The 144,179-nt window shown below is 44.1% G+C and overlaps 1 protein-coding gene and 2 pseudogenes across 1 annotated transcript; 1 reads left to right on the plus strand and 2 right to left on the minus strand.

Annotated features, from left to right (window-relative positions):
- Positions 1–632: 632 nt before the first annotated feature.
- Positions 633–1,158, plus strand: LOC123457549 (28S ribosomal protein S36, mitochondrial-like). Its single transcript, XM_045141430.1, has one exon. It carries the CDS (start codon positions 650–652, stop codon positions 956–958), a length of 309 nt encoding a protein of 102 aa, XP_044997365.1. The 5' UTR covers positions 633–649; the 3' UTR covers positions 959–1,158.
- A 10,052-nt stretch (positions 1,159–11,210) lies between these two features.
- Positions 11,211–118,737, minus strand: LOC123457493 (annotated as a pseudogene).
- Positions 118,738–126,276: 7,539 nt separating this feature from the next.
- On the minus strand, positions 126,277–129,184 carry LOC101606170 (annotated as a pseudogene).
- Between the last annotated feature and the right edge of the window lie 14,995 nt (positions 129,185–144,179).

Here is a 144,179-nt window from a genome sequence, read left to right on the forward strand (position 1 = left end):
ATATTTTGAATCATGACAAGTTATTTGGGAGAGTGAAATCGAAGCAGGGACATTACAAGGTATTGAGGCTGGAGTTCCCATTCAAGAAAGAGAGGTCTGATCATTATATAGAGTAGGATTCAAAGTCAGAGTAACCCAGGCAAGAGGGGAGAATTGGGTGCAAAGTTGAGAGTGAGGCAGGTTTGAAGATACAGGGCTCTGCAGTCAAGACAGGGAAGGCCAAGTAGTGTCAGCTAGAATCCAATGGAGCTAATATAATGAAGTGAATGAGGACAGAGTGTGAGCCTAAATAAACTTGCTGGTAATTGTTCTGAACATTAGGACTGGAACATGGCTTCTAAGTTATCTTTTCCAAGTGAGAGCTTATATTCATCACTCTTGTCCTTGGATTTCACCCCATCAGAGCCCTGTGAGCTTCAGACTGTTGTCACAGCTTTGGAGATCAAAGAAGGAGTGGCAACATTGCTGAACCTGCTCCCACTTCACAGTACAAAGCATGAGTGGAGAAAGCTTACAAATCCTGTGGTCCACAGGCTTCACATCCCAGAGAATGCATAAGGAGGTGCAGTGACAGAGCCTTGTAGGGAAGACAGTAGTGGGCCAATTCATACAATGAGGACTATGATGAAGCTGCCCCTTCTCGGGGGTCATGATGGGCAGCAAGATGGCGTCCGCCACCAGGGTGGTTCAGGTAGTAAAGCCACATGCTCCACTGATAAGGTTCCCTAACAGAAGAGACAATCCTAAACTTAGTGCCTCAGAAGCTATGAGATCAGCAGGGCTCCCGCCCCACTCTATAATCACACAGCATTCTAAAGGAGGTAAAGCCCCAGGTTTGCTGATGCATCAGGGTCCACCAGACACTGCAGACATAATCAAAACCTTACCTCAGAAATACAGAAGGAAACTCATCTCTCAAGAAGAAATGGAATTTATCCAACGTGGAGGTCCAGAATGATCCTTGTGGCTGCTGTTTGTCATCAGACAAAAGAATTATCTTTGCAATAAAGGACTTCCAAAAACACAAATGAAAAATTGTATATTAAGCAACCTTAATAAATAAATATTCTGTACATAAAAAGGAAATATAGAAACTTGAAGTGGATACTTGTATCACCTAATTTCTGTAACATGGTTGGCCTCTCCACAAGCTCACTTTATGTCCGGGACTATGACCAGGGAAGGGACCAGGAGAACTCAGTGCTATAATGACACTAGGGGTTACCATGGTGAAGTCCACTGTGGAATTCTTGGTGGCCTGCTGCTGGGACAGACACTACTGATGGGGCCTCTTTGAGCAACAGGAGACCAATAACAGAGGAACACACTCCCTCACTCTCTCTCAATCTCTCGCTCTGTGTGTGTGGGGGGGTGGGTGTGGGTGGGTGAGTGGGTGTTGCTAGGGATTGAACCTAGGGCTTCAAGAGTGTTAGGCTAGTACTGCATCACTGAGCTACATATGCTGCCCTTTCAAATACCTATTTATTTTGAATTAGAGTCTTGCTAATTTAACCAGACTTGATCTTAATGTGCTCTATACCCCTTGTAGTCCTTAACTTATGATTTTCCTGCCTCAGACTCACAAGTAGGTGGGATTTCAGGCCTTGATATTAGAAAAATCTCTAGAGGAGAACAGCTAATCTATCCACAGAGTGTGTCACATTCCTTTCTCTGAGAAGAATGTGTAGTCTGTGGATTTGTGATGGACTGTTCTGTAGATGTCCTTTAGGTCTAACTGATCTATGGATTTGTTGATCTCTCTTACTTCCCTTTTAAGATTCTGTTTGGATGATGTGTCTATTACTGATCATGGTGTATTGAAGTCCCAACTAGGATGGTGTTGATGGTTATTTCTGTTTTATTGTCAAGTAGATTTTGCTTTATGAACTGTGGTGCCCCTGTGTTTCGTATATACAAATTTATGATTATAATATCCTCTTGATGGAATGTTCCCTTGATAAGTAGTAAGTGGCCTTATTTGTCTTTTTTTGATTATTTTTTGTTTTAATTCTATTTTATCTGATATAGCTACACCTGCTTGTGTCTTATTCCCATTTACTGGGAATATTTTTTTTCACACTTTCACCCTGAGGAGATGTCTGTCTTTAGTGGTGAGATGGTTTTTTGAAGACAACAGATTGAGGGGTCTAATTTTCTGATCCATCCTGTTAGCTTATGTATCTTGATGGGTGAGTTAAGGCCATTAATATTTAAGGTAATGACTGTGAAATTCGATTCGATCACTGCCATATTATGTTGATATATGTGGCTTGGTGCTTTCATGGACTTTGAAGTTTTTTTTTGTGACTTCTCTGAGTTAGGTTATTGTGACCTGCTTCTTATAGGCATTTGAGTTTGATTATTTGATTCTTCTGTGTGTAGAATTTCCTGGAATACTCTCTGTAGGTTTGGTTTTGTGTTCATATAATTGTAAAGCTGAGTTTTGTCATGGAAAGTTTTTCTTTCACCATCTATTAGGAGGGATACTTTTGCTGGGTAGAGTAGGTTGGGTTGGAAGGCATAGTTTCTTAGTCTTTGTAGTGTTTAATTCCAGGCCCTTCTGGCTTTCAGGGTTTCCATTGAGAAGTCTGAAGTAATTCTGATGGGGTTACCTTTAAAAGTGATGTGCTTTTTTTCCCCTAGCTGCTTTTAGGATTTTCTCTTTGGTTTCAGTGTTTAGTCTTAATGATAATATGTCTTGGAGAGTTTCACCTTTGGTCCAATCTGTTTGGATTTCTGTTAGCTTCATGTATCTTGATGGGCCTTTCTTTTGATAGAGTGGGGAAGTTTTCTTCAATTATTTTGTTAAATAAGTTCTCTATGCCTTTGGTCTGAATTTCTTCTCCTTCTGGTATTCCAGTGATCCTGATATTAGGATGTTTAAGGGTATCACACAATTCCCTCATGTTCTGTTCACAGAAAATTTTGAACTTATTGAAACGTTTGAACTCTCAGGCTATTCCACCTTGTCTTGCAGATCAGAGTTTCTATCCTGCACATGGCTGACTCTATTCTTTTTTTTTTTAAGTTAACAACAACAATATTTTATTTTTGTTTCTATATTAGGTACAAGAAAAATATGCAATGCAAGGAATACATGTCCATGAATAAATGTATACATAAAATGAGTAAAACTTTGCCAGGGAAAGTAGAAATGAAAGACACAAAAGTCATAATTGAAGTAAAAATATATAGAAAGATAATTATTCCTTGGCATTTTATAATTCTTTTTTTTTTAATTTGAAAGAATGAGATATCAAACCTGCTACAAAGCCCAAACTGACAGCTGAGATTCAAGACTTCTCTTAAGTGTGAGTCTTGTAAAATTAAAACAAGTTACATACTTCTAACATAAGTGATTAAGTGTAAACATTTACGTTGCTATAAGGCATAACCAGGAGTGAAAATACCAATACAAAATTAATAACTGTCAAGTAAATGCCAATCATATGCTCCTCAAGTCCAACATCCACTACCAGTGATGACAGTCTCTAGATTTTAAAGTCCTATCTGTCCAGCTTGACTAAATAGGCAGGAGAAAAGCCAACAGCACTCCATAGTAGCCTTTGCACAGTCCTGGTAGATCCAAACTATGTCTGAGTCCCCACTGCAAACCATGGTCCATCTTACAATGGCCTCATTGGTCTCTCTGAATTGGGACACTGCCCTGATTCATATGCAACATCTCAGCAGCATATCCTGGATCAGTATGTCCTTCATGAACCACTTCTATATATTTTCATGCTCCCAAAATCAATGCAAGAGTTGCAATGGCACATTTATTGTGTTAATCCAGTGTGGAAAAAAAATCTTGATCTTGAACTTTCTAAGTTCTTCCTTTAGAAAGAATTTGCATTTGTACCATTCAGCTTTTCCTGGGTGGACTTCAACCACAGGCATCTTTTCCATTGTATAAATTTAAAACAGTTGGCCTATGCTTGATGGTGTTATTCTGTTTAACAATTGCAATGTCCATGCCAGTAACTAAATTTGTTTTATTGTGTTTTATTTTTTCCTGTGATAACCTGCATATCTTTCAGTTCTGTATCTTTTACCAAGCACACCATTCCATTGCTTTCAAATTCAACCTTGATCAAACGTTTTGGGCATGAGCAGCAGACTGCAGCCCATCTTTGTGACAGTAGCCCAACTCTAACAAAGTCCTCTGCTGTCTTTTCTTTCCCTTTGAAAGTTTATAAGCCAACACAATTCTTTCTGCTGTTATCATTTTAAAAATCTCAACGAGATAGCTCATAAAATTCAGACTTACCATGTGAGACTTCTGTTGTTCCAAGTACCAAGCCCATCCATATTCTTGTAAGAAACAAGTTCAAAATACTAAAATTACATGATCAAATTCATCTGCAACAACAGTCTAACCTTTTGTAACCAAATGCTCTTGTAGTCACCTTCACACCCATTCTCTCTCTCCCTCTCCCTCTTTCTCTGTCAAAAAATAAATCACTAAAATAAAAATATTTTGGCTGACTCTATTCTTGAGAGCTTGTAGAGAGTTTTGGATTTGTTCAATTAGGTTCATATTTTCTACTATTTTTCTATGTATAGTTTGTCAAGCTCCCTTTTCACATAATTTTCTGATTTTCTTGATGCTTCTTGGAATTCATCCTTTCATTTCTTTATGACTTCATTTACCATTGCCAGCTGATTTTTGAGGTCTTCTTTTTTTTCACTCCCCTTCATATCTCGTAATTGCCTTTGGATTCCATCTATTTTCTTATCTTACTACACACAGTTTCTTTTCTTACTACACACAATTATAGGTCCTTTGTTGCTTTCTGCAAGTTCTACCAGTAGGTTGGTCAGGGTTGCATTGCTCATAGCTTCATTTTTTTGTTCTGATCCTAATGACTCTTCTGTTTTGATTAGAGATGTTCATTGTAGGACTGGGTGATCTAACTGGATTTTCTTTCATTTGATTTTTCATGTTATTTCTTTTGTGCTGTGGTCTTCCCATCACAGTGTATGGACAGGGAGAGTACGACTGTGGTCTTGTTGGATGGGGAGAAGTGGTGCCCCTTGGTGGAGCTGGCCTGGGCTAGCCAGCAGGCAAGTAGATGGGCCAAGTGGTCTTGAGCTAACACATATGTGGGTGGGTCAGCCTGAGCTCAAGCACAATGGGAAGCTGAAGCAGCCTGAGGAGGATGCCAAGCATCCTGAGCTCCTGAATGGCACAGGCGCCAAACTTACCTGAGCTGTCATGAGGTGATGCATCAAAGTTCCCTGCACTTGCACTCAGTGGCACGCTGAAGCACAAAGCATTGAAGCAGCCTGAACTCATGTGTGGCGGAGCACTGGAACCCAGAAGCAGTCTGAGCTTGCTCGCAACAGGACAATAGTGGTCAGCCAGCTTGGCAGACAGGGTTGGGCTGGCACCTGAGCTTGCACAGATGGACAGGCAGAATGAGCCTGAGCTCACATGGTAAGGTGGAATGGGCCTGAGCTCATACATGAATGGGTGGTGGCTGGAGCAGTAAGTGGACAAATGGGCAGAGAGAGCAGGCTAAGCTTGCACAAGCGGGAATCAGTGCCACACGTGTGGATGGCAAATGGAGCTCCACCAGGTCTGTGGGTGGAGCCTGCCCAAAGTCCTGCATGGGCGGGGGTAGCAGGGCGAGCACCTCTATGCAGTGAGGCAAGTGGAACTATGTTGGCCTGGGTCCCCCTTCCTACAATAAATACAGGAGTATCCTGAAGCTGGGACTGTGGGTAAGGTGGCTGCTTGGGGAGGACTGGGGGAATGGTGGGCTACCCCTGAGTGAGGGCATCTGAGATTCCCTTTTTCCCCTCTATGCCCTCCCACTGGCAATCTATTAGAGATTGCTCTCCTCTAAAAGACCCAATGAACCCTTAATGCCTTGATGTTCTTTCCTAGGGATGTGCGGGGCAGTTAGGCAGTTGCCATCTTGGCCAGAAGCCTGATGCTATGCACTTTTAAGAGACATGGCCTGGGCTCACATCAGCACCACTGTGATGCCATACTCTGAAAGGACAGGCATCCTGGCATCTCACTAAAATCACTGTGATGTCATCAACTGTGAGGAGACACAGCCTGGGCTCTCACTAGAACTACAGTGGTGCAATCCACTTTCAGGAAATACAGCCAGGCTCTCAGTGAAACCATTGTGATGCTATCCGCTGTTAGGAAACATGAACTGGGCCTTCACTAGAACCAATGTGATTTCATGAACTGTGGGGAGACAAGTCCTGGGCTCTCACAAGAAACCGGATTCATGCTGTTCTTGTGATAAGACACTGCCTGGGCTCTCAACAGAACCACTCTGATGCTATCCACCGTGTGGATACACAGCATAGGTCCTCTGAGAACAAATGTGAAACTTTCCCTTTGAGGAGGCATCCTCACTAGTACCACTGTGATGCCATCCATTGTGAAGAGGCACATCTTGGAGTCTCACAAGAATCATTGTGATGTCATGTACTGTGCAAAGACAGATCTAGGCCTGTCACCAGAACCACTGAGATGCTATCCACAGTGGTGATACATGGCCCACTCTCTCACTAGAAACACTGTGATACCATTAACTGTGAGGAGCCATGGCTTAAGTTCTCACTAGATCCAGTGTCATGCCATGCACTGTGAGGAGACACAGGCTGGGTCCACATTAGTAATACTGTTATGACATCCAATGTGAGGAGGCATATCTTGGGTCTCACTAGAACCAATGTGATGTCATCTATTGTGAGGAGACACAGCCCAGGTCCTCCACAGAACAAATGCGATGATACCCACTGTGAGGAGACATGGCCTGGACATTCGCTAGAGCCACTATGATGCCATGCACTCTGAGGAGACAGGGCTGTGCCTCTCACTATAACCATGTGATTCCATCTGCTATGAGGACACATGCTAGGAGCTCTAACTAGAATCATTTGGATGCCATCCATTATGAGTATATGCAGGCCAGGTCCTTTCTAGAACTAGTATGATGATATCTGTTGTGAGGAGACACTGACTGGATCCTCCATAGAACCACAGTGATGGCATCCACTATCAGGAGACATGGAATGGGTTCTCACTAGAACCACTGTGATGCCATCCACTTTGATGACATACAGCCTGGAATCTCAATACAAACACTGTGATGACATCCTCTATGAGGAGACAGGGCCTAGTCTTTCACTAAAACAACTGTGATGCCATTTACTGTGAGGAGACACAGCCTGGGTTCTCACTAGAACCACAGTCATGCCATCCACTTTGAGGAGATACAACCTGGGATCTCAATGCAAACACTGTGATGTCATCCACTGTGAGGAGACATGGCCTACATTAGCAGTAGCACCATGGTGATGTCATTCACTGTGAGGAGATATGGACTGTGCTCTCACTAGAACCAGTGTGATGCCATGCACTCTGAGGAGACATGGCCAGGCCTGTCCCTAGAACAACTGTGATGCCATTTAGTGTGAGGAGGCACAGCCTGGGCTCTCACTAGAACCATTGTGATGCCATCCACTGTAAGGAGACACACCCTGGACTCTCAATAGAGCCACTGTGATGTCATGCACTTTGAGAAAACATCTCCTGGGTCCTCAATAGATCCAATGTGATGCCATTCACTGTCAGGAAACACTGACTGGGCCCTCACTAATATCTCTGGGATGCAATGAATTGTGAGGAGACAGGCCTGGGCCTGTCACTAGACCCACTGTGATGCCATGAACTGTGAGGAGACATGGCCTCAGTCCTCACTAGAACCAGTGTGATGCCATGCAATGTAAGGAGACATAGCCTGGGTCCTCCTGAGAATCACAGTGAAGCTATCCACTATGAGGAGACTCAGCCTAGATCCTTACTAGTACCAATGCGACAGGATCTAATATGAGGACACATCTTGCACTCTCACTAGAAACACTGGGATGGCATTTATTGTGAGGAGAGATGACCTGGCCATTCATTAGAGCCACTTTGATGCAATGCACTCTGAGAAGACAGGGCCAGGTCTCTCAATTTAACCAATGTTATGGCAACCACTATGAGGAGTCAGGGACTGTGCTCCAACTAGAACCACTGTGATGCCATGCTCTGTGAGGAGACACAGCTGAGGCTCTCACTAGAACCACTGTGATGCCTTGGCATCACACTGTGAGGAGACAGGGTCAGGCCTGTCACTAGAACCACTGTTATGCCATTTAGTGTAGGAGACATGGTCCTGTTGGGCCCTGAGAGGCCCAGGCGTGAGGCCTAGTGGAACTTCCTGAGCCTAGCTAAAGTTTTGTGACCTGTCTCTGGCCAGCTAGGATTCAGCAAGACACCTAATGGCTTCTTGCTTGCCACCTCCACGTGGCATTTCTAATTACCATTTCAATAGTTACAGTTTACTATTGGCCCTTGCCTCTCCCCGCCCCATCCTAAAATCCCTGCCTTTGTCCCCAACATTATATAGGCAACTGCTCAGAGTAATAAAGCAAGTTTTTTTGTGAGTTTCTGCTTCGAAAAGACTCCCGACTCAGTGTGGTTTTCTCTTGTGGCTAGGAGAGGTTTCTGAGTCATTGTACGTTCATCTTCCTTGTCAACACCTTGGGAGGAACCAGCAGGCCTGGTCCTCCCACAGCACTACCTGCCCAGGGAGGAGCCCAGCATCTGGCACCCAAATTGGGGCTCTCAGAGCAGACTAGTACCCTGTGAGAGGCAGTCATTGAGGAGGTAATCGGTATACATGTGTGGGTGAGTGTACCCTCATAATTTGTAAGAAAATCTTCATATTTAAAGCGCTAAACTTTGCTTCTATAACCTGTACTTACTTGTAGACATCTCTTCATTCCCTTTCTCTTTCCCTTCACCTTCGCTTCACCAGTGGCTTTTTTATTTCTGAACAGGGCCTAGCAAGCTGCATCTGTGGCTTTTATATTTCTAAAGGCTTGTGCATCTCTCTCTCTCTCTCTCTCTCTCTCTTTCTCTCTCTCTTTCTGCCTGTGAAGGCAGGCCATCTTTTTCTGCCATTATGGAACTTCCCCGGGATCTGTAAGCTTCAATAAATATTCCATCCTCCATAACTGTACCTGGTCTGGAAGTTTATCTCAGAGAACCTAAAGCTGTCTGATGAGCTGAGATGAACCTGACCATGTGGATGTTAATCTTTTGGAACCTTTGTTTTGGGGAAATAGACATGGACTTGGTACTTACAACTGAAGGTGTCTTTTGGAGTGGTAAGCCAAATTTTATGGACTATTCAGATAAAAGTTTAAAAATACTAAGTACAGACAGCATTAAACTTCGAGGCTTGGCTTATAAGCTTTCTAAGAGGAAAGAAAGACTACGGGGGACTTTGTTGGAACTGGGCTACTGGCATAAGGGCTGGCTGCGTCCTGCTGCCCAGGCCCAGAGAGTTTAATCAAGGTTAAATTTGTAATAGACTGATATGCTTAGCTAGATATATTGTATTAAGAGATTTAAGATTTTTGTTGTTGTTGTTGTTGTTTCTCGAGGTAGGGTTTCACTCTAGACCAGGCTGACCTGGAATTCTCTATGGAGTCTTAGGGTGGCCTAAAACTCATGGTAATCCTCCTACCTACATCTCCCGAGTGCTGGAATTAAAGGTGTGCACCACCACACCTGGCTAAAACTTAAGATTTTAAGCTAGAAAACCTCAAGCAAGTTCAAATTGCAGACACTGAGATTAATTTTAGGATATGGTGGTTCAATATACATTGTTTCAGTCCTCTTTGCTATGCCTCATATCAGTTAAAAATGTTTACTCTGTGCCTTTATATGTTAAAAGTTTTTAACTTGTTTAATTTTACAGGTGTTAATATCTTAAATTGGTCAGGACTGTGGGGACCTTTAAAATTGAACTGGGTACAATTTATAATATATGATAGTTATAATTCTATTGGGAGCCAAGGGCGGAATTTGATAATTTATTTTTTTTTAAGTTTTCCATTATTTTATATTTATCCTGAAACTTGTAGTCACAGTTACAGCAGAAAAAAACAGTAAGAAGCCGGTTTATACTCTAATGACTTGCTGGCTCTACTTTAAACAAGAGGTGCATATAAAGTACTTAGAGCCCTAGACAACAAATGTTGTCACTCTGAGGTAGACACTATTTATCACTTCTCCACATTTTACATTTAATATCAACAAAATATAATATAGTGACAAGCTATTCAGTAACAAAGCCAACATTCTGAATGCAGTACAAAAATTAAATTAGTCATTGATACATAACTCAAACACAAATTGTTAATTTATTTTTAACAACAAAATAGTAGCAGTAACAAAGTAACTTAGCCATCAGCAGAGCAAAACAAGGACAAAACTAATGAACAGGCATTAATTAGCTCAAATTAGTTATCACCTTTAAGTAGGAAAAACTATCATTGGCCTAGTGGTTCTCAACCCTGTCTGCACATTAGAGAAACAAAGGACAGGACTGGTGTGTGATCAACATGTAAGGCCCACTTCCAGAAGATTAAGTGAAATGTTGTCAATGGGGCTCATGTAAAGGCTCTTAAAGTATTGAGAACTACAGGTCTAAAGTAGTAACAAAAATGCCCTCAAAGTAATTAAAGTCAATAAACTGATCATAGAATAAATTCTTTTCTTTTTATCTTAGAAGGGGGAGGGGCAGGAACCCACTTCCCATTGTTTTGATTGCCATAGCAGTTTAACAGCTATCAAATATCGAAAGTTAAAATGCTTCCCAAATTGAAATTCTCATGAGTTCAATTTACAAAGTTCTTTTAGAACATTATCAGCTTTCAGAAAGTATCTCCCACATGGTAATTTTGCATAGATATTCAAGTCACCGATTTGTTCAGCTGAGTCAGTAGATGTACTAGAAAATATTTTAATACTAGTTCTATAAAATGATATTCACTGCATATTCCACAAACTTTTTATCAGTGCAAAGATGTGACAGAGGAAGACAGGTAGGTGTGCTTCCCATCTATTTCTACAACTGCCAGACTCCTTTCTGTAAGACTAGTGTATCTTCACAGTTAGATCCCGAACAAAACTATCTTCATTAAAAAACATGTACAGAAAATATTTCACCTATAACTCTACCATATCCTTAATAAATCCCCACTGGGAGTTCCGTAGTAACTATAGTTAATTATTGTCAAAATAGTTTTTACTTAATTTTCAGGTCTAGAAACAATGTCAAGTATGGAAAGTTACTTTTTCCTTAGGTCTCTGCAAATTTAGTAAGTTCTATTTTGTCAGCAGTTCTTGTCAAGACTCCATGTCAATCTCAGCCACTCCATTCTTGTCCTGAAGTGTTGTCTCGGTCAGGCTGTCTTCACTCACTCCTTGGATATCTGCCAGGCCGATAGGTGGTAAAGGATTCCTCCAGTACTGGAATGTATTATACTGCCAAAACTCTTCATTGTACTGGCGCGCCGCGGACCCCCAGCCGCCCGGCGGGGGCCCCTGTGCCCCGTCGTGGGCCCCGCCCGTGTGTGGCCAGGTGTCGCGGGGCTCCTCCCCCAGCCTGCGGGGCTGCGCGGACGGCGGCGGGCATCCCACCGGGGTCCCGGACACGGCTCATGGGCTCCTCGTCATCCGCGCTGCTGCGGTGCTTGCTGGGTGACGCCACTGGCTCGGCCATGGCGCCCGTGTTGATTCCACACTTCCGGGGCCACGCAGCCCCCGACGGCAGAGTCCAGAGCGGCGGCGGCTCCTCGGGGAAGCCGCAGAGCAGAAGCCACTTGCAGGGCACGTGCAGCGCCAGCTGGAATTTGGTAATTTAAATAGATGGCAACACTCCTGGAAGCTTGTGCCCAACCCTCCCCTACTGGGAATTGGTGGGCAATCTCCCTCCTGGGAGACTGCCACATGGCCCCCTTGGACTGACTCAGGTGGGGACAGGTGAGTAGTCTGCCCTTTCATGGTGACTGGGCTCAGTGACCTTTTACCACACCTACTGGGCATCCACACATGCCAGGAAAAAATCTAAACCTGCCATTAGTCATATGCTTCAATGTTTTGCCACTCTTGGGTTGCCTGATCAAATTAAAATACATTATGACCCCTGCTTTGTAAGCAAGGCCTTTATAGATTTTCTCCAGACCTGGAAAATCTCACATTCCACAGGAATCCCATACAACCCCCGGGGCCAGGCTATCATTAAAAGATATAATCAAACTCTCAAGTCTCAATTACAAAAACAAAAGGGGGAATCCTCACCCCCACATGACCAACTAAAAAAGCCATTATTTACCCTAAATATTTTAATTTTTTCTAACAATTTATAATGTGTGATGGTTATAAATCTATTGGACTCCAAGGGCAAAATGTGGTAATTTAAGAAAATGGCCCCCAATATATTCAATTGTTTATCTTAAGGTGTTATGGTGGGTTTCAGATTTCTATATAAAGATATACAAAATGTGCCTAGCAGGAGTTCCTGAAGTGTGCTGTGGCTTTTGGCTTTAGGCCTGTACTTTTAATGTCTAACTATCCTTCATACTCACAGCTTTAAAGTAGTTCCTGAGAAAGTTCAAACTGTACCTCCCTTTAAGATCATAGGCTTGATCCTTGCCCTAGATACAGTTTCACATGTTAGACGCTCTATATACTAGGGTTGAAAGTTAAAACTCGTTTGGAGTGTCATGTAGATTTTCAATGGATTTATGTTACTTCTAAAAAATATAATAACAGTCAATAGCATTGGGAAAAATGCATTTAAGAGATATTTGGCACAATGATAATATTTCCTTAGATCTGATTCAGCTACATTCAGAGATTTTGCCTTTACAAAATAATCATCTTACTTTTGATGCAGCTAAAGCTGCTGATGACTTAATATCTGCTTTTAAGTCTGTCTTGCCTGGATAAAATTCTCACTTCTTGGATAGGAAGCTTTGCTGTTTTGATTTTTGCTGTGTTTGTCTTTTACTCATTCTGTGTCTGCTGCCCATATGCATTAAATGCCTTTTAAGATCCTTTATGGAATCCATACAGAAGTACATGGAATACAGCTATGGAACTGACCCCGGATTCCTGAGACATTATCTTAAAGCCTCTGCAGAGGCTGGTAGTCAAAGACGGGTACGATTCTCTCGAGTTAGGTCAACCTAAGGCAGGGCATGAATGATGGAATTCATGTACCGATGATGGGTAAGGCCTAAATATCGTAGAGAGCAACCTAAGACAGGCACAGTCTTTCTGCACAGAGGCCCAGAGGGGCCCAGTTCATAAAAAAATAATAAATAAAAAAGGGGAAACTTTTGGGAGCCATTTGGCTGGACTTGTATCCATACCTCTGGGCCATTTGACAGCAAAACTTTAGCACCTACATGTAAGCAAGATTATACACATTCAGTGTTACTGATAAGAGCTGGCCATTCCTTAATATTTATGTGTATATTGCTGAGATCAAAGGGTTTGTTTGTTTTCCAACCTTTGGCTAATCTTTTATACTGAGAAGTGATTGAAGTGCAAAAAGTCTGTAATAATGAGTTTTTTGATAAAATCTTGTGTAAAGCTCATGGAATTTTTGTCCATGGCATAACTTTATAAAAGAAAAAGACCCATCTGGATATGAGCTAGAGACCTAAAATATCTGGGCCTCCCTGGCTTCTTGCAGTACAATTGCTCAGCCACCTTCCCTGTCCCTGTCCATCTTTCCCAATGTTTCCTCTGGAACTTGCATTTAATTACACAATTTATTCACCAGTGGCTAGAGACAATAAAACTTCATCAGGTCGAGATACACTATCACAGGCTGGCAACTCAGGAATTAAGTTCCCCAGATAACCAACTGCCACCTCCTCTGCCCTCCATGTGACCAATGACGGGTAAGATCCCCAGAGGGGGACAACCTAAGACAGACTATGGAGTGGGTTCTCAGTGAACTAAACACCTGGTACCCAATGACGGGTAAGATCCCCAGAGGGGGACAACCTAAGACAGGTGCCATGGTGACTAACGCTCTTACAAAAACAAAAGGGGGAAATGAACTTCCTGAGCCTAGCTAAAGTTTGGCAACCTGTCTCTGGCCAGCTAGGACTCAGCAAGACACCTAATGGCTTCTTCCCTGCCACCTCCGCATGACAATTCTAATTACCATTTCAATAGTTACAGTTTACTATTGGCCTTTACCTCACCCACCCCCTATCCTAAAATCCCTGCCTTCATTCCAACATTATATAGGCAACTGCTCGGAGTAATTAAGTGAGTTTTTTTTTTTGTGAGTTCCTGCTTTGAAAAGACTCCCAACTCAGTGTGGTTTTTCTCTGGTATCTCATCTTCCTCCTCAACCCCTTGGGAGATACCAGCAGGCCTGATCCTTCCATAGCACTACCTGCCTGGGAAGAACCCTGGCATGGGCTCTCACTAAAACCACTGTGAGGAGACAGGGCCAGGCCTGTCAATAAAACCATTGTGATGCCATCCACTGTGAGGAGACACAACCTGGACTCTCAATAGAGCCATTGTGATGTCATGCACTCTGCGGAGACATGGCCTGGGTCCTCACTAAATTCACTGTCATGCATCACTGTGAGGAGACACAGACAAGACCCTTACTAATAACACTGTGAAGCAATGCACTGTGATGAGATGGGGCCTGTCCTGTCACTAGAACTACTATGATGTCATCCACTGTGAAGAGACATGGCCTAGTCTCTCATTATAACAACTGTGATGACATTCTTTGTGAGGATACCATGCCTAGGTTCTCAAGATAACCACTGTGATGCCATCATCTTTGAGGAGAAACATCACATCCTCTCACTGCAACCTCAGTGATATCATTTCACTTTCAGATGGCATGGCATAGGTTCTCAAAAGAACGACCATGATGCTAACCATTTGTGGAGACATGGCCTAGGCTCTCAAAAGGAACACTGTGATGCCATCCAGTGTGAGGAGACATGGTCTGGGCATTCACTAGAGCCACTAGGACACCATGCACTGTGAGGAGACAGGGTCTTGACTCTCAGGATAACTAATGTGATGCCATCTGTTTTGAGGAAACACAGACTGTGCTTTCACTAGACTCACTGTGATTTCATCCGCTGTGAGGAGACATGGCCTGGGCTCTCACTAGAACCATTGTGATGCCATTCACTGTGAGGTGACATGGCCTGGCCTCCCTTTAGAACCACTGTAATGCCATGCAATGACAGGAGACAGACTGAGCCTGTCATTAAATACATTTTGATGCCATCTACTGTGAGGAGACATGGCCTGGGCTCTCAATAGAGCTATTGTGATGCTATGCACTGGGAGGAGACATGGCATGGATCCTCAATAGATCAAGTATCATAACATTCTCTATGATGTCAACAACTGTGAGGAGACACAGCCTATTCTCTAACTAGAACAACTGTGATGCATTCCACTTTGAAAGGTAATAGCCTGGGCTCTCACTACAACCACTGTGATGCTATCCACAGTGAGGAGACATGGACTGGACTCTCACTAGAACCAATGTAATGCTATCCACTGTAAGTAGACACTGCCTGGACTCTCACAATAACCACTGTGATGGCATTCACTATATGGACACACAACCTGGGTCCTCCCTTGAACTGCTTTGAAAATATCCACTCTGTGGAGACACACCCTGGGTCTTCACTAATACCACTGTTATGCCATCCACTGTGAGTAGGCATACCCTGGCTTCACTCGAAACCCTGTGATGCCATCTATTGTGAGGAGACATGGCCTATGCATTCATTAGAGCCACTTTGATGTCATGCACTCTGAGCAGACAGGGCCAGGCCTCTCAATATAACCAATGTGATAGCAACCACTGTAATACTATTCACTGTGGAAACATATGGCCTGGGCTCTACATACAGCCACTGTGAGGCCATATATTGTAAGGAGACACAGACTCGGCACTCACTAGAACCACTGCGATACCATGCACTGTGAGGAGACAAGGCCAGGCCTGTCACTAGAACCATTGTGATACCATAAACTGTGATGATACATGGCCTCAGCTGTCAATAGAGCCATTGTGATGTCATGCACTCTTATGAGACACCTACTGGGTTCTCACTAGATGCACTGTCATGCCATCACTATGGTGAGACACAGACTAGACCCTCACTAATACCACTGTGAAGCAATGCACTGTGATGAGACGGGGCCTGTCCTGTCACTAGAACTACTGTGATGTCATCCGCTGTGAGGAGACATGGCCTAGTCTCTCATTAAAACAACTGTGATGCCATTCACTGTGAGGATATCCTGCCTGTGTTCTCACTAGAACCACTATGATTCCATTCACTGTAAGGTGGCATGGCCTGGGCTCTCATTAGGACCACTGTGATGCCATGCAACATCAGGACACCAGGCCCAGACTGTCATTAGAACCATTATGATGCCATCTACCATAAGAAGACAATGCCTGGGCTCTCTATAGAACCACTGTCATGCCATGCACTGTGAAGAGACATCGCCTGGGACCTCACTAGGTCAACTATCAAAACAGTCACTGTGAGAAGACAAAGACTGTTCTCTTACTAGAACCACTGTGATGCCATCCACTGTAGGGACACATGGCCTTGGCTTGCCCTAGGGCCACTGTGATGCCATGCACTGTGAGGAGACATGGCTGGTCCTGTCACTAGAACCATTGTGATGCCATCCACTGTGAGGAGACACAGCCTGGACTCTCAATAGAGCCACCGTGAATTCATGCATTCTCAGTAAACATTGCCTGGATCCTCAATGCATTCACTGTGATGCCATTCACTGTGAGGAGACACTGACTGGACCATCAGTAATACTACCGACATGCAATGCACTTTGAGGAGACAGGGCAAGGTTGTCACTAGAACCATTGTGATGCCATCACCTGTGAAGAAACATGGCCTAGTCTCTCACAAGAACAATTTTGATGCCATCTACTGTAAGGAGAATTAGCCTGGACTTTAAGTAGAGCCATCATGATGACAGGCACTCTGAGGAAACAATGCCTGCATCCTCAACAGATCCACTGTGATTCCATTCACTTTGAGGAGACACTGACTGGGCCCTCACTAATACCACTGTGATGCAATGCACTGTGAGGAGACAGGGCCAAGCCTGTCACTAGAACCACTGAAATGCCATTCACAGTGAGAAGACATGGCCTGTGCTCTCACTAGAACCACAGTGATGCCATGCACTGTGAGGAGACACAGCCTGGACTCACAATAGATCCATTGTGATGTCATGCACTCTGCAGAAACATCACCTGGATCCTCACTAGATCCTCTGTCATGCCATTCACTATGAGGAGACACTGGGCCCTTACTAATACCACAGAGATGCAATGCACTGTGAGGAGACAGGGCTGTCCTCTCACTAGAACCACTGTGATGCCATCTATTTTGAAGAGACTTGGCCTGCGCATTCACTAGAGCCACCATCTTGCCATGCACTCTGAGGAGACAGTGCTGGGCCTCTCAATATCACCAATGTGATATTGAAGAGACAAGGTCTGGGCTCCAAGTAGAACCATTGTGATGCTATCCACTGTGAAGAGACATGGTCTGGCCTCACACTAGAACCAGGGTGATGTCATCCACTGTGAGGAGATATGGACTGGGCTCTCACAAGAACCACTGTGATGCCATGCATTGTCAGAAGACATGGTCTCTGTACTCACTAGAACCAGTGCGATGCCATGCACTGTGAGGGTACACAGCCTGGGTCCTCCTGAGAACCTCTGTGAAACTATCCACTGTGAGGGTATTCAGCCTAGGTCTTCACTAGTCCCAATGTGATGTGATCTAGTGTGAAGAGACAAATCTTGGGCTTCACTCAAACCATGGTGATGCCATCTATTGTGAGGAGACATGGCCTGCACATTCATTACAGCCACTTTGATACCATGCACTCTAAGGACACAGGGCCAGTCCTCTCAATATAACTAATGTGATAGCAACCACTACAAAGAATCTGGGCCTAGGATCCAGCTAGAACTACTGTGATGCCATCCACTGTGGAGACATATGGCCTGGGCTTGCCCTAGAGCCACTGTGATGCCATCCACCGTGAGATGTGGACTGTATTCTCACAAGAACCACTTTGATGCCATGCACTGTCATGAGACATGGTCTCTGCCCTCACTAGAACTAGTGGGATGCCATGCACTGTGAGGGTACATGGCCTGGGTCCTCCCAAGAACCTCTCTGAAACTATTCAATGTGAGGATACCTAGCCTAGGTCCTCACTAGTGCCAATTTGATTTGACCTAGTGTGAAGACACATATCTTGGGCTTCACTAGAACCACTGTAATGCCATCTATTGTGAGGAGTCATGGCTTGTACATTCATTAGAGCTACCTTGATGCCATGCACTCTGAGCAGACAGGGCCAGACCTCTCAATATAACCAATGTGATAGCAACCACTACAAAGAGTGGGCCTAGGCTCCAACCAGAACCACTGTGATGCCATCTACTGTGGGGACATGTGGCCTGGGCTCACCTTAGAGGCACTGTGTTGCCACCAAATGTGAGGAGACATGGACTGGGCTCTCGCTAGAACAATTGTGATGCCATGCACTATGAGGAGACAAGGCTGGTCCTCTTACTACAACCAATGTGATGTCATCGACTCTGAGGATACAAGGTCTGGGCTCTAATACAACTGTGTCATCACTAGAACCACTGTGATGACATTCACTGCGAGGTGACACAGACTGGGCTGTCATTAGAACCACTGTGATGCCATGAAATGTCAGGAGACAGGGACAAGCATGTCAATAAAACCACTGATGCCATTTACCATGAGGAGACATTGCCTGGGCTTTCAATAGAGTCATTGTGATGCCATGCACTGTGAGGAGACAGGGCTCAGCTTCTCACTAGAACCACTGTGATGTCATCAACTGTGAGGAGACACAGCCTACCCTCTCACTAGAACAACTGTGATGCCATACACTTTGAGGAGATACACCCCATGGTCTCACTGCAAACACTGTGATGCTATCCACTGTGAAGAGACACGGCCTGGTCTCTAACTAGAACCACTGTGACACCATTCACTGTGAGCAGAGATGGCCTGGGCTCTCGCAGTAACCACTGTGATGCAATTCACTGTATGGAGACACAGCCTGGGTCCTTCCTAGAACCACAGTGAAACTATCCACTCTGAGAAGACACAGCCTGGGTCCTCACTAATACCATTGTGTTGCCATCCACTGTGAGTAGGCATAGCCTGGACTCTCACTAGAACCACTGTGATGCCATCCCCTGTGACGAGACATGACCTGAGCTCTCAAATAAACACTGTTATGCCATGCAGTGTGAGGAAACAGGGCCGGGCTTGACACTAGAACCATTGTGATGTCATCCACTGTGAGGAGACACAGCCTGGTCTCTCAATATAGCCATTGAGATGCCGTGCACTTTCAGGAAACATCTGGGTCCTCACTAGATCCACTGTGATACCATTCACTGTGAGGAGACACTTACTGGGTCCTCATTAATACCACCATCATGCAATGCACTTTGAGGAGACGGGGCCAGGCCTGTCACTAGAACCACTGTGATGCCATCCCCTCTCAGGAGACATTGCCTAGTCTCTCACAAGAACAACTGTGATGCCAACCACTGTGAGGAGACATGGCCTAGACTCTCAATAGAGCCATTATGATGTCAGGTACTCTGAAGAAATATTGCCTGAGTCTTCACTTGTTCCACTGTCATGCCATTCACTGTGAGGAGATACTGACTTGACCCTCATTAATACCACTGTGATGCACTGCACTGTGAGAAGACAGAGCCTGGCCTGTCACTAGAAGCACTAAGATGCCATTCACAGTGAGAAGACACAGCCTGGGCTCTCACTAGAACCACAGTGATGCCATGCACTATGAGGAGACAGGCCTGGGCCTGTCACTACAATAATTTTTATGCCATCCACTGTGAGGAGACATGGTCTGGGCTCTCACAAGAACCACTGTGATGACATGCACCATGAGAAGACAGGGCTGGCCTATCACTAGATCCATTGTGATGGACTAGATTCGTTGTGATGGTATCCACTGTGAGGAGACACCAAACTGGTCTCTCAATAGTGCCATTGTAATGTCATGCATTTTATTGCCTTCATCCTCACTAGATCCACTGTGATGCCACACACTGTGAGTAGACATGGACTGGGCCCTCACTAATACCACTGTGATGCAATGCACTGAAAAGACAGGGCCGGGCCTGTCACTAGAACCACTGTTATGCCATCCACTGTGAGGAGACATGGTCTGGACTCTCAAGAGAGCCATTGTGGTGTCATGCACTCTGAGGAAACATTGCCTGGGTTGTCACTAGATCCACTGTCATGCTACTCATTCTGAGGAGACAGTGACTGTGCCCTTATTAATACCACTGTGATCCAATGCCCTGTGAGGAGAGAAGGATGGTCTTCTCACTAGAACCACTGTGATGTCATCCACTGTGAGGCGACATGGCCTAGTCTCTCACAAGAACAACTGTGATGCCATCCACTGCGAAGAGACATGGCCTGGACTCTCAATTGAGCCATTATGATGTCAGGCACTCTGAGGAAACATCATCTGAGTCCTCACTTGATCCACTGTCATGCCACTTACTGTGAGGAGATACTGACTGGGACCTCATTAATACCACTGTGATGCAATGCACTGTGAGGTGATGGTTCCAGGCCTGTCACTAGAAGCACTAAGATGCCATTCACACAGCCTGGGCTCTCACTAGAACCACAGTGATGCCATGCACTATGTGGAAACAGGCCCGGGGCTGTCGCTACAATAATTCTTATGCCATCTACTGTGAGGAGACACGGTCTGGGCTCTCTCAAGAACCACTGTGATGACATGAACTGTGAAGAGACAGGGCAAGGCCTGTTACTAGAACCATTGTGATGGCATCCACTGTGAGGAGACATGACCTGGACTCTTAATAGTGCCATTGTGATGTCAGGCATTCTTAGGGAACATTACCTGGGTCCTGACTAGATCCACTGTGATGCCACACACTGTGAGTAGACACTGACTGGGCCCTCACCAATACCACTGACGATGCAATGTACTGTGAGAAGACAGGGCTGACCCTGTCAGTAGCACCACTGTGATGCCATGCAATGTGAGGGGACACAACGTGGGCTCTCACTAGAAACATTGCTATTCCATGCATTTTGATGGGACAGGGTCAAGCCTCTCATTAGAACCACTGTGATGTCATCCTCTGTGAGGAGACAGGGCCTAGTCTCTCACTAGAACAACTGTGATGCTGTTCACTGTAGGGGAGACACTGCCTGGATTCTCACTAGAGCCACTGGAATGCCATCCATTATGAGTAGATGCAGGCCGGGTCCTCCCTAGAACTAGTATGATGATATCCGCTGTGAAGAGACACAGACCAGTTCCTCCCTAGAACCACAGTGATGGTATCCACTGTCTGGAGACATGGACTGCGTTCTCACTAGAACCACTATGATGCCATCCACTTTGATGAGATACAGCCTGGGATCTCAATGCAACCACTGTGATGTTATCCTCTGTGAGGAGACAGGGCTTAGTCTCTCACTAAAACCACTGTGATGCCACTTACTGTGAGGATCCACGGCCTGGGTTATCACTGAAACCACTGTGATGCCATCAACTTTGAGGAAATACAGCCTGGGATCTCAATACAACCACTGTGATGTCATCCACTGTGAGGAGACATGGACTGGGCTCTCATTAAAACCACTGTGATGTTATGCACTGTGAGGAGACACAACCTGGATCCACTTAGAAACACTGTGAAAATATCCACTGTGAGGAGACACAGACTGGGTCCTCACTAATACCACTATGATCCCATCCACTTTGAGTAGGCATAAAATGGTCTCTCACTAGAACTACTGTGATGCCATTCACTGTGAGGAGACACATCCTGGGCTATCACTAGAAACACTGTGATGCTATGCAGTATGAGGAGACAGGGCCAGGCCTGTCAATAAATACATTGTGATGCCATCCACTGTGAATAGACACTGCCTGGGCTTTCAATAGAGCCAATGTAATGCCATGCTCTGTGAGAAGACATGGCCTGTGCTCTCATTAGATCCATTGTCCTGCCATGGACTGGGTTCTCACTAGCACCACTGTGATTTCATGCTCTGTGAGGAGAAAGGGCCTGGCTTCTCACTACAACCACTGCAATGTCATTCTCTGTGAGTACATATGGCCATGTCTCTCACTGAAACAACTGTGATGCCATTCACTGTGAGGAGACATGGCCAGTGTTCTCACTAGAACCACTGTGATGCCATCCACTTTGAGGAGATAAAGCCCAGGCACCCGATGAAACCATTGTGATGTCATCCACTGTCAGGAGACACAGCCTAGGCTCTCAGTAGAAAAAAATGTGATGTTATCCTCTATTAGAAGACACGGCCTGGGCTCTCACTGGAACCACTGTGATGCCATCCAGTGTGAGGAGACATGGCCTGGGCTTTCACAAGAGCCACTGTGATGCCATTTACTGTGAGGAGACACAGCATGGGTCCTCCCTATAAACTATCCACTTGAGGAGACATAGCCTGGGACCTCGTTAGTACCACTGTGATGCCACCCATTGTAAGGAGACATGGCCTGGTCTCTCACTAGAACCACTGTGATGCCATTCACTGTGAGGAGACACAGCCTGGGTCCTCGCTAATACCAATGTGATGACATCTACTGTAAAGAGACACATCTTGGGCTCTCAATAGAAACACTGTGATGCCAACTATTGTGAGGAGACATGGCTTCACCATTCAATACAGCCACTGTGATGTCATGCACTCTGAGGAGACAAGTCCAGACCTCTCACTGTAAACAAAGTAATAACACCTACAATGAAGAGACATGGTCTCGGCTCCAACTAAAACCACTGTAATGCCACTCACTGTGAGGATAAATGGCCTGGGCTTTCACTACAACGACTGTGATGCCATCCATGTTGAAGAAATACAGCCCAGGCACACAATACAACTGCTGAGATGTCATCCACTGTGAAGAGACACAGCCTAGGCTCACAGTAGAACAACTGTGATGCTATCCACTGCTAGGAGATATAAACAGGGCTCTCACCATTACCACTGTGATGCCATCCACTGTGAGAAGAAATGGCCTGGGCTCTCACTAGAATCACTCTGATGCCATCCACTGCAAGTAGACATAACCTTGATTCTCTCTAGCACTACTGTGAAACTACCCACTTGAGGAGAAAGAACTTGGGTCCTCAATAGTACCACTGTGATGCCATCCATTGTACAGAGCACATCTTGGGCTCTCACTAGAATAAGTTTGATGCCATGTACTGTGAGGAGACAGGGCCAGGCCTGTCACCAGAACTACTGTGATGCCATGCACTGTACAATACATGGCCTGGACTCTCTCTAGAAGAAGTGTGATGCCATGCACTGTGAGGAGACACAGCCTGGATCCTTCCTAGAACCACTGTGAAACTATCCACGGTCAGGAGACATAGCCTGGGTCCTCAGTAGTACCACTGTGATGCAATCTAGTGTGACAAGACACATCTTGGCTGTCATTAGAACCACTGTGATACCATCTATTGTGAGGAGATATGGCCTGGGCATTCACCACTGTGATGCCATATACTCTGAGGAGACACAGCCTGGGCTTTCACTAGAACCACTGTGATGCCATGCACATTGAGGAGACAGGGACTGGGTCCTTCCTAGATCAACTGTCATGCCATCACTGTGAGGAGACATTGACTAGGCCCTCATTAAGGACTGTGAAATGATGCACTGTGAGGAGACATGGATCTACTGTGATGTCATCCACTGTGAGGAGATACAGCCCATGCTCTCACTGCAACCACTGTGATGTCATTTCAATATTAGGAGACATAGCCTAGGCTCTCAAGACAGGCCTGTCACTAGACCCACTGTGATGCCATATCCTGTGTGGAGATAGGGCCTGGCCCTCACTAATAACACTGTGATGCTATTCACTGTGAGGAGACATGGCCTGGACTCTCACTAGAATCAGTGTGATGCTGTGCAATGTGAAGAGACACAGACTTGGTCCTCCATAGAACCACTGTGGAACTATCCACTGTGAGGAGACATGGCCTGGATTCTCACTAGAACCACTGTGATGCCATACACTTTGAGGAGATACAACCCAGACTCCCTCTGCAACCACTGTGAAATCATCCACTGTGTGGAGACATGGCCTCAGTCTTCACTAGAATCACTGTGCTTCCATGCACTGTGAGGAGACAGAGCCTAGTCTTTCACTAAAACAACTGTGATGCTGTGAGGAAACATGACGTCAGTCTCCTCGAATTACTGTGATGCCATCCACTTTGAGGAGATACAGTGTGGGCACCCAAGGCAACCACTGTGATGTCATCCACTGTGAGGAGACACAGACTAGACACTCAGTAGAACCACTGTGAGGCTACCCACTCTTAGGAGACACAACCTGGGGTCTCACTAGAACCAGTGTGATGCCATGCACTGTGAGTAGACACAGCGTAGGTCCTTCCTAGAAAGACTGAAACAATCTGCTGTGAAGAGACACAGGCTGGGTTCTCAGTAGTAACACTGTGATGCAATCTAGTGTGAGGAGGCACATCTTGGGCTCTCACTAGAGCCACTGTGATGCCATTGATTGTGAGAAGACATGGCCTTCACATTCACAAGAGCCAGTGTGATGCCGTATACTCTGAGGAGACAGGACCAGGGCTCTCACTATAGCCAATGTGATAGCAACTGTTATGAGGAGATAGGGTATGGGCTCCAACTAAAACCACTATGATGCCATCCACTATGAGGAGACACAGCCTGGGCTCTCATGAGAACCACTGTGATGCCATGCACTTTGAGGAGACAGGTTCAGGCCCGTCACTAGAACCACTGTGATGCCACTTACTGTGATAAGACACAGTCTTGGCTCTTACTAGAAATCCTGTGACACCATGCACTGTGAGGAGACAGAGCTGAGCCTATCATTAGAACCACTGTGATGCCATCAACTGTGAGAAGACATGGCCTGGGCTGTCAGTAGAGCTATTGTGATGTAATGCACTCTGAGGAGATATCGCCTGCTTCCTCACTACATCCACTATCATACCATCACTGTGAGGAGACACGGCCTACTCTCTCACTAGAATAACTGTGATGCCCTCCACTTTGAGTACATACAGAATGTGCTCTCACTGCAACCAGTGATGTTATCCACTGTAAGGTAACATTGCCTGGACTCTCACTAGAACCACTGTGGTGCCATACACTGTGAGGAGACATGGCCTGGGTATCACTAGAACAACTATGATCCCATGCACTGTGAGGAAACAAGGCCGAGCCTGTCACTACAACCATTGTGATGCCATTCACCGTGAAAAGACACGGCCTGGGCTCTCAAAAGAACCAATGTGATGCCATGCACTGTGAGGAGATAGGGCCAAGTCTGTCACTAAAACCACTGTGTTGCCATCCTCTGTGAGGAAACATGGCCTGGGCTCTCAAAAGAACCAGTGTAATGCAATGCACTGTAAGGATACAGGGTAAGACCTGTCACTAGAACCACTGTGATGTCATGCAGTGTGAGTAGACAGGGGCAGGACTGTCAGTAGAACCACTGTCATGCCAACTACTGTGAGGAGACAAGGCCTAGGCTCATAGTAGAATGACTGTGATGCTATCCTCTGTTAGGAGACATAGCTTGGGATCTTAACAAACCACTTTAATGCCATTCACTGTGAGGAGACACAGCCTGGGCTATCACTGGAGCCACTGTGATGCAATCCATAGTGAGGAGACACAGCTTGGCCTCTGAAAAGAACCACTACAATGCCATACACTGTGAGGAGATAGGGCCACGCCTGTCACTAAAACCAATGTGATGCAATCCATAATGAGGAGACACAGCCATGAACTTTGAGGAGACAGGGCCCTGCCTGTCAGTAGAACCATTGCAATGCCATTGACTGTGAGGATACAAGGCCTGGGCTCTCAATAGAGCCATTGCGATGTCATGCACTCTGAGGCAACATTGCCTGCATCCTCACTAGATCCAATGTCATGCCATCACTGTGAGGATACACTGACTGGGCTCTCACTAATACAACTGTGAAGCAATACACTGAGGTGACAGGGCCCTGTCTTTCCCTAGAACTGATGTTATGTCACCCTCTGTAAGGACATGCTACCTGGCCTCGCATTACAGCCACTATGATGCCATCCACTGTGAGGAGACATGGCCTCAGCTTTGATTAGAACCACTGTGATGCCATGCACTTTGTGGAGACAGGTTCCAGTCTGTCACTAGAACCATTGTGATGCCATTCACTTTGAGGAGACACATCTGGGCACTCACTAGAACCACTGCGATGCCATGCACTGTGAGAAGACAGGGCTAGGTCTGTCACTGTCATTGTGATACAATCCACTGTGAGAACACATGTCATTGGAGCTCAACAGAGCCATTGGGATGTCATGTACTCTGAACAGACATTGCCTGGGTCTTCACTAGATCCACTGTCATGCCATCACTGTGAGGAGACACTGACTTGACTCTCACTGTACCACTGTAAAGCAGTGCACTTTGAGGAAACAGGGCCCGGCCTCTCACTAGAACTACTCTGATGCCATCTACTCTGTTGAAACATGGCCTACTCTCTCATTAGAACTACTATGATGCTATTCACTGTGAGAAGACATGGCCTCAGTGATGTGATCTGTGATGTGATCCACTCTGAGGAGATACATCCAGGGCTCTCACTGCAACCACTGCAATGTCACCCACTGTGAGGAGACATTGGCTTGGTCCTTACTAAAACCACTGTCATGCCATTCACAGTGAAGAGACATGGACTGGGTTATCTCTAGTAGTACTGTGATGCAATGCAGTGTGAGGAGAGAGAGTCAGGCCTGTCAATAGAACCACTGTGATGCCATGTCCTATATCTCACAAAAGCCACTGTGATGCCATGCATAGTGAGGAGACATGGCCAAGTCTGTTACTACAACTACTGTGTTAATATTCACTGTGAGGAGACAAGGCCTGGGCTCTCACGAGAACCACTGTGATGCCATACACTGTAAGGAGACAGGGCTGGGCCTGTCACTAGAACCATTGTGATGCAATACACTGTGAGGAAACATGGCATTGGTTCTCAGTAGAGCCATTGTGATGCCATGCAATCTGAGGAGACATCAACAATTTTCTCACTAAATCCACTGTCAGGGCATCACTGTGAGGAGACACTGACTGGGTTATCACTAATAACACTGTAAAGCAGTGAACTGTGAGGAGACAGAGCCCAGTCTACCAACAGAACTCATGTGATGTTATCCACTGTGAAGAGAAATGGCCTAGTCTCTCTCTAGAACTACTGTGATGGCATTCAGTGTGAGGTGACATGGCCTGGGTTCTCACTAAAACCACTGTGATTCAATTCACTTACATGAGGTACAGCTCGGGCTCTCATTGTAGCCACTGTAATGTCATCCACTGTGAGAAGACATGGCCTCAGTCCTCACTAGAACCAATGTCATGCCATTCACTGTGAGTAGACATTTACTGCCTTATCTCTATTACCACTGAGATGCAGTGCGGTGAGAAGAGATATGGTCAGGCCTGTCAATAGAACCACTGTGCTGCCATCTGTTGTGAGGAGAAAAGGCCTAGGCTCACAGAAGAACCACTGTGATGCTATCCAATGTTAGGAGACATGGCCTGGGCTCTCACTAGACTTACTGTGATGCTGTTCACTATGAGGACACAAGACCTGGGCTCTCACTAGAACCACTGAGATGCCATAAAAAGTGAGTAGACAGGGCAGGGCCTGTCACGAGAGCCCTTGTGATGCAATCCACTGTGAGGAAATATGGGCTCTCAGTAGAGCTACTGTGATATCATGCATTCTAAGGAGACATCTCCTGGGTTCTCCCTAGACCCACTGTCATGACATCACTGTGAGGAGACACTGACTGGGCTTTCTCTTACACCACTGTGAAGCAACGCATTGTGAGGTGACTGGGTCCTGGCTCTCACTAGAACTTCTGTGATGCCACCCATTGTGAGGACACACCACTTGGGCTCTCAATATGCCCATTGTGATGTCATCCACTGTGAGGAAACACAGCCTAGTCTCTCACTAGAACCTCTGTGATCACATGCACTGTGAGGAGACAGTGCCAGGCCTGCCACTACAACCACTGTGATGCCATTCACTGTGAGGAGACATGGCCTGTGGTCTCACTACAGACACTGTGATGCCATCCACTGTGATGAGACATAGCCTCAGCTCTCAAAAGAACCACTGTGATACCATGAACTGTAAGGATACATGGCCAGGACTGTCCCTATAACCACTGTGATGCCACCCACTGTGAGAAGACACTGACTGGGCTATTACTAATACCACTATGAAGCAATGCACTGTGAGGTGACAGGGCTCTGCCTCACATTAGAACTGGTGCAATGTCATCCACTGTGAGGACACACAACCTGGGCTCTCAGTAGAGCCACTGTGATGCCATTCACAGTGAAGAGACACAGCCTGGCCTATCACTAGAACCACTGTGATTCCATGCACTGTGAGGAAACATGACAGTGTCTGTCACTACAACCACTGTGATGCCACTCATTGTGAGGAGAAATGGCCTGAGATCTCACTAGAGCCACTGTGATGCCATCCACTATGAAGAAACATGGCCAGGGCTCCCAATAAACCACTGTGATGCCATGCACTGTGAGGATACAGTGCCAGACCTGACCCTATAACCACTGTGATGCCATCCATTGTGAGGAGACACTGCCTGGTCTCTCTCTAGAACCATTGCTATCCTATGAACTGTGAGGAAACAGGGCCAGACCTGCCACTACAACCATTGTGTTGCCATTGCCATTCACTGTGAGGATTAAGAGCCTGGGTTTACAATACAACCACTGTGATGTCATCCATTATGAGGAGACATGGTCTCAGTCCTCAGTAGAAACATTATCATGCCATTCACTGTGAATAAAGATGGACTGGGTTATCTCCAATTTCACTGTGATGCAATTCAGTGTGAGGAGTCAGGGAGGGTAAGGCCTGTCAATAGAACCACTGTGATTCCATCCACTGTGAGGAGACAAGGGCTAGGCTCACAGTAGACCCACAGTGATGCTATCTGTCCTTAGGAGACATGACCTGCACTTTCACTAGGACCACTGTGATGCCATGCACTTTGAGGAGACAGGGCAGGGCCTGTCATGTCACTAGAACCATTGTTATGCAATCAATGAGAGGAGACATGGCCTTGGCCTGGGATCTTACTAGAAAAACTGATGTCATCCACTGGGAGGAGACACAGCCTAGTCTCTCACTAGAACTACTGTTATGCCACTCACTGTGAGGAGATACAGCCTGGGCTCTCACTAGAGCCACTGTGATGCCATCTACTGTTGGGAGACACTGCCTGGGCTCTCACTAGAACTACTTTGATCCCAAGCACTGTGAGGAAACATGGCCGGGCCTGTCACTACACCCACTGTGATGCCATTCACTGTGAGGAGAAATGGCCTGGGATCTCACTAGAGCCACTGTGATGCCATCCACTATGAAGACATATGGCTAGGGCTCCCAAAAATCTGAGGATACAGCACCAGACTATACCTATAACTACTATAACTACTGTGATGCCATCCCCTGTGAGGAGACACTGCCTGGACTCTCACTAGAACCACTGTGATCCCATCCACTGTGAGTAAACAGGGCCAGTCCTGTCACTACAACCACTGTGTTGCCATTCACTGTGAGGAGTCACAGCCTGGGCTCACAGCAGAACCACTGTGATGTCATCCACTGGGAGGAGACATGGCCTCAGTCCTCAGTAGAAACACTGTCATGCCATTCCATGTGAGGAGACATAGCCTGGGCTCTCACTGAAGCAACTGTGATGCCATCCACTGTCAGGAGACACTGCCTAGGCTCTCACAAGAACCACTGTGATCCCATGTACTGTGAGGAAATACTGGTGGGTCTGTCACTACACCCACTGTGATGCCATTCACTGTGAGGAGACAGGGCCAGGAATGTCACTAGAACAATTGTGATGCAATTCACTGTGATGAGACACAGCCTGGGCTCTCAAAAGAATCACAGTGATGCCATGCACTGTGAGGATACAGGGCCCAGCCTGTCACTATTACCACTGTGATGCCATCCACTGTGAGGAGACACTGCCTGGGCTCTCACTAGGGCTCTGTGGTTCCATGCACTGGGAGGAAACAGGGCTGGGCTGTCACTACAACCATGGTGATGCCATTCACTGTGAGAAGACAAGGCCAGGGCTCCCACTAAAACCACTATGTGATCCACCTTGAGGAGATAAAACCCAGGTCTCACTGCAACCACTGTGTTATCATCCACTATGAGGAGACATGGCCTTGATCCTCACTAGGACCACTGTGAGGAGACCGGGCCATGCCTGCCACAAGAACTATTGTGATGCAATCCACTGTGAGGAACATGGCCTGAGCTCTCAATAGAGCCATTGTGATGTCATGCAATCTGAGGAGACATCCCCTGGGTTCTCACTAGATCCACTGTAATGCCATCAAGTGAGGAGACACTGACTGGGCTCTCACTAATACCAATGTAAAACTGTGCACTGCGAGGAGACAGGACCTGGCCTTTCACTTGAACTACTGTAATGTCATCCACTGTGATGCCACCCACTGCGAGGAGACACGGCCTAGGCTCACAGTAGAACCACTGTGATCCTTTTCACTGCTAGGAGACATGGCATGGGTTCTCAGTAGAACCACTGTCATGCCATCAAGTGAGGAGACACTGACTGGGCTCTCACTAATACCACTGTAAAACAGTGCACTGAGAGGAGAAAGGGCCCAGCCTCTCACTAGAACTAATATGATGTCATTGACTCTGTTGGAGATACACATAGCCTCACTAGAACTACTGGGATGTGATTCCTATGAGAAGACATGGCCTGGGTTCTCACTAAAACCATTGTGATGTGATCCACTTTGAGGAGATACAGCCCAGGCTATCAATGGAGCCACAATGATGACATTCATTGTAAGGACACATTGCCAGGGCTCCCACTAGAACCACTGTAATCCCATGTCCTGTAAGGAAACATTGCCGGGTCTGACATACAACCACTCTGATGCCATTCAATGTGATGAGACACAGCCTGGGCTCTCACTAGAACCACTGTGATGCCATTGACTGTGAGATGACAGGGCCAGGACTGTCATTAGAACCATTGTGATGCAATGCCTTGTGAGAACACATGGCCTGGGCTCCCAACAGGGCTATTGTGATGTCACACAATCTGAGGAGACATCACCAGGGTTCTCATTAAATCCATTTTAATGCCACAGTTGTGTGGAGACACTTACTGGGCTCCACTTTGAAGAGATACAGCCCATGCTGTCACTGCAACCACTGTGATATCCTCCACTCTATGGAGACATGGCCTTGGTCATCACTATAACCACTGTCATGCCATTCACTGTGAGGCCACATGCACTGGGTTATCCCTAGTACCACTGTGATGCAATGCAGTGTGAGGAGACAGGGTCAAGCCTGTCAATCGAACCACTGTGATGCCATACACTGTGAGGGGACAAGGCCTGGGCTCAAAAAGAGCCACTATGATGTCATTCACTGTGAGGATATATTGCTGGGCCTGTAACTGGAACCACTGTGATGCCATTCACTATGAGGAGTCATGGCCTGGAATCTCACTAGAGCCACTGTGATGCCATCCACCTTGAGTAGACACAGCCTGAGCTCTCAAAAGAACCACTGTCATGCTGTTCACTGTGAGGATACAGGGCCGGGCCTGTCCCTATAACCATTGTAATGCCATCCACTGTGAAGTGTCACTGCCTAGTCTCTCACAAGAATCACTGTGGTCCCATGCACTGTGAGAAGAAAGGGCCAAGCCTCTCACTACAACTACTGTGATGCCATTCACTGTGAGGAGAGAGGGCTTGGCCTGTCACTAGAACCTCTGAGATGCCATGCACTTTAAGAAGACAGGGCTAGGCCTGTCACAAGAACCATTGTGATGCCATCTTCTGGGAGGACACATGTCCTGGGCTCTGAATAGAAACATTGTAATGTCATGCAATCTGAGGAGACTTTGCCTGGCTTATCACTAGATCAACTCTAATGCCATTGCTGTGAGGAGACACTGACTGGGCTCACACTAATACCAGTGTAATATTGTGCACTGTGAGGAGACAGGGCCTGGCCTCTCACTAGAACCACTGTGATGTCATCCACTGTGTAGAGTTATAGCCTAGTCTCTCACTAGAACTGCTGTGCTGCCATTCACTGTGAGGAGACACAGTCTGGGTCCTCACTAAAACCACTGTGATGCGAGCCATTTTCAGGACATACAGCCTGGGCTCTCACTAGAGCCATTGTGATGATATACTGTGAGGAGACATTGCCCAGCCTGTCACTACAACCACTGTGATGCTATTCACTGTGAGGAGACATGGCCTGGGCTCTCAAAAGAACCACTGTGATGCCATGCACTGTGAGGATACAGGGATGGGTCTATCCCTACAACCACTGTAATGCCATCCACTGTGAGGAGTGACTGCCTGGGCTCTCACTAGAACCACTATGACCCCATGCAATGTGATGATACAGGGCCAGGCTTGTCACTACAACCACTGTGATGCCATTCACTCAGAGGAAACATGACCTGGACTCTACTACAATGACTTTTATACCATACACTGTGAGATGACAGGCTCGGGACAGTCACTAGAACCACTGTGATGCGATTCACTCTTTAGAGACATGGCCTGGGATCTCACTAGAGCAACTGTGATGCCATCCACTATGAGGAGACACGTCCTGGGCTCTCAAAAAACCACTGTGATGCTGTGCACTGTGAGATACAGGGTCGGGCCTGTCCCTAGAACCACTGTGAGACATTCCCTTTGAGGAGACACTGCCTGGGGTCTCACTAGTGCCACTGTGATGTCATGCACTGTTAGGAGACAGGGTCTGGACTGTTACTAGAACTGCGGTGATGCCATCCACTGTGAGGAACATGGCCTGAGCTCTCAAAAGATCCACTATGATGCCATGCACTGTACAGATACAGCCTGTCCCTATTGCCACTGTGATGCCATCCACAGTAGGAGACACTGTCTGGGGTCTCAGTAGAAACACTGTGATCCCATGCACAGTGACAAAAAAAAGGCCAGGTCTGTCACTACAACCACTGAGTTGCCATTCACTGTGAGGAGACACGGCTGAGGCTCCCACTAGAACCACTGTAATGCCATGCACTGTAAAGGGACAAGGCCATGCCTGTCACTAGAACCCATGTGATTCAATCCACTGTGAGGAACATGGCCTGGGCTCTCAATAGAGCTATTGTGATGTCATGCTATCTGAGGAGACTTTGCCTGGGATCTCCCTAGAACCATTGTCATGCCATCACTGTGACTGGGCTCTCACTAATACTACTGTAAAGCAGTGCACTGTGAAAAGACATGGCCTGGGTTATCAACAATACCACTGTGATGCCATGCATTGTGAGGATACAGGGCCTGGTCTCTCAGTAGAACTACTGTGATGTCATCCACTGTGAGGAGACACAGCCTAGTATCCCACTAGAAATGTCATGAAATCACTGTAAGGAGTCACTGACTGGTCTCTTACTCATACCACTGTAAAGGAGTGCGCTGTGAGGAAACCTGGCCTGGACTGCCAAAGAACCACTGTGATGTCATGCATTGTGAGGAGACAGGGCCCGATCTCTCACAAGAACTACTGTTTTGTTATCCACTGTGAAGTGACCCAGCCTAGTCTCTCCCTAGAACTACTGTGATGCCATTCACTGTGAGCTCTCACTAAAATCACTGTGATGCAATCCACTGTGTGGAGATTCAGCCCAGGCTCTCATTGAAACCACTATGAAGTTATCCACTGTGAGGAGTCATTTATTGGTCTTCACTTGAACCACTGTCATGCCATTCACAGTAAGGAGACATTGACTGAGTTATCTCTATTACTACTGTGGTGCAATACAGTGTGAGGAGACAGGGCTGGGCCAGTCACTAGAACAATTTTGATGCAATTCACTGTGAGGAACATGGCCTGGGCTCTCAATAGAGTCACTGTTATGCCAAACACTAAGGAGCAAAAGCTGGGCCTGTTACTAGAACCAATGTGATGCAGTTCACTGTGAGGAGACATGGCCTGGGCTCTCACTAGAAACACAGTGATCACCTACACTGTAAGGAGACAGGGCCGGGCCTCTCTGTAGAACCATTATGATGTCATTAACTGTGAGGGGAAATGGCCTGGGCTCTCACTAGAGCCATTGCTATGACATGCACTCTGAGGATACACTAACTGTGCACTCACTAATACCACTGTGAAGCAATGCACTATGAGGTGACAGTGCCCTGTCTCTCAGTAGAACTGTACCAATGTCATCCTCTGTGAGGACACACCACTGGGCTCTCAATAGAGCCATGGTGATGCCATCCACTGTGAGGAGACATGGCCTGGGCTCGCACTAGAAACAATATCATGCCATGCACTTTGAGGAGACAGGTTCAGGCCTATCACTAGAACCACTGTGGTGCCATTCACTGTGAGGAGACATGGCCTTGCATCTCACTAGAGACATGGTGATGCCATCCACTGTGAGGAGACATGGCCTGGGCTCTCAAGAGAACAACTGTGATGCCATGCACTGTGAGGATACAGGACAAGGCCTGTCCCCATAAACCACTGGGGTTCCATCCACAGTGAGGAGACACTGCCTGGGCTCTCACTAGAACCACTGTAATGTCATACCCTGTGAGGAGACATGGCCAGGACTGTCATTATAACCACTTTGATGCAATCCACTGTAGGACAAATGACCTGGGCTCTCAATAGAGCCATTGTAATGTCATGCAATCTGAGGAGACATTGCCTGGGTTCCCATTAGATCCACTGTCATGCCATCACTGTGAGGAGACACTGACTGGTCTCTCACTAATACCAGCGTAAAGCAGTACATGGTGAGGAGACATGGCCTGGTCTTTCACTAGAACTACTGTGATACCATTCACTGGGATGAAACATGGCCTGGGTTCTCAAAAAAAAAAAAAAACAAAAAAAACAAAACCACAGTGATGTGATCCACTTTGGAGAAATACCACCCTGGCTCTCAGTGCAGCTATTGTGATGTCATCCACTTTGAAGAGACATGGCCTTGATCCAAACTAGAACCACTGTCAAGCCATTCACTGTGAGGAGATATGGACTGTGTTACCTCTAGTACCACTGTGACTCAATGCAGTGTGAAGAGATAGTGTTGGGCCTGTCAATAGAACCTCTGTGATGTTATCCACTGTTAGGATACACAGCCTGGGGTCTCACTAGAACCATTGTGATTCCATGCACTGTGAGGAGACAGGGCAGGGCCTGTCACTAGAACCATTGTGATGCAATCCACTGTGAGCCCACATGGCCTGGGCTCTCAATAGAACCATTGTGATGTCAAGCACTCTGAGGAGACATTGCCTGTTGCCTCACTAGATTCACTGTCATGCCATCACTGTGAGGATACACTGACTGGGCACTCTCTAACACCACTGTGAATCAATTCACTGAGAGGATACAGGGCCCTGTCTCTCAGTAGACCTGCTGTGATGTTATCCTCTGTGAGGACACACCACCTGGGCTCTCAATAGAGCCACTGTGATGCCATACACTTTGTTGACAAAGGGCCAGACCTATCACTATAACCATTGTGATGCAATCGCTTGCAGGACAAATGGCCTGTGATATCAGTAGAACCATTAAGATGTCATGAAATCTGAGGAGACATTGCTTGGGTTCTCAGTAGATCAACTGTCATGCCATCACTGTGAAGAGACACTAACTGGGCTGTCACTAATACCACTGTAAAGCAGTGCACTGTGAGGAGACTGGGCCCAGTCTCTCACTAGAACTACTGTGATGTCATCCACTGTGAGGAGACATGGCCTACTCTCTCATTAGAAGTACTGTGATGTCATTCACTGTGAGGGGACTTGGCCTGGGTTATCCCTAGTACCACTGTGATGCAATACAGTGTGAGGAGAAAGGGTTGGGCCTGTCAATAGAACCACTGTGATGCCATCCACTGTGAGTAGAAAAGGGCTAGGCTCACAGTAGAGCCACTGTGATGTAACCCACTGTTAGGAGACAGCCTGGGCTCTCACTAGAAGCATTGTGATGCTATGCACTGTGAAGAGTCAGGGCAGGGCCTGTCACTAGAAGCATTGTGATGCATTCCACTGTGAGGAGAAATGGCCTGGCCTCTCAATAGAGTCATTGTGCTGTAACACACTCTGTGGTGACATCACCTGGGTTATCACTAGATCCACTGTCATGCCAATTCTGTGAGGAGACACTGAATGGGCTCTCACTAATACCACCGTAGTGAAGTGCACTGTGTGGAGACATTGACTGGCCTTTCACTAGTACTACTGTGATGTCATCCACTGTGAGGAGACATGCCATGGTTCTCACTGAAACCACTGGCATGTGATACACCTTGAGGAGATACTGCCTGGCTTTCACTTCAATCACTGTAATGCTATCCACTGTTAGACAGAAAGACTGGGCTCTTCCTAGAACCACTGTGATGCCATGCTCTGTGAGGAGACAGGGTCTGGCCTCTCACTAGAACTACTATGATGTCATCCAGTGTGTGGAGACAAGGCCTAGTCACTCACTTAAACTACTGTGATGCCATTCACTGTGAGGACACAAGGACTGGGGTTTCACTAAAACCAATGTGATGCAATCCACTTTGAGTAGATATAGCCCAGGCTCTCACTAGATTCAGGGTGATGACATCCACTATGAGGAGACATAGCTGGGCCTGTCACTACAACCATGGTGATACCATTCACTGTGCAGAAACATGGCATGGGCTCTCACTAGAACTAATGTGAGGCCATGCACTGTGAGATGACAAGTTCGAGCCTGTCACTAGAACCACTGTGATGTCATTCACTATGAGGAGACATGGCCTGGGATCTCACTATAGCCACTGGGAGGCCAACCACTGTGAGGAGACATTGTCTGGGCTCTCAAAAGAACCATTATGATGCCATGTACTATGAGGATACAGGGCCAGTTCTGTCCCTGTAGCCACTATTCTGCCATCCACTGTGAGGAGTCACTGCCTGGTCTCTCACTAGAACCACTGTGATGCCATGCACTGTGAGGATAAAGAGTCAGGCCTGTCACTAGAACCAATGTGATGCCTTTCACTGTGAGGATACATGGCCTGGGCTCTCACTAGAACCACTGTGATTTTATGTACTGTGAGGATACAAGGTTGAGCTTTTCGTTATTACCACTGTGATGCCATCCATTGTGAAGAGACATGGCTTGGGTTCTCATGAGAACCACTGTGATACAAAGCACTGTAAGGAGACAGGGTCAGGCATGTCACTACAACCAGTGTGTTGCCATTCTCTGTGAGGAGACATGGCCAGGGCTCTCACTAGAACCACTGTGATGCCATCCACTGTAAGTAGACAGGGCCAAGACTGTCAGTAGAACCATTGTTAGGCTATCAATTGTGAGGAGACAAGGCCTGACCTCTCACTATAGCCATTGTGATACAGGTACTCTGAGGAGACATTGCCTGCATCCTCACTAGATCCATTGTCATGCCATCACTGTGAGGACAAACTGCCTGGGCACTAACTAATAACACTGTGAAGCAATGAACTGTGAGGTGACAGTGCCCAGTCTCTCACTCAAAGTACTGTGACATCATCCACTGTGATGAGACATGGCCTGGGCTCTCAAGAAAACTGTGATGCCATGCACTATGAGGATACAGGGCTGGGTCTGTCACTTCAACCACTGTGTTTCCATTCACTGTGAGGATTCACAGCCTGGGCTCTCACTAGAAACACTGTGATGCCCTGCACTGTGAGGAGACAGGACTGGGCCTGTTATTGTAACCACTGTGGTGCAATCCACTATAGGACAAATGGCCTGGGCCCTCAAAAGTGCCATTATGGGGCTGGAGAGATGGCTTAGTGGTTAAACACTTGCCTGTGAAGCCTAAGGACCCTGGTTTGAGGCTCGATTCTCCAGGACCCACGTTAGCCAGATGCACAAGGGGGCGCACACATCTGGAGTTTGTTTGCAGTGGCTGGAGGCCCTGGTGTGCCCATTCTCTCTATCTGCTTCTTTCTCTCTGTCTGTCACTCTCAAATAAATAAATAAATAATTTTTTTTTAAAGTGCCATTATGATGTTACGTAATCTGAGGAGACATCACCTGGGTTCTCATTAGATCCAAGTCATGCCATTGCTGTGAGGAGACACTGACTGGGCTTTCACAAATATCACTATAAAGCTGTGCACTGTGAGGAGACAGGGCCTGGTCTCTCACTAGAACTACTGTGGTGTCATCCACTGTGAGGAGACATGGCCTAGACTCTCACTTGAAGTACTGTTATACCATTCACTATGAGGACATGGAATAGGTTATTTCTAGTACCACTGTGACACAATGCTTTATGAGGCAAATGGGTCAGGCTGGTCAATGGACCCACTTGGATGCCTTACACTGTGAGTAGACAGGGCTGAGCCTTTGAATAGAACCAGTGTGATGCCATCCACTGTGAGGAGATGAAGCCTAGGCTCAGAGTAGAACCACTGTGATGTAATCCACTGTGAGAAGACATATTCTTGGCTCTCACTTGAGCCACTTTGATGTCATTTACTGTTAGGAGACATGGCTTGGATTCTCAAAAGAACCACTGTAATTCCATGCACTGTGAAGAGACAGGGTCCAGGTCTGTCACTAAAACTACTATGATGTCATTTACCTTGAGGAGACACAGCCTGGGCTCTCACTAGAAACACTGCGATGCCATGCGCTGTAAGGAGACAGGGCCAGGCCTTTCAGTGCAACCATTGTGATGCCATCGACTGTGAGGAGACAAGGTGTGGACTCTCCATAGAGATATTGTGATGTCATTCACTCTGAGAAGACATTGCCTGCATCCTCACTAGATCCACTGTAATGCCATCACTGTGAGAATACACTCACTGGGATCTCACTAATACCACTATGAAGCAATGCACTGTGAGATGACAGGGCCCAGTCTATCAATATAACTGCTGTGATGTCATCCACTGTGAGGAACCACCACTGGGGATCACACTAGAGCAACTGTGATGTCATCCACTGTGCAGAAACACAGCCTGGTCATTCATTAGAACCACTCTGATGCCATTCACTGTGAGGAGACACGGCCTGGGCTTTCACTATAACCATTGTGATGCCATCCTATTTGAGAAGACACAGCCTGGGCTCTCACTAGAACCACAGTGATGACATGCATAGACATTGGATCTGTGAGGATACACTGACTGTATTTTCACTAATACCACTCACACTAGAAATGCTGCAATGTCACCCAATGTGAAGACATACCACCTGGGCTCTCACTAGAGTCACTGAGATGCCATCGACTATGTGGAGACACAGCCTGGGTCCACATTAGAACCACTGTGACCACATGCACTGTGAGGAGACAGTTCCATTCATTTCAATACAACCACCATGATGCCATTCACTGTGAGGAGACATGGCCTCTGTTCTCACTAGAACCACTGTGATGCCATGTACTGTGAGAAGACAGGGCCAGGCCTGGCCCTAGAACAACTATGATGCCATTCACTGTGAGGAGACCTGGACTGGGTTATCTGTAGCACCACTGTGAAACAATGCAGTTTGAGGAGACAGGGTTGAGCCTGTCAATATAACCACTGTGATGCCATCCACCATGAGGAGATAAGCCTAGGCTCACAGTAGAATCAATGTAATGCTATAACTGTTAGGAGACATGGCCTGGTCTCTCACTACAACCACTGAGTTGCTATCCACTTTGAGGAGACATGGTCTGGGCTCTCATTAGATGCACTGTGACTCCATCCACTGTGAGGGGACATAGCCTGGGCTCTCAAAAGAACTACTGTGATGACTTACACTGTGAGTAGGCAAGGCCATACCTATCAATAGAACCACTGGGATGCCATCCACTGGAAGGAGAAAAGGCCTAGGCTCACAGTAGAACCACTATGATGCAATTCACTGTTAGGAGACATGAAATAGGCTCTCAGTAAAACCACTTTGATGTTATTCACTGTGAGGGGACACGGCCTGAGCTCTCACTAGAACCAGTGTGATGACTGGGCTCTCAAAAGAACCACTGTGATGCCATGCACTGTGAGGAGAACAGGATGGGCCTGTCAAGAACCACTATGATGCCATTTACTGTGAGGAGACACAGCCTGGCCTCTCACTAGAAACACTGTGATGCCATGCACTGTAAGCAGTCAGGGCCAGGCCTGTCAGTAGATGCATTGTGATGCCATTGACTGTGAGGATGCAAAGCCTTAACTCTCAATATACCCGTTGTGTTATGATCCAATCTTAGAAGACATTGCCTCCACCCTCACTAGTTCCACTGTCATGTCATCACTGTGAGGATACACTGACTGGGATCTCACTAATACTACTGTGAAACAATGCACTGTAAGGTGATGGGGCTGTCTCTCACTAGAACTCCTGCGATGTCATCCAATGTGAGAACAAACCACCTGGGCTCTCAATACAGTCACTGTGATGCCATCCACTGTGAGAAGAAACACCCTGGGTCCACCTTAGAGCCACTGTGATGTCATCCACTGTGAGGAAACATGGTCTGGGTCCACACGAGAACCACTGAGATCACATGCACTGTGAGGAGACAATGCTGGGCCCACAACTACAACTACTTTGATGCCATTCACTGTGAGTAGACACGGTTTATGCTCTCACTAGGCCCACTGTGATGCCATGCAGCATAAGGAAACAGGGTCAGATCTGTCCCTAGAACCACTGTGATGCCATTAATTGTGAGGAGACATGGCCTGGGATCTCACTAGAGCCACAGTGATGCTGCCCAATGTGAGGAGACATGGCCTGAGCTCTCAAAGGAACCACTGTGGTGCTGTGCACTGTGAGGAAAAGGTCTGTCATGTCCCTAAAACCACTGTGATGACCCACTGTGAGAAGACACTGCCTTGTCTCTCAATAGAACCACTGTGATCCCACTGTGAGGAAACAGGGCCGGGCCTGTCTCTACAACCACTGTGTTGCCACTCACTGTCAAGAGACACAGCCTGGGCTCTCACTAGAACCACTGAGATGCCATGAACTGTGAGGAGACATGGCCATTCCTGTTATTAGAAGCACCGTGATGCAATCCACTGTGAAGATACAGGGCTGGGCTCTCAATAGAGCCATTTTGATGTCATGCAATTTGAGGAGACATCGCGTGGGTTCTTTCTACATCAACTCTCATGCAATCATTGCGAGGATACACTGACTGGGCTGTCACTAATACCACTGTAAAGCAGTGCACTGTGAGGATTCTGGACCTAGTCTCTCAGTAGAACTACTGTGATGCCATTCACTGTGAGGACATATGGCCTAGGTTCTCACTCAAACAACTGTGCTGAGATCCACTTTGAGGAGATTCATCCTGGGCTCTCACTGCAACCACTGTGATGTGATCCACTGTGAAGAGACATGGACTTGGTCCTCAGTAGAACCACTGACATGCCATTCACTGTGAGGAGACATAGACTTGGTTATCTTTCATACAACTGTGATGCAATGCAGTGTGAGGAGACAAGGCATAGGCTCTCAGTAGAACCACTGTGAGGCTATCCACTGTTAGGATACATGGCCTGGTCTCTAACTACAACCACTGTGATGCCATCCACTGTGAGCAGAAATGGACAGGGTTCTGAAAATGACCAGTGATGTCTTACACTGTGAGTAGACAGTGCTGGGACTGTCAATAGAACCACTGTACTTCCATCCACGGTGAAAAGACAATGCCTAGGATCACAGTAGAACTACTATGATACAATCTACTATTAGGAGACATGACCTGGGCTCTCACTAGAATCACTGTGATGCCTCCTCACACTGTGTATAGACTGAGTCAGGCCTATCAATAGGACCACTGTGTTGCCATCCATAGTGAGGAGACAAGGTCTAGGCTCACAGTAGAACCACTGTCATGCAATCCACTGTTAGGAGACATGGCCTGGACTCTCACTAGAACATCTGTGATGCCATTCACTGTGAGAGGACATGGCCTGGGCTCTCACTAGAGCCACTGTGATGCCATCCACTGTGAGGTGACACTGCCTGGGCAGTCAAATGAACCAATGTGATGTCATGCACTGTGAGGAAACAGGGCCAGGCCTGTCATTAGAACCACTGTGATGACATTTACTCTGAGGAGACACAGCCTTGGTTCTCACTAAATACACTGTGATGCCATGCACTGTAAGGAGACAGAGCTGGGCCAGTCAGTAGAACCATTGTGATGCCATCAACTGTGAGGAGACAAGGCTTGGGCTTTCAATGGAGCCATTGTGATATTAAGCACTCTGGGCAGACATTGCCTGTATCTTCACTAGATCCACAGTCATGCCATCACTGTGAGGGTACTTTGACTGGGCTCTCACTAATACAACTGTGAAGCAATACACTGAGGTGGCAGGGCCCTGTGTCTCTCTAAAACTGCTGCAATGTCCAATGTGATCACAAACCAACTTGCCTCTAAATAGAACTACTGTGTTGACATCCACTGTGAGTAAACATAACTGGGGCTCCTACTGTTACCTTTATGATCGCATGCAGTATGAGGAAACACGAGTTGGGCTCTCATTTGAATCTCTGTGATGCCATGCACTGTGTGCAGACATGGCCTGGGATCTCACTAGAGCCACTGTGATGCCATCCACTTTGAGGAAATAGTGCCTGAGCCCTCAAAAGAACCACTGTGATGCCATGCACTGTGAGGATACAGGGCCAGTCTTGTCCCTTTAACCACTGTGATGACATCCACTGTGAGGAGACATGGTCTGGACTCTCAAATGAACCACTTTGATGCCATGCACTGCGAGGAGACAGGAACAGGTCTGTCATGAGAACCACTGAGATGTCATTTACCCTGAGGAGACACAACTTGGACTCTCACTAGAAACACTGTGACGACACATACTGTAAGGAGACAGGGCCGGGCCTGTCAGTGGAACCATTGTCATGCCATCGGCTGTGGGGAGACAAGGCCTGGGCTCTTAATATAGCGATTGTGATTTCATGCACTTTGAGGAAACATTGCCTGTGTCCTTACTAGGTCCACTCTCATGCCATCACGGAGAGGATACATTGACTGGGCTCTCACTAATAGCACTGTGAAGCAATGCACTGTGAGGTGACAGTGCCCTGTCTCTCACTAGAACTTCTGCAATGTCATCCACTGTGAAGACCCACCACCTGGGCTCACAGTAGAGCCACTGTGATGCCATCCACTGTGAGGAGACAAGGCCTGGGCTCACACTAGAACCACTGTGATGCCGTGCACTGTGAGTATACAGGGACAGGCATGTCCCTATATCCACTGTGATGCCATTCACTGTGAGGAGACTCTGTCTGGGCTCTCACTAGAACCACTGTGATCCCATTCAGCTGGACCTAGCACTACAACCACTGTATTGCCATTTGCTGTGAGGGGACATGACCTGGGCTCTCACTAGAACCACTGTGATGCCGTGCCATGTGAGGAGACAGGGCTGGGCCTCTCACTAGAACAATTGTGATGCAATCCACTGTGAGAACAAATGTCCTGTTCTTTCAATAGAGCCATTGTGATGTCATGAAATCTTAGGAGACATTGGCAGGGTTCTCACTAGATCCACTTTCATGCCATCACTGTGAGGAGATACTGACTGGGCCCTCACTAATACCACTGTAAATCAGTGAACTGTGAGAAGACAGGGACTGGTCTCTCATTAGAACTACTTTGATATCATCAACTGTGAGGAGACATGAGCAAGTCTCTCACTAGAACTACTGTGATGTCATTCAGTATGAGGGGACATGGTCTGGGTTCTTCCTAAAACCACTGCAATGTGATCCACTTTGAGAAGATGCAGCCAGGGCTCCCACTGCAATCACTGTGAGGAGATATAGCCTCTATCTTCACTAGAACCACTGTCATGCCATTCACTGTGAGGATACCTGGACTGGGTTATCTCTAGTACCACTGTGATGCAATGCAGTGTGAGGAGACAGGGTCAGGCCTGTCCATTGAACCACCATGATTGCATCCACTGTGAGGAGACAAGGCCTAGGCTCACAGTATAACCACTGCGAGGAGTCAGGGCTAGGCCTGTCACTGGAACCAATGTGATGCCATGTACTGTGAGGAGACACAGCCTGGTCTCTCAGTAGAAACAGTGAGGCCATGCACTGGGAGGAGAGAGGGCTGGGCCTGTCACTAGAACCTCTGTGATTCCATTCACTGTAAGGAGACAGGGCCACTCCTGTCACTATAACCATTGTGAAGCCAGTCACTGTGTGGAGACACTGCCAATATTTTCACTAGAAACACTGTGATGCCATGCACTGTGAGGAGACAGGGCCTAGGCTCTCAATTGAGCCATTGTGTTCTCATGCTTTCTGAGGAGACATTGCCTGTGTCCTCACACATCCACTGTCATGCCATCACTGTCAGGAGACACTGACTGGCTTCTCACTAATACCACTGTGAAGCAATGCATGGTGAGAAGACAGGGCCTGGACTCTCACTAGTACTGCTGGGTGTCATTCACTGTGAGGAGACACAGCTGGGGCTCTCTAAAGAACCACTGTGATTCCAGGCACTATGAGGAGACAGCACTGGGCTTGACACTATAAGCACTGTAATGTCATCCACTGTGAGGAGAAAAGGACAGGGCTCTCACTAGAACCACTGTGATGCCGTGAATTGTGAGGAGACCTGTCCTGGTTTCTCACTAGAACAACTGTGATGTGTTCCACTTTGAGAAGACACAGCCTGGGCTCTTACTGTAACAACTGTGATGTCATCCACTGTGAGGTGACATGGCCTCAGACTTCACTAGAACCACTGTCATGCCATTCACTGGAAGGAGACATGGACTGGTTTATCTCTAATAGCACTGTGATGCGATGTAATGTGAGGAAACAGGGTAGGGACTGTCAATAGATCCACTGTGATGCAATCCACTGTGAGGAGATACGGCTTAGGCTCACAGTAGAACTACTGTGATGCTATCCACTGTTAGGAGACATCGCCTGATCTCTCACTACAACCAGTGTGTTGCCATCCACTTTGAGGAGACATGGTCTGGGCTCTCAGTAGAGGCACTGTGATACCAGCCACTGTGAGAGACATAGCCTGGGCACTCAAAGGAACCATTGTGACGACTTATACTGTGAGTAGACAGTGCTAGGCCTGTCAATAGAACCACTATGATGACATCAACTGTGAGGAGACAAGGCCTAGGCTCTCAATAGAACCACTGTGATGCAATCCACTGTTAGGAGACACGGCCTGGGCTCTCTCTAGAACATCTGTGATGTGATTCACTGAAAAGACACAGCCTGGGCTCTCAAAAGTACCACTGTGATGTCATGCATTGTGAGGATCCAGGGCAGGGCCTGACAGTAGAACCACTGTAATGTCACTTACTGTGAGGAGACAAAGCCTGGGCTCTCACTAGAAACACTGTGATGCCATGCACTATAAGGAGACAGAGCTGCACCTGTCACTAGAACCACTGTAATGTCATTCACTGTGAGGAGACATGCCTGTGATCTCACTTGAAACACTGTGATGGCTTGAAGTATGAAGAGAAAGGCTGCGCCTGTCAGTAGAAACATACTGATGCAATCCACTGTGAGGAGACATGCCCTGGGCTCTCAATAGAGCCATGATTAAATCATACACTTTGAGGAGACATCACCTGCGTCCTCACCACATTCATGGTCATGCAATCACTGTGAGGACACTGACTGGGCTCTCACTAATATCACTGGAAAGCAGTGCACTGTGAGGAGACACAGCCTGGGCTCTTATTAGAGCCACTGTGATGCCATCCACTGTGAGAATACATGGCCCTGATCTCAAAAGAGCCACTGTGATGCCATGCATTGTGAGGATACAGGGCCGGGCCTGTCCCTATATCCACTGTACTGCCATCCACTATGGGGAGCCACTGCCTGGGCTCTCACTAGAACCACTGTGATCCCACACACTATGAGGAGACTGGGCCAGGCCTGTCACTACAGCCTTTGTGATGCCATTCTCTGTGAGATGACACAGCCTGGGCTCTGACTATAACCACAGTGATTCCACGCACTGTGAGGAGACAGGACTGGACCTGTCACTAGGACCATTGTGATGTCATTCACTGTGAGGGGACATGGCCAGTGATCCACTTGAGACACTGTGATGACATCTACTGGGAGGGGACATGACCAGGGCTCTCACTAGAACTACTGTAGTCCCATGCAATGTGGGGAGATATGGCCTCAGTCCTCAGTAGAACCACTGTCATGCCATTCATTGTGAGGAGACATGGGCTGGAACATCTCTAGTACCAATGTGATGCAATGTAGTGTGAGGACACAGGGTCGGGCCTGTCAATAGAATCACTGTGATGCCAGCCACCATGAGGATCACTGTAGAAGAACCACTGAGATGCTATCCACTGTTAGGAGAAATGGACCAGGCTTTCACTAGAACCATTGTGATGCCAAGAACTGTGAGGAGACAGGGTAGGGCCTGTCACAAGAATGACTGTGATGCAATCCACTCTGAGGAAAAATGGCCTGGGCTCTTAATAGAGCCATTGTGATATCATGCAACTGAGGAGACATCACCTGGGTTATTAGATCCGTTGTCATGCCATCACTGTGAGGAGAAAATAACTAGGCTCTTACTAATACCACTGTAATGCTGTGCACTGTGAGGAGACAGGGCCCAGTATCTCAGCAGAACTACTATGATGTCATCCACTATAAGGAGACACAGCCTGTATTCTCAATAAGACCACAATGAGGTGATCCACTTTGAGGAGATATAGCTTGGGTTCTCACTGCAACCACTATGGTGTCATCCACTGTGTGGAGACATGGGTTTTGTCTTCACTAGTACACTGTCATAATATTCACTGTGAGGAGACATGGTCTGGGTTATCTCTACCACTGTGATGCAATGCAGTGTGAGGAGACAGGACTGGGCCTGTGACTAGGACCACTGTGATGCCATTCACTGGGGGGGAGACATGGCCTGGGATCTAGAAAGAACCACTGTGATGCCGTGCATTGTGTGTATACAGGGCAGAGACTGTCCCTATAATCACTGTAATGCCATCCACTGTGAGGAGACATGGCCAGTGCTCTCATTAGAACCTCTGTGGTCCCAAGAACTGTGGGGGACATGGCCTCAGTCCTCAGTACAACCATTGTCATGCCATTCACTATGAGGAGCCATGGACTGTGCTATCTCTAGTACTACTGTGATGCAATGTAGTGCGAGGAGACAGGTTCGGGCCTGTCTATAGAACCACTGTGATGCTACCCACTGTGAGGTGACAAGGTCTAGGCTCACAGTCAAACTACTGTGATGCTATGCACTGTTAGGAAAAATGGCCTGGTCTCTCACTAGAACCACTGTGATGCCATGCACTGTGAGGAGACAGGGTAGAGCCTGTCAGAAAAAATTGTGATGCAATCCATTGTGAGGAAAAATGACCTGGGCTCTCAGCAGAGCCATTATGATGTCATGCAACTGAGGAGACATTGCCTGGGATCTATTAGATCCATTGTCATGCTATCACTGTGATGAGACACTAACTAGGCTCTCACTAATACCACTGTACTGCTGTGCACTGTGAGGAGACAGGGCCTGTCATCTCACTAGGACTACAATGATGTCATCCACTGTGAGGAGACATGGCCTGTGTTCTCAATAAAACCACAATGAGATAATCCACTTAGAGAAGATACAGCTTGGGCTCTCACTGCAACCACTATGGTGTCATCTACTGTGAGGAAACATGGGTTTGGTCTCACTAGAACCAGTGTCATGCCATTCACTGTGAAGACACATGATCTGGGCTATCTCTAGTACCACTGTGATGCAATGCATTGTGAGGAGACAGATTCAGGTCTGTCAATAGAACCGCTTTGATGCCATCCACTGTAAAGAAACAAGGCCTAGGATCACAGTAGAACCACTGTGTGCTATACACTGTTACCAGACACAGCCTGGTCTCTCACTACAAATAGTGTGATTCCATTCACTTTGAGGAGACATGGTCTGGGCTCTTAGTAGAGGCACTGTGATGCCATCTACTGTGAGGAGACATGGCCTGAGCTCTCAAAAGAACCACTGTGATGCCTTACACTGTGAGTAGACAGGGCCGGCCCTGTCCATAGAACCACTGTGATACCTTCCACTGTGAGGAGACAAGGCCTAAGTTCACAGTAAAACCACTGTGATGCAATCCACTGTTAGGAGACATGGTCTGGCTTCTGAAAAGAACCCCTGTGATATCATGCATTGTGAGGGTACAGTGCCAATGCTCTCACTAGAATCACTGTGACAGCATTCACTGCGAGGAGACAGGGTCTAGGCTCTCACTAGAGCCACTGTGATGCCATCCACTGTGAGGAGACACAACCTTGGCTCTCAAAAAAGCAATTGTGATGCTATGCACGGTTAGGATACAGGGCCAGCCCTGTCCCTATAACCACTCTAATGCCATCCACTCTGAGGAGTCACTGCCTGGGCTCTCAGAACCAATGTGATCCCATGCACTGTTAGGAGACATGGTCAGGCCTGTCACTACAACCACTGTGATGCCATTCACTGTGAGGTGACATGGCCTGGGCTCTCACCCGAACCACTGGGATGCCATTCATTCATTGTGAGAAGACATGGCCATGGTTCTCAATAGAACAACTGTGATGCATTCCATCTTGAGAAGACACAGCCAGGGCTCTCACTGCAACCACTGTGATGTCATTCACTGTGAGGAGACATGGCCTTGGTCTTTACTAGAACCACTGCCATACCATTCACTGTGAGGAAACACAGCCTGGGCTCTCACTAGAACCACTGCAATGCCATCACCATGAAGAGACACTGACTTGCCTCTTACTGATACCATTGTAAAGCAGGGCACTTTGAGGAGACAGGGTCTGGCTTCTCACTATAACTACTGAGTTGTCATCCATTGTGTGGAGACATGGCCTTGACTCTCACTAGAACTACTGTGATGCCATAAACTGTGAGGAGACAAGGCCTAGGCTCATTATAGAGCCACTGTGATGCTATCCAGTGTTAGGAGAGACAGCCTGGCCTCTCACTACAAGCACTGTAATGCCATGCATTTTGAGGAGACACAGTCTGGTTTCTCAGTAGAGGCACTGTGAAGCCATCCACTGTGTGTAGACATAGCCTAGGCTCTCAAAATAATCACTGAGATGTCATGCACAGTGAGGAGACAGGGACAGGCCTGCCACTAGAACCACTGTGATTCCATTTACTGTGAGGAAAGCCTGGGCTCTCACTAGAACTACTGCAATGCCATCAACTGTGAGGAGACAAGGCCAAGGTTAACAGTAGAACTACTGTGATCTTATCCACTCTTAGGAGACATGGCCTGGGCTCTCACTAGAACCATTGTGATGCCATACACTTTGAGGACACAGGGTCAGAACTATCCCTAGAAACACTGTGATCCCATTCACTGTGTGGCAACATGGCCTGGGCTCTCACTAGAGCCACTGTGATGCCATCCACTGTGAGCAGACACTGCTGGGCTCTCACTAGGAACACTGTGAGGCCATGTACTGTAAGGAAACAGGGCTATGCCTGTCACTATTACCACTGTGTTGCCATTCACTGTAAGGAAACATGGCCTGGCCTGTCAGTATAAATATTGTGATGCCATCAAATGCGAGTTGACAAGTCCTGGGCTCTCAATAAAACCATTGTGATGGCATGCACTCTGAGGAGAAATTGCTTGTGCCTTCACTAGATCCACTGTCATGTCATCACTCTGAGGACACACTGACTGGGCTCTAACTGATACAACTGTGAAGCAATGTACTCTGAGGTGACAGGGTCCCGTCTCTCATGAGAACTGCTGCAATGTCATCCTCTGTGAGCACAGAACAATGGGGCTTTCAATAGAGCTACTATAATACCATCCACTATGAGGAGCCTGGGCCTGGATTCTCACTATAACTACTGTGATGTCATCCATTGTGAGGAGACACAGCCTAGTCTCTTACTAGAACGACTGTAATGTCATTCACTGTGATGAGACATGGCCTGGGTTCTCACTAAAACCACTGTCATGCCATTCACTGTGAGGAGACATGGACTGGATTATTTCTAGTAGGACTGTGATGCAATGCAATATGACAGGGTTTGACCTGTCAATAGAACCACTGTGATGCCATCCACTGTGAGGTACAGGGCAGGACCTGTCACTAGAACCTTTGTGATACAATCCACTATGAGGAGACATGGTCTGGGCTCTCAATAGAGCCATTGTGATGTCATGCTCTCTCAGGGACATCCCCTGGGTTCTCACTATATCCAGTGTCATGCCAATTATGTGAGGAGACACTGACTGGGCTCACTAATATCTATGTAATGAAGTGCACTGTGAGGGAAGGGCCTGGCCTCTCACTAGTACTATTGTGATATCATCCTCTGTCAGGAAACACTGCATAGTCTCTCATGAAAAATATTGTGATGCCATACACTGTGAAGAGTCAAGGCCTAGGCTCACAGGAGAATCACTATGAAGCTATCCAGTTTTAGGAGACATGGCCTGGTCTCTCACTACAATCACTGTGATGCTTTCCACTTTGAAGAGACATGGTCTGTGCTCTCAGAGGAGGTGCTGTGATGCCATTCCCTGTGAGGAGACATGGCCTGAGCTCTCAAAGTAACTACTGTGATTATTTATACTATGAGTAGACAAGGCTGGGCCTGTCAACAGAACCACTGTGATGACATCCACTTTGAGGAGACAAGGCCTAGGATCTCACTAGAATCAATGTGAGGAGACACCACCTGGGCTCTCAAAAGTACCACTGTGATGTCATTAACTGTTAGGAGACAAGGTCAGGACTGTCCCTAGAAACACTATGATGCCATTCAGTGTGAGGAGACATGGCCTGGACTCTCACAAACACCACTGTGATGCCATGCACAATGAGAAGACATGGCCTGAGATCTCAATAGAAACACTATGATGCCATGCACTATAAGGCGACTGGGCCAGGCCTATCAGTAGAACCATTGTGATGATATCGACTGTCAGGAGACAATGACTGGGCTCTCAATAGAGCCATGGTAATGTCATGCACTGTGAGGAGACATTGCCTAGGTTTTCACTAGATCCACTGCCATGCCATCATTGTGAGGATACACTAAGTACGCTTTCACTAATACCACTGTGAAGCAATGCACTGTGAGGTGACAGGGCCCTGTCTCTTACTAGAACTGCTATAATGTCATCCTCTGGGAGGACACACCACCTGGGATCTCTATTGAGCCACTGTGATGTCATCCACTGTGAGGAAACACAGCCTATGCTCACACTAGAGCCACTGTGATGCCATCCACTGTTAGGAGACATGGCCTGGGTTCTCACTAAAACTACGATGATGTGATCCACTTTGAGGAGATACAGCCCTGGCTCTCACTGCAAATACTGTGATGTCACCAAACGTGAGGACACATGGCCTCAGTCCTCACTAGAATCACTGTCATGCCATTAACTGTGAGGAGACATAGATTTGGTTATCTCTAGTACCACTGTGAAAAAATGCAGTGTGAGGAGACAGGGTTGGGCCTGTCAGTAGAACCACTGTGCTGCCATCTGTTGTGAGGAGAAAAGGCCTAGGCTCACTGTAGAACTACTGTGATGCTAACCACTGTTAGGAGACACGGTCTGGGCTCTCACTAGAACCATAGTAACAACATGCACTGTGAGCAGATAGGGCCGAGACTTTCCCTAGAAATACTGTGATACCACTCACTGTGAAGAGACACACCCTGGTCTATTGCTAGAGCCCCTGTGATGACATGCACTGTGAGGAGACATGGCCTGGGCTCTGAAAAGAACCTCTGTGGTGCCATGCATTGTGAGGAGACAGGGCCAGGTTTGTCATTACAGCCACTGTGATATCATTTACTGTGAGGAGACACAGGCTTGGCTCTCACTAGAAACACTGTGATGCCATGCAATGTGAGGAGACAGGGCAGGGCTTGTCACTAGAATCATTGTGATGCAATACATTGTGAGGACACATGGCCTGGGCTCTCATTAGAGACATTGTGATGTCATGCACTCTGAATAGACATTACCTGGGTTCTCACTAGATCCACTGAGGAGACACAGCCTGGGTTCTCTATAAAAACACTGTGATGTTGTCCACTTTGAGTAGATACAGCTGGTCTCTCCCTGAAACCACTATGATGCCCTTCACTGTGAGGAGACATGCCCTGGATTCTCAAAAGAACCACTGTGATGCTATCCACTGTGAGGAGATAGGGCCGGACCTGTTAATAGAATCATTGTGACACCATTGAGTATGAGGAGACAAGGCCTGTGCCATCAGTAGAGGCATCATGATGTCATACACTCTGAGCAGATATTGCCTGCATCCTCACTAGATCCACTGTCATGCCATCTCTGTGAGGATACACTGATTGGTCTCTTACTAAGACCACTATGAAGCAAAGCAGTCTGAGGAGACAGGGCCCTGTCTCTCACTAGAAATGCTGTGATGTCATTAACTGTGAGGACATACCACCTGGGCTCTCAAAAGAGCCACTGTGATGCCATCCACTGTGAGAAACATGGCATTGGCTCTTGCAAGAACCACTGTGATCACATGAACTGTGTGGAGACATTGTCTTGCCTATCACTACAACCACTGTGATGCCGTTCACTGTGAGGAGACATGGCTTGGGCTCTCACTAGAACCACTGTGATGCCATCCACTGTGAATAAACATAACCTTGGTTCTCCCGAGTACCACAGTGAACTAACCCATTATGAGGAGAATATTCCTGGGTCCTCACTAGTACCAAAGTTATGCCATACATTGTGCAGAACACATCTTGTGCTCTCACTAGAGCCACTGTGATCCCATGCACTGTGAGGAGACAAGGCCAGGCCTGTCAATATAACCATTGTGATGACATTCACTGTGAGGAGATATGGCCTGAAATCTCAAAAGAACCACTATGATGTTATGTACTGTGAGGATACAAGGATGGACCTGTCCCTATTAGCACTGTGATGTCATCAACTGTAGGAGACACTGTCTGGATTCTCACTAGATCCACTGTCATGCCATCACTGTGAGGAGACACTGCCTGTGCTCTCACTAACACCACTGTAAAGCATTGCACTGTGAGGAGACAAGGCCTGGTCTCTCCTGAGAACTACTAAGATGTTATCCATTGTGAGGAGACATATCTTTGGTCTTCACTAGAACCACTGTCATGCCATTCACTGTGAGGAGACATGGCCTGGGTTCTCACTAAAACCACTGTGATGCCATGCAATGTGAGGAGATAGGACCGTGCCTGTCTGTAGAACCATAGTGATGCTATGCACTGTGAGGATACACAGCCTGGGTTCTAAGAGAGCCATTGTGATGTAACACACTCTCAGGAGACATCACCTGGCTCTTCACTAGATAGACTGTCATTCCATCACTGTGACAAGACTCTGACTAGGCCCTCAGTAACCACTGTGAAGCAATGCCCTGTGTGGAGACAGGGCCTGTCCTCTCACTAGAACTACTGTGATGTCATCCACTATGAGGAGATACAGCACATGCTCTTGCCATGATGTCATTTCTATTTAAGGACACATGGCCTAGGCTCTCAAGAAAGCCACTGTGATGCTGTGAACTGTGAGGAGACAGGGCTGGGCCTCTTACTAGAACCACTGTGATGCTACACACTGTTAGGAGACATGGTCAGGGCTCTCAGTAGAAGCACTGTGATGCCATTCATTGTGAGGAGACACAGCCTGGGCTCTCACTAGAGCTACTGTGATGCCATTTACTGTGAGGAAACACAGCCTGGGCTCTTGCTAGAGCCAATGTGATGCTGTGCACTGTGGGGATACAAGGCTGGGCCTGTTCTTACAACCACTGTAATGCCATCCACTGTGAGGAGTCACTGCCTGGGCTCTCCAAAGAACCAATGTGATGTCATGCATTATGAGGAGAGAGGACCGTGCCTGTCACTAGAACCACTGTGAATCCATGTACTGTGAGGAGACAGAGCCTGGGCTCAGTCTAGAAACATTTTGATGCCATGTACTATGAGAAAAAAGAGCTGGGCCTGTCACTAGAACCATGGAAATGCTGTTCTCTGTGAGGAGACAAGGCCTGAGCTCTTAATAGAGCCATTGTGATGTCATGAACTCTGAGGAGAAATTGCCTGTGTCCCCCTAGATCCACTGTCATATCATCACTGTGAGGATACACTGACTGAGCTATCACTAATAACACTGTGAAGCTATCCACTGTGAGATGACAGTGTCCTGTCTCTCACTAGAACTGCTGCAATGTCAACCTATGTGAAGACACACCACCTGTGCTTTCAATAGAGCCACTGTGTTGCTATACACTGTAAGGAGACACAGCCTGTACTCTCGAAAGAACCACCATACTACTTACCTGGCAGGGGAGATACTATAATCACAAACCACTGTGATGCCATTTACTGTGAGGAGACACAGGCTAGGCTTTCTCTAGAAACACTCTGATGCCATGCACTGTGATGAGAAAAGGCTTAGGCTCACAGTAGAACTACTGTGATTCAATCCACTGTTAGGAAACACGGCCTGGGCTCTCACTATAACCATTATGATGCCATACTTTTTGAAGAGACATGGCCTGGGCTCTCACTAAAAGCACAGTGATGTCATTCACTGTGAGGAGACACACAATGGGCTCTCATTAGAGCCAGCATAATGAAATGCACTGTGAGGAGACATTGCCTGGGCTCTCAAAAGAAACACTGTGATGCCATGCAATGTGAGGAGACATGGCCAGATCTGTCACTAGAAACATTGGGATGCAGTTCACCATGAGGAGACATGGCCTGGGCTATCACTGTAACCACTGTGATGCCATGCACTGTGTGGATATATGGCCTGGGCTCTCTCTAGAGCCACTGTAATGCCATCCACTGTGAGGAGACACTGCTTATGCTCTCACTAGAAACACTTTGATGGCATGCACTGTAAGAAGACAGAGCCAGGCCTGTCAGCAGAACCATTGTGATGCCATCGACTGTGAGTAGACAAGGCCTGGGCTCTCAATAGAGTCATGATGATGTCATGCAATCTGAGGAGACATTGCCTGCATACTCACTAGATCCAATGTCATGCAATCACTGTGAGGATATACTGACTGGGCTCTCACTAATACCACTGTGAAGAAATGCACTGTGAAGTGACATGGCCCTGTCTCTCACTAGAACTGCTGTGATGCCATCCACTGTGAAGACACCATATCTGGGTTCTCAGTAGAATGACTGTGATTCCATGTGCTGTAACAAAACAGGGCCATCCATGTCACTACAACCACTGTGTTGACATAAACTGTGAGGAGACATGGCCTGGATTGTTATTACAACCACTGTGATGCCAAGCACCGTGAGGAGACAGGGTTGGGCCTATCACTAGAAACATTGTGATGCAATCCACTGTGAGGACACATGCCTTGGACTATTAATAGAGCCACTGTGATGTCATGTAATCAGAGGAGACATCAGCTCAGTTCTTACTAGATACACTGCCATGTCATCAGTGTGAGGAGACACTGACTATGCTCTCACTAATACCACTGTAAAGCAGTGCATTGTGAGGAGACAGGGCCTGGACTCTCAATAGAACTACTGTGATGTTATCCACTATGAGGAAACATAGCCTGGGCTCTCACTAGAACCACTGTGATGCCATGCACTGTTAGGGGAAAGGGTAGGGTTGTCACCAGAACCATTGTGATGGAATCCACTGTGAAGAAACATGGCCTAGGCTCTCAGTAGAGCCAGTGTAATGTCATGCACTATTAGGAGACATTGGCTGGGTTCTCATTAGATCCATTGTCATACCATCACTGTGAGGAGACACTTACTGTGCCCTCACTAGTACTGTGAGGGGACATAGACTGACCTCTCACTAGAATTACTGTGATGTCATCCACTGTGAGGAGACACAGCCTAGTCTCTTATGAGAACTATTGTGATGCCATTCACTGTGAAGAGTTAAGGCCTGGGTTCTCACTAACACCAATGTGATGTGATCCACTTTGAGGAGATACAGCATGAGCTCTCACTGCAATCACTGTGATATCATCCTCTAAGAAGGAATATGGTCTAGATCCTCAGTAGAACCACGGTCATGCCATTCACTGTGAGGAGACATGGACTGTGTTATCTCTTCTAGCACTGAGATGCAATGACATGTGAGGTGATAGGATCTGGCCTGTCAATAGAACCACTGTGATGCCATCCACTGTAAGGAGACATGGTCTAGGCTCACAGTAGAAGTGCTGTGATGCCATGCACTGTGAGGAGAAATGGTCTATGAGGAGACAGGGCCAGTACTGTCAATAGAATGACTGTAATGCCATTTACTGTGAGTAGACACAGCCTGGGCTCTCACTAGAAAAACTGTGATGCCATGCACTCTGAGGAGACATTGTCTGCATACTCACTAGATCCACTGTCATGCCATCAATGTGAGAATACACTGACTGGGCTCTCACTAATACTACTGTGAAGCAATGCACTGTGAGATGACAGGGCCCTGTCTCTCACTAGAACTGTTGTGATGTCACCCAATGACAAGGCACACCACGTGGGCTTGGACTACAGCCATTGTGATACCATCCACTATGAGGAAACATGGCCTGGGCTCTCACTTGAACCACTATGATCACGTGCATGTGAAGATACAGTGCCAAGCATGTCACTACAATCACCGTGATGCCATTCACTGTGAGGAGATATGGACTTGGTCTCTCACTGGAACCACTGTGATGCCATGCACTGTGAGGAAACACTACTTGGGCTCTCAAAAGAACCACTGTAATGACATGCATTGTGAAGAGACAGGTCCGGGCATGTTATTAGAACCATTGTTACGCAAGTCACTGTGAGGACGCATGGACTGGGCTCTCAATAGAGCCATTTGTGATGTCATGAACTGTGAGGAGACATTGCCTGCATCCTCACTAGATCCACTGTCTTGCCATCACTGTGAGGATACACTGAGTGGTCTCTCACTAATACCACTGTAAAGCAAAGCACAGCACAGTAAGAAGACAGGGCCCTGTCTCTCAGTAGAACTGCTATGATGTTATCTGATGTGAGGAAACACCACCTATGCTTTCAATACAGCCACTGTGATGCCATACTGTGAGGAGACACAGACTGGGATCACACTATAGCCACTGTGATGCCCTCCACTGTGAGTAAACACAGCCTGGTATCTCACTAGAATCACTGTGATAACATGTACTGTGAGGAGCCAGTACTGGGCATGTCATTACAACCACTGTGATGCCATTCACTTTGAGGAGACATGGCCTGGGCTCTCACTGGAACCACTGTGATGTCATGCACTGTGAGAAGACTGGGTCAGTTCTGTCCCTATAACCACTCTGATGACATCCACTGTGAGGAGACACTGCCTGAGCTCTCAAAATAACCACTGTGATGCCATGCACTGCAAGGAGACATGGCCCAGGCTCTCAAGAGAGGCACTGTGATGTCATCCACTGTGAGGAGATATGGTGTTGGTCCTTAGTAGAACCACTGTCATGCCATTCACTGTGAGGAGACATGGACTGGGTTATCTGTACTACCACTGTGATGCAATGCTGTGTGAGGAGATAGGGTTGGGTTTGTAAGTAGAACCACTCTGATGCCATCCACTGTGAGGAGACAAGGCCTAGGCTCACAGTAGAACAACTTGATGTTATCCACTGTTAGGAGACACTGCCTGGGCACTCACTAGACCACCGTGATGTCATGTACTGTGAGGATACAGGGCACGGCCTGCCATTAGAACCTGTGTGATGCAATCCACTGTGAGGACATATGGCCTGGGCTCTCAGTAGAGTCATTGTGATGTCAGGCACTCTTAGGAGACATTGCCTTGGTCCTCACTAGAAACACTGTCATGCTGTCATTGTGACGAGACACAGAACGGGCTCTCACTAATACCATTGTAAAGCTGTGCACTGTGAGGAGACAGGGTCCGGTCTCACTAGAACTACTGTGAGGTCATCCACTGTGAGGAGACAGGGCTTGGGTTCTCACATACACTACTGTGATGCGATCCACTTTGAGGAGATACAGCTCAGGCTCTCAGGGCAACCACTGTGATGTCTTCCACTGTGAGGAGACATGACCTCGGTCCTCACTAGAACCACTGTCATGCCATTCACTGTGAGGAGACATGGACTGTGTTATCTCTATTACCACTGTGATGCAATGCAGTGTAGGCAGAGAGGGTCGGGCCTGCCATTATGACCACTGTAATGCTATCCACTTTAGGAGACAAGACCTAGGTTCACAATAGAACCACTGTGATGCTATCCACTGTGAGAACACATGGCCTGGACTTTCAAAAGAACCACTGTGATGTCATGCACTGTGAGGAGACACCTGTCTCCAGAAACACTGTGATGCCATTCACTGTGAGGAGATACAGCTGAGGCTCTCACTAGACCCACTGTTATGCCATGCACTGTGAGGAGACAGGATCGGCCTGTCACTAGAACCAAGGTGATGTCATTCACTGTGAAGAGACACGACCTGGGATCTCATTAGAGCCACTCTAATGCCATCTACTATGAGCAGACATGGCCTGGCCTCTCAAAAGAATCACTGTGATGCTGTGCACTCTGAGGATACAGGGCCTGGCCTGTCCCTATAACCACTGTGATGCCATCCACTGTGAGGAAACACTGCCTGGGCTCTCACTAGAACCACTGTATTGCATGCTGTCTGAGGATACAGTGCTGGGCCTGTCACTACAAACACTATGATGTCATTTACTTAGGAGACATGGCGTGGGCCCTTTGGAACCACTGTGATGCCATGTACTATGAGGAGACAGGGTCAGGTCTGTTCCTATAACCACTTTGATGATATCCACCTTGAGGAAACACTGCCAAAAGAACCATTGTGATTCCATGCACTGTGAGGATATATGGCTGGGCCTGTCACTAAAACCACTGTGTTGCCATTCACTGTGAAGAGACACAGCCTGGGCTCTCACTAGAACCACTGTGATGCCATGACAGGGCTGAGCCTGTCATTAGAACCATTGTTAGGCAATACTCTGTGAGGACACATGGCCTGGACTCTCAGTAGAGTCTCTGTGATGTCATGCAATCTCAGGAGACATTGCCTGCATTGTCCTCACTAGATCCACTGCCATGCCATCATTGTGAGGACACACTGACTGGGATTTCACTAATACCACTGTGTAGCAAAGCACTGTGAGAAGACAGGGCCTTGTCTCTCACTAGAGTTGCTGTGATGCTATCTAATGTGAGGGCACACCACCTGGGTTCTCAATAGAGCCATGGCAATACCATCCCCTGTGAGGAGACATGGCCTGGGCTCGCACTAGAGCCATTATAATGCCATTCACTGTGAGGAAACATGGCCTGGGCTCTCACTAGGCCCAATGTGATGCCATGCACTTTGAGATGACAGGGCCAAGACTGTCCCTAGAAACACTGTGATGCCATTCTCTATGGAGACACACCATGGCTCTCAATAGATCCAGTATGATGACATGCCCACCTTTATGCCCTTCTTTGTGAGGAGACAGGGCCAGGTCTGTCAATAGAACCACTGTGATGTCATTTCCCATGAGGAGACACAGCCTGGGCTCTCACTAGAAACACTGATGTCGTGAACTATGAGGAGGTAGGGCTGGACCTGTCACTAGAACCACTGTAATGCTGTGTACTGTGCTGTTTACTGTGAGGAGACATGGCCTGAGCTCTCACTAGAAACACTGTGATGCTAGGCACTGTAAGGAGACAGAGCAAGGCCTGTCAGTAGAACCCTTGTGATGCCTTCAACTGTGAGGAGACAAGGTCTGGACTCTCAATAGAGCCATTGTTAAATCATGCATTCTGAGGAGACATTGCCTGTATCCTCATTAGATCCAATGTCATGCCATCACACACTGAATGGGCTCTCACTAATATCACTATGAATTAATGCACTTTGTGGTGACAGGGCCCTGTCTCTTATTAGAACTGTTGCAATGTCATCAACTGTGAGGATACATCACCTGGGCTCTCAAAGAGCCACTTTGATGCCATCAACTATGAGGAGACATGGCCTGACATCTCATTAGAGCCTTTAATACCATCCACCCCAAAGAAACATGGCCCGGGCTCTCACTAGAAGTACTGTGATGCCATGTACTGTGATGAGACAGGGAAGTTCCTTTCACTAGAACCATTGTGATGCAATGCACTGTGAAAATACATGGCCTGGGATCACAGTAGAGCCTTTGCGATGTTATGCACTCTGAGGAGACATGTCCTGGGTTCTCACTAGATCCAATGTGATGCCAAGAACTGTGAGGAGAAACGTTTGGGCCTGTCACTAGAACCACGGTGATGCCATTCACTGTGAGGAGACATAGCCTGGGGTTGCAAGAGAGCCACTGTGATGACATCCACTGTGAGGAGTCATGGCATGGGCTCTCAAGAATATGACTCTGATGCCATGCACTATTTGGATACAGGGCCAGCCCTGTTCCTATAATCACTGTGATGTCATCCACTGTTAAGAGACACTGCCTGGGCCTGTCACTGGAACCACTGTGATGCCATTTATTGTGAGGAAACATGGGCTGGGCTCTCAAAAGAACCACTGTAATGCCATATACTATGCACTATATACATACACTATACACTATAAACACTGTGATGCCATGAACTGTAAGGAAACAGGGCAGTGCCTGTCAAGAGAACCATTGTCTTGCCATTGATTGTGTGGTGACAAGGCATGGGCTCTCAGTAGAGCCATTGTATTGTCATGCACTCTGAGACATTGTCTGCATCCTCTCCAGATACACTGTCATTCCTTCACTGATAGGATACTCTGACTGGCCTCTCACTAACACCACTGTGAAGGAATGCACTGTGAAATGACAGTTCCCTGTCTCTCATTAGAATTGCTGCGATGTCATCGTCTGTGAGGACACACCACCTGGGCTCTCAATAGAGTTGCTATGATGCCATCACTGTGAGGAGACATGGCTTGGGCTTGCACTGGAGCCACTGTGATACAATATACTGTGAGGAAACATGGCCGGGGCTCTCACTAGAACCAATGTGATGCCACGCACTTTGAGAAGACAGGTTCAGGCTTGTCACTAGAACTACTGTGATGCTATTCACTGTGAGGAGACATGGCCTGGCTCTCAAGACAGCCACTGTGATGCCATACACTGTGAGGATACAGGGATGGGCCTGTCCTGATAACCACTGTGATGCTATCCACTGTGAGGAGACACTGCCTGGGGTCTGACTGGAATCACTGTGATCCCATGCACTGTGAGGAAACAGGGCCGGGCCAGTCACTACAACCACTGTGTTGCTATTCACTCTTAGGATACACAGCCTGGGCTCTCACTAGAGCCACTGTGATGCCATCCATTGTGAGAAGACATGGCTCTGCATCTCACTAGAGCCACTGTGGTCCCATGCACTGTGAGGAGACATGACCTCGTTCCTCACTAGAAGCACTGTCATTCATTGTGAGAAGACATGGACTGGGTTATCTCTAGTACCACTGTGATGCAGTGCAGTGTGAGGACACATGGCCTGGACTCTCAGTAGAACCACTGTGATGTCAGGCACTCTTAGGAGACATTACCTGGGTCCTCACTAGATCCACTGCCATACCATTAATGTGAGGAGACACTTAATAGGCTCTCACTAATACCACTGTAAAGCAGTGCAGTGTGAGGAGAAAGGGGTCTCACTAGAACTACTATGATGTCATCCACTGTGAGGAGACACAGCCTAGTCTCTCACTAGAACTGCTGTCATGCCATACACTGTGAGGAGACAGGGCCTTGGTTCTCACTAAAATCACTGTGATGTAATCCACTTTTAGGAGATCCAGCCCAGGTTTTATGGGCAACCATTGTGATGTCATCGACTGAGAGGAGACATGGCCTCAGTACTCACTAGAACCACTCTCATACCATTCACTGTGAGAAGACATGGGCTGGTTTATCTCAAGTACCAATGTGATGCAATGCACTGTGAGGAGACAGGGTCAGTGCTGTCAATAGACCCACTGTGATGCCATCCACTGTGTGGAGACATGCCCTGGGGTCTCAAAAGAACCACTATGATTCCTTATACTGAGAGTAGACATGGCCTGTGCTCTCACTAGAACTACTGTGATGTCATCCACTGTGAGGCTCCTAGTTGAACCACTGTAATCTTATTCACCATTAGGAGACATGGCCTGGGCTCTCACTAGAACCACTGTGATGCAATCCACTGTGAGGAGACACAGCCTGGGATCTCACTAGAGCTTGTGTGATGCCTACCAATGTGAAGAAATATGGCCTGGGCTCTCAAAAGAACCACTGTGATGCCATACACTGCTAGGATACAAGGCCAGACCTGTCCTATAACCACACTGATGCCATCAACTGTGAGTAAACAATGGCTGGGCTCTCATTAGAACCACTGTGATCCCATGCCCAGTGAGGAAACAGAACCAGCCCTGTCACTATAACCACTGTGCTACCATACACTGTGAGGAGACACACCTTGGGCTTTCACTACAACCACTGTGATGCCATGTGCTGGGATGAGTCAGGGTTGGGCATATCACTAGAAAAATTGTGATGCAATCCATTGTGAGGACACATGGATTGGGCTCCAAATGGAGCCCTTGTGATGTCACTGAGGAGACATTGCCTGAGTTCTCACTAGATACACTGTCATGCCATTAGTGTGAGGAGGCACTGATTATGCTCTCACTAATACCTCTGTAAAGCAGTGCATTGTGAGGGAACAGGTCTCGGCCTCTCAACAGAACTACTGTGATGTCGTCCACTGTCAGGAGACATGGCCTGGGCTGTGACTAGAACCACTGTGATGCAATACACTGTGAGGAAACTGGGCAGGGCTGCTCACTAGAACCATGTGATACAATCCACTGTGAGGAAACATGGCCTGGGCTCTCAGTAGAGCCATTGTGATGTCATGTACTGTTAGGAGACATCACCTGGGTTCTCACTAGATACACTGTTACGCCATCACTGTGAGGAGACACTTACTGACCTCTCACTAATACCAATGTAAAGCTTTGCGCTGTGAGGAGACATGGCCTGGACTCTCACTAGAACTACTATGATGTCATCCACTGTGAGGAGACACAGCCTAGTCTCTCACTACAACTACTGTGATGCTATTCACTGTGAGGAGACAAGGCCTGGGTTTTCACTCATACCACTGTGATGTGAACCACTTTGAGGAGATACAGCCCAGGCTCTCACTGCAGTCACTGTGATGCCATCCACTGTGAGGAGACACAGTCTTTGTACTCACTAGAACCACTGTCATGCCATTGATTGTGAGGAGACATGGACTGGGTTATCTCTAGTAGCACTGTGATGCAACGCAGTGTGAGGAGACAGGGTAGAGCCTGTCAATAGAACCACTGTGATCCCACACACTGTGAGGAGACAAGGCCTAGGCTCACGTTAGAACCACTGTGATGCTATCCGCTGTTAGGAGACACGGCCTGGTCTCTCACTACAAACATTGTGATGCCATCGATTTGAGGAGACATGGCCTGGGCTCTCACTAAAAACACTGTGATGCCATGCACTGTAAGGAGACAGGGATGGGCCTGTCAGTACAACCATTGTGATGCCATCAACTGTGAGGAGACAAGGCCTGGGCTCTCAATAGACCCATTATTATGTCATGCACTTTGAGGAGACAAGTCCTGGGCTTTCAACAGAGCCATTGTTATGTCATGCACTCTGAAGAGACATTGCCTGTAACCACATTAGATCCACTGTAATGCCATCACTGTTAGGATATACTGACTGGGCTCTCACGAATACCACTGTGAAGGAATACACTGTGAGATGACAGGGCCCTGTCTCTCACAATAACTGCTGCAATGTCATCCAATGAGAAGGCATACCACCTGGGCTCTCAATAGATCCACAGTGATGCCATGCAAAGTGAGGGGAGGGTACATGGCCTGGGCTTGCTTTACAGCCACTCTGATGCCATCCACTGTAAGGAAACAAGGCCTGGGTTATTACTAGAACCACTGTGATCATATGCACTGTGAGGATACAGTGCCTGCCATATCACTACATCCACTGTGATGCATTTCACTGTGAGGAGAATAGGCTGGGCTCTCACTGGAACAACTGTGATGCCATGCACTGTGAAGAGACAGGGTTGGGTCTGTCCCTATAACCACTGTGATGCCATCCACTGTGAGGAAACACTGTCTGGGCTCTCAAAAGAACCACTGTGATTCTGTGCACTGTGAGGATACAGGGCAAGGCCTATCATTACAACCACTGTGTTGCTATTCACTATGAAGAGGCACAGCCTGTGCTGTCACTAGATCCACTGTGATGCCATGCACTGTGAGGAGACATGTCCGGGCCTGTCATTAGAACCATTGTTATGCAATACACTGTGAGGACATATGGCTTGAGCTCTCAATAGAGCCATTATGATGTCATGCACTCTGAGGAGATATTGCCTGCATCAGCCTCACTAGATCCACTGTCATGTCCTCACAGTGAGGATACACTGACTGGGCTCACACTACAACCACTGAGATGCTATCCACTTTGAGGAGACACGGTCTGGGCTCTCAGAAGAGCTGTGACACCATCCACTGTGAGGGGACATAGCCTGGGCTCTCAAAAGAACTGCTGTGGTGACTTACACTGTGACTAGCCAGGGCTGTACCTGTCAATAGAACCACTGGGATGCCATCCACTGCGAGGAGAAAAGGCTAGGCTCACAGTAGAACCACTGTGATGCAATTCAGTGTTAAGAGATATGGAATGAGCTGTCAGTAAAACCACTTTGATGTCACTCACTGTGAGGAGACATGACCTGGGCTCTCACTAGAGCCAGTGTGATGCTTGGGCTTTCAAAAGAACCACTGTGATGCCATTTACTGTGAGGAGACACAGCCTGCCCTCTCACTAGAAACTGTGATGCCATGCACTGTAAGCATTCAGGGCCAGGCCTGTCAGTAGAAGCATTGTGATGCCATCAACTGTGAGGATAGAAGTCCTTGACTCTCAATGTACCCATTGTGTTGTGATCCAATCTGAGGAGACATTGCCTCCATCCTCACTAGTTCCACTGTCATGTCATCACTGTGAGGATACACTGACTGGGCTCACATTAATACCACTGTAAAGCACTGTACTGTGAGAATGCAGGACCCTGTCTCTCACTAAAACTGCTGTGATGTCATCCAATGTGAGGACACACCACCTGAGCTCTCAATAGAGCCACTGTAATGGATTTACTGTGAGGAGATATGGACTGGACTCACATTAGAGCAACTGTGATGTCCTTCATTGTAAGTAAACACAGCCTGGGCTCTCACTAAAACCACTGTGATATCATGCACTGTGAGGAAATAGTGCCAGTCATGTCACTACAACCACTTTGAAGCAATTCGCTTTGAGGTGACACAGCCTGGACTCTCACTCTAACCACTGTGATGCAATGCACTGTGAGAAGACAGAGTCATGTTTGTCCCTATGACCACTGTGATTCCATCCACTTGAAGAGACACTACCTGGGCTCTAAAAATAACCACTGTGATGCCATGCATTGTGAGGATAAAGGATTGGGCCTGTCATTACAACCATTGTGTTGTCATTCACTGTGAACAGACATGCCCTGTGCTCTCACTAGTAACACTGTTGTGCTATGCACTGCAAATAGACAGGGCTGGACCTGTCATTAAACCATTTTGATGCAATCCACTATGAGGACACATGGCATGAGTTCTCAATAGAGTCATTATAATGTCATGCAATCTAAGGAGACATCGCCTGGGTTCTCTCTACCTCCACTGTCATGCCATCACTGTGAAGAGACACAGCCTAGTTTCTCCTTAGAGCTGCTGTGATATTATTCACTGTGAGGAGATATGGCCTGGGTTCTCACTTAAACCCCTGTGATGTGATCCACTTTAAGGAGATACAGACCGTGATCTCCCTGCAATCACTCTGATGTCATCCTCTGTGAGGAGACATGGCCTCTGTCCTTTCTAGAACCACTGTCATGCCATTCACTGTGAGGAGAAGACATGGATTGGGTATTTTCTAGTACCACTTTTAAGCAATGCAGTGTGAGGAGACAGAGCCGGAGCTATCAATAGAACCACTGTGATGCCATCCACTGTGAGGAGACAAGACCTAGGCTAATAGTAGAATCGAAGTGATGCTATCCACTGTTAGGAGAAAGAGCCTGGTCTCTCACTACAACCACTGTGATGCCATGCACTGTGAGGAGTCAGCACAGGGCTTTTCACTAGAACCATTGTGATATAATCCAGTGTCAGGAGACATGACCTGGCTCTCAATAGAGCCATTGTGATGTCATGCACTCTGATGTGACATAGCCCAGGTTCTCACTGGATCCACTGTCATGCTGATACTGTGAGGAGACACTGGCTGGGCTATCAGTAATACCACTGTAATGAAATGCACTGTGAGGAGACAGCGACTGGTCTCTTACTAGAACCACTGTGATTTCATCCACTTTGAGGAGACACAGCATAGTCTTTCACTCAAACTACTGTAATGCCATTCACTGTGAGGAGACAAGGCCTTGGTTCTCACTAAAACCACTGTGATGTGATCCACTTTGAGGAGACCCAGCCTCCCTCTCACTGCAACCATTGTGATTCCATCCATTGTGAGGAGAAAAGGTCTAGGCTCACTGTAAAACCATTGAGATGCAACACACTGTTAGGGGACATAGACTGGGCTCTCACTAGAACCACTGTGATACCATTTACTGTAAGGAGACACAGCCTGGGCTCTCAACAGAATGACTGTGATGTCATGCAGTGTGAGGAGACACGACTGAGCCTGTCACTAGAACCTCTTTGATGCAATGTATTGTAAGGAGACAGGGCCGAGCCTGTCACTAGAACCGTTGTGATGCCATCGACTGTGAGGACACATGTACTGGGCTCTCAATAGAGCCATTGTGATGTCATGCACTCTGAAGAGACATTGCCTTGGTTCTCACTAGATCCACTATCATGCCATCACTGTGAGAAGACACTGACTGGGCTCTCCCTGATAGCACTGTAAAGCAGTGCACTCTGAGGAGACAAGTCCCAGCCTCTCAAAAGGACTGTGATGTCATACTCTGTTGAGATACAACCTAGTCTCTCACTAGAACTACTGTGATGCCATTCAGTGTGAGGAGACATGGCCTGGGTTCTCACTAAAATCACTGTGATTTGATCCACACTGAGGAGATACAGCCAGGGCTCTCACAGCAACCACTGTGATGCCATCCACTGTGAGGAGACACACCTGGACTCTCACTACAAACACTGCAATACTATTCGCTTTGAAGAGACAGGGCCGGGTCTGTCAGTAGAACCAGTGTGATGCCATCCACTATGATGAGACATGGCCTGTATTCTCAGTAGAGCCATGGTGACGTCATGCACTCTGAGGATATAGGTCTATGCCTCTATCTATAACCAATGTGATAGCATCCACAATGAAGAGACATGGCTTTGGCTCCAACTAGAACCACTGTGAGCCATCCACTGCATGGAAACACAACCTGGGCTCACACTACAACCATTGTGCTATGATCCACTTTGAGGAGATACATTATGGACACCCAATTCATCCACTGTCATGTCATCCACTCTTAGGAGACACAGCCTAGGATCACAGTAGAACAACTGTGGTGCTATCCACTTTCAGGAGACTCAGCCAAGGGTCTAACTAGAACCACTGTTATGCCATGAACTGTGAGGAGACAGGGCCAGACCTGTCACTAGAATCATTGTGAAGCCATACATGGTGAAGATACAAGGCCTGGGCTATCAATAGAACCATTATGATGTTATGCACTCTGTGGACACATCACCTGGGCCTGCCCTAGATCCACTGTCATGCCTTCACTGTGAGGACACATTTAGTAGGCCCTCACTCACCCCTGTGAAGCAATGCACTGTGAGGAGAGAGTATCTGTTCTCTCACTAGAACTACTGTGATGTCATCCACTGTGAGGAGATACAGCCCATGCTCTCACTGCAACCACTGCGATGTCATTTCAATTTTAGGAGACATGGCCTAGGCTCACAGGAGAATCACTGTGATGCTATTCATTGTGTGGAGACATGGCCTGGGCTCTCATAAGAAATACTGGAATGTCATCGACTGTGAGCAGACATGTTCTGGGCACACACTTTAGCCATGCATTGTGAGGAGACAAGGCCTTGTCTCTCACGATAAGTAATGTGATGCCATCTTTTATAAGAAGACATGGCCTGTGCTCTCACTAGAACCACTGTGATTTCATCCACTTGAGAAACTGCCTGAGCTGTCACTAGGATCACTGTGATACAATTAACTGTGAAATAACATGGCCTCAGCTCTCACTAGAACCACTGTGATGCCATGCACTGTCAGGAGACCAGGCCAGGCCTGTCACTAGAACCACTGTGATCCCATCCACTCTAAAGAGACACAGTCTGGCATTTCACTAGAGCCACTGTGATGACATGCACTGTGAGGAGACACAGCCTGGACTTTCAAGAGAAATACTGTGATGCCATGCACTGCTGGGCTCCTCCAGTGGGCAGGTAGTGCTGAGGGAAGGACCAGGCCTGCTGGTTCCTCCCTAGGGGTTAAGGAGGAAGATTAGCATACAACAACTCAGAAACATCTCCTAGCCACCAGAGAAAAAACACACTGAGTTGGGAGTCTTGTGGAAGCAGGAACTCACAGGAACTCGCTTTATTGCTATGAGCAGTTGCCTATATCATGTTGGGGACAAAGGTGGGGATTTTAGGATGGGAGATGGGGAGAGGTAAGGACCAATAGTAAACTGTAACTATTGAAATGGTAATTACAATTGCCACGTGGAAGTGGCAGGCAAGAAGCTATTAGGCATCTTGCTGAGTCCTAGTTGACCAGAGACAGGTCACCAAACTTTAGCTAGGTTCAGGAAGTTCCACTAGGCCTCACACCAGGGGCTTTCAGGGCCCAACATCTCCCCCTTTTGTTTTAGTAAGAGCATTAGTCACCATGGCCCCTGTCTTAGGTTGTCCCCCTCTGGGGATCTTACCCGTCATTGGTCACATAGGGGGCAGAGGAGGTGGCAGTGGGTCATCTGAGGAACTTAATTCCTGAGTTGCCAGCCTGTGATAATGTATCTCGACCTGATGAAGTTTTATTGCCTGTAGCCGCTGGTGAATAAATTGTGTAATTTTGTTAATTACACAAGGCCCAATAGTGAGGAGAAGAAGGAGGGGGAGGGGTCCAGGTAGAGGGAGAAGGTAGGGTAAGAAGTCATGTAAGCCCATCTGCAGTGGGTTGTCCTGGAGGTCCCACTGCCTCCTCTCCAAGTCTTCCTGGAATCCTGGACAATTGGCGTAAAAGCAGCATTTTTCCTATAAAAACATATGCCTCCCTTTTTGGCTGTTAGTAGGTATAGACCTCTCCAGTTTGGTAGAACTACCTCAGCCAGGGAATCTAGTTTCCAGTAATGATATCTACATCTGGGATTAAGGTGGCTGAGGCACAAGGGCCCATCCAATTGGTGAGCAGAAATTTATAGGCCATCTCGCCTCCACGAACATAAGCCATTCCAGAAGGCAGGCAGCATTGAGCATTGGGCTCAGTTGTGTTAAAAGTACAGAAGGGAGGAAAAGATCATGACATCAAAATAAAAGAGAGACTGATTGAGTGGGGGAGGGGATATGATGGAGAATGGAGTTTCAAAGGGGAAATTGAGGGGAGGGAGGGCATTACCATGGGATATATTTTATAATCTTGGAAATTGTGAATAAAAAAAAATTTAAGTTTAAAAAAAAAGTACAGAAGGAAGGATTAATGTATCCCATATCTATATTGGAATTATTAGTGGAAGGTAGGGCCCAAATACCCAGGGGAAACATTGGGAAAAGTTGGACAGGGATGGAGAAGATGGCTGAGCAATATTTTAAGGTCATATGGACAACTGTACTGCAATCAGCTGGGGAGGCCCAGGTAATTTAGGGCTCTTGCTGGTATCCAAATGGGTCTTTTTCTTTTTACAAAGTTTTCCCATGGACAAAAATTCCATGAGCTTTACACAAATTTCTATCAAAAAACTCCTTTCTGTTACAGAGTTTTTGCACTTTAATCACTTCTCAGTGTAAAAGATTATCCCAAGGTTGGTAAACAAATCCTTTGATCCCATAATTACAAACATAAATCTTAAGTAATGGCCAGCTCTTATCAGTAACACTGAATGTGCATAGTCTTGCTTACATGCAGGTGCTAAAGTCTTGGCCCAGAGCTATGGATAAAAGGCCAGCCAACTGGCTTTAGACAATTCCTTCCCCCTTTTTTATTTATTATTTTTTATGAACCAGGCCCTTCTGGAAGACTTTTCTGCAGAAAGACTCTGTCTTCAGTTGTCCTCTATGATATTTAGGCCTTACCTGTCATTGGTACATGAATTCCATTATTCATGCCCTGTCTTAGGTTGACCTAACTCAAGAGAATCTTACCCGTCTTTGACTTTCAGCTTCTGCAGGGGCTTTAAGATAATGTCTCATGAAGCCAGGATCAGTTCTGTAGCTGTATCCCATATACTTCTGTATGGATATCCATACGGGATCTCAAAAGGCAATTAATGAGTATGTGCAGCAGACACAGAATGAGCAAAAGACAAACAGCAGAAGCAGTAAAGCTTCCTATCCAAGAAGTGAGATAATTCCATCCTGGCAAGGCAGACTTAAAAACAGATATTAAGTCATCAGCAGCTTTAGCTGCATCAAAAATAAGATGATTATTTTGCAAAGACAAAATCTCTGAATGTAACTGAATTAGATAAATGTATTTTCCCAACACTGTTTACTGTCATTATATTTTTTAGAAGTAACACAAATCCATTGAAAATTTATATGACACTCCAAACGAGTTCTAACTTTTAACTCTAGTATATAGAGTGTCTAACAGGTGAAACTGTATCTAGGGTAAGGATGAAGCCCAAGATCTTAAAGGGAGGTACAGTTTGAACGTTCTCAGGAGCTACTTTATAGCCGTGAGTATGAAGGATAGTTAGACATTAAAAGTACAAGCCTAAAGCCTAAAGCCACAGCACACTTTAGGAACTCCTGCTAGGCACACTTTGTATATCTTTAGATTGAAGTCTGAAACCCACCATCACACCTTAAGATAAACAATTGAATATATTGTGGGCCATTTATTTAAATTACCACATTCCACCCCTGGAGTCCAATAGATTTATAACCATCACACATTATAAATTGTTACAAAAATTTAAAAATATTTAGGTTAAATAATGGCTTTCTTAGTTGGTCATGTGGGGATAAGGATTCCCCCTTTTGTTTTTGTAATTGAGACCTGAGAGTTTGATTATATCTTTTAACAATAGCTTGGTTCCAGGGGTTGAATGGAATGACTGTGGAATGTGAGATTTTCCAGGTCTGGAGAAAATCTACAAAGGCCTTGCTTACGAAGTAGGGGTCATTATCTCTTTTAATTTGATCAGGCAGCCTGAGAGTGGCAAAACATTGAAGCATATGACTAATGGCATGTTTAGATTTTTCCTTGGCATGTGCCAATGCCCAGTAGGTACAGGAAAAGGTTAGTGAGCCCAGTCACCATGAGAGGGCGGACTTCTCCCCTGTCCCCACCTAGGTCAGTCCAAGGGGGTCACGTGGCAGTCTCCCAGGCGCTGAATTGCCTGCCAATTCCCATTAGGGGAGGGTCGGGCACAAGCTGCCAGGAGGGGGCCATCTATTTAAATTACCAAATTCCACCCCTAGCTCCCAATAGTTTTATAAGTATTATATATTATAAATTGTAATCAGTTTAATTTTAAGGGTCCCCACAATCTTGACCAATTTAAGATATTAAGACCTGTAAAATTAAACAAGTTAAACACTTCTAACATATAAAGGCACAGAGTAAACATTTTTAACTGGTATAAGGCATAGTAAGGAGAAACTAAAACAATGTAAACTGAACCATTACAACCTAAAATTAGTCTCAGTGTCTGTAATTTGAACTTGCTTGAGGTTTTTTTTTTTTTCTGGCTTAAAATCTTAAGTCTCAGCCGGGCATGGTGGTGCATGCTTTAATCCCAGCACTCAGGAGGTAGAGGTGGAGGTAGGAGGGTTACCATGAGTTTTAGGCCACCCTGAGGCTCCATAGGGAATTCCTGGTCAGCCTGAGCTACAGTGAAATCCTACCTTGAGAAACCAAAACAAACAAACAAACAAAACAAATCTTAAATCTCTTAATCCAATATCTCTAGCTAAACATATCAGTCTATTACAAATTTAACCTTGATTAAACTCTCTGGGCCTGGGCAGTAGGACACAGCCAGCCCTTATACCAGTATCCTAGTTCCAACGAAGTCCCCTGTGGTCTTTCTTTCCTCTTAGAAAGCTTATAAGCCAAGCCTCGAAGTTTACTGTTGTCTGCACTTAGTATTTTTAAACTTTCATCTGAATAGTCCATAAAATTTGGCTTACCACTCCAGAAGACACCTTCAGTTGTAAGCACCAAGTCTATGCCTATTTCTCCAAAACAAAGTTTCCAAAAGATTAACATCCACATAGTCAGGTTCATCTCAGCTCATTCCTCAGTCTGGATCAGACAGCTATAGGTTCACTGAGATAAACTTCCAGATCAGGTACAGTTATGGATGAAGGGATATTTATTGAAGCTTACAGATCCAGGGGAAGTTCCATAATGGCCGAAAAAGCTGGCCTGCCTTCACAGGCAGAGAGAGAGAGAGAGAGAGAGAGAGAGAGAGAGAGAGAGAGAGAGAGAGAGAGGCAGACAGAGAGAATCACAAGCCTTTAGAAATATAAAAGCTGCAGATGCAGCTTGCTAGGCCCTGTTCAGAAATACAAAAGCTGCCGGTGAACTGAAAGTGAAAGGAAAGAGGAAGAGAACTAAGAGATGTTGACAAGTAAGTACAGGTTATAGAAGCAAAGTTTGGCACATTAAATATAAAGATTGCCTTATAACTCATGAGGGTATACTCATCCACACATGTACACTGATTACATCCTCAAAGACTGCCTCTCACAGGGCACTAGTCTGCCAGACTCTGAGAGCCGCATGTTAGGCACCAGATGCCGGGCTCCTCCAGCAGGCAGGTAGTGCTGACAGAAGGACCAGGCCTGCTGGTTCCTCCCAAGGGGTTACGGAGGAAGAAGAGCATATGACGACTCAGAAACCTCTCCTAGCCACCAGAGAAAAAACACACTGAGTTGGGAGTCTTGTGGAAGCAGGAACTCACTTTATTGCTATGAGCAGTTGCCTATATCATGTTGGGAACAAAGGCGGGGATTTTAGAATGGGAATTGGGGAGAGATAAGGGCCAATAGTAAACTGTAACTATTGAAATGGTAATTACAAATGCCACATGGAGGTGGCAGACAAGAAACCATTAGGCATCTTGCTGAGTCCTAGCTGGCCAGAGACAAGTCGCCAAACTTTAGCTAGGCTCAGGAAATTCCACTAGGCCTCACGCCTGGACCTGTCAGGGCCCAACAATGCACTGTGAGGACATAGGGAAGGTCCTTTCCCTATTACCACTGTAATGCCATCCATTGTGAGGAGACATGGTCTGTACTCTCATTAGAACCACTGTAATCTCAAGTACTGTATGGAGACAGTGCCAGGCCTGTCACTACAAGCACTGTGATGCCATGCTCTATAAGGAGACAGGGACAAGCCTGTCACTAAAACCACTGTGATGGCATTTACTATGAGAAGACATTGTCTGAGTTCTCACTAGAACCACTGTAATGCCATGCCCTGTGAGGAAACAGTGCCAGGCCTGTCACTATAATCAATGTGATGCCATTCACTCTGAGGCCTGGACTCTCAAAAGAACCAATGTGTCGCCATGCACTGTGAGGAGACAGGGACATGTCTGTCACTAGAACCAATGTGATCCCATTCACTGTAAGGAGACACACTTAGGCTCTCACTAGAAATACTGTGATGCTATGAACTGTGAGGAGAATGGGCCTGGCATGTCACTAGCACCATTGTGATGCCATCCACTGTAAGGAGACATAGCCTGGGATATCAGCAGAGCCATTGTGATGTCATGCACTCTGAGGAGACATGTCTGAACCTCTCACTATAACCAATGTGATAGCATCTGCAATGAAAAGATATGGTCCATGCTCCAACTAGAGCCATGTGATGTGATCTACTTTGAGGAGACACGGCCCAGAAAACCAATGCAACCACTGTGATGTCATCCACTATGAGGAGACAGCCTAGGCTCACAGTAGAACCACAGTGATGATATCCACTTTTAAGAGACATGTCCAGGGTGCTCAATATAACCACTGTGATGCTATCCACTGTGAAGAGACATGCCTGGGCTCTCACTAGGACTACTATGATGCCGTCAACTATTAGTAAATATAACGTTAGTTCTCCCTAGTGCCACTGCGAAACGATCCACTTTGAGTAGAAACAGCCTGGGTCCTCATAGTACCACAGTTATGCCATCCATTGTACGGAGTACACCTTGGACTCTCACTAGAAGCACTGTGATGCCATGCACCATGGGGAGAAAGGGCCATGCCTGTCACTAGAACCACTGTGATGTGATTCACTGTGAGGAGACATGGCCTGGGATCTCACTAGAACTTCTGTGATGCCAGGCACTGTGTGGAAACATGGCCTGTTCCCTCACTAGAAACACTGTGATGCCATTCACTGTGAGGAGACACAGCCTGGGTCATCATTAGTATCACATTGATACCATCTTGTGTGAAGAGACATATCCTGGGCTTTTGCTAGAACCACTGTGATGCTATCTATTGTGAGGAGACATGGCCTAGGCTTTCAAGAGAGCCACTGTGATGCCATGTACTCTGAGTAGATAGGGCCAGACCTCGCACTATAACCAATGTGACAGAAACTTCTATAAGGAGAAACAGGGCCAGGGCTCCAACTAGAGGCATTGTGATAACATCCGCTGTGAGGATACATGGCCTGGGCTCTCACTAGAACCACTGTGATCCCATGCACTGTGAGGAGACAGGTATGGGCCTGTCACAATAACCATTGTGATGCCACTCACTGTGAGGAGACATGGCCTGGGCTGTCATTAGAACCACTACGATGCCATGCACTGTTAGGACAAAGGGCTGGGCCTGTCACTAGAACCACTGTGATTTCATCCACTGTGTGGAGAAATGGCCTGGGATGTGATTCACTGTGAGGAGACACAGCCTGGGATTTGAAAAGAAACAGTGTGAGGCTATCCACTGTGAGGAGAAATGTCCTGGGCTCTCACTAGAACCAGTGTGATCCCATGCACTGTGAGGAGACAGGGCCGGCCTGCCACTAGAACTTCTGTGATTCCATTCACTTTGAGGGGACATGCCTGGGCTCTCACAGAAAACATTGTGATGCCATGCACAGTGAGTGGACAGGGCTGGGCCTGTCACAAAAACCATTGTGATGTCATCCACCGTGAGGAGACATGGTGTGGGCTCTCAGTAGAGCCAATGTGATGTTATGCACTCTGAGAAGATAGGTCTGCACCTCTCACTATAACCAATGTGACAGCATCTGCAATGAAGAGAAATGGCCTCGGCTCCAACTAGAACCACTTTGATGCCATTCACTGTGAGGAGACATGCCCTAGGCTCTCACTAGAAACCCTGTGATGCCATGCACTGTGAGGAGACAGGGCCAGACCTGTCAGTAGAACCATTGCAATTTCATCCACTGTGAGGAGACATGGCCTGGGCTTTCAGTAGAGTCATTTTGATGTCTTGAACTCTGAGCAGACAGGTCTGGGCCTCTCATTATAACCAATGTGATAGCATCTGCAATGAAGAGAAATGGTCTTGGCTCCAACTAGAACCACTGTGATGCCATCCACTGTGTGGAGACATGTCCAGGGCTCCCACTACAACCACTGTGATGTGATCCACTTTGAGGAGATACAGCCCAGACACCCAAATGCAACCACTGTGTCATCTTCCACTGTGAGGAGACACAGCCTAGGCTCACAGTAGAGCCACTATAATGCCATCCACTGTGAGAAGAATATGGTCTGGTCTCTCACTAGAACCACTCTGATGTCATTGACTATTAGTAAACATAACCTTGGTTCTCTCTATTGCCACTTTGAAACTATCCACTTTTAGGAAAAACAGCCTGGGTCCTCACCATTACCAGTTATGCCATCCATTGTACGGAGCACATCTTGGACCCTCACTAGAACCACTGTGATGCCATTCACTGTGAGGAGACATGGCCATGGCCTGGGATCTCAGTAGAACCACTGTGATGCCATGCACTGTGTGGAGACATCCTGGTCCCTCACTAGAAACACTGTGATGGCATTCACTGTGAGGAGACATGGCCTCGACTCTCCCTAGAACCAGCGTGATACCATGCACTGTGAGGAAACACAGCCTTGGTTCTCCCCAAGAACACTGTGAAACTATCCACTGTGAGGAGACACAGTCTGGGTCCTCACTAGTACCACATTGATGTGATCTAGTGTGAGGAGACACAGCCTGGGCTTTTCCTAGAACCACTGTGATGCTATCTGTTGTGAGGAGACATGGCCTGGGCTTTCACAAGAGCCACTGGGATGCCATTTACTCTGTGGAGACAGGGCCAGGCCTTGCACTATTACCCATGTGACAGAAACTTCTATAAGGAGACAGGGCCTGGGTTCCAACTACAGCCAATATGATGCCATCCACTGTGAGGATACATGGTCTGGTCTCTCACTAGAATAACTGTGATCCCATGCACTGTGAGCAGACAGGGCCAAGCCTGTCACTACAACCACTGTGATTCCATTCTATGAGGAGACATGGCCTGAGGTATCACTACAACCACAGTGATGCCATTCACTGTGAGGAGTCATATCTGGTCTCTCACTAGAAACTAGGTGATGCCATGCACTGTGAGGAGACAGAGCCAGGCATGTCACTATAACCATCTTGATGCCATCTACTGTGAGGACACAAGGCCTGTGTTCTCAGTAGTGCCATTGTGATGTCATGCACTTTGAGGAGACATCCGCTGTGTTCTCACTTGGCCACTATCATACCATCACTGTGAGGAGACACTGACTGGGCTCCAACTAATACCACTGTGAAGCAATGCATTGTGAGGATAAAGTGCTCAGCTTCTAACAAGAACTACTGTGATGCCATGAACTGTGAGGAGACAGGGCTGGGTCTGTCACTAGACCCACTATTACCCCATGTACTGTGAAGAGTCATGCCTGGGATCTCACTAATACCACTGTGATGCCACGCACTATGAGTAGAGGGGGCCAGGCTTGTCACTGGAAACATTGTGATCAAATTCACTGTGATTTGACACACCTGGGCTCTCACTAGAAACACTGTGATGCCACACACTGTTAGGAGACAGCATGGCCGGGTCTGTTACTAGAACCATTGTGATGCCATTCAATGTGGGGAGACATGTCTGGGATCTCATTAGAACCAGTGGGATGCCACTCACTGTGAGGATACTCCCCCAGGGTTCTCCCTAAAATACTTTGATGCCATGCACTGTGAGAAGACGGGGCCAGGCCTGTCACTAGAACTGTTGTGATGCCATCCACTGTGGGGAGAGTCAGACTGGGCTCTCCAAAGAAACAATGTGATGCCATGCATTGTGAGGAGACAGGGACAGGCCTCTTACTAGAACCACAGTGATCACATTTACTGTGATTTGACATGCCTGGGCTCTCACTAGAAACACTGTGATGCCATACACTGTGTGGAGACAGGACATGGCCTGTCACTAGAACCACTGTGATGCCATCCACTGTGGGGGGACATGGCCTGGGCCAGCACTAGAGACATTGTGATGCCATCCACTGTGAAGAGACAGACTGGGCTCTCACTAGAACCACTGTGATGTCATGCACTCTGAGACATTGCCTGTGTTCTCCCTAGATCCACTGTCATGCCATCATTGTGAGGAGACACTGACTAGGCCCTCACTAACGACTATGAAACAATGTAATCTCAGGAGACAGGGCCCAACTTCCCACTGTGATGTCATCCATTATGAGGAGACATGGCCTAGGTACTGAGGAGAACTACTGTGATGCTACCCATTGTGTAGAGACATGGCCTGAGCTCTCACAAGAAACACTGTGATGCTATCCACTGTGAGGAGACATGGCCTGAGCATTCACTAGAGCTACTATGATGCCATGCAATGTGAGGAGACAGGGCCTTGTCTCTCAAGATAACTAATGTGATAAAATCTGCTATGAGGAGACACAGCCTGTGCTGTGACTAGAACCACTGTGATTTCATCTGCTGTGAGGAGACACGGTCTGAGCAATCACTAGTACCACTGTAATGTAATTCACTGTGAGGTGACATGGCCTGGGCTTTCATTACATCCACTGTGATGCCATGCACTGTCAGGAGACAAGGCCAGGTCTATCATTAAATCCATTGTGATTCCATCTACTGTGAGGTGGCACAGGCTGTACACTCAATAGAGCCATTGTGATGCCATGTACTGTGAGGAGACATGACCTGGATCCTCACTAGATCCACCGTGATGTCATCCACTTTGAAGAGATACACTCCAGGCACCCAATGCAATCGCTGTGATTTCATCCATTGTGAGGAGACATGCCTAGAATCTCAGTAGAACCACTGTGATGCTATGCACTGTTAGGAGACACAGAATGGTCACTGGGAGGAGATGGGGCCTTGTCTCTTATGATAACTAAGATGATGCCATCTGCTATAAGGAGACACAGCCTGGGCTCTCACTAGGACCACTGTAATTTCATGCACTGTGAGGAGACATAAGCTGGTCTCTCACTAGAACCATTGTGATTCCATTCACTGTGAGGTGACATGGCCTGTTCTCTCACTAGAAATACTGTGATCCCATTCACTGTATGGAGACATAGCATGGGCTCTCAATATTACAAGTGTGATGCCATGCACTGTGAGGGAACACAGCCTGGGTCCTCCTTAGAATTACTATGAAACTATCCACTGAGTGGTGACACTGCCTGGGTCCTCTCTAGTACAACTGTGATGCAATCTCTTGTGAGGAGGCACATCTTGGACTTTCACTAGCAACCCTGAGAGGTCATCTAATATGAGGAGACATGGCCTGGGCATTCATTAGAGCAACCGTGATGTGATGCACTCTGAAGAGACAAGGCCAGGCTTCTCATTATAATCAATGTGATAGCAACCACTGGGAGGAGACAGGGCCTGAGCTCCAATTAGTACTACTGTGATGCCATCCACTGTGAGGAGACATAGCCTGGGTTCATACTACAGCCACTCTGATGCTATCCACTGTGAAGAGACAGGGACTGGGCTCTCATTAGAACCACTGTGATGCCATTCACTGTGAGGAGACATGGCATGGGCTCTCAATAGAAACACTGTGATGCCTTGCAATGTTAGGAGACAGGGCCAGGCCTGTCACAAGAACAAATGAGATGGCATACACTGTGAGGACACATGGCCTAGGCTCCCAATAGAGGCAATGTGTTGTCATGCACTCCAAGGAGACTTTGACTGAGTCCTCACTAGATCCACTGTCATGCCATCACTGAAGAGACACTGACTGGGCTCTCACTATTACCACTATGAATCATGCACCATGAGGAGACATAGCCTAGTCTCTCATTAGAACCGATGTGATGAGGAAGCCCAGCCTGGGCTGTCACTAGAACCCCTGTAATGACATGCACTGTGAGGAGATAGGGCTTGGCCTGTCACTAAATCCATTGTGATGCCCTCCACTGTGAGGAGACATGGCCTGGGCTAACAATAATGCCATTGTGATGTCATGCATTATGAGGAGACATGACCTGGGTCCTCACTAGATCCACTGTCATGCCATTCATTATGCAGAGGCATGGGGTGGACTCTCACTAGAACTACTGTAATGCCATGCACTTGAGGAGACAGGGCCTGGCCTCTCACTATAACCAATGTGATAGCATCCACTGTGAGGAGACATGGCCTAGAGTCTCACTAAAATAACTGCGATGTCATTTGCTGTGAGGAACCATGGCCTGGGTTCTCACTAGAATCACTCTAATGCCATCCACTTTGAGGACATACAGCCTAGGTACCCATGGCAACCACTGTCATGTCATCCACTGTGAGAATACACAGCCTAGGCTCTCAGTAGAACCTCTGTCATGCTATCCACTCTTATAAGACCTGGTGTAGGCTCTCAGTAGAACCACTGTGATGTCATCCACTGTGAGGAGACTATTTGGTCTATCACAAGAAACACAGTGATGCCATTCACTGTGAGGAGACACAAACTGGGCTCTCACTATATCTATTCTGATGCCATATACTGCGAGGAGACACAGTCTTCGTCCTCCCTATAACAACTGTGATGACATTCACTGTGAGGAGACATGGACTGGCCTCCATCAGAACCACTGTGATGCCATTGATTTTGAGGAGACACGGCCTGGGCATTCAGGAGAACCTCTGTGATGCAATGCACTCTGAGAAGACAGGGCCGGGCCTTTCACTATAACCAACATGATAGGAACCATTATGAGGAGATCCGGCCTGGGGTCCAGCTAGAATCACTGTGATGACATCCACTGTGAAGAGACAAGTCTCAGGCTCTCTTTGGAACCACTGTGATGCTATCCCCTGTGAGGACACATAGCCTGGGACCTCCATAAAAACACTGTGAAACTATCCCCTGTGAGGAGACACAGCTGGGTCCAGGCTAGTACCACTGTGATGCCATCCCTTGTGAGGAGGCACCTCTTGGGCTCTCACTAGAAACACTGATGCCACACGCTGGGAGGAGACAGGATCTGGCCAGTCAATACAACCACTGTGATGCCATTCACAGTGAGGAGACACAGTCTAGGTTCTCACTAGCACCACTGTGATGCCATCCATTGTGAGGAGGCACATCATGGGCTCTCACTAAAGCTACTGCAATTGCACGGTGATGCCATATACTGTGAGAAGTCATGTCCTGGGCTCTCAATAGAGTCATTGCAATGCCATGCACTGTAAGGAGACATGGCCTGGGTCCCAGTACACCCACTGTCATGCAATTCACTATATGGAGGCACAGACTGGGCTCTCACTGGAACCACTGTGATGTCATGCACTGTGAGGAGACAGGACCTGGCCTCTCACTATAACCAATGTGATAGCATCCACTGTGTGGATACATGGCCTAGTCTCTCACTAAAACAACTATGAAGCCATTCACTGTGTGGAGACATGGCCTTGGTTCTCACTAAAATCACTGTGATGCCAGCCACTCTGAGGAGATACAGCACATGCACCCAAGGCAACCACTGTGATGTCATCTATTGTGAAGAGCCTCGGCCTAGGCTCTCAGTAGAACCACTGAGATGCTATCCACTGTTACAAGACAAGGCCTGGGCTCTCACTAGAACCACTGGGACGCCATTCACTTTGAGTAGACACTTCCTGTGCTCTCTCCAGAACCACAGTGAAGCCAATCACTGTGAGGAGAAATGGACTGGGCTCTCACTGCAACCACCCTGATGTCATATACTATGAGGAGACACAGCATGGGTCTTCCCTAGAACAACTATGAAACTATCCACTCTGAGGAGACACAGCCTGGGTCCTTAGTAGTATGACTGTGATGCTATCAATTGTGAGGAGGCACATCTTGAGTTCTCACTAGATCAACTGTGACCCTACGCACTGTGAGGAGACAGGGTGGTGCCTGCCACTAGAACCACTGTGATGCCATCCACTGTGAGGAAATATGGCCTGCTTTCTCACTATAACCACTGTGATGTCATGCACTGTGAGGAGACAGAGCCGGGCCTGTCACTACAACTACTGTGATGCCATTCATTGTGAGGAGACAGGGGCTGGTCTCTTAATAGAACCACTGTGATGCCATACACTGTGAGGAGACAGGGCCAGGCCTGTTACTAGAACCACTGTGACGCCATCCACTGTGTGGATACATGTGCTGCTGTGTGAATGTGGCTTATGTAGAATCTGGGGAATCAAACCTGGGTTATTAGGCTTCTCAAGCAAGTACTTAACTGGTAAGCCATCTCTCCAGCCCTCATTCTCTCTCTCTCTATGTGTGTGTGTGTGTGTGTGTGTGTGTGTGTGTGTGATTTATTTTATTGACACAGAGAGAAAAGCTGTGTCAGGGCCTCCAGCCACTGCAAATGATCTCAAGATGCATGCATCACCATCTGTATCTGGCTATCTGGCTGTATGTTGGGACTGGGGAATGGAACCTAGGTCCTTTGGCTTTGCAGGCAATCACCTTAACTGCTAAGCAATTGCTCCAGCTCCCCATAGCTTCATTATTGCACCCCTGAATTATAGATAGCAACAGAAGGGTTGGAGAGTAAGGGAGAACAACAAGGAAGGAAAGGAGGGAAGGGATAATGGAAAAAAGAAAGAGATGAAGGGGGGAAGAAAGGGAGGGAGGAATGAATGAAGAGGAAGAGGAACAGAGGAAGGAAAGAAGGAAGAAGCAAGGGAGAAGGGATTAAAAGATAGTTATTGGCTGGGCATGGTGGTTCATGCCTTTAGTCCCAGCACTCAGGAGGCCAAAGTAGTAGGATCACCATGCCTTCGAGGCCAGCCTGAGACTGCATAGTAATTTCCAGGTCAGCCTGGGCTAGAGATAGATCCTACCTCAAAAAACAAACAAATAAACAAAACAAAACAGTTATATTCATAGTTGGTGAGATGACTCAAGGGTTAAGGTGCTTGCATGCAAAGCCTATGGACTGGGTTCGATTCCCTAGTACCCACATTAGCCACATGCACAAGGTGGTGGATGTGTCTGGAATTAGTTTGCCTCTTTCTCTCTCTCACTCTTTCTAATAAAAAAAATAAAATATTTTTGAAAGATAGGATGATTGAAAGGCAGGAAGAAAGGGAGAAAGACATGAAGGAATGAAGAAAGAGTAGGAATGAAGGAGTAAGGTGCAAAATTTTTTTCTTGAGCCTGACAGTGAGCTCTAACAATACCACTTCAAGAATATAACATTTTGTAAAAATGTGAATTAAGGGTAAGGACCCAGCTTCAACTCCACAGGGCCCATGTAAGCCACTTGCACAAGGTGGCAAATGTGTCTGGAGTCGGTTTGCAGTGGTTGGAAGCCCTGGTGCACCCATTCTTTCTCTATATCTGTCTCTCAGTCATACACAAAAGCCAGGCATGGTCACACATGCCTTTTATCCCAGCACTCAGGACGCACAGGCAGGGGGATCATTGTGAGTTTGAGGGCACCCTGAAACTACATGGTGGTTTCAGGTCAGCCTGGGCTAGAGTGAGACTCTATCTAGTAAAACCAAATACACACACACACACACACACACACACACACACACACACACACACCTATGTATATGTGAATGGAGAATTTGAAATGTTTGCCAGCCTGAGAAATTTTCTTTCTTCCTTCCTTCCTTCCTTTCTTCCTTCCTTTCTTTCTTTCTTTCTTTCTTTCTTTCTTTCTTTCTTTCTTTCTTTCTTTCTTTCTTTCTTTCTTTCTTTCTTTCTTTCTTTAAAGAGCACAACACATTTTGGTCACTTTATTAAATGACATTAAATAGTTTAAATTTTAACTACTAAACAGCACTTTGAATGATGAAACCACAGATAGCATATTGTCATACTTGAATGTTTTTCTTTAAAAACACAATTCCCTTCCTTATATATATTACAAAGCAGCCTTAAAGGAAGAAGTAACATCTTTTCTACAGTACTTAAGATACTCAATACAGAACTGAAAAGCAGTCTAACAGAAACAAAGGCAAGTCTTTACAGCTGTATGATTTCAGCAGCCAAAGCTGGATGGACTGAAACATTACTAAACAACTGGGACAAAACATATACATTATCACAATACTAAGCAAAAATCATTTACACCCAAAGTAATAAAACAGGTTACAAAATGTGGAGAATTTAGCATGCAAAACTGTATTACAAGCAACAATTTAAATTGTCATTTTAAGCCATTGCAACTATTTAAAACATCTAAAACAAATATAAAAATGAGACTTTTAGTATCTTGTTGATGTGATTTTTTTCTTTAAATATTTTTTAAAACATGATGTTATAATCAAAGTACATATTATGTAGCTAAAATGTTTAGTGAGGAGAGTGTATGCAAAGTGGTTCAAGTTTTACTTCAAACTCTGATTTCCAAGTACTATTCTTAAATCATAGTTTCATCCATGATGAAAAAGGATTAAAAGGTTGCCTAAATATTTTTTTTCATCTATGACTTTGAGTAAATAATTAGACCATGTTGAAAATTCCCAGGTCTAGTAAATCAGGTTTAAAGTATTCTATACTTACAGAAATACCAACTGATAACAGTTGGTCAGTGTGTACTGCCTTCAAATATTTCACATAAATTTTGTTTTTCTCATTTCTTCTAAAGTAAACACACATCTGCCCCCCTCAAAAAAATTGACTATATGGCAGGCATGATATCCAAATACATGGAATTCATTAGAAGTATGCTGCCATGGGAAGGTGGATCCACAAAACCTTACGAATTCTCTATCATAAACCTAGTGTGCTTGGATATTTTGTCACTAGTTCTTTCAAGATAAAAACGGAAACCTTTGATTATCTAAACAACACAAAACAGTTTTAGTTCAAGTTAATTTCAGTCTAATCCTCCACCCAGCTTTCTTTTCTTTCTTTCAGGAATTCTTGAGCTGTCTCTACCTATTACATTACCATCTCAAAAATGGTTTTGCTATGTTGAGGTGACTCCCATAGTCAATAACAATTTTTGATTTAAGAAACTCAAGCAACCAAACTGAACATAAATAAGGTTATAAGTAGTCTTATAATCCTGGATTAAGAAAAAAAGTAATAATTTTCTAGTAAAACCATATGAAAGTGTACTGAGTACATTAGTTTGGATAAAATCATCTCAGATCAAAACTGAAAAAAAATATCAAACTTGAAAGAAATTTAATAAAATGTAAAGAAACTGGGGCAAAGAACATGATTATGAGAGAAAAGACGAACATAGAAGCCAGTGATCCTTATCTTTAAAAGGAATTACTTCACACTACAGTCATTACTGGGAATTGTTAAAGTGCATGCTCATGTGAACTTAAAGTCAGCAATGATTCTGCCATTTTGAAGCTGGTTATAAAGCAGGGTGTGAACCTAGCAAGTACAAGTTCAGTGCTAACTTCTTAAAATGCTAGAACTGCATTTTCTTACTCTACATCCCACTGCCAGCAACAGGATGAAGCACTAGCACGGGCACAGCATTTCAATTAGCATAACTGTACAACACAGAGAAAGTAAAGAAATAAAAGAGAATATCTTCCCATGACCTAACATTATAGAATCAAATTCTCAGTCATAGATGGTATGGATCCATAGAAACTTCTAGAAACCTACTACTTTTTCTTTTTTTTTTTTAAAATTAATTTATTAGGTTTCTTTTCAGTAAATACAGGCAGGTTGGTACCATTGTTTAGGCTCATCCGTGATCTACCCCCTCCCATTGGAACCTCCTTGTTGATGTAAATGGGTCATGCATTGTGGAGTTAGCCACCAGTTATTGGTATGATAAATGTCTCTGCAAATCATGACCCAACGTGTGACTCTGACATTCTTTCCACCCCCTCTTCCAAAAAATTTCCCTGAACAATGTTGGGTTCATTTTTGGTCTGCTTCAGTGCTGAGGTGTTGGGGGCCTCTGAGGCTCTGGCTCTCTGATTTGGTAGGAGTTGATTTTTCTCTGCGTTGGTCTTCTTCCCCTTTGTGCTGGTATCAGGTTCACAGGAAAACATCACCCTTGCTTGTTTTGCCAGTTGTCCTTAGTTTCAGTTGGGCCCCTTTTGAGGTTTGTTGGGGCAGCTCTCTTCTTAGGATCTGCATATATCTGGAAAAGAGAAACAGATTCTCCAATGGAGAGTAAGTTAGCACCCAGAAAATTGAGATAACACTTACTTTTTTGTAGGACAGTTTGATAGGTGTACGCCATCTTATACCCTGTGATTGATGGTAGCCTGATATTGTAGAGTGGGCTTGTGTTTGGGTATGGTTCTGACTTGTTTCCCAGCTCTAGCTATGGGTCTATTACCACTGAGTGGATCAGTTAGCCAAATCAAGAGCAATTCGTTCCTCACCATGGCTGTGTACCACTATTGCACTTGTGTGTGCATCACATCAGTTATTTGTTGCGAATTAGGTTAGACCATCAGTCGCTTGGACAGATCTTGGTCATTTCCCCCAGTCGACTGTGTAGCACCTTCTGGCACTAGACACGCTGACTGTCTGGGGACTGACTCTCTCCTGGCTTCCAGCCATGTCATTCGTTTTACGTGTCAGCTGCGTACGGAGTCTTCAGCAATAGGGTCTTACCACTGGCCTTTGGTGGGTCATCAAGTGCTCTGACAGAAGTCTGTCATTGTTTTGGGAAACCTTGTAGGTTTCTCTGATCAAAAGCTCATTGTGGATGGTAGGCCCAAGCTGGTAGTGGGGGTTACAGGTCAGTGTCCACTAAGAAATTGCTCTATGGTTTTGTTGAGCTCTCTTACTTCCCTGTTGAGCTTCTGTTTGGATGATCTGTCTATTACTGATAATGGTGTGTTAAAGTCCCCAGCTATGATGTTGTTGGTGGTTATTTCTGTTTTATTGTCAAGTAGGTTTTGTTTTATGAACTGTGGTGCCCCTGTGTTTGGTGCATACACATTTATGATTGTAATATCCTCTTGATGGATTGTTCCCTTTATAAGTAGGAAGTAGCTTTCTTTGTCTTTTTTTGACTGTTTTTGGTTTGAAGTCAATTTTATCTGATATTAATATAGCTACACATGCTTGTTTCTTATTCCCATTTGCTTGGAATATTGTTTTCCACCCTTTCACCCTGAGGAAGTTTCTGTCTTTAGTGGTAAGGTGGGTTTCTTGAAGGCAGCAGATTGAGGGGTCTAATTTTTTGATCCACCCTGTTAGCTTGTGTCTCTTGATGGGTGAATTAAGGCCATTAATATTTAGGGTGATGACTGTGAGATTTGATTTGATCCCTTCCATGTTGTGGTGGTAGAGGTGTGTTGGCATTTCCATGGAATTTGAAACTTTTTCTGTCTACTCTGTGTTTGGTTGCTGTGATCTGTTTCTTTTAGGCATTTGTGTTTGGTTATTTGTTTCTTCTCTGTGGAGAATTTCCTGGAATACTTTCTGTAGGTTTGGTTTTGTGTTCATATAATTGTAAAGCTGAGTTTTGTCATGGAACGTTTTCCTTTCATCATCTATTATAAGGGAGACTTTTGCTGGGTAGAGTAGTTTGGGCTGGTAGCCATAGTTTCTTAGAGTTTGGAGAGTTTCATTCCAGGCCCTTCTAGCTTCCAGGGCTTCCATTGAGATGTCTGAAGTAATTCTGATGGTGTTTCCTTTGAAAGTGGTGTGCTGTTTTTCCCTAGCTGCTTTCAGGATTTTCTCTTTGGTGTTAATGTTTAGAGTCTTAATGATAATATGTCTTGGGGAGTTTCCCCTTTGGTCTAGTCGGTTAGGAGTCTGCTTGCTTCTTGTATCTTGATGGGCTTTTCTTTTAAGAGACGGGGGAAGTTTTCTTCAATTATTGTGTTAAGTAAGTTCTCCATGCCTTTGGTCTGAAATTCTTCTCCTTCTGGTATTCCAATGATTCTGATCTTAGGACGTTTAAGTGTATCCCACAATTCTCTCATGTTCTGTTCACAGGAACTTTTGAACTTACTGAAATTTTTGGACTCTCGAACTGTTTCTTCCATCCTGTCTTCCAGATCAGAATTTCTATCTTCCACTTCGCTGACTCTATTCTTGAGAGCCTCTAGCGAGTTTTGGACTTGTTCTATTAAGTTTGCATTTTCTCCTACTTTCCTATGTATCACTTCCATCGCTCTGTCCAGTTCCCTTTTCATCTCATTTTCTGATTTTCTTGATGATTGTTGGAAATCATCCTTGCATTTCTTTATGCTTTCATTTAGTATGGCCAGCTGATTTTTAAGGTCCTCTTTTTTTTCACTCTCCCTCAACTTTCTTAGCTCTCTTTGAATTCCTTCCAGTGTCTTCTCATAATGCTCTAGCTTAGTGATGGTAGCATCCACACGATTATCTGTCCTTTGTAGCTTTCCTGCCAGTTCTAGCAGTAGGTTGGTCAGGGTTGCATTGTTCATTGCTTCCACTTGATGTTCTGATCCTAAACACTCTTCTATGTTTTGGTTAGATGTAATCCTTGTTGGACTGGGTGATCTGTCTGGATTTTCTTGCATTTTATTTTTCATGTTATTTCTTTTGCGCTGTGGTCTACCCATGTCAGTGTATGGGCAGGTAGGTGGGTGGAGCAGCCTGGGATCTAGCTTAATGAGAATCCAAGGCAGCCTGGGGCAGTTGCAAGCAGCCTGGGATTTTTCTCTCTCTTGCCAAAGCCACCTATCTATAGCCTGACAAGGGCGCCAAAGTTGCCTGAATTCTCACCCAGTAATGCACCTAAGCTGCCTGCCTTCGAGCTTGAAAGGGGACTGAGGTAGCAAGCCCTGAAGCTGCCCAAACTCTGGCTGGGAACACTGGGACCTGCAAACACTCTGCACTCTTGCCTCAGGATAGTGGGGGATGTGTGGTGATGTGCAGGTAGGGGATGGCACTTGCGCTGGTGGTAGTGACTCAGTGTGGACTTGTGTGGCCCTTGCTGTGGGACTGGGCCCCCTGCATGTCCAATTGTAGTGCAGAGGCAGCTGATGCGGGTACGGGATCACGACACAGCAGAGGCTGACCGGTGGCAAGTGATGTAAGCACAGCAGCAGGGGATCTGGCAGCCACCTACTCACAGCAGAGGTGGCCCCCGCAGGCCTGTGAGCACCACATGGTTGGTCAACTCGCAGGATCGGGGAACAAGAGTGGAGGTAGGAGGTCGCAGCTTCAGTGCAGCAGGCTGGCAGGTGTGGCTGGTGGGTGCCCAATCAGAGCACAGCCTCGCGGGGTGCGGGGCGTGCAGGGGGTGCGCGTGAGGGCACGCGGGGTGCAGGGGCACGCCAGGGGCTCAGGGTGCAATGGGGCATACTGGGCGAGCAGGGCACATGGGGTGCACGCGGGGTACGCTGGGGCACCGGGCGTGCAGGCGGGGCATGCTGGGTGCAGCCGCGTGCAGGGGGCATGGTGGGGCGTGTGGGGTGGGTGGGGGACATGGGGCACGCGGGGGGGCCAGGGCACGTGGGGTGGGGCGCCGGGCGTGCAGGGGGCACGGGGCATGTGGGGCACTTGGGGTGCCGCAGGGCACGTGGGGGGGCCATGGGGCATGCGGGTGGCGTGGGGCACACGGGGGTCCGTGGCGCACGTGTGGGGGGGGACCATGGGGCATGCGGGGGTTGCAGGGCACGTGGGGGCATGCCGGGACACAGGGTGCACAGGACCGCCGGGGCTCGAGGCTGCCGGGGTGCGGGGCGTGCCTGGGCACGTACTTTTTCTTTTTAACTGAATGTGGCACAAATGTCTGGATTTCATTTTCAGTGACAGCTGAAGGACCTGGTGCACCCATTCTCTCTCTTTTCTCTCTCAAGCAAATAAGATAAAATAAAAATAAAAAAAAAACAAAACAGAAAAAAGGAAGTGGGACAGTAAGAGATGGGTAGAGGTTAGAGTAAAATCAACGAAAGGGAGGGAGGGATTCAAGGAAGGAAGGAAGGGACTGTGACATTGAGTATAACCACTAGAAAGACTTCATTATACAAAGAAAGAATATGGAGATTAGAGATAACCCTAAAAATATTATAGTATCATATGGTGGCAACCTTCATACTAGTATCAATGTGATAACTGTTCACATGAGTGAGGCCTACATTTTTTTTCAATGCTGTAGTTATAGAGATAGAATGTAGATATTAGCTGGGCATGGTGTGCACACCTTTAATGCCAGTGCTTGGGAGGTAGAGTTATGAGAACCATGGGTGTAAGTTCCATGATACCCTGATACTCTGTAATAAATTTCAGGTCAACTTTGGCTACAGTGAGACAGTACCTTGAGAAAAACAAAGAAAATTAAAAAAAAATGTAGGTATTAAAGGTAAGAACATAGATGTATCTGTGAGGGTGTTAGATCTCATTTAGATATAGAGAGAGATGTGGATATATGACTGACCATCAGCTGCATTTGAAACAACCAGAAAGCCCCTAAAACTGACAACCACGACTTTTATAGCTTCAACACTGACAAATAGCTTCCACTAAAATTCCCAGTATCATCTCGTGTTCTCCCAATCCTTACCCCACTAATATACAGAATTACTTTAAAAAATGTTTATTTGGGATGTAGAGATGGCTCAGCAGTTAAGGAGCTTGCCTGCAAATCCTATGGATCCAGGTTCAATTCTCCAGTACCCATTTAAGTCAGATGCACATGCATTTAGAGTCCCTTTGCAGTGGCTGCAGACACTGGCATGCCATTTTCTCCCTCTCCCTCTCTCCCTCCCTCTTTATCTCCTTCCCTCTCTCTCCCTTTCTCTCTCTTCTCTCTGTCTCTGTCTCTCTCACTGCCTCTCCCATAAAAACAATAATTTTAATGCGGAAATTAATCCCATGAGGCAGTTGTGTACTATTGGATTCAAGACCACACTAACATCCATGTGCCAATATTCATATAAATGAATGAATAAAATGATAAATAAAAACTTAACATAATTATTGTCTATTTTCAACTATCTATCCATAAAATAATTCCCACTCCTCTCCTCCACCCTATTCACAGTGTACCTTAGGGTAGATGGTCAAAGAGAAACTATGACCTGGCCTGGTGGTACACACCTTTAATAAAGTCACGTCAAAAGCATGAAGGCTTCCCAACACAGAGCAATGGTAAATGTCAGAATGCACAAGGGTGTTATTTACTCAGATTAGCCATTACACATCACATATTGGTATGAGATTATCTCAGTGTACTGCACATATGTGTAGAAATATTACTTATCTGTTAAAAATTGGTTTAAAGGTGTTATGGATACAGCTCAGAGGTTAAGGTACTTGCCTGTGAAGACTAAGGCCCCAGGTTCAATTTTCCAGGACCCACATAAGCCAGATGCACAAGGTGACACACACATCTGTAGTTAATATGCAGTGACTGGAGGTCATGGAGCACCCATTCTCTCTCTCTCCTTGCAAGTAAAAAGTAAATTTGTTCAAAGATTAGATGTAACATTAAAATAAACAGAAAAACCACAAAACACAAGTCTAGCAGACATTCCTGGAATCAGCCTTTCCTTATCAACCTTTCATAACCATAACCAGGACATTGGTACAATAAACAAAATTTGAACATGTTGCATCATTGAACAAGGGATTTGTTTCCTTTGCTGTCTCGGTTTTAGAAAATTACTACAAGCAGTATCATGGGACTACTCTGAGGAGAAAGGAGTTGCCAACAGAGTCACAAGGAATAAAGCACATACACCCTGACACCCAGATTTTTACATGGGTTCCAAGAATTCAAACTAGGGATCTCATGCTTGCATGGCAAGGTCTTTACACACTGAGCATTTCCTAAGTCTACATTTCAATTCTTTTTGGATAAGGGGATGTGAGGCAGGGTCTTGTTCTAGCACAGGCTGACGTGGAATATACTATGTATTCTCAGGCTGGTCTTGAACTTACAGAGATCCACCTACATGTACCTCCTGAGTGCTGATATTAAAGGCATGTGCCACCATGATTGGCTACATTTGAAATATTTTGTGGATACTATTATGCCATATGATTATGCTTATTAATTAAAAAGTGAGTCATTTGGGTTGGAGATGTGGGTGAGAACTTAAGGCAGTTGCTTAAGAAGTCTGAGGGCCCATGTTTGACTCTCCAGGTCCCACATAAGCCAGATGCAAAAGGTGATGCAATTGCACCAGGTCACAATGCATACAAGGTGGTGCATGCATCTGGATCTCAATTACAGTGGCTGGAGGCCCTGGTACAACAATCGTCTTCTCTCTCTCTCTCTCTCTCTCTCTCTCTCTCTCTTCTGTTCATAAAATAGGTGGGCAGTCATTTGTGCTTGCTGCAAAACAAAATTTATATACATACAGTATATATATACATATATGTATGCATATATCTATCAGGTCAACATACCTATCTATGAATACACAACAGACATATGTATAACTTCAAGATACATGTTAGGCCCAGCATTGTGGCACATGCCTTTAGTCCTAGTACTTGGGAGAGGTAGAGGTAGGAGGATCACTGTGAGTTCAAGGCTACCCTGAGACTACATAGTGAATTCCAGATCAGCCTGGACTAGAGTGACACCCTACCTCAAAAAAATACATGTTGGGCATTCAGAGAAATAACTAATTCTTCATTGACTTGGATATAAGTAAATTAAATCAGGCATGGGTTTTGAGCAAGCTCATTTGTTCGTCAAGGTAATCATCTATTCAATTTTTAGTGCTTCCTCCTTTCTATTGCTAGTACAAAATTGAAAAAAATAAGTTTAGGAAAGAAACAATTCAGTTTTCTCCACAACCTCGCTTCCCAAATTCTCAACAAATATAAGAAAAAATACATCAAGTGGGAAAATATGAAACTGTGAGCTCATTTCACTGATGATTTTGGTAATTTAAACATTTTTTTTCATGTCTGAAATACATTTATTTTCCAGAGAGAAACAGAGAATGTGGGTATGCCAGGGCTTCCAGCCACTGCAAATGAACTTAACATGCATGTTCTACTTTAATTGCCTGGCTGTGCATGGGTACTAAAGAATTGAAAGCTGGGTTAACAGGCTTTCCAAGCAAGTACCTTTAGCTGGTGAGGCACCTGTCCAGCCATGCTGTCATATATGTTGGGGCAAGTGCAAGGTCGCACATGCCCATCAGATGGCACAAGCATCTGGCTTTTGATTGTGGTTGCTGAGGCTCTGGCATGCTAATTCTCTCCCCCTCCCCTCAATTTTTACAATAAAATTAAAAAGAGATCATATAATATATGCTACAAATGTATAAACTTTTGCCTCATCCATATGCTCTGGTCATGGTTGTGTAATGAGCCATAAACTTGTAGAAAAAATGGGGAGTGATGGCAGAAAGATTACTCACTGGTGAAGGTGCTTGCATGCAAAGCCTAAGAAGCCAGGTTCAGTCTCCCAGTACCCATGTAAAGCCAGATATACAAAGTGGCTCATTCATCCAGACTTTCTTTGCAGCAGCTAGAAGCCCTGGAGAGACCTTTCTATACTCCCCCTCACCTTGAGAATAAAATCAAAAACTGGGCTGAAGAGACAGTCCAGAGGTTAAGGTGCTTGCTTGCAAAGCCAAAGGACCCAGGTTTGATTCCTCAGGATGTGCGTACACCAGATACACAAGATGGTGCATCTGGATTTTGTTTGCAGCACCTGGAGACCCTGGCTCACCTACTTGCTCCCTTTCTCTCTCACTCTTGGGTCTCTCTAATAAATAACTGAAAATTAGATTTTAAAAGATGTGCACAATGAATTTCTACTCTGTGGTAAAGATAAATAAGATAGTGAAATTTGTAAGAACATGGATGGAGTTGTAAAAATACCATTCTAAGTAAGGTCATACACACAGAGAAAGACAATCACTAAATGTACTCCTTCATCAGTAGTTCCTAACTGGGATCAGTTGGAGATGATTTCAAATGAAAGCTAGCACCAGGAACGTGGGCATAAAACTAGAATGAGACCAGGAAAGAGAAGAAATTGGGAGACAGGGGATGAGGTATTACTTGCCAGGTTGGGGGGGGGGGAAGATTATCAGAAGTGGGAGGACTTGGAGGGGTAAGTGGTAGAAAGGGTGGGGAGGAAAATACACCAAAGGTAAACCAGCATGAATCAGTTACATAGAAAGAGGTTAACATTATATAAGATATAACCATAAATAAAGATGGAGGGGAGCCACTCTGGACAAAAGGTAGAAAATTCTTAACCTGAAAAACTTGGACTCAGCCTGTGAATCTGAGGCCAAGAATGTGGTTGCCCCCCACAGAGAGATGCTGGCTAGGGAGGCCCATGAAGTCCATCAAACAATGTAGACCATTGCCAAAGAACTTGATTGCCTGCAAGAGCTAAATGTAAGACCCATTTGCTGAAGATACTACAGGTGGTGGTCACCGAACATTGGAATACCTTGCTAGAATGGAAATGGAAACTACTTCCCTCCTGGCTAGTCCTCATAGTTCTGGAAAGCCTTATGGGTGGTTCTGGAGGACAATGGTAACCAAAAGCATGACTAAACAGGAGACCCTGCAGATGTATACACTTGTGCAATAGTGACATGCAGCCTCTGTGGGTAACCAAGAGTTCTTTGACTGGACATGTGCCCTGCTAAGTGGGACAAAATTCATATATGGCACTGGAAACCAAGTCAGAATCCCATGGTCAGAAAATTCAAATAGCACAAAGAAACCACAACTGCTCCCTGTAGAAGAAGAATGAGCTCAAACACATACACACAAAAAAAACCACCAAAAATTCAAATAACTGCAAATACCCTTTATGCCAAGCTGTTCTCACTCATGGGTGGAGAAAATGCTTAATTTTATAGATGACAGAGGATAGAAGGGAGAAACAAGATACATTGATGAAACAAACTACAGCTGACTGCCCCATGAGGCATTACATCTATACCACATGTGCTGGGGCCCAGGAGAAATTGTAGAGGAAGTGACAAGAATGCTGCTCTTACTGCTAGCCTGACAACTAGCTCCAGGGTGTTGGTGACAGGCGAGGTGATTATATCAAAGCATAAATCTGGAGGGTACGGAAAAGTCAATCCTAAATTGGGCTGCCAGCAGGACCAGCATACCTCAAGAAACATTGCATATGAGGGGTAGGAAAGATTGTAAAATCCACAGAGTGGGTAGAAATATCTTGATGCGTGGTCCCTCCCATTTCACCCCACAGGGACTGACTGATGCCTTCATGATTCACAGTGAGTATCGTAATCCCATGAAGGAGTGTCCCCAGGATAATCAGAGCAGTGAAAAGAGTATAAAATAGCTGTTTTATTTAAAAGCTGCTCTATTATATATTAAATTTTATTTTTTTCTCAATTTTCATTAACATTTTTCCATGATTACAAAAAGAAAAAATCCCACGGTAATACCCTCACCACCACCCCACTTTTCCCTTTGAAATTCCACTCTCCATCATATGCCCTCCCCAACTCAATCAGTCTCTCTTTTATTTTCATGCCATGCTCTTTTCCTCTTCTTATGATGGTCTTGTGTAGGTAGTGTCAGGCATTATGAGGTCATGGATATCCAGGCCATTTTGTGTCCGGTGGAGCATGTTGTAAGGGGTCCTAACCTTCCTTTGGCTCTTACATTCTTTCTGCCGCCTCTTCTGCATTAGACCCTGAGCCTTGGAAGGTGTGATCGAGATGTTACTCATACTATATTCATTTCTTTCCAGCACTATGATACCTTCTGAGTCATCCCAAGATCACTACCATTTAAAAAGAGAAGATTCTCTACCCAAAGTGAGACTAGTGTTAATATAAGGGTATGAATATTAAGAGAAGTGCTTACTGGGCAGTTTGATAAGCATAGTACATACATTTTTGAAGACATCAGCAGATGTTACACCCCTAGGGCTCATGACTACCCCTGTTTTAAGTTTTCAGAATCAGGGATGTATTCCCCCCCCCCCATGGAGTTGGCCTCCAGTTCAATTGGAGGGTAATTGGTTTCCACCATGACAGACATGCCACTACTGCACCTGTTAGCTCATTTGGCCTGGCTGGCCAATTATAAGGCTTGCAGTGTCCACTGTTGAGTATCTTCACTGGTCATATCTCTTTCTCCCATTGAACTACATGTAGAATGGCTTCTTCCAGCTTTCTGTCAGCTGGTCTTACATGGAGGAGGTTATCAGCTCAGTGCCAGCTGGATTTCTCAGTGGCCTTGCAGCCCAAGTATGTGGAGTCTTCAGCAACAGGGTCAAACTATCTATTCCTGGTGGGAAACCAAGAGCCTCAGCAATGGCCTATAATGTTTTGGGGGCATCAAGGACTGCCCTGGACAACAACTCACTGGAGGTATCCCATCCCTGGCACTGAAAATTTTCTAACAATGATCTATGGCTCCTGAGTGTTCCATTGTCCGAAACCAGAGGATTCTATATGATTTATTTGGAACCTCTTAGATTTTGATTAGCCCTCCCTCCACCTTTCCTTTACTCAGTCTCTTCCCCTGATCTCATTTTGGGCCTTTTCACCTCTGTTAATCTCTTCTTCTACTTACATATCTACAATACCAACCTATTAAGTACCCTCCTCCCTTCTTTTCCCTTCCCTTTATATCTCCTTTTTAACTTACTGGCCTTAGCTACTGAGTTTTTTCCTTCTCCCACAGAAGCCCAATCATCTGTAGCTAGGATCCGCATATGAGGGAGAACATGTGGTGCTTGGCTTTCTGGGCCTCGGTTACCTCACTTAGTGTAATCCTTTCCAGATCCATCCATTTTCCTGAAAATTTCATAACTTAATTCATAGGCATCAAATTTGATATGATCATAAGTGCCCTTCATAATTCAACAGAATTGTGGCACACACCTTTAATCTCAGCACTTGGGAATCAGAAGTATGAGGATTGACATGAGTTTGAGGCCACCCTGAGACTACATTGTAAATTCTAGATAAGTCTGAGCTACATTGAAGCCCTATCTCAAAAAACAAACAAACAAAAAATTGAAATGGGAAGTAGAACAGTGGTTGCTAAGAATAGGAAGAGAGGGTGCACACAAGGAGCTATTTAATAAGGACAGAGAAGTCTTTGTCATCCAGCCAAGATGGCAACTGCCTAGCTGTGCCACCACAGATCCACAGATCCCCAAGAAAGAAAGGCAAGACATGAAGGGTTCACTGGGTCTTTTAGGGAAGAGAAATATCCAATAGATTGCCAGTGGGAGGGCACAGAGGGGGAAATACAGGGAATCACTGATTCCCTCAAGGGCGGGTAGCCCACCCCTCCTCCCAAGCAGCTGCAATCCCCACTACCAGCTTCAGGAAATTCCTTATTGTAGGAAAGGGGTCCCAAGCCAACATACTTCCACTTGCCACACTGCACAGTGGCAATCGGCCTGCTACCCCTACCCACAAGTGACATTGGCCAAGCTACACCTGCTGGCCCATTAGAGCTCAGGATCCTTTGATCAATTTGTGCACCAAACAGGATGCCACAACACCGATCTGCATGCAGATCAATCCCTGCTTGTGGAATCTTAGCCGGCTCCACCCAATTGATCACTTACAGCTCCAGCAAAGACCAGGCCCATCATAACTGCCACACATGCTCAGAATGTGTTTGCCGCTTGCACAAGCTTAGGTGCAATCCCCTCCCTGTCTGCCACATGGCCATCCACCATTGTCCTTTTGTGAGGGAGCACAGACTGCTTCAGTGTCCCACTGTTCCCCCTCCAGAGTTTGGGCTGCTTCAGGCTTGGTGCCTGAATGTCCCTCCTAGAGCAAGTGCAGGCAGCTTTGGTGCATTACCATGTGAGAGCGCAGGCAACTTTGGTGCCAAGTGGCCTTGGGAAGTGAGAGCCAAAGCCCAAGCTGCTTGGCAACTGCTTCGGGCTGTTTCAGAATCCCATTGTGCTTGAGCCCAGCATGATCCACCCACCTAAGTGCCCATATACTGTGAAGGGCAGACCACAATTCAAATGAAATAACATGAAAAATCAAATGCAAGATAATCCAGTTAGACTACCCAGTCCTACAATGAACATCTCTAATCAAAACATAGAAGAGTCATTAGGATCAGAACACCAAAATGAAGCTATGAGCAACGCAACCCTGACCAAGCTACTGGTAGAACTTGCAGAAAAGCAACAAAGGACCAATAATTGGGTGGATGCTGCCATCACTACACTAGACCTCATAGACAAGAAAATGGAAGGAGTTCAAAGACAGTTAAGAGATATGAGGGAAAGTGAAAATAAAAGAGGACCTCAAAAATCAGCTCATGATGCTAAAAGAAGACAAAAAGAAATGCCAGGATGAATTCCAAGAATCATCAAGAAAATCAGAAAAAAGTGTGAAAAGGGAGTTTGACAGAGGGAAGGAAATTATACATAGAAAAGGAGTAGAAAATGCAAACCTAATGAAACACGCCCAGTACTCTCTGGAAGGGCTCAAGAATAGAGTCAGCCATGTGGAGTATAGAAACTCTGATCTGGAAGACAAGTCGGAAGAAACAGTTGGAGAGTTCACAAACTTCAGTAAGATCAAAAGTTTCAGTGAACAGAACATGAGGGATTTGTGGGATACACTTAAACGTCCTAATATCAGGATCATTGGAATACCAGAAGGAGAAGAAATTCAGACCAAAGGCATGGAGAACTTATTTAACAAAATAATCGAAGAAAACTTCCCCAGTCACTAAAAGAAAGGCCCACCAAAATACAAGAAGCCAACAGAACTCCAAACAGACTGGACCAAAGAAGGAACTCTCCAAGACATATTGTCATTAAGACTCTTAACATTGACCCCAAAAAGAAAATCCTAAAAGCAGCTAGGGAAAAACAGCACACCACTTTTAAAGGTAACCCCATAAGAATTACTCAAGACTTCTCAATGGAAACCCTGAAAGCTAGAAGGGCCTGGAATGAAACACTGCAAAGTCTAAGAATCTATGGCTTCCAACCCAAACTCTACCCAGGAAAAGTATCCCTCATAACAGATGGAGAAAGAAAAACTTTCCATGACAAAACTCAGCTTTACTATTATATGAACACAAAACCAAACCTACAGAGAGTATTTCAGGAAATTCTCTACAGACAAGAAACAAATAATCAAACTCAAAGGCCTATAAGAAGCAGATCACAATAACCATCTCAAAGTAGGCACAAAAACCTTCAAAGTCTATGAAAACACCAACCCACATATACCAACACAATATGGCAGGGATAATCAAATCTCACAGTCATTACCCTAAACATAAATGGTCTTAATTCACTCATAAAGAGACATAAGGTAACAGAATGGATCAAAAAATTAGACCCCTCAATCTGTTGTCTTCAAGAAACCCATTTCACCACTAAAGACAGACACCTCCTCAGGGTGAAAGGGTAGAAAACAATATTCCAAGCAAACAGGAATAAGAAACAAGCAGGTGTAGCTATATTAATATTGGATAAAATAGACTTCAAGCCAAAAATAATCAAAAAAGACAACGAAGGCCACTTCCTACTTATCAAGGGAACAATCCATGAAGAGGATATTACAACCATAAATCTGTATGCACCAAACACAGGGGCAACACAGTTCATAAAACAAAATCTACATGACAATAAAACATAAATAAGCACCAATATCATCATAAGTGGGGACCTCAATACACCATTATCAGTAATAAACAGATCATCCAAACAGAAACTCAAAAGGGAAGTAAGAGAGCTCAACAAAACCATAATTCACTTAGACCTAACAGACATCTACAAAACTTCCCATCCCAAATCCACAGACTACACATTCTTCTCAGAAGCCCATGAAACATTCTCTAAAATAGACCATATACTGGGTCACAAAGCCTGCCTCCCCATATTTAGGAAGATTGACATAATTCCCTGCATGATATCAGATCACAATTGTATGTTGCTAGAAATTAACAACAAAAGGCCAAGAAAGAAAGCCAGTGGCACCTGGAAACTGAACAGCATACTTTTAAACAATAAACGGATAGTGGATGAAATAAAAAATGAAATGTCAAAATTTCTAGAATTGAATGACAACTAGAACACATCATACCAGGTGGTCCTCAGGGGAAAATTCATAGCACTCAATGTCTTCTTAAAAAACAGAGAGAGATCCCAAATCAATAACCTAACCATCCACCTAAAGGCACTGGCAAAACAAGAAAAATCCAACCCAAAGTGCTTCAAGGAAGGAAATAGTTAAAATCAGAGCAGAAATTAATGAATTGGAAACTAAAAAAACAATTAAGACAATTGACAAAACAAAGAGCTGGTTCTTTGAAAAAAATAAACAAGATTGACAAACCCCTGGATTTGATCAAGAAAAAAAAAAGAGAGAGATGCTTCAAATTAACAAAATTCAAAAAGAAAATGGAGAGATCATAACAGACATAAGTGAAATTGGGAGAATCATTAGGACTTATTTCAAAAACCTCTACTCCACAAAACTGGAAAATGTGGAGGAGATGGATAAATTCCTGGGCGCATACCATCTATCAAAGCCAAACTCAGAGCAGATTATTCTCCTGAATTTCTGGGCTCCCCTGACAGGTAGTGATGAGGAAGGACCAGACTGCTGGTTCCTCCCAAGGGATTGAGGAGGAGGATGAGTGTCAATGACTCAGAACCTCATCTAGTCACCAGAGAAAAACCATACTGAGTCAGGAGTCTTTTCTAAGCAGGAACTCACTTTATTGTTACAGGTGGTTGCCTATATAGAGTTGAGAATGAGGGTGGGATTCTAAGATGAGGGGAGAGGTAAGGGCCAATAGTACACCCCGACTTTTGAAATGATTGGTTCTCAGCGCGCGTGTGCAGGAATTCAAACTCCTATCTAGAAGTAACAGGCCAAAGGCCACTTGGCACCCAGCTGAGGCATAGCTGGCCAGAGGCAGTTCGCCAAGCTTTGGGTAGGCTCAGGAAGTTCCACTAGGCCTCATGTGCAGGCCTCTCAAGGCCCAGCACTCAATGAACCTATCACACTCATGGAGATTGAAAAAGTAATGAAAAAAAACCTCCCCCAAAAGAAGTCTCCAAAACCAAAATATTTAGTAGCAGAGGCCAGTAAGTTAAAAAGGAGATATAAAGGGAAGAGAAAGGAAGGGAGGAGGGTACTTAATAGGTTGATATTGTCTATATGTAAGTACAATGATTGAAATAAGGAGGTAATATGATGGAAAATGGAATTTCAAAGGGGAAAATGTTGGGGGGGGGAGGGAGGGAATTACCATGGGGTATTTTTTTATAATCATGGAAAATGTTACTAAAAATTTTTAAATTAAAAAAAAGAAGAAGTCTCCAAGACCAGATGGCTTCTCAGCCAAATTCTATCAAACCTTCATGGAAGAACTCAAACCAATATTTCTCAAACTGTGCCACACAATTGGAGAACAGGGAAAGCTACCAACTCCTTTTATGAAGCTAGTATCTCCCTAATTCCAAAACCAGGCAGAGATGCCACAAGAAGAGAAAACTACTGGCCTATTTCCCTGATGAACTTTGATGCAAAAATCCTGAACAAAATCTTTGCGAACCGAATCCAACAACACATCAAAAGCATTATCCACCTTGACCAGGTGGGATTCATCCTAGGACCACAGGGGTGGTTCAACATAAGGAAATCTGTCCATGTAATACACCACATAAACAAGGTTAAACACAAAACCACATGATCATTTTGATAGATGCAGAAAAAGGACTTTGACAAGATACAACATCATTTCATGATCAAAACATTGGAGAGAATTGGCATGGTTGGTTCATATATTAACATAATAAAGGAAATTTACAAAGCTCCTAAAGCCCAACTAATACTTAATGGAGAGAGACTGAAGGAATTCCCATTAAGAACAGGAGAAATACGGGGTTGTCTACTCTCACCTCTGCTTTTCAATATAGGAACTTGAAGTCCTAGCTCAAGCAATAAGACAGGAGAAGGAAATAAAAGGCATACAATTTGGAAAGGAAGAAGTTAAGTTAGCTCTATTTGCTGGAGTCATGATTGTATATGTAAGACACCCAAGGGACTCCATCCCAAAACTCCTGAAGGTGATTAGTTCCTATAGCAAAGTAGCAGAATAAAACATCAATGCACAAAACCAGTATCCTTTCTATATGTAAATGACAAAGATACAGAGAAGTAAATAAGGTATATGGTCCCATTTTCAATAGCAACAAAAAAATATTAAAATACCTGAGAATAACGTTAACCAAGGAAGTGAAAAATCTATACAACCGAAACATACAACCACTGAAAAAAGAAATTGAGGAGGACCTGAGAAAATGGAAAGACCTCTCATGCTCCTGGATAGGCAGAATTAACATTGTAAATATGTCAATCATACCAAAGGCAATATACAGATTTACTGCAATTTCAACTAAAATCCCTACAGTGTTCTTCACAGAGATAGAAAAAATGGTCTCAAATTTCATATGGAAAGACAGAAGGCAAAAGAAATACCTCTGGTGGCACCACCATACCTGATCTAAAGCTATATTACAAAGCCATAGTGATAAAAACAGCATGGTACCGGCATAAAAACAAGAGTATGTAAAATGGAATAGACTTGAGGACCTGGACTTTGGGTCAAGCAACTATAGCTACTTGATATTTGACAAAGGCCCTAACAATATAGGCTGCAAAAAGACAGCATCTTCAACAAATGGAGCTGGACAAACTGGATAACAATATTCAGGAATTTGAAACTTTAACCACACGTTTTGCCATGCACGACACTCAAGTCCAAGTGGATCAAAGACCTCAATATAAGACCAGACACTCAACTACTAATGGGAGGAAAATATAGGAAGTATTTTCTATGATATGGGAATGGAAAAAGACTTCCTGAACCATACCCAAGTATCTCACATCTTAAACAGTCCCTCAACCAATGGATAACATGAAGCTGAAGACTTTCTTTACAGACAAGCATACAATAAGCAAAGCCAATTGGTTACCCACAGAATGGGAGAAAATATTTGCTGGATATGCAACTGACAGAGGCCTTATCTCTATAATCTACAAAGAACTCAAAAATCTAAAGAGTAAACAGTCAAACACCCCACTCACAAAATGGGGCAGAGATATGAACAGGCAGTTCACAGAGGAAGAAATACAAATGGCAAACACACACTTAAGAAAATGTTCATCATCCTTAATAATCAGGGAAATGCAAATTAAAACAACTATGAGATTCCACCTTACCTCAGTAAGGATAGCAAACATCAAAAAATCAAGTGAAAATATATGCTGGCAAGGATGTGGAGAAGTAGGAACACTCATCCACTGTTGGTGGGAATGTAGGATGGTACCACCACTTTGGAAAGCAATATGGAGACTCTTAAAAAAGCTGAAATAGCTGACTATAGAGATACCAACAGACCCAGTTATTCCCTTACTGGGCATCTACCCTAAAACATTCAAACACAGGCCAGAGAGATTTTATCAACCATGTTTGTAGCAGCTCACTTCATAATAGCTAAGAGCTGGGATCAAACCAGCTGTCCATCACTAGAAGAATGGATAACTAAGATGTGGTATATCTACACAATGGAATCATGTAGCAGTAAGAAAAAATGACACACTGAAATTTGAGGAAAAATGGTTGAAACTGGAACAGATCATTCTCAGTGAACTTAACCAATCACAGAAGAAAATAAATCGCCATATAGTCTCACTCATCTACAGCACATAACCTGAAACTACCCAAGATGCCTTACATGCCCAGCAAACATCTCGTGGGCTAGACAATTGCATGGGAGGGGAGAGAGGGGAGGGTAAGGGAGGGGGTGGGAAACACAAATGTATACACAAATGGCAATGGTATCATAAAATTCTACATCCTAAAAGGGAGACCAAATGGATGAACTTTCACCATGCCCTTTGGGAACACCTGGGCCACAAGACACTGGAGAGGGTATGATTAAGATGGACCTCAATCTTCCACAGCTTCTCTCTCTCCCTTGTTCCCTCCTTCTCTCTGTCTCTCTCTTTCTCTTTCTCTCTCACTCTTCTCTATAACTCATATATTATTTATCTTTTTCTTCCTTTTCTTAGTGGGTACTGACCTGTAACTCCCAGTACCTGCATGTGGTTATCATCCACAATGAGCTTTGATCAGAGAGACCTTCAAGGTTTCCTAAAAGAAAGACAGATTTCTGTCAGAGTACTTGATGACACACCAAAGTTTAGTGGTAAGAACCTACTGCTGAAGACACTTTATGTGGTTGACATGTAAAATGGAATGGCATGGCTGGAAGGTGGTAGAGAGTAAATCCCCAGACAGTCAGTGTGTCTAGTGCCAGAAGGTGCTACATGGGTGACTGGGGAAAAGTGACCAATATCTGTCCAAGCAACTCATGGTCCAAACTACTTAGCAGCAAATAACCTGTCGTGATGCTTACACAAGTGCAATAGTGGCACACAGCCATGGTGGGAAATCACCTGCTCTTGATTTGGCTAACTGATCCCCTCAGTAGTAAGGGACCCATAGCTGTAGCTGGGAAACAAGTCAGAACCATATAGAAACATAAGCCTGCTCTCCATTATCAAGCTACTATTAATTGGGGGATACAAGAGGGCCTACACTTATTAAATTCTCTATAAAAAAGTAAGAGTTATCTCATTTGTCCAGTGCTAACTTACTCTCCATTGGAGAATCTTCTCCTCTTTTTCAGATAGATGTAGATCCTAAGGAGAGAGCCCCCCCATCATACCTCAAAAGTGCCCCGACTGAAACTTAAGTACAATTGGCAAAACAAGCAAGAGTGGTGTTTTCTTGGTGAACCAGGTACCAGCACAAGGGTGAAGGAGATCAACGTAGAGAAAAACCAACTCCTACCAAATCAGAGATCCAGAGACCCAGAGGCCCCCAACACCTTATCATTGAAACAGACCAAAAATGAACCCAACATGGCTCAGGGAAATTTCGTGGAAGAGGGGGCGGAAAGAATGTCAGAGCCACATGTTGAGTCATGATATGCAGAGACATTTATCCTACCCATAACTGTGGGCTAACTCCAGAATGCATGACCCATATACTTCAACAAGAAGAGGGCAAGGGGAGGGGGTAGGCCACGGATGAGCCTAATAAGGGTTACAAACTGACTGCATTCGCTGAGTACAAAACTAATTAACAAAAAATTAAAAAAATAAGCACAGATGTTCAGTTCAGAATGAAAAAAAAAATACTCTGGAGATGTATACTAGTAAGGTTACACACAGTTAATGTCAGTGAATGATATACTTGAAATTTTTAAATGTAAAATTTTGTGTTATGTATATTTTACCATAATTGTTACATGACCTTTAATTTTGCACATTGAATTTGTTTCTTACAAAGTCTATAATTTTAAGTTTTAAATCATAGTAGTCATTTCAGTTATATGACTGTCATAATGGGAAATCTCAATTAAACAATGTTACAGACTAAGATGATAACAAAAATGTTTTTAAAATGTACCATTGTAAAAAATAGAATAAAATAATTAACATTATACAGGTAATTTTTATGCCCTTCATTATGAATTTAAGGCAGGAAGCAGGAAGATGGCTCACCAGTTAAATATGTTTATTTATGAAGCATGGTGGCTTGGGTTTGATTCCCCAGAATTCACATAAAGCCAGATGTACAAAGTGGTGCATACTTTGGAATTCATTTCTCTCTCCCTTACTCCCCCCTCCTCACTTCAATATTTAAAATATATATTTTAAAAGGACTTCAAGGCTGAGGTCCTGTCTGAGTAACTAAGAGCATTTGCTACATAAACATGAGGACCTAGGTTTGATCCCAAGTGCCCACAAAATCAGATGTGGCCACAAGTGTCTGTAACTTCAGAGGGGCAAAGAGAGGAGAATTTCTAGGACTTTCTGGTAATCCAAACTCACCTAGAAAGGGAAGCTGTAGGCTCAATGAAGCACTCTATTTAAATGAAATAACCTGGAATTGTGATAGAGGAGGATATCAGATGTTCTCTTCTGGCCTCTGCACACATGCACACTATGCAAGCAGCGCCTGCGCATGCGCGCGCGCGCACACACACACACACACACACACACACACACACACACATTCATTAAACTCTTAGAGAGTTTTGTCCCACATAAAAACATAAAGTAAGAAAACCCTCCACAGGAAATGTTGACACACAACTGTAAACTCAACACCTAAGGCTACAAAATTTAAGATCATCTTCAGCCTAGGATGCATGAGGCCTTTTCTCAAAACAAACAATAACATTCAAGTAAAACAATAAAAATGACTACCAGGTATAGTGGCACCCATCCTTAATCACAACATTCAACATTTGGAAGGTGGAGTTAGAAATATCCGAGTTCGGGCTGGAGAGATGGCTTAGCGGTTAAGCGCTTGCCTGTGAAGCCTAAGGACCCCGGTTCGAGGCTGGGTTTCCCCAGGTTCCACGTTAGCCAGATGCACAAGGGGGCACACACGTCTGGAGTTCGTATGCAGAGGCTGGAAGCCCTGGCACGCCCATTCCCTCTCTCTTCCTCTATCTGTCTTTCTCTTTGTGTCTGTTGCTCTCAAATAAATAAATTTAAAAATTTAAAAAAAAAAAAGAAATATCTGAGTTCAAGGCTAGCCTAAGCTACACAACAAAAGTCTGTGTTGGGAGGGAAAAGGAAAATACTTACAAGTTATTAACACATTTATTCTTAGTCCAACACTGTGTTTAGTTAAATTAATTAATTAGTCAATAAGCTCTTATCATATTTATAAATAGTTCCTTTAGTCTGTTTTTCTACAAGTTAACCAAAGTCTTTTGTACTCGTGAATGTTCTAAATGTGTACTGTGGTGGTTTGATTCAGGTGTCCCCCATAAACTTAAGTGTTCTGAATGCTAGGTTCCCAGCTGATGGAGATTTGGGAATTAACGTCTCCTGGAGGGAATGTATTGTTGGGGGCGGGCTTAAGGGCTTTATAGCCAGGTTCCCCATGCCAGTGTTTGGCATACCCTCCTGTTGCTGTGTCCCACCTTCTGTTGGCCAGGGGGTGATGTCCACCCTCTGCTCATGTCATCGTTTTCCCCTGCCATCGTGAAGCTTCCCCTCAAGCCTGTAAGCCAAATAAACCTCTTTTTCCCAGAAGCTGCTCTTGGTTGGGTGATTTCTACCAGCAATGTGAACCGGATCTTACTGGTTGCCCCCGTGAAGGATAGTGCTACTAGAGCAGAGTAGATTGAAATATGTTTTAAAATTTCTAAGTCATTTCACTATTCTTAAGATATTTTTTTCTTTTTTGTTTTTTTGAGGTATGTTTTGTGTTAGTTAGGCAGCTGGGATTCACTATGAAGCCCCAGGGAGGCCTCGAACTCACAGTGATCCCTTTACTTCTGCCCCTCCAGTGCTGGGATTCAAGGCAAATGCCACCACACATGGCTTGAGATCATTTTTTAAGCATCTTAATTAATTAATTAATTAATTAATTAATTAATTTTTTATTTATTATTGATTTGAGAGAGACAGACAGACAGACAGACAGACAGACAGACATTGGGCATACCAGGGCATTCAGCTAGTGCAAACAAACTCCAGGAGCATGTGCCACCTTCTGCATCTGGCTTATGTAGATCCTGGAGGATCAAACCTGGGTTCTTTGGCTTTGCAGACAAGCACCATTAACTGCTAATCCATGTCTCCAGTGCAAAATCGTTTTTTAACAAATGAAGTGTGATATGTTTTACTCTCTATAATGAAATTTGTTGCAACTTATAATTTTATGCATTTATATTTATAAATGAAGGGATGAAGATCATTAACTATTATGATAGTTCTTACATATATAATTCCTGCCTAATTATTAATGAACACTAAGTCATTAAAGAGAGATACTGTCTCTTAAGAAAAATCTATATTCTATAGCATGCAAAGTCCCGGATGGCTGATAGCTAAAGCAGAGGGATGTAAGGCTACCCAGGCCAAGGAAACAAGCAGAGCAGTGTGCAGTTATAAAGTATGTTCTTTCTCAGAGCAGTGATGCAGTCTTCAGAAGAAAACTGGAAGTAAGTCACTATGGCAGGGTTTGGTAGTACATGCTTTTAATCCCAGCACTCATAGGACAGAGGTAGGAGGATAACTGTCAGTTCAAGGTCAGCCTGAGTCTACATAGTGAATTTCAGGTCTTCCTGGGGTAGAGTGAGACCCTACCTCAAACTTCACCCAAAAAAGGGAAGTCACTGTCAGGCAGCAAACAAAAACAATTAGCTACAATAATGAACATTGCTTAAAACAATACAGCAGAAACCTACATATCCTTCAACAGTTTTAAAGTAAAAAATACCATACTTTTTGAGTGTGCAGGCCCTGGGAAAGTGGAGGATCACGAATTCAGCATCATCCTTGATGACATAGAAAGTTTAAGGCCAGCCTGGGCTGCATAAGGCCCTGTATTCCAAACTGAGGGAAAGAGGGATGGGTCAGTGCCTAAGAGCACTTTCCATGTAGGCATGGGGGTTGGAGAAGACCTGAGAGACCACTCGTGTTTGAATCCCATGATCCATATAAACAGCTAGGACTGGGACACACACAACTATATCCCTAGTCTAGCAGGGACACAGATTCAAGACTCACAAGCACACAGGAAAAATGGTGTAAGAGACTCTGACTCAAATTAGAACAAGCACATGGTGAAGGACCCCCAACATGTTCTGGCATCTGCAGGCAAGTGCACTCCACCACAGGCGAACAATAAGACACCACAAGGGCACCTCCACACGCATACACCACATACGTACACACCACCACACCTGCACAGGAAAATGCAAATCACTTTGTTTTCTCTCATAAATGGATTCTAGTTGTGAGTGTGTGTGTGTGTGTGTGTGTGTGTGTGTGTGTGTGTGTGTAGGTCATTAATGTCGAATGGGGGAAGAAGACAAGGGAATATTTGTGACATGAAAACAGAGAGGACTAGTTGGGTAGAGGAAGAGAATCAGAAAATGGGGCTCAAGGGAATAGAAGACAGTGAAGGAAGAGGCTGAAGAAAAATAAGAGAAAATAAACTACAGAAAGGAAAAATTAAATTTGTTGGCTAAATTTTTAATGACACATTAAAAATGCATGTTAATGGCTTTAATAATGTAAAATTTCTGTATCATATAGGATACTGTGGAATGCCAGAATCAATTTTATAGGCACAGCACAAACATGAGTATATGAGAGGCAAACACAAAAGCATGGCACTTGTTTTCTTATTAGTTTACATTATTGTACAAATATTGTATTTTGTTATGGCATTCTCATGCTTGTATATAATGTACTTTGATCGTATTCTCTCTCTCTCTCTCTCTCTCTCTCTCTCTCACACACACACACACACACACACCTTTCTTGACCTCATTTTCATGACGATCCTCTTCTTTTCCAAAACACCCTTCCCTTTTACTTAAAAAAATATTTTATGCCTGTGTTGTGATCGGATAAAAACCGTCGAATGGGTCGTTTACTTGCGACCTTTCTAATTTCTTAATATAGGCACTTAAGGCTATAAATTTACCTCTTAGAACTGCCTTCATTGTGTCCCAGAGATTTTGGTATGTTGTGTTCTCATTATCATTTGACTCTATAAATTTTTTGATTTCCTTTTTGATTTCTTCATTGACCCACTCATCATTTAGTAGTGTATTGTTTAGTTTCCATGATTTTGTGTATGCTCTATAGCCTTTCTTGCTACTGATTTGTAGTTTAATTCCATTGTGGTCAGATAGAATGCAAGGAATTATTTCAATTTTCTTGAATTTGTTAAGATTTGCTTTGTGTCCTAATATATGGTCTATTTTAGAGAATGTTCCATGTGCTGCTGAAAAGAATGTATATTCTGCAGCCTTTGGATGAAATGTCCTGTATATATCTGTTAGGTCCATTCCTTCTATGACCTCATTTAGTCCAGATGCCTCTCTGTTTATTCTTTCCCTGGATGACCTGTGAATTGATGAGAGTGGGGTGTTAAAGTCACCCACCACCACTGTGTTTGGTGTTATCTGTGACCTTAGTTCTAATAGTGTTTGTTTGACGAATTTGGGAGCCCCCATGTTAGGTGCATATATGTTTAGGATTGTAATGTCCTCCTGTTGGAGTGTGCCCTTAATCAATATAAAGTGACCTTCCTTATCTTTCTTGACTAACGTCGGACTAAAGTCTACCCTGTCTGATATTAGGATAGCAACCCCTGCTTGTTTTCTAGGCCATGCACAAGAATTAAGCTGGGACCTCATGAAATTACAAAGATTTTGCACTGCAAAGGGCACAGTGAAAAAAGCAAAGAGACAACCTACAGAATGGGGAAAAATCTTCACCAGCTATATATCTGATAGAGCTAGGATATACAAAGAATGCGAAAAGTTAAATAGTAAGGAATAAATCAAGCTAATCAAGTAAATGGGCTTTGGAGCTAAATAGAGCATTCTTAAAGGAAGAAATACGAATGGCATATAAGCATCTAAAACAATGTTCTACGTCACTAGTCATCAGGGAAATGCAGATTAAAACTACATTGAGATTCCATCTCACTCCTGTCAGATTGGCCACCATCCTGAAAACAAATGATCATAAATGTTGGCAGGGATGTGGAAAAAGAGAAACCCTTCTACACTGCTGGTGGGAATGCAGTCTGGTTCAGCCATTGTGGAAATCAGTGTGGAGGTTCCTAAAACAGCTAAAGATTGATCTACCATATGACCTAGCTATAGCACTCCTAGGCATATATCCTAAAGACTCATCTCATTTCCTTAGAAGTACGTGCTCAACCATGTTTATTGCTGCTCAATTTATAATAGCTGGGAAATGGACCTAGTCTAGATGTCCCTCAACAGATGAGTGGATAATGAAGATGTGGCACATTTATACAATGGAGTTCTAGACTCAGCGGTAAAGAAAAATGAAGTTATGAAATTTGCAGAAAAATGGATGGATCTGGAAAGGATTATACTAATTGAGGTAACCCAGGCCCAGAAAGCCAAATGCCATATGTTCTTCCTCATATGTGGATCCTAGCTCTAGATGATTGGGCTTCTGCATGATAAGGAAAATACTTAGTAGCAGAGGCCAGTAAGTTAAAAAGGAGATATAAAGGGAAGAGAAAGGAAGGGAGGAGGGTACTTAATAGGTTGATATTGTATATATGTAAGTAGAATGATTGATATGGGGAGGTAATATGATGGAGAATGGAATTTCAAAGGGGAAAGTGCGGGTGGGAGGGAGGGTATTACCATGGGATATTTTATAATCATGGAAAATATTAATAAAAATTAAGTTAAAAAAAAGAAAAGTATAAAAACAAAAATACCTGTTGAGAGCTGGAGAGATGGCTAAACAGTTAAGGCACTTTTCAGCAAAGCTTAAAGTCACAGGTTTGAGTTCCCACTACGCATGTACGCCGACATGCACCTGGAATTCTTTTTCAGGGCCTAGAGGCTCTAGTACACTGATTCTATCTGTCTGCCTCTTTCTAAGTTAAATTAAGTAGTTGGTTTAAAAAAATAAAAACTTTTTAATTCCTCCTGGGAACATGAGAGAAGGTTTTAAGAAATATACTGAAACCCCCAAGCAGATATAATGGCAGTATTTGTAAACTCATTGGGGAGTGAGCTATGTGATGAAATGTAAACTCCAAGAGACGAGGAGATTCAGTACTCTATATTGCTTGAAAGTGTCTGAGATATAAGATTCTTATGAATTAATGTAGGGATGAAACATAGGCTGGTTGCCATTTTGAATTCTTGGTGATTTTTATAGAGTATCTGAGTTTTATCCATTCCTCTGGATGTCCTTGACTCGGTCAGTGTCCTTCCAAATGAAAAATAAGCCGTAGTGTGGCTAGAGATAATATATGTGTAAAGATACCTGCCACACCGATGTACTGGTACATGACACTTTTAACTTTTGGTTTTGAGGAGGATGGGGACATAGTATAGGCTTTGAAGAAGAAGAAATCTTGAGTTTTAAGTGAAGCATCAATTCTTTGGGTTGCATTTATTTTTACAGTAGGGGATCAAAGACAGGCCCTCAAGCATGCACGGCAACCACTCTACCACTAAACTACATCCCCAGTCTCTCAATATTTTTCATATGTAATAGAATAAACATCTTAGCAGTAGAAGGGTTAAATGAGAAAATGTATGTAAAACACTTAGTAAAATCAATTATTGTAATAAGTAATATTTACTTTCTGAAGATGAGTTTCAAGGTATATGAATAGAAGTGTACATTATGTACATCAGGAACCTTTGCATGGGTAGACATCCATTTTCTTCCCATAAGTTTTTGTTCAATTTTTTTTTACCTTCTCAGAAAGGCCCACATGTTATTCCCTGTGTATAGTAGTACACTTAAATACCCCCTTCATGTTTCTCAAGTTATTCTTCACACTTAACACCTTATAGTTTCCTAGCATACTCTTCCCAGTCTGCCCTGACACAACATAAACTCCAGGATGACCCTGTGGAGTAGCTGATACAATTACATTTACAGCAGAATTCAGGACCTTCCTTGCTTGCCTTGCATTCCCACTGCTTTTTTGGGGGTGGGGTTGTTCTCCTCTCTTGAACCAACTCTTCTTTCATTCCTTACCTCATAGACACCAAATCTGAAGCTGATGGCATGGTCTTATTAGCTCTAATTCTTTTTCCTCTGCAGCATTTATAAATCAATTGCCATGGAGTCCAAATGGCTTCCTGAAGCTCTGGGCAACTCCCTGAACAGGCCAGGCCAGACTAAAGCTTTCATGTTTGAACACTGCACTGTGGTTCTGAGAAAAATTCTCATGCAATAAAGGAAATTTTTCTCACAGTTGTCTTCATAGGATCTTAATGCAGAACTACTTTAATGCTACCATTTATCACATAACTTTCTCTATTTTATATTAAGGTTTTTTTTTTTCCTTCTTAACATTTTGTGCTTATTCTGTTCTAAAGAAAGGCTAACTACAGGAGCTGGGAAGATAGCTCAGTGGTTAAAGGTGCTTGATTGCAAAGCCCGAGAGCCTGATATTGATTCTCACTACCCATGTAAAGCAAGATACATAAAAGTGGAGTTCCTTTCATCAGCAAGAGGCCCTAGAATACCCATGTTCTCTCTCTCTTTCTGTCTCTCTCTCTCTCTCTCTCTCTCTCATTTCTCTTTCATAAATAAAGTATGTTGTTGAAAAAGAAAGACTAATTCCATGTCATATACACCTTTCTTTTGGCCATATAGCTAGTCTAGAAATTTCCTAATACAGATGCGTTTTATGAGCTTCAGTTCTATCCAGAGTGGAAGAAAGTGCCTGTTTCATTCTTGGAAGGGTCATGCTGTTTTATCTCTGGCTGCAAAGTGGGCCTGATTTATGCCACTAGTCTCAGGAAGGAAGGCTGGCTGCCAGAGAAACCTGATGAAGGGTGGAGGGTAAATGTCCACAGGATTACATTTCCCATGAATAAGGACTTTCAAGATGCCAATTCCACCAATATCTAGTTTTCTGGGAGAGTCTGTTTGCTATGTAGCCCTGGCTCCAGCCTGATCCCAGGGGCCCTGAGGAGACTCACATGCATCTCCCTCCACATCCTCATTTCACCCTAGAGTCCTGGAGAGAGCGTGCAGGAGCACTAGGAAGGAAGGGCAGATATGTGAGGCCAGTTTCTCTCTTCTCCGTGCCTTTACCATTCCTTTATTTTCCTTCATCATTACTGGTTTCTTCTGTCTTCTGTCTCCAGCTCCCAAGAAGTTATTGTTTCCCAGAACTCAGCGACTTGAGCACCCCCTTCATGGTATTATTCACTTTCCTCCGACGCCCACATCTGAATTCCACCTGTAATACTTGGGATCAATGTAGTCTGTTAATAAATTACACTGTCTCAAATTAAAAAAAAAATCCTTGGCAAAACTGTAGATGTATAATAAGTGAAATTTAATTGGGTGCGGCTGCTCGCTTCAGGGCTTGTGCTCAGCTGAGCCTGTTGTTAGGTTAAGAATGCTGGGCGGTGTTGAGGATTTATAGGCCTTAACTTGAAACCTGATCCTTGAAACAGAGGAGGAAAAAAGAACCAAAAAGAAAGTAGCTTCCTCATTTATTTGTTGATCCTATGGCTACATGGAGGTGTTGGTAAACTGCTTTGAGTTTAAGATTCATGAAAATATGTTTTTGTTTTTAATATTCTGATTGGTTTCAACCTGTTTCCTTAAAGAACCGAAACTTAAAACTGCTCACGTTTCTCCTTATTGGATCAGCCACCAGAGAATGAATGCTTCAGGATTCACATCTGTGCATGGCAGAATGGGATTAGCAACATGATTTAAGAGGTTCATGTGTTCAAATCTTGCCTTGTTTCCATTTTCCCCGAACAGACTCAGTGTTCTGTTCAACTGAGCAAGGTCACAGGAGGGTGGTCCTTCCAGTTCAGGAAACAGCCACTGGGTTCCCAGGAGGCTTCTGGAAGGTTGAGGGCAGGCCTCCAGCCAGGCATCTCTCTGGCTGTGTGTTGAACACGGTTTCCATGGCAGTAGAGCATTGTCCCCGCCCACCTTTGTGACGTCGGCAACCCAGTGACCAATGGGAACGCAGCTTGGCGCCACGCTCCACCTCCGAAACCGGGAGAGTCCTGTGGAGCCTTGGAGGCCCAGTCATGGCTAGGACCGGCTATGCTGAGTTCCAAAGAGCCTGACAGACCGCCGCCATCCAACCACGATGTTCAGGATGCTGAGCTGCGGCTTCGAGGACGATCCTTTCTTGTCGTGAGTGCCAGGCTGGAAGATGTGGGGGCAGAGTGCAGGAGTTCGGACTTGGAGGAGGGGAGGAGGTTTGGGGGAGCACAGTTGAGGAGATGTGGCATTGAGAGGGTGAGGAGAGGAGGGCTTAGGAGCACAAGGTGAGGAGAGGAGGAGGACTTGGAGCTGGAGGCGGCACCTGGACTCCCTGCAGGCAGCAGCCTGGCATCTGTGCCCCTAGTCCCTGTGGCAGCCACAGGCTTTGCAGGTGGTGGTCTCTGCCTGCTGTTCTGGTGGCACCAGAGGGAAATAGGTTCTGGCGATCCCTTCCATGGCCGCTGTGATTCCAAGCTAATGGTAGTTTTCTAGTGTGACCGTCACTGTGCCAGCGTTGCTCCGCATGGTTTTCTAGGGTGGCCGTTGGTACAGTGAGATGGAGCACCACTGAGCTGCACAGATTCTTGTTGCCATGGTAAACTGTGTGTCCCTTTGCCCTCGCGAACAGGTCTGGTCTTGTTTGAATAACCCTGGTTCTAACCACACAGAAGAGGAACAGGGATACAGGCAGGTGGCACAATTGACATCTCTAGCAACAAGTGCCATCACCCTATAAATGATTCCCGTGAAATAAGGACTTTCAAGAAACCAATTTCACCATTATCTAGGTTTCTGGAGTATCTGTTTGCTATGTGGCCCTGGCTAGCCTAGACTTGCTCCAGCCTCGGCCTCCTGAGGGCTGGGTTAACAGGTTTGAGCCACTGTGCCTTGTAGCATTATATAAACTAATAGCATATTTCATTGAGTCTATATGATGGGTATTTTGGGGTTCCTTTTTTGTTCAAGTGTTTTAGTCAATTTGAAGTTGCTCTATATTTCATGGAGACCATTTTTTAAAGGATGAAAAGTTTAAAAGATGAAAACATATGTTGGTACTAATTTAAAACCAAAACCATGGAAATGATAATGAATACAAAGATAAGATAATTAATATTTCCCCTAAAGTTTATTCATTATATATAACAGGTGTATGGACTTGAGAACATTTTATCAACACATTTGCTTCTTTAGAATTTTGAGAATATTTGCACTTAGTATTATCTCAGCATATTTAAATGTTTAAGTAAAAATTTGTATTTGTGTTGTCTGTTTAAAAGCCTCAGAATAGAGATTGCATATACTCCCAGCTGTCACAGTGGTTCTCGTGTGTGGGTGACAGCAGTGGAATGGGTAACCATTAGGAGTGTGATGTAATATTTTGAGTCATATTATCGTCTGGTTATGGCAAGAGAAGCAATGTCTTACTTAAACATGAAATTTAATCTACAATTGGTGTCTTCTGGTCTTTAAACTATCTAGCCATAGTGTAATTTAAACCATTGGTCAATGCTTTCTGAGCAAAGGCAAAAACTCAAAATTTAGATACAGAAATAGTAACGGACCCATAGCAGGAGGCACACACCCCAAAACACTTTTCCTCATGTGTAGGATGGAAGAGAATATGGGTTACACTTAGTGTTTTCCACATTCATTTTTGTAGCTATAAGATACAAGCAGCCATTATAATAAAAATATAAAATTAAATTGAACTACACTTATAAAACTGATTCATGTTGTAGTTTCTTTTCTCCACAATTTATTATACATACAGTAATCCTACTTGGGGACAAACGAGTAAGAAAATACGAATAGTGGTGAGCTAGTATCCATGGTCCATCTTGTAGTTGATTTAAAACATGTGTTGATTGCTGAAAGTAGTTGTTCTTTTCATCAAACAAATGTAAACATATGTTGTTAGCTTTGTCTAAGTATATTACTATTTTCTAAAAAAACTCATTGTTTCATAATCAAAGGTAGTAGAAGCATATAGTACTTACTAATTATCCAAAGGTTGGCAGAAAAAAATATATATATATAAACTTCTTGGTAGTAAAATTAGAATCATTATTTTGAGACCAGTAAAAGTTTACTGTTATATTGTTAAATGCTGAAAAAGTTTGAATTAAAGCAAAATTAAAATCTAAACTTTTGAATTAAATTTTCAGGTTCAAGGTTTACCTACTCATACAATGTATCTTAAAAGTGATATTTTAAAGCTTGAACTTTTATATTGCATATATTAGATTTAAAATTTATGTCTCAGAGCTGAATTTCAGTGAACAGTATGTTCAGGTATATTTTCTTTAATCATTTTGTAACTTGACTGAAATAAAATAAAGCATTTAAACCTGGCACTTTCTCCCATTTAGTTTTCCCTTAAAATGTTAATTTTCTCTCAAACTTGTATTTGATTAAGAATGAGCTTATAGATATTTTTTTAATATAAAGGAAAGAAAAAATAAATATAGGATTTTGTGGTGAAGGAGATATTGATATGTAAATTAATGAGGTGAAATATTTTGGGCATCTATTTGTACCCTAAAATAATGATTATTTGGAAAAAGTTTAGGTATAGTGGGCATAATTCAGAATATTCTACTTGGCACCAAAACATGACCTGTGAGTCTTCTGAGCCACTGAAATGAAATTGAGATCATGCAAATCTGTAAATAACAGCTGTGTTATATAACTTGCCAGCTAACAGCACATAAGGGTTCAGAACCAGGCTGGCAACTCTATCAGCCTTCCCCCCCCCCATTTCATTATATATATTTGGGGACTAGGTCTTGCTCTGCAAATGACTTGCCTGGAATTTGTGTTTCTACTGTTTCAGCCTCCTAAATGCTTAGATTATACATGGCAAATCATAGTGAGATTTAGCCTTCTTTATAAAAATTGATTACTATTATATTTCCCTTAAGCCATGCAACTTTTCATGTGTTATATGCTTTTAGTCAGTGGACCCCTGTAAATAATCTTATTTTCTTCATATCAGCAAGAACTAAAACTTAATTATCTATAATCTCTGTTTTTAAAATGTGGGGTCCTGGAGAGAAGGATGAGTTGATGAAGCACATTTTGTGTAAGCATAAGTACCTGAGTTCAGATCCTCAGGCCAATGTAAAATCATGCTGTAGGGTAAGCATTTGCAATACCAGTGGTATGTGGTAGGGAGAAAGAGACAGGAGAAGCACCTAGAAGAAATCATGCTGTAGTGTAAGCGTTTGCAATACCAGTGGTGTATGGTAGGGAGAAAGAGACAGGAGAAGCACCTAGAAGCTTGTGGGCCAGATAACCTTGTAAATGCAGTGGTAAACAACAAGAGCAATGCTGAAAACAATGTGGAGAATGAGAACCCAGAAAGTAAACTTGTCCTCTGACCACACTGCACCATGAAACACACACACACACACACACACACACACACACACACACACACACCTTTTTATTTGCAAATTTTTATTTATTTTTCACTTTAAAGGTAGTTGGATTTATTCACAGTTGTTGACCTACCCACACACACCTCACATTCTAATTTTAAAAGAAGTAAAAATAAAAAGAAGATTCAGAATTTTAGGTTTTTGATTTTAAAGGTCTCATTTCATGTTAAAGAACCTCAATAGCTAATATTCATTTTAGCACCTATTATAATTTTTTCAGAAACATTTTAATATAGAAGTTTCTTGTAAGTGAACTTTGCAAATTTCAACATAATATTAGATTGAATAAGGTTCTATACATATTTTTTAAGTTATTTATTTAATTTATTTATTTGACAAAGAAAGATGGAGGGAGGGATAGAGAGGTAAGAGAGAGAGAGAGAGAGAGAGAGAGAGAGAGAGAGAGAGAGAGAAAGAGAGGCAGAGAGAGAGAGAGAGGATGGGCATGCCAGGGCCTCCAGCCCCTGCAAATGAACTCCAAACGCATGTGCCCCCTTGGGCATCTGGCTAACGTGGATCCTGGGGTATTGATCCTGGATCCTTTGGCTTTCCAGGCAAATGCCTTAACTACTAAGGCATCCCTCCAGCCCTATGCATCTTATATTAAAAGAATTTCTCAAATATATCCTTCATTTGAAGCATTACTTGATTCTTGGAAAAAACCCTCTGAGCTGCAAGCCAAGGGAAACAAACTTACTATGGCATAACTCTTGGTTAGTTGGTAGCATTTAACTTCATGAAAGTGCCTAGTTCCATCACCAGTATTGTCACTTTTGATGAGAAAGGAGGGCATTGTACAATTATGCTGGCATCAAGAAATTCTTCTGCTCCATTGTAAGTGGTTGTTTTGAGGTCACAGAAAAATGGAATTCTTTACAGAAACAGTTGTGAGATTTTTTATGTTTCTACTACAGACAGACACAACCCCGTGGATTCTGTTTCTAATTTGTAGAAGTCCTGACTCCTGTTCTCACAATCCTTTTCTGCATGTTGTATTAATTTTCTTGAGCATTGAAACTTTGATTACTTAAATTGTTGGAGGTACTGGATTCAAGCCCAAGGCCTCAACAATACTAAACTTCTACCACTGAATCATGTCCTCATCCCTTTAGGTACTTTGTTAATGGAGCAGTCATTGAAATGAGGGACCTTTCTTTATGAGATCTGCCGACACAGCTTTTTTAGCATGTCTACATTTAGTAGAAAGAGGAACTCTATATTGAATGAGACTGGCATGTCAGTGATCATAAGCATGATGTAGTAAAAAATAAAGTTTTTTTTTTTTACTTAGAGTCACAAATATTTTCGTTTTATACAAACTAATGAAAATTATAACTTGTGCAAAATATATTTATATATTGTCTTAAAACAGGAAGATATTCTCTGAAAGGACAGAATTAAAGTTACAAGCTTTAAAACTGAAAAAAAAAACAGTTTGTGTTTAAATAATTCCATAAATATTTATTAGGTAAGTGTTGGTATGTACATGTACAGGTACATACACACACATACACACACGCATACACACTTTCTCAGGGAAGGAGGCAACAATGTTTATCTTGTGATAGACTCTAAATGTATATCATACAGAGTTGAAAGTGCAGTTGAGACAAAACTTCATTCAGTTTGGTTGTGATTAGTGTCATGAATCTTGAGAGAAGATGAATTGGCCACTAAAATAGTAAAAGTAACATCTTCCTGACATAAATGAAGATGCGCCCTCATAAAATCAACCTGAAAGTTAGAGAATGTTTTATTGAAAAAAATGCAATTTAATATTTGGTGGATTTTGTTTCTAATTTCCATGCATTAAAACTTTCCTCAAGGGATGACAAGAATTTAAGAGCCATAGATTGAGAAGCACTGTCCTTCCCTTACAATCACTGACTGATGCTGTCACATCTCATAACCTGCAAACCTAGGGGGAACACCAGCAATCCCAGTGAGGAGGGCCCTCTGCAGAATGGGGGCAGGGAGGAGGGAAATGATGGTACTGACATGTAATATGTCCATAAAACATTATACTAAAAAAATAAAACTTCCAGAGCCAGGTGTGGTGGTGCATGCCTTTAATTCCAGCACTTGGGGACAGAGGTAGGTGCACCACCATGGGTTCAAGGCCATCCTGAGACTACATAGTGAACTTTAGGTCAGCCTGGGCCAGAAGAAGACCCCCTAAAAAACAACAAAAAGCCCAAATAAATTGTATTTTTAAATATTCCATGGTTTTTTTCAATGTCTTTAGATGGTCTGAGTATTACTCAGGGTTTTAAAAATACTGTGGATATTGGGCTGAAAAGATAGCTCAGCAGTTAAGGAATTTGCTTGCAAAGCCTAATGACCCAGGTTCACTTCCCCAGCACCAACATAAAGGCAGATGCACAGGGCAGCACATGCATCTGGAGTTTCATTATACTTGCTGGGGACCCTGACTTGCTAATTCTTTCTGTCTTGTTTCTCTCTTTGTCTCTATTGTGGCTATACAGAATACTTTCACATAAATCTTTAACATTTCAAATAATTACCTTACACTTGTGTATGTGCCTAAAATGACAAGTTTGTAAGGCTTGGCTTGAACTTGTTTAATCTTTCTATTTCCATTTTTCCCCCTAGAATAATAAGATATTTGTTTCCAGGAAAATAATTTAAATGAGTCAAAATATATAAGACTAATAATTCCTTGCTAAAAGAGGATTTTATTGATAAAAGTGGATTGAAGTTTGAACAGAGAAATCTTAAAAGTCTTACTTCTAAGCAGCTACTCTTCTGCATATATACAAGTTGAGCTCACTCTTGAAGGTACAGCAGATATCTTTCAGAATGGTTCAGGCAGGTGTAAATGCCAGATTGTAAGATCATTTAATCTTAATGCACTTTCTAATAGTTTTTTGTTGGTGTCACTCAAAAAATTATATATATATATTAGGTGCTGGAAAGAGGGCTCGGCAATTAAAGGTGCTTGATTGTAAAGCCTGATGGATTTGCTTCAGTTCCTCAGTGCCCACGTAAAGCCAGAAGCACACAGTGGCATGCACATCTGGAGTTTATTTTAAGTGGCAGGAGACTCTAGCATGCCCATTCCTTCACTCCCCTCCCCATCTCTCTCTGCTTACAAATAAATAAAGTATTTGAATATATACATATTACATCGGATAGTGGTATATGATGAATATACTTAAAGACAAACCTGACTGAAATTTTACTCACCTTCAGGTGATGAATTTGCAGCATAATTATAATGAAATAAGAAACATTTACTAATATCTTATGTTTCTGTGGGAAAATAGCTGCTTAATTCTCACTTGTTTGCAGAGGAGAGTATTCCTGGGGGTTTTTCATGTTTGTTTTTGTTTTTTTGTGTTTTCAAAGCACAGTCTCACTCTAGCTCAGCCTGACCTGGAACTTGCTCTGTAGCCCAGGCTGGTTTTGAATGCATGGTAATCATATTACCTCAGTCCTCATGAGTGCCAAGCAAGTATTTTTTTTTCTTTTTCTTCATTGTGATTAAATATCATCCATATGCCTGAGAGAGAAGTTGACTGATGTTCTTAAGTAATCAAGCAAGCCCCTCCAAAAGTGGGTCAGATAACTAAATAGGGCTTTCTCAGAGGAGGAATTACAAATGGCTAACACACACTTAAGAAAATGTTCAACATCTCTTACCATTAGGGAAGTGCAAATTAAAACAACTATGAAATTCCACCTTACCCCAGTAAGGATAGCAAATATTTAAAAAAATCAAATGAAAACAAATGTTGGTGAAGCTGTGGAGAAATTGGAACACTCATTCATTGTTGGTGTGAATGTAACCTGTTACAACCACTGTGGAAATCAATATGGAGACTCCTGAAAAGGATTAATATAGAGTTACCAACAGATCTTGTTATTCCATTACTGGTCATTTACTATAAAACCTCTATATCACAGTTCAGAGATATTTTCCCAACCATGTTTATAAGCTGCCCAGTTCATAATAGCTAGCAATTGAAATCAACTCAGGTGCCCATCACTGGATGAATGGATAACCAAGATGTGCTATATCTACACTATGGAATTCTACTCAGCAGAAAGTAAAACTGGCACATTGAACTTTGTAGAAAAATGGTCAGACTTGGAACAGATCATTCTAAGTGAACTCATACAATCACAGAAAGACAACCATTACATGATTTCACTCATCTGCAGTTCCTAAGCTGGATCAACCCAAGTTGATGACACATCTGAGTAACATCTTGAGGCTTGGACAATAAGGAGGCTAGGGCTTGGGCAAAGGGAAAGGGAAAGTGTGGTGGAGGGGGAACATAAAATTGAACTCAAAGTGGTACCAAAGAATCCTATATCCTGGAAGGCACACTGAAAGGAGGAAACTTTCAGTAGGACCTTAGGAGTAGAACCTGTATCAAAGGGCCCTAGAGAGGGTGAGGCAAAATCTAATGTCACATTTCTCCTGTTTCTCTTTCTTCTCTGTCTTTTCATTTTTTCCCTTAGTGCTGGCCTGTAATTCTCTGTATCAGGCTGTAGTGTACATTGATATGAGATGTTGATGAGAGACCTACTAGATCTCCCAAAACAAACAAGACAGACATCTGTCAAAGCATTTGATAACCCACCATAGGTTAATGGTAAGATCCTACTGCTGAAGACACCAAACGCTATTGGCACAGACCATAGAGAGACCTGGTTGGAATCTGGAGGAGAGCCAGACCCCAGGCAATTAGCCCATCTAGTGCTGGAAGGCACTAAATAAGCTTCTGGGGGAAAGTGGCCAACATCTGTCCATGAAACTCAAAGTCTAAGTGACTCAGAAGCAAACAACCTGATGTAATGCTCACTCAAGTGCATTAGTGGCAGACAGCCATGATGGGTAACCAAGTGCTCTTGAATTGGCTAATAGATCTGCTCAGTGAAAAGGAATCCATATGTGGAACTGGGAAACAAGTCATAATCATATCTAGATAATAATTCTGCTTTCTACTGCCAAGCTCCCCCTAACTTGAGATGAAAAGAGGGTCTAGACCCTTTTAATTCTCTCCAAACTAATAATGGTTATCTCATTTAACAAGTGATGACTTCATTCTCGGTTGGAAAAACTGCTTCTGCTTTTCAACAAGACTTGGACCTGAGGAGATAAACAACCCAGTGAACTCCATCATGGCCGCAGGTGAAACCATAGAGATATTGGCAAATAAAGCAGAAGAGCCACTTTCATAGGGAATCTGGTATCATAACAAAGGTGATGGAGATAGATACTGAGGACACTCAGCACCTACCAAACCAGGGATTGAGAGGCTCCTAAGTGCCCATCACTGAAGTAGACTTAAATGCTCCCAGCATGGCGCAGGGAAATTTTCAGTAGAAGGGGATGAAAGATTGTTAGAGCCTTAAGTTTGGAAATTCTGCACAGACACCTTGCCTCTCCGTCCCCCATAATGCATGATCCACAATCCCCATGGAGTTGACCTGCATCCCCAATGAGGAAGACCTCGTCATTAAAGTGCAGAGAGGAGAGAAAGGATGGTAGCAAAATGTGATATTTACATACAAAATGTATTCATATCTATAAAAGAAAGAAAGAAGGAATTAAGTGGCTAAACCTGCTTTTTTGCAAAGTCTGATGGCCCAGGTTCAATTGCCAAGTACCCAGGTAAGCTAGATGCACAAAGTGGCACCTAGTGTTTGGAGTTCATTTACAGTGCCAGAAGGTCCTGGTGTCCACTCCCTCTCTGTCTCTCTCTCTCTCTCTCTCTCTGTCTTCTTCCCTGTCTCTCACACACTCATACACATAAGTAAAAATATTTTAATAAAATGAAAGCTTGGTATGGTGGCCCATGCTTTTAATTCCAGCACTCAGGAGGCTGAGGTAGGAAGATCACTGTGAGTTGGAGGCCAACCTGAACTGACTGAATAAGTTGAAGGTCTTTTTGAGCTACAATAAGACTCTACCTTGAAAAATGAAACAAAAAACTATAAATGGGGGGGGGGAGGAATGGAATTACCATGGGATATTTTTTTATAATCATGGAAAATGCTAATAAAAATTAAAAATAAAATAAAAATGAAAAGAAGTTCAAAAAAAGAAATTAAAAAAATAAATAGATAAGATATCAAGCCCTGAAAATACATGGAGAAAACTAAAATACATCTTATCAAGAGCAGGCATTCTGAAAGATGACACACTCTATGATGTCAGCTCTTTTGGAAAATGCAAAAATATAGAGTCAGTGAAAACATTTGTAGCTGCCAGTGATTAGAAAATGAAGGACAAACAAAGTACAGATTTCAAAGACAGTGAAAAGACCCTGCCTGGCACTATAATTGTGACACCCATCACTATACATTTGTCAAAACCCATAGGCTCTACACCACCAAGAGTGAACATAATACAAACTATGGTTTTGGGTGATAACAATGTCAATGTAGGTTCAGCAGTTAAAAGCATACTTTCTGAGTGAGAAATGTTGATAATGTGGGAGACTAGAGGGAGGGGGAGGGACTGAGAGTGTATGGGAACTCTCTGTACTTTAAACTCATTTTGTTGAGAAATTAAATGGCTCTTTAAAAAAACAAATAATAAATGAAAAGAAGTATTGCATAGAACTTCTACACATCTTTTATTGGTGAAAGCAAGGTCACATGGCTAAGTCTGCTGTCTGTGGGAAGAGAATACATAACCTTTCTTAGAGATGATCAGTGACCCTCTCCTCTTGCAGTATGAGTATCTGGTATATAACAGAGTTTATGGAGTGTTTCCTGTGATCACTAATGAATTTTGTTAATGATAGTCTACTGAGGAAATGATAAAATTGTGCAAGAACAAAAGAGCACAATGATATGAGTGGTGAGAGCTGTGATGGGGAGGGGGGGTTACAGTCACGTCGTGAGATTTGTGGTCAGACATCTCTCTTAAGTGGTGACACGTGAGTTGTCTATTTATTCTTCTATCCATTTGCCACCTCTCCCACCCCCGCATGATCTGATCTTCCAGTCTGCCAATTCAGTGATTGCCAGTATGATTCAAAGAAGAGAAAAGCAGGCATGGGTTGTGAGTGAAAATAATTTGGGAGAAGGGACTCTATGTAAAGGTAGGAGTGGAGTCTTAACTTTGGCTTAGTGGAACAGATTCCTCCTCTCAGCCTTCAATTTCATGCCAAATAGCAGAGATTTCCCTGGGTAGGTGATTAGGTATGCCGAAGGATTTATACGTTAATTTTCAAAAAATGTTTTATTCATTTATTTGAGAGAGAGAGAGGGAGGAAGAAGCAGATAGAGAGGCCTCCAGCCCTGCAAATTCCAGACCCATGTGCCACATTGTACATCTGATTTACTTGGGTCTTTTGGCTTTTCAGGCAAACACCTTAATTGCAAAGCCATCTCTTCAGCCCTAAATTTAAATTTTAAATTGCAGGTATGAGAAGCCTTCTGAGTTTATGGTAGGAGTTACAATTCAATTATTTTCTCAAGGAAGGGTTTTTTTTTTTTTTTTTTGACAGGCTGTTGGCATAGATGCTCATCTCCATCTTCAGTAGTATGTGTGTTTATCTTTACAGAAATGGGACTCGGCCAAGTGCTCAGGCAGGGAAGAGGTAAGGTGCAATTGGACATTGCTCAGGTGAAACAAAACATTTTACAAACTGTATGTTGTACTTTCTGGCTTCTCCTAATTTGAAATTCATGACTCACATGTTTGGTGATACTAATTTTAATACTTTTAAAAGTATACCATAATGATATATAAACCTTTAGGCCTGGATATACTGGCATACTATTTGTATCACAGAATAAAATAATGAGTAATATAACTGTAGTTTTACAGTTTTTTTTAAAACTTAAAGGGGATTTATTTGTGATTTTCTATATATTTAGCTTGCAAATACAAGACTGTAAATGTATTAAGAGATAATTTCTGTTAAAGTTTTCATTGTGTTTCACTTCAAGTACTGCACAAGTTAAAATCTGATAAAGGATTTACATTCGATTATCTGAAACTCTCCATCTCAGACTTTTATTTTTTTTAAATATTTTTTTTAATTATTTATTTATTTGAGAGAGACACACAGAGAGAAAGACAGATAGAGGGAGAGAGAGAGAATGGGTGTGCCAGGGCTTCCAGCCTCTGCAAATGAACTCCAGACGCGTGCGCCCCCTTGTGCATCTGGCTAACGTGGGACCTGGGGAACCGAGCCTCGAACCGGGGTCCTCAGGTTTCACAGGCAAGTGCTTAACCACTAAGCCATCTCTCCAGCCCCAGACTTTTATTTTAATGTGGTGGGTGACTTCATTTCCATAGATACCACCAGCAGGAAAGTCTCTCTTATGGTTCCTAGGACTTCCATTAATTAGTGTGCAAACAGTTTTCATTCTCTAAGTCATTGTCATTGTCATTGTCATTGCTATCTTCATCACTTTCTATGGGGATGCCATTAGCAGCTGAAGCACCTTTAGTTTCTCAGTCAAGAGGGAGAAAGCCAGTTCCGCTGAAAGTGTCCTGTCTCTGGTAGAAGAGTATATATGCTGCTTTGGACACAGTTTGGTCTTCAGATGCAGTGTAAACACTATAGTCATCAAAATAGTACCATTTTCCATCATCTTTATTTTTGGCAAAAGCGGTATAATGTCCTCCTCCCATCCATCCATAGTGGTTGGAAACAGCAATCAAATTATAGTGGAAAAGACCTGCATTTGGATTAATTAGGACTTCTGAAATCCAAGTCATTGATAGGAAAATCAACTAAAGTATCCAACTTGTCTCTCATGTAGCGACTGTAGGAAAACCACTTGAGATGAACCACAAGTACTGGAGGCAAGGACCATAATCTAATTTCTTGGTGGCTTGCTAGTGTTCTTTACAATTTGGACAATACAGGGATCTTCAGCACATAGCTTTTCTTTTGTTGTATAAAGCTCAATGCAGTCTTTTAATTTCACAAAGGGCTTTTAAGGAGGCTTATATTCCTTGGCAGCATTTTCATCAAAGTATATCTTTTTCAAATCAGGATCCCATTCCAAAGCAAGTAAAGTTCTTTCATCTAGCCTAGGTTGCCTATCATCAAATCTTATATGCCTTTGATGTAATTGATGTCAGTATTGCGTACATTGTTGAACTGGAACGTAAACAAATGCTTTTTGTGTCCCGTGAGTTGACCTTTACAAGTTTCTTCAGTACATAATCCATTTTCAGAATCGTTATCCCCCCCAACTGAATCTTCAGACTGACTGTTCATTTTCTGAGGGAAGTTCTTGATCCTGGCTGGATTCATCATCAGGTTCATCTGTTTCCATTTCACTTGGTGAGCCTTCTTCATGTATGTCATTTGGGCCATTTCCATTAATATTTTGGTCCTTACAGCAATGTAGAGATCCTTCAGTTTCTTCAGTTTCAGTAGATATTTTGACGTATCAGCACATTCTCAAAAGTAGGAGATTATAGAGTTTATCTTCAGTATTGTTTCATGTTACAGTCATAAGAAAAGGCTGACCAAAAAGTGAAGAACCAGTACGGTGGGTATAACTTGAATGTCTGAATTTTTCTCTTAGGCAAACAGGAATAACCACATGTTCTGTATCTTCTGTCCTATTGATTCCAATTTCAAACACATAAATATCATCCTGTTCCATAATACTATTTAGGTTGTCGTACATGGCAAATATTCTATGAAACCTATGATTGTAGATATCAGTAACTATCATCTTATCTGCTGGTACTCCTGACAAGATATACAATGCTGTACAAAGATCTACTATATTTCCAATTTTGGGCACAATCACTTTGTACTGCATAGGTTTGGTAAGTAGACCCATTCTAATTAAATAAACTTCCAAACTATGTTCTTTTTTCATGGGCAATGGAAGTGTCAAATAACAAAATGGATCAAATGTTACTGAAATCTTAGCACACTCAGGACACACTAAAGTTGATTTGAAAAGACCATGAAATATATAAACAATGATTGAATCATTTCTTTTTAGATGATTTTCCCAGGTTTCTTCAACAACCACCTTATCTGGCCTTCCATCAGCATCCTTTAATTGTATATATGTTTTTTTTCCTAATTCGATTCAAATCTTCATGTAGTCCATCTAAGAGGAAAGCTAACAGTTCTTTACAGTGTTGTTGTTGATATCCAGAGAACTGAGGTGCAAAACATCCTACCTGCAGCTTAAATGCTCTTGGAGTGACATAGCTAAACTTCCCAGACCACATCTGCTTGATGAGTTCTGCATATGACTTAGAAATCTCGCCTCTCATTCCTAAAGAATTGTCAAAATTCAGCTCATCTTGGTATTTATCATTGAGAAAATACTCAGTAAGTGGAGGTGTGTTGCTCAAGCACTGAATAGCTGAGTTCATGAAACAGGTATTTCCCAAGTTATTTAAGCCACAGAGGCCTGACTATTCATTATTTCTTCCAGGTTCTGAATAATCATAGTTCTTATAAGAAGTATATGATGGGAGACAATAATCTGAGTTTTTCACATTTCTGTTGCTGATGTTGTTATAATTGTTTGATAGAGATGAAGGAGAGATCTTTGGTAATGTTGAAAAATTGGATGCACCTGGAGACTTAGAAGAAGGATCCCTTGGCCATGTTCCATCTTCATTTTTTTGTTCTATCACTAACACCTGTCCTTGGTACAAGCCAGAATCCTGAATGGTGCTATCTGGTTTATTCAGTGGTTCAAATGTATTACTCATATATTTGTTCCACAGTCTGGTCTCTTTTCACCTGGAATATTGAAGGTCTTTCTTATTTCTTTTTCCATTGTATCTATTGTGTCAGCTTTGCTAAATCTTCGAGTTACAACATTGTTCATATTTCCATTTTCACAGAGCTTCAGTTCTGTGAGATAAACTTCTTCTTTGCAGTGCATTACAACATACCCTGTTCAACCACTTTTCTTGATATTAGTTCTTGACCTTCCATCAGCGTGTACCAGCTGACAAATTTATTCCAGCCCTCAGTTGGCAACAGTATGTAATCCAATTCATCAATAAGATGTTCCTTAAGTGACTGGGCATCACCATCTTTCAGAGGTCCAGAGTTATCAATAGGTCCAGGATATACATTTGGATCTCCCATCTGTTGTTTGTCCCAACTGTCAAAGCCAACATATTTTTTCCACTGTTTGAACCAGCGACTATCAACTAGGTACCAGGTGTCCCCTTTCTGGAGTGAGATTTTGAGCAGCATCGCAATGTCAGAACGCTGTGTGTCCAGGTCCACCACTTGGACTTCTGCCATCTTCTTCCACTCAGTTTTACAGTTCTTAAACAACAATTCACAAATGAAAATTTTATTGGTGTAATAAATAATAAGGTGGTACTGTCAACAACTGTACAAAATCAAATGCAGTAATATCTGAATATTTTTATTTTTATTTATTTATTTGAAAGTGACAGAAAGAGAAAGAGGGAGGGAGGGAGACAGAATGAGAATGGGCGCGCCAGGGTTTCCAGCCACTGCAAACTAACTCCAGACACGTGTGCCCCCTTGTGCATCTGGCTAACGTGGGTCCTGGGGAATCCAGCCTTGAACCGGGGTCCTTAGGCTTCATAGGCAAGCGCTTAACCGCTAAGCCATCTCTCCAGCCCAATATCTGAATATTTTTAAAAATAGCACAAATAGGTTATATTTGTGAGGATAGTTGAGTAAGACTATTTCTGATTAACATAGGTGGGAATTCCTTGACCTGAAAGAAGTTAAGGTCTAGTGTGACTTTTTCAAAATCTGGGCATCCTTTTACTTCCTTTCTCTAGTTGTTGCTAAAATAGATGGGCTGCAAAGGAGACAGGTTTAGCATCCCTTCTGGTCTTGTGCATGTCAAGGGAGGCATTATGTTCTTTGGATGTAATTCTCAAAATCTCACTAGAGGGCGGTGTTGGTTGTAAAACCAGAGGTTGCTGCTCATCTACATGATATTCATTTATGAGCTGTATTTACATTTAAAGAAAAGGTAAAGTCAAGCCCTGTCAGTCTTCCCTAGAAGATGGTAAATGTCAAGTCTGAGTCCTGCCCAGGCCTCATCCAAATCAGGCTGTTGTAGCCTCAGAAGAGCTAGATGCAAAAGTGAAGAGATACAGAAGGAGTTACGTGGCACCTTCTAATTCCAGCGTCTGAACTGACTTGTAGACAAGGCTCCCTGTGCCTTCATCTCATCTGTGAACCTAGACGATCACTAAATGTCCAGTGATTGTTAAAATTTTGAAATTATAACCTAATTCTGGGTCTAAAAGTCTGAAGAATTTCTTGTGCTTTTAGCCAGTTTAAGGAATAAGCAAAATCTGATTAAATTGCTAATAATTAAATTTAACATTATAAACCCCAGTACCCTAAATCGTTTAAAGTGTCAAATCTTCTATCCATCAGGGAACATAGAGCCATTATCTGCATCTGAGCATTTTGTGTTTAATTTCATTGAGTTAGTGCTCCTTTCAAAAACTTCTCTTATTTGAGCTTTGGGCTGAAATGAGGAAAATGTATTTGTATGGATCTATGTCAAGAGAAGAGGTGGAACCTGGATAAATAGGAATGCTTTCAGGGTAGAGTTGTCCCCATTCGACGGTTTTTTTTTTTTTAAATTTTTATTAACATTTTCCATGATTATAAAATATATCCCATGGTAATTCCCTCCCTCCCCACCCCCACACTTTCCCGTTTGAAATTCCATTCTCAATCATATTACCTCCCCATTACAAACATTGTAATTACATATATACAATATCAACCTATTAAGTATCCTCCTCCCTTCCTTTCTCCACCCTTTATGTCTCCTTTTCAACTTACTGGCCTCTGCTACTAAGTATTTTCATTCTCACGCAGAAGCCCAGTCATCTGTAGCTAGGATCCCCATATGAGAGAGAACATGTGGCGCTTGGCTTTCTGGGCCTGGGTTACCTGACTTAGTATAATACTTTCCAGGTCCATCCATTTTTCTGCAAATTTCATAACTTCATTTTTCTTTACCGCTGAGTAGAACTCCATTGTATAAATGTACCACATCTTCATTATCCACTCATCTGTTGAGGGACATCTAGGCTGGTTCCATTTCCCAGCTATTATAAATTGAGCAGCAATAAACATGGTTGAGCATGTACTTCTAAGGAAATGAGATGAGTCCTTTGGATATATGCCTAGGAGTGCTATATCTGGGTCATATGGTAGATCAATCTCTAGCTGCTTTAGGAACCTCCACACTGTTTTCCACAATGGCTGGACCAGATTGCATTCCCACCAGCAGTGCAGAAGGGTTCCTTTTTTTCCACATCCCCGCCAACATTTATGATCATTTGTTTTCATGATGGTGGCCAATCTGACAGGAGTGAGATGGAATCTCAATGTAGTTTTAATCTGCATTTCCCTGATGACTAGTGACGTAGAACATTTTTTTAGGTGCTTATATGCCATTCGTATTTCTTCCTTTGAGAACTCTCTATTTAGCTCCTTAGTCCATTTTTTGATTGGCTTGTTTGATTCCTTATTAGTTAACTTTTTGAGTTCTTTGTATATCCTAGATATTAATCCTCTATCAGATATATAGCTGGCGAAGATTTTTTCCCATTCTGTAGGTTGCCTCTTTGCTTTTTTCACTGTGTCCTTTGCGGTGCAAAATCTTTGTAATTTCATTAGGTCCCAGTGGTTAATCTGTGGTTTTATTGCCTGAGCAATTGGGGTTGTATTCAGAAAGTCTTTGCCAAGACCAATATGTTGAAGGGTTTCCCCTACTTTTTCCTCTAGCAGTTTCAAAGTTTCTGGTCTGATGTTAAGGTCTTTAATCCATTTGGACTTAATTCCCAGCTTTTTAACCCAGTCTGCAAACCTATGTCTTTTGGTTGGGGCATTGAGGCCATGATATTAAGTGATATTATTGAAAGGTGTGTATTTATGTTTGCCATTTTTTTTTGTGTGTGTGGTTCTGGTTCTACCTTTGCTTTCTTGTGTTAACTAGTATTTGAGTGTTGCTTGTTTTTTTCCAGGTTCCTTATATGTGTTCTTTTCCTTTTCTTTTGCATGGAGGATCCTATCAAGTATTTTCTGTAGAGCTGGTTTTGTCTTCAAATACTCTTTTAACCTGCTTTTGTCATGGAATGTCCTTATTTCTCCATCTTTTTGAATGGATAGCTTTGCAGGATAAAGTAACCTTGGATGACAGTTGTTATCTTTCATAACTTGGAATACATCACTCCAAGCCCTTCTGGCTTTTAAGCTTGTGTTGAATAATCTGCTGTAATCCTGATGGGCTTGCCTTTGTAGGTAACTTGATTTTTCTCTTTAAATGCTTTCAATATTTTTTCCATTGTTTGTGTGTTTGGTAGTTTGATTATAATATGATGAGGAGGGGTTCTTTCCAGGTTTTGTCTGACTGGGGTTCTAAAGGCTTCCTGTATGTGCATTGGCACCTCATTCCCAATTTGGGGGAAGTTTTCTTCTATGATTTTGTTGAAGATGACTACTATGCCATTAGAGTGGAATTCTTCTCCTTCTACTATGCCCTGAATTCTTTGATCTTTTCATAGTGTCCTGATTATCTTGAAATTCCCACTCATACTTTTCTATAAATTTGTCGGACACTATTAGATCTGCCACCTGGTCTTCTAGCTTAGATATTCTGTCTTCACCTTCGTCCATTTTACTGGTGAGATTTTCTACAGAGTTTTTTATTTCATTAACTGTGTTCTTCATTGCTAGTAATTCTGACTGTTTTTGCTTTATGATTTCTATTTCCTTATTTATGTCTTGTATTGCCTTCTTTATTTCATGAAATTGGTGTCCTGCATCTTCTTTGATTCCTTTGATTTCCTCTTTGAGTTCCTCTTTGACTCCTTTGATTTGTCTCTGACTTCTTTGAACTGATTTGCAATCATTCTTTTGAAATCTTTCTCAGGCATTTCCTGTAACTCGTTCTCACTGGAGGTCATTTCTGATGCATTAATACTTTTAGATGGATTTATATCATCTTGCTATTTAGTGTTTCTTGTGTTATAATGTATATATTTTTGCATCTTGGATTAAGTTAATCCTTGGACTTTCTAGCTAGCTAGGTATTCTTAGCTGTATCAATTGATTTGATGTTATATATCTTCAGGATAGGAGCTTAGGGTGTTAGGTGTGGCTCTTAAGGCTCTCAGAGTATCTACAAAGGTGTTCCTAGGGGTTGAGTTTCCCTGCTATGGGAGTATTCAAGTAGGCTGAGTGGAATAAAATACAGGTAGATTATAAAATTTAACTAAACACTGCACACAATCAAAAACAGTACTGAATATTTATGCAAGAGTAGTTATTATAACAACCAGATCCTCTATCAACAAAGAGGTTAAGATTTCTGGTCTGTTGAGGGATCCAAGTCAGCTTGTGACCAAGTGTGACCCTTCTCTGGTGCAATCAATCCCAGTTACCTTTTTGGATGATTTTTGTCTCAGTCAAGTTGCTGGCTGGGTCCTTAGGCTGCTGTTCTGATTTCTGGAGCTGGGCACTGGCTTTTCTTGCAGGGCAAACTGAGCCTGGCAACTGTGGCCCTGCAGATCAACACACCCGCTGCTGGAATCACCACTGCTGCTAAAGCTGCCACTGATGGATCCTCCACTGCTGTTGCTGGATCTGCGACTGCTGCCTCTGAAGCTGCTGCTGCTACTGGATCTGCCATTGCTGGGGCTGCTGCTGCTGGTGCTGGAATCACTGATGTTGCTGCTGGACCCTGCTCCTGGTCGGGTCCCACTGTTGGCTCAAGTTGGCATGGCTGGTTCCCAGGACTGCTGCTTTGTTCACTGGAGCTGGGCACAGGTGGTGGGTGAGGGGAGGGAGCCGCAGCTGCTCTGGTTCTCTCGCATTTCCACGTGTTCTTCTACCTCGTGGTCTGCTCCTCCCTTGTTCAATGCCGCTCTCCCTTCACATTTCTTGAGTTGTGGAGAGTGCTGGTTTGAATGGAAGCTCCCCTCACCTGTCTTTTCCTGTGGCTGGAGCCGAGCCTGGCGGTTTTCTGGTGCGCTGCTGCCACCACAGTTGGTGGACTTGCCGGGACCACTTTTTCGAGCCTCTGCGGGCTCTGGATCTCTTCTATTTCTCCACTGCCATTTTGATTTTCTATAAACCTCACGTTTTAGTAAAAGTGTGTATTTTGCTGAGTTTTTTCAGTCTTTCCCCCTCCCCTAGGCTGCTTTGGCATGGTACCTAAGCCGCCATCTTAACTGGACATCCCTCAACAGGTTTTTGATTGCTGGATATTTTAAAACTCAACTATATCTCTAAAGATTCCCAAGGTTTAGGCCTTTATAAACATCTTCACCATAGGTCATTTCAATGTATCTAGGGACTCTAGCTTCTCATCTCTTTGCCATTCATTAATGGTGCATACACATCTCTGGGAAGAAGTGGTTAAAGCAAACTCACAAATAGTCATATGACACGTTTTGAATAAAATGGTGACATCTGACATCTGCTGAACATTGTATTTCAGTGTTAGGTGGCACTAAATCCAGGAAATGCTGTTTTATGGAAAAACAAAATTTTTAAAAATTGCTATAATGCAAAGAAGTCATTGTTTGGAACTCAGTGAAACAGTTATCTTCTCATTGCTGTGACAGAACACTTGACTAGCAGTATCTTATGGAAGGAAAATTTTTCTTTCAGCTTACAATTTCAAGCAGAAGCCTCATCATTGTGGGGGAGTGGGGGTGCACCAATGCAACCAAATGGCCTATGCATATGGCACTCTGTTCACCTTGGCTTTATATGGGTACTGGAGAATGGAATCCAAGCTCTCATGCCTTGCAATTAGGTGCCTTTAACAGCTGAGTCGTTTCTCCAGCCACAGAGTCCTACTTTCTAAGCCTGGTGAAAAGATGAAGGCTCTTTCTCAGTTCTCAAATGTCAATCTTTGAGACCCCTGTACTTAGAGACCTGTGTCATGATCATTTTAAAATAATGACTTGGGCATGTTTTCTCCTGCAGTCACCAATAGTTCTGAATTTAAAATATTTATCCAGAGTTTTAACTGTTACTGATCTAATCTTTCATTAACTAAGGTGAGTGAGGCCTAAGGAGATATGATCATCATTGTATGACAGATGAGGCCTGTGGAGACATGATCATGATTGTGCTACAGAAGAGGCTTGGGAAGATGACATGATAATCATTGTGTTACAGTTGAGGCCTGCAAAGAACATAATTAAACAATAAATAAATAAATAAAATGAACATAATTGTGATAGATGAGGCCTGGTGAGACATGATAATCAATGTATTACAGATGAGGCCTAGGGAGACTTCATCATCATTGCATTAGAAATTACCTCGGGAGACATCATCCTGACTGTTACAGATGAGGCCTGTGGAGACATGATCATGATTGTGTTACAGATGATGCCTGGGGAGACATGGTCATCAATGTGGAATAGATGATGTCTAGGGAGACTAGATCATCATTGTGTTACAGATGAGCACTGGGTAGATGTGATCACTGTTGCATTACAGATGAGTCATGGGGAGAGGTGATTATCATTATTTTACATATGAGAACTTGGGGGACATGACAATGATTGTGTTACAGATAAGGTCTGAGGATCCATGATGATCTCTGTGTTACAGATGAAATCTGGAGAGACATGATCATCATTATGTTGCAGATGAGGCCTAAAGAGACATGACCATCATTGTGCTGCAGATGTATGGGGAGATGACCTTAACTTCAACATTTTACAGATGTGGCCTGGGGACATCATTGTCATTTAGTTACAGATGAGGGATAGGGAAACATTATCATCAATGTGGTAGAGATGAGGCCTGGGAAGACATGCTCATCATTGTGTTACAGATGAGGCTTGTGGAGATGTCTTGATCACCATTGTGTTGAAGATGAGGTCTGGGGTAAAATGATCATCATTGTGCTACATACAAGGCCTGAAGAGACTTGATCATCATCATTATACTTGCAGCCTAGGGAGACATGATCATTATTGTGTTAAAGATGAGGCAAAAGGAGACATGATCATCATTATGTTAAACCTGGTACTTGAGGAGACTTGTGTGTCACTGTGTTACAAATGAGGCCTGAGAAGACATGATTTTCTCAGTGTTACAGATAAGGCCTGAGGTGACATGATTATCATTGTACTACAGAAATGTTATGGTGAAATGACCTTATCATCATTATTTTGCAGAAGTGGACTGGAACACCTGATAGTCACCATGTTACCGATGATGCTTGGGGATACATGATCATTGCTGGGTTACAGGTGAGGTCTGGGGAGACATGACAATCATGATATTAGAGATGAGGCCTAGAAAGATAGGATCATCATTTTTTTACAGAAGAAGACTGGAAAAACATGATCATCATTGTATTACAGAGGAGGCCATGGGAGACTTGATCTTTATGGTGTTACATATGAAGCTGGAGGAGACATGATCATCATTGTGTTAAAGTAGAGATCTGGGGAGTGACTATCATGATTGCTTTACAGATGAAATTTTGGAGGACATGGTCATCATTGTAGTGCAGATGAGCCCTGAGGAGACATGATCATCAAATTTTAGACAAGATACCAGGGGAATAATGAACAGATGAGGCTTATCAACATGACTTTATCATTTTGTTGCAAATGAGGTCTAGATAACATGGCCATCATTGCACCAAAGACAAGACCTGGGGAGATTTGATCATCATTGTATTACTGATGAGGTCTGGGGAGACTTTATTATCATTATATTACAGATGAGGCCTCAGGAACATGATCATCATTTTGCTACAGAAATGGTATGGTGAGAGGAATTTATCATCATTATTTTACAGATGTGGCCTTGGGACATGGCCATCATTATGTTACAGATGAGGCCTGGGGAGACATGATCAATATCATGCTACAAAAGAGGCTTATGGAGACATGATCATCATTGTGTTACAGATGAGGCCTGGGAGACATGATCATCAATGTGTTAGAATTGAGGTCTGGGAAGACTTTATCATCATTGTATTACAGATGAAGCCTGAGGATACATTACCATCATTGTGTTATACATGATGCCTGAGGAGACATGATCTTCACTATGTTACACATGAGGCCTGTGGAGACATGATCATTATTTTGCTACAGAAGTGGTATGGTATGACAACTTTATCACCATTATCTTGCAGATGTTGTTGGGGAATATGATCATCAGGGTGTTAGGGTTGAGGTCTGGGGAGACATGATCATCGTTGGGTTACAGATGAGTCCTGTGGAGACTAGATTATCATTTTTGTTAGATACAGAGCCTGGGGAAACATGATCATCACTTCGTTAGAGTTCAGGCCTGAGGCTTGATCATTATTTTGTTACAGATGAGGCCTGAAGAGATATGAGCATAACTTTGTTACACATGGGGTCTGGGGCAAATTTTTTTAAGGAGTTACCAATGAGGCATGGGAAGACATGATTTTTATTGTGAAGTCTGGGGAGACACATTCATCATTGTATTATAGACGAGGTCTGCAGAGAAATGACCATTAATATGTTATAGATGAGTTCTGAGTAAACATGATCATCACTGTGTTACAGATGAGAACTGGAAGACTTGATCACCACTGTGTTACAGATGAGGCCTGAGAAGACATGATCATCATTTACTGAGAAATGAGGCCTGGGGTGTCATACTCATCATTTTGTTTCAGATGAAACCTGGAGAGACTTGATCATCATTGTGATGCAGATGAAGCCAAGGTTGTCATGTTCATAATTTTGTTACAGATGAAGACTGGGGAGACATAATCTTCCTTTTGTTACAGATGAGGCTGTGGAAGTCCTTATCATTATTTTGTAACTAATGAAGCCTGGGGAAGCATGATCATCATTGTGTTACAGATGAGGCTTGGAAAAACTTGACTATCATGGTTTTGGAGATGAAGCTCGGGAAGTCATGATCATCATGTTACACACAATGGGCCTGGTGACACATGGTCATTATTTTTATAGATGAGACCTGTTGAGACATAATCTTCTGTGTCTTACAGATGTGGCCTGTAAAGATATGATAACCATTGTGTTAAAGATGAGGCCTGAGAAGACACGATCATCAGTGTGTTACAGATGGGGCTTGGGATACATGATTATCATTGTACTGCAGATCAGGTATGAGGAGTCATGATGATCATTGGCTTTTACTTTAGGCCTGGGAAAACATGATTATCATTGTGTTACAAATGTGTTACAAATGAGGGCTGAAGAGACATGATCATCATTGTCTTACAGATGGGGCCTGGTGGGAGATAACCAATGTGTTAGTGATGGGACCTGTGGAGACATGATCATCATTGTTTTACATGTGAGTATTGAAGAGACATGATCCACATTGTGTTAAAGATGAACCCTGGGGAACTTGACCATCATTGTCCTACATACAAGGCCTGATGAGATGACTTCATTATCATTGTGTTAGAGATGTGGTTTGGGGAGACATGATCATCACTGTGTTAGGGATGAGACATGAGGAGATATGACCATCATAGTGTTAAACATTAGGCTTGGGGAGGCATGATCACCATCATGTTACAGATGAGGTCTGGAGAGTCATAATTATAATTTTGTTACAGTTGAGGCCTGGAGATACATGATCATCTTTGTTCTACAGCTGAGGCCTATGTGAGTATCTTAACTAAGGCTGCTGTAAGAACCGATCATGGATGGTGCCCATAAACATCAGAGACTTATTTACATCCTGGGATTGGAAGTCCAAGATTAAAGTGATGGCATTGTAGGTTCCTAATGAAAAGTTCATGGCTTATAAATGCAGCTTCCTGGCTGCTTTCACATAATGGGAAGAGTGAGCTCTAATGTCCCCTTCTGTTTTATTTTATTTTTTGGTAAAGGCACTAATCTCAATAAGGCCTTGTAGCAGACAGATTCAGGTTCATTGAGATGAACTTCCAGACCAGGCATAGTTATGGAGGAAGGGACATTTATTGAAGCCTACAGATCCAGGGGAAGTTCCATAAATGGCAGAAGAAGCTGGCCTGCCTTCATAGGACCAAGTGGAGAGAGAGAGAAGTACAAGCCAAAAGCCACAGCACACTTCAGGAACCCCTGCTAGGCACACTTTGCATATCTTTAGATTGAAATCTGAAACCCACCACCACACCTAAAGATCCATCCAGTGACATTGCCTCCACCCAGGTGGCTGAAGAATGCAAACTACAAACAATAAAAAACTGAATATATTGGGGCCATCTATTCAAACCATCACATTCTGCTCCTGGCCCCCAATAGATTTATAACCATCACACATTGTAAATTATACTCAGTTCAATTTCAAAAGTCCCCACAGTCTTGACCAATTTAAGATATTAAGACATGTAAAATCAAGCAAGTTAAACATTTCTAACACATAAAGGCACAGAGTAAACATTTTCAATTAGTATAAGGCATAGCAAGGAGAGACTAAAACAATGAAAACTCAACCACCATCAAACAAACATCAAACTTCTGCAGTTCAAGTTTAATGTAACCAGAGACAGCCAGTCTCCAGATTTTCCAATTCCACCCCTCCAGCTGGGAAGAGTATCCAGGGAACACTTCCATCCCAGGCCAACAATGAGCTCCATGGTAGCCCTTGCATAGTCCTGGAACATCAAAATTATCTTCAGGTCTTCATGCAAACCACGGTCCATCTTCCAAAGGCTCTTTCAGCCTATCAGGGCATCATGCCCTGCCTCATGCCACATCCCAGCAGCAGCTCCTGGAACCGTGTGCAGTTCATGACCACTCCTCACATCTTCCATGCTTCTGAATCCAATACCAGGTGTACAGGAAATAGCCATATTCCTAATTCACAGACAAAATAAATCATAACCTTGACAAGCAGGTTCCTTCTCCAGTCAACTCTTTCCAAAAGTGTTTGTATTTCTATGATAGTCTTTCCTCAGGCATCCTTTTCATGGTAAAGCAATTGCACCATCTTCCTTTAAGATTGCTAATGTGTTTGACAATAGCAGATTCAGTAACCTAAAACCAGTCTCAGTGCCTGTAATTTTAACTTGCTTGAGGTTTTCCAGCTTAAAATCTTAAATCTCTCAGTCCAATATCTTTAGCCAAGCACATCAGTCCATTACAAATTTAACCTTGTTCAAACTCTCTGGGCCTGGGCAGCAGGATGCAGCCAGCCCTTATGCCAGTAGCCCAGTTCCAGCAAAGTCCCCTGCAGTCTTTCCTTCCCCCTTAGAAAGCTCATAAGCCAAGCCTCAAAGTTCAATATTGTCTACATTAGAATTCTCAAACTCTCATCATAATAGTCCTAAAACTTGGCTTACCACTCCAGAAGACATCTTCATTTGCAATCACCAAGTCCATGCCCATTTCTCCAAAACAAAGGTTCCAAATGATCAATATCCACATGGTCAGGTTCATCTCAATCCACTCCTCGGTACCAAGTTCTGTAGCAGACAGCTTCAGTTTTGCTGAGATGAACTTCCAGACCAGGCATAGTTATGGAGGAAGGGATATTTATTGAAGCCTACAGATCCAGGGGAAGTTTCATAAGTGGCAAAAGAAGCTGGCCTGCCTTCACAGGACCAAGCAGAGAGAGAGAGAAGCCCAAGCCAAAAGCCACAGCATACTTCAAGAACTACTGCTAAGAACACTTTTAATATCTTTAGATTGAAATGTGAAACCCACCACCTCACCTAAAGATCCACTCAGAGACATTGCCTCCAGGCAGGTGGCTGCAAAATTCAAAATACAGACAATAAAAAACTGAATATATTGGGGGCCATCTATTCAAACCACCACAGACCTTATAACCTTCTGTCACCTAAATTACTTCCAAATCGCCTCAGCTCCAAATATGTCATTTTGGAGGCCAAGGCTTTAACTAGTGGATTTTGGAAAGACACAATTCAATCTACAGCACCAATTGAAAAATCATGGTATAAAATTGGCCTAAAGTATGCTAGGTAGAAAACACAAGATAGGCAAACCTCCAGGTCCGAGGACAAAAAACTTGATGGTTTGTACAGGAAATCCAAAAGTACGGCAGGGTCAAAGGATGTAGTCAATGGTTGGGATGATGTGAATGTGAAATGTCTCCCACAGCCTTATGTATTTGTGATGAAAATGATACTTAATCCCCAGCTGGTGGAGCCTTTGGGAAGTAGAACATTGCTGAAGGAGGTTTGCCATTGGTGGGTGGACATGGAGGTTTATTAGCCCAGCCCTACTGGGTGGTTACTAGCTTGCTCACTCCTGGTGCTATCTCCCAGCTGATGTGACAAGATGTGATGCCCATCCTCTACTTTGTCATGCTTTCCCTGCAATGAAATTTCCCTTCAAAACTGTAAGCTGAAATGAACTCTCTCCTCCCATTAACTGTGATTGGGTGTTTTGTTCCATAAATGAGAAAGTAACAGAACAGTGGTTTATAAAATGGACCTCATGAGGTACTGGAACAAATAATGTGGAAATTATAAAGACAGATTCCTCTGGGAGTGATGGTGGCCCTAGCTGCACCTTAAGTTCATGGAATTAGGGAAAGGAATATATTAGCAGTGGTATCAAAAAAATGAACTCCACTCTGGACCTGGACTTCTTGAGGATTGTGTGAAGTCTATAGCAAAGATGTCAAGGGACCTGCAACAGGTGTAATAGTCAAGCTGATGATAGCTGCTGTTCTCAAAAGAGCATGTTTCAGTATCTCAAAGGGAAAACACTGCCTGCTACAGAGCCATATTGTGTTCCATGCTCACATATATTCCAGATTTGATACTCCCAATTTATAGGTGGTCTCCTATACCAAGTCAATGAGAAAGCTAACCCTTTCTTTCTTTTGTTTTCATCATTGTGAGCATTTGCCTTTGTGACAGTGAGGAAAGACTGGGGCACACCAGGAGAAGGATGTTTATAAGTTTTAGATTGCTCAGGTCCTTACATATCATTGATTTAAATTTAGTTATACAGCCATACCTAACTGAAAAATAAATTAAAAAACCCTGTGTTAGGTGTTATCTTCATCCCTGATGTTGTGTGGCTGACACAATGAAGAAGGACGCAGCATGTTCCTGGATGTGCTGCGTGAAGGTTCAGCAGGAGGTCGAGTGCCTTCCAGCGGAGCACTGTGCCTGAGGGAGAGAACCTTCACTGGTGGGGGATGACTTTATTTCCTTCTCATTGAATTGACTTTGCATGACCCCTCAGCTCTCTGTGATTAAACAAAGCCTACTTGTTCACTACCATTATTTGTTTTACATATATTTTTTAAAGGAAAACAAGAATCTTAGGGAATATAGTATTTCAAATTGAATGTGATCTTCTTTCTTGTTATATCCAACAGAATAAGTTATCAATTTAAAAGCCATGTTTTTTTTTTTCTTTTTAAATGTGGGGCCAAGGTTCCATGTTGGAGCCTTCCCTGCTGTGCCTCTGCACCCCCTGCTGGGGTCTGGGTCATATGTCCCTAGTTCATGTTCCCTCAGTACCAAGAAGGCAATAAACTAAATCAGGGGGAAGTAAAAGAACAAAAATGCAAGTTTTTTCAAGAGCCACAAGACTGTGTCTACAGGCAAAGGTGCTAGAGGTCAGAAAAGCCCAGCCCAGTGCCTAATGCAAGAACCAGAGAATCAAAGACTGGAACCCCCAGGGCCATTAGATAGCGGTGGTCCTCAACAGTCATTGAGTCATGGCTGGTGGCCCCTGTGTAAGCTGCTGACTGGCACACGAGTTATATTATCTGGTCCATGCTGCCAAACATCTGCTGCTGGTGTAGTGGTTGAATCTGGGGATGGTGAGGAGCCTATCCTATCCTATCCATTTAAGGGTTGCAGCAATGCCCACTGCATGCAGCCCACTCCTAGGTGCCTGCCATGTAGACCCCCACAACAGACCCCTGCCCAGCCCTGTTTCAGTGTGTGCGTGTGGAGGTGAGGAGCATGGCAGAGTCTCTAGACTGAAGAGAGGTTCTGCCTGTCTGCCTCACAGCTGTAGATGTTCCCCTCAGTTTAGTCAGAGATAGTTATCTTAACCTCCAGCAAGAAGTAAAAGCAAGTTAGTTTCCAATAATCTTAGGCTGTATTGGGAATTTCTTAACTGGAAAGAAGTAGTGCCAATCCCATGAGTCATGCTCACAGCTGGAAAATGTTATATATAAAGTGTGTGTGTGTGTGTGTGTGTGTGTGTGTGTGTATATATATATATATATATATATATATATATATATATGTATTCATGTATATGTACATATGTGTATAATATCATAACTTTCCTTCTAAAGATCATCCCACCAGAGTTGCCAATATAAAATGAGGTATTAGGAGTTCAGAAATTTGTTGAACCACAAATCCTAGGTTTGTGTTTATTTCTAAACAAAGACTTGGATAAAATAATTTAGTTATTATATTTATTTAGGGAAGTACAAAACCAAGGGAAGGAAAATGAATACACCCAAGTGGAAGAGAGCCCATGTAGAGGGCCTAGAAAAACTGTGCAGAGAAAACAGAAAAGAAAGTACAGAGAGCTCGTACCATGTGGAAGAAGACAGGATGGAATAAAGAGCCCATGTGAGAAGTAGGAGTTATGGGGTGGAGAGATGGCTTATCAGTTAACGCACTTCCCTTCAAATTCTAAGGACCCATGATTGTGTCACCAGATCCAATGTAAGCCAGAAAAATAAGGTGGCACAAGCATCTGCAATTCAATTACAGTGGCTAGAGGCCCTAGCATACCAATTCTCATACTCTCTTTCTTTCATAAAAGGCCCGTCTGTTGGGCTTGCCTTAAAAAAGAAAAGAAGAAAGAATTAGGGCTTATGGTTCTCTCCTTAGCTCAGGAAACTCACCAGAACTTGTAGGTTCACAAGTGGTAAGTCAGACAAGAGAGTTGATGGCTGTTTTTTATCATAGTTTTGAATATAAGATTCAAATCTTCAAAATAAAAATAAAAAGACAAGTCATATATTTTGCTTATGAATCTTTAAAATTTTCAATGTGATCCAATAACAAAAAATTGTCTAAGAAACATTAAACTTGTGGACTGGAGTGATGACTCAGTGGTTAAAGTGGTTAAAGGCACTTCCTTGCAAAGCTTGCGAGTTCAGGTTACATTCACCAGTACCCACATAAATCCAGATGTACCAAGTAGTGCATGCATCTGGCTTTGGTTTACAGGGGCAAGAGGACCTTGAGTTCCCACACACTCTCTCTCTCTCTTCCTTTCTCTCTCTACTTGTAAACATATATTAAGTTTAAATTACAAAAGAGCAAAAAGCAGTTCCGGGATGGTTTCTT

Source organism: Jaculus jaculus, unplaced genomic scaffold (assembly GCF_020740685.1).
Source record: "Jaculus jaculus isolate mJacJac1 unplaced genomic scaffold, mJacJac1.mat.Y.cur u25, whole genome shotgun sequence".
Classification (NCBI taxonomy): Eukaryota; Metazoa; Chordata; class Mammalia; order Rodentia; family Dipodidae; genus Jaculus; species Jaculus jaculus.

Excerpts from the sequence above, each read along its gene's own strand:
- LOC123457549 (XM_045141430.1), top strand. The coding sequence starts at position 650 with ATGATGGGCAGCAAGATGGCGTCCGCCACCAGGGTGGTTCAGGTAGTA.